This window comes from Brienomyrus brachyistius, chromosome 15 (genome assembly GCF_023856365.1).
Source record: "Brienomyrus brachyistius isolate T26 chromosome 15, BBRACH_0.4, whole genome shotgun sequence".
In the NCBI taxonomy this organism is placed as follows: Eukaryota; Metazoa; Chordata; class Actinopteri; order Osteoglossiformes; family Mormyridae; genus Brienomyrus; species Brienomyrus brachyistius.
In genome coordinates this window covers 14,185,609-14,326,758 of record NC_064547.1, presented here as the reverse complement: position 1 = coordinate 14,326,758, position 141,150 = coordinate 14,185,609, and the positions used below count along the sequence as shown (strand labels likewise).

At 41.7% G+C, this 141,150-nt stretch overlaps 7 protein-coding genes across 10 annotated transcripts; 4 read left to right on the top strand and 3 right to left on the bottom strand.

Moving 5' to 3' along the window:
• The first annotated feature begins 1,805 nt into the window (after positions 1-1,805).
• Positions 1,806-13,723, top strand: cnn3a (calponin 3, acidic a). Its single transcript, XM_048977238.1, has 7 exons — positions 1,806-2,119; positions 10,804-10,925; positions 11,335-11,401; positions 11,580-11,717; positions 11,893-12,009; positions 12,142-12,288; positions 12,693-13,723. The coding sequence occupies exons 1-7, from the start codon at positions 2,063-2,065 to the stop codon at positions 13,029-13,031; spliced, it is 987 nt and encodes a 328-aa protein (XP_048833195.1). The 5' UTR covers positions 1,806-2,062; the 3' UTR covers positions 13,032-13,723.
• A 19,533-nt stretch (positions 13,724-33,256) lies between these two features.
• Positions 33,257-39,356, top strand: f3a (coagulation factor IIIa). The gene is made up of 6 exons (XM_048976952.1): positions 33,257-33,468; positions 33,723-33,837; positions 37,332-37,525; positions 37,662-37,843; positions 37,955-38,120; positions 38,337-39,356. Exons 1-6 carry the CDS (start codon positions 33,366-33,368, stop codon positions 38,477-38,479), a joined length of 903 nt encoding a protein of 300 aa, XP_048832909.1. The 5' UTR covers positions 33,257-33,365; the 3' UTR covers positions 38,480-39,356.
• On the bottom strand, positions 39,314-43,060 carry acp5b (acid phosphatase 5b, tartrate resistant). Its single transcript, XM_048976951.1, has 6 exons — positions 42,881-43,060; positions 42,544-42,734; positions 41,834-41,961; positions 41,544-41,735; positions 40,715-40,862; positions 39,314-40,125 (listed from the first exon to the last, which is right to left on the bottom strand). Exons 1-6 carry the CDS (start codon positions 42,954-42,956, stop codon positions 39,886-39,888), a joined length of 975 nt encoding a protein of 324 aa, XP_048832908.1. The 5' UTR covers positions 42,957-43,060; the 3' UTR covers positions 39,314-39,885.
• Positions 43,061-43,827: 767 nt separating this feature from the next.
• abcd3a (ATP-binding cassette, sub-family D (ALD), member 3a) lies at positions 43,828-56,121 on the bottom strand. Of its 2 annotated transcripts, none has more exons than XM_048976818.1 (23): positions 55,956-56,121; positions 55,308-55,344; positions 55,022-55,120; positions 54,170-54,258; positions 53,359-53,428; positions 52,688-52,785; positions 52,244-52,367; positions 50,895-50,951; positions 50,614-50,756; positions 50,332-50,401; positions 50,081-50,150; positions 49,834-49,931; positions 49,195-49,286; positions 48,906-49,000; positions 48,729-48,804; positions 48,514-48,577; positions 47,719-47,796; positions 47,556-47,621; positions 47,201-47,290; positions 46,518-46,637; positions 45,649-45,753; positions 45,508-45,564; positions 43,828-45,083 (listed from the first exon to the last, which is right to left on the bottom strand). In XM_048976818.1, exons 1-23 carry the CDS (start codon positions 56,063-56,065, stop codon positions 45,006-45,008), a joined length of 1,986 nt encoding a protein of 661 aa, XP_048832775.1. In that variant the 5' UTR covers positions 56,066-56,121; the 3' UTR covers positions 43,828-45,005. The 2 variants fall into 2 exon arrangements, with proteins under 2 accessions (XP_048832775.1, XP_048832776.1); XM_048976819.1 differs by having other exon boundaries at positions 48,909-49,000; positions 55,956-56,120.
• A 2,105-nt stretch (positions 56,122-58,226) lies between these two features.
• On the top strand, positions 58,227-92,845 carry LOC125708909 (rho GTPase-activating protein 29-like). Of its 3 annotated transcripts, XM_048976831.1 has the most exons (23): positions 58,227-58,373; positions 59,583-59,915; positions 74,204-74,347; positions 78,102-78,198; positions 78,661-78,733; positions 79,041-79,101; positions 79,515-79,652; positions 79,789-79,853; positions 79,969-80,079; positions 80,210-80,290; positions 80,787-80,954; positions 81,318-81,455; positions 81,852-82,042; positions 82,679-82,854; positions 84,836-84,964; positions 86,343-86,441; positions 86,879-87,042; positions 87,355-87,543; positions 88,292-88,429; positions 88,915-89,147; positions 89,753-90,068; positions 90,165-90,273; positions 90,377-92,845. In XM_048976831.1, the coding sequence occupies exons 2-23, from the start codon at positions 59,669-59,671 to the stop codon at positions 91,189-91,191; spliced, it is 3,882 nt and encodes a 1,293-aa protein (XP_048832788.1). In that variant the 5' UTR covers positions 58,227-58,373; positions 59,583-59,668; the 3' UTR covers positions 91,192-92,845. The 3 variants fall into 3 exon arrangements, with proteins under 3 accessions (XP_048832788.1, XP_048832789.1, XP_048832790.1); XM_048976832.1 differs by lacking the exon at positions 84,836-84,964; XM_048976833.1 differs by lacking the exons at positions 58,227-58,373; positions 59,583-59,915; positions 74,204-74,347 and adding an exon at positions 76,121-76,517.
• A 4,129-nt stretch (positions 92,846-96,974) lies between these two features.
• LOC125709270 (retinal-specific phospholipid-transporting ATPase ABCA4-like) lies at positions 96,975-124,391 on the top strand. The gene is made up of 9 exons (XM_048977552.1): positions 96,975-97,040; positions 97,834-97,927; positions 98,019-98,160; positions 98,381-98,520; positions 103,170-103,297; positions 116,544-116,732; positions 118,674-118,763; positions 122,718-122,923; positions 124,251-124,391. The coding sequence occupies exons 1-9, from the start codon at positions 96,975-96,977 to the stop codon at positions 124,312-124,314; spliced, it is 1,119 nt and encodes a 372-aa protein (XP_048833509.1). The 3' UTR covers positions 124,315-124,391.
• Positions 110,441-112,394, bottom strand: LOC125709271 (uncharacterized). Its single transcript, XM_048977553.1, has 2 exons — positions 111,634-112,394; positions 110,441-110,583 (listed from the first exon to the last, which is right to left on the bottom strand). Exons 1-2 carry the CDS (start codon positions 112,273-112,275, stop codon positions 110,545-110,547), a joined length of 681 nt encoding a protein of 226 aa, XP_048833510.1. The 5' UTR covers positions 112,276-112,394; the 3' UTR covers positions 110,441-110,544.
• Positions 124,392-141,150: the final 16,759 nt, after the last annotated feature.

The following is a 141,150-nucleotide window of genomic DNA, read 5'->3' as shown; positions in this document are numbered from 1 at the left end:
TTTAAATGCTTTGGGAAATGTGACCGCGGCTGCTTCTCCAAATGCAAGTAGAGGAAGCAAAAAATGGAGGAAGGTTATTTCCTGCCAAATACACTGTGTTGCTCATCGCTGCAACATCCTGCCTCAAAGTCAGATGGATGTTCAAATGTCCTTGGTGTGACGTAAAAATCAAGGGGGCTTTGCACCCCTCTTGAGTGGTTTTGGATATAAAAGGTCATGAAGTCAGCATATGATTCAAATAAGCTGCTATTAACAACAGGCTGACCGCCATAATTCCAGAGCCTTGGTCTCTTTCAACCTGATGGTCAGAAGCCCCCCCCCCGATCCGTAATCCGAAATGACGCTGCCGATCCGAAATCTTGGCTTCTATGGATGGAAAGAAAGACGAGCTGTGGATATGCTCTAAAAGGGCAGGATATCGAGGAGGGTCCAGTTCTTACTGGACTCAGCGGGGGCCCGAGTTCATAACAATGTGTGTCAGTAGCAGCCCACCCTGCATGTGTCTACGCCAGGGCACCGTTTGTGTTTCATAGCCTTTCAGTTAAAAATCTTAAATTCTCAGTAAAAAAAAAAACAAAAGGGAGGGGGGAGGGGGCAGCTGTGTATATTGCTGCCTCCTATTTCACAAATGTTACAATCAAGTGAACTTTTTTTGACAATGAATTATTAGTTTTTCATTATTATATTATTATTATTTCACAGGTTCAGTTGGAAGGATCTGACCAGAGTATATTTCATATTTTAATTAATCGTAAGCTATAAGCAACTTGAAAAACTATTCATTTTACTGCTGGAGAGACACTGGATGTTGAATGGAAACAATGGCGATGCGTTTCCCGAAGTTCCCTGAAGCTCAGTTATTGAACCAAAAATTATTTTGCCATTGCATAATCTAGAAAAACAGAAGCTCTCCTTTTAAATGAAGTTGCACTTAAATGATCTGTTTCTCATCTCACCGACGAGCTGCTGGATGTGACGGAAATCACCTGTCGAAATATTTATCACACGCGTCATTTACTGATGTCACCGTCTGAGCCGCCTGTATGATATCATGTCTTGCGGGTAACGATGATAAAGGCCAAAATGATTGCCGGCCCTTCCTTAGATCAAGATATATAACAATATTGTCTAAAGTTCAAGAAAATATGGGAATTGACATTATGGAATACCATAATGTCCGTTTCACAAATGTTTAAAGGAACGGGTTAAACGGTATTAGGTTTATTAACAGACCGATCTCTTTCTGACTATGCGCAATAAGTGCAAATGTTACCACTGCGTCAGTTATCTTATCACTGGCTGGCTAAAAACAAACACGGTCAAGAAAATGCCCTGATTACACTATTGATTTTCCTTGTTTTCCTTTACTATATACCAGCACTGACCAACGAGTCGAAGGGAAAAAAACAAGCCAGGAAACGCCAGTGTTTCAACAAACAATGTTTCTAAATAGTTCATGAGATTATATCTCATTGTAAAGATGCACTTCCGTAACATCTATGACGACTGTTTTTTTTTTTTGGGGGGGGGGGGAATGGTTGCAATTCGATTCAAGCAAAACAATTCAACATACTTTTTTGAATTCATTTTTTCCATTTCTAAAACCTAACCCTGTTTCCCCATTTTAAACTGGGCATTTAAAAGATTGTTTTGCCTAAGTGCCTGATACGCGATGAATTTACTAATTGTTTTACGAACAATTAAATACTCTCCAGAGGCACAAGTCTCACTTTCCAACTTCGAATAAGGAGCAATGCAGGGCTGAAAGGGAAAAGAAACGCAAGTAGGAAGGGCGCGATCTGATTGGCTGGACTGTCGCCCTCGATCCCCTTGCGACGTTTCTTTTCTCGCTCGAAAACTGCGATTGAAACCAGAACTTTCTGCAGCGACTCTACCGACACAGAGCTGTCGGTGTCCCGGACTCACGGATTTATCGCAGCTGCCGGCCGCTCGGGAAAGTGCACGGTGTCTGACCTCTGCTTTTTTGCTGAAAACAACGGATCTATACGGTGTAGTTCCTTAACGTTGGCATCGCTTTAGTTGTTATACAAAACAAAGGAAAATGACTCAGTTTAACAAGGGACCGACCTATGGATTATCGGCTGAAGTAAAAAGCAAGGTAGGAGAGGAAGGGGTGATGACCTTTCATTTTCCCATTGTGCCCTTTTTCATGGCTAAAATGTGATTCGGGAACCATTTCATTTATGGAAAATACTAAGGATTAGTAACGCGATGACGTTTTAATATTTACCACTGAGGACAGACGGTTATCATTATTGATGTTGTTGTTGTTGTTATTATTATTATTAGTAGTAATAGTAGTAGTGGTGGTGGTGGTGGTAATTGTAGTGGTAGGACTTGTATAATTCAAAGATATTGGAATTTTCGCTTGTGTCGTATTAAAGGAAATACTGGAAAATATTAATCTTAATTGGTCCATTTTAAACTAAGCTAATGTACGTATTCACACTGTAAATACATCTATTCGTCAACCTTTAATACTTTCGTGGGTTTTCTCCCAATCAGTTTTAACCTTCCCGAAGCTCCAGCTCGCCGGAGGGTTTCGGATGAATGAAAGCGCAGGGCTTGATAGTCCGCATGAGGGGAGGGGATTAGCTGGGGCGGTGTATAAAGCCATTGTACTTGTGCCAGATATTTTCAAATAAAGAACGATTTAAAATATTGTGTAGTTATTTAATAAAATGTGTTTTTGTTAAAGTTGTTGTTTTGTTACATTTATATTATTAAGGCAAACTTTGTCCAGGAAAGCGACGTTTTATTTTGTGTTTAAACGCCGTTGATCCGAACCGTGGGAGAAATTGTTCGTCTAATCCCGTCGAATTAAATATAGGCCTGACTGGCGATTTAAAGGGGCGATGCAGGCGTTGGTCGTCGTCCTGCTGGAAATGACTGCGCAGTGACATGATCTCTTTCCATAGGTAGAGTTTTGGGGGGAGATGCTCCCAGTGCTACCTTTTCGTGCTAGTCTCACATTGGCTCACTTGCCTCCTATTTCTGCCTTCTTATTAGTTAATGGGTGTGGATTTATTAAGATTCCCGGAAATTTTGAGGAATTTATAGTAACTGATGTCTTCTTTCATATAATACGCAAGTGTTTTTGTGTTGTATGTTATATTTATTTTGTGCTGTGTAAACTGTGAGAACATCCCCCTTTTAAAAGTTACATTTGTGTTGTTATCTTGCAAGCATGACATGGTGGTTCTCTCTCTTTCCTGTTTTTGTAAAGGAAAGTGAAGTTGTTTGTTATGGCTACAGGCTTTAGCAGGTTTCGTTAGGATGTCTGTCAGACCCTATCCAATAAAGTTGTCAAGGGCACCAGGGTAACTGTCACTCGTATGTGGAATGCATGTCTTATTGTCTAACAAAATATTACGATGTGTCTAAATCATGCAAACAGTGCGGCTTAATTTCAAAATGTCAGCTTGAATTAATCCTCTATGTATTGACCCAGACATTCATGTGCTGAAGACAGACTATCCTAAAAAAAAGAGGTTGGCAATTTAATTATGATTAGTCTCAAAAAGATGCTTCTAAAATGTGTTTCAGAGATAAGTGATCATGTTTAGTATGAAGAAGATCACTACTATGACTGTGTTCTTAATTAGTTAATAAATTCTGGTGATTTAAAACAAATGTCTTAGGGTATGAAACCCCTGATGGACCAAACCATTTTTCTAAGATAATAATTGAAGTTCTACAGTACTGTGTATGCACACTGTACCATCTTTAAATTAACCGTAGTCCTCCGTGTTTGCTGAACTAGTCGTGGTGTCCTTCTGGGCATGGACATGCGTAGCTGGCTTTCTGTCATGCTCTCATCTGCCCTGGATCCAGTCCAGAATACCATGTGGATCTCCTTGGCTGAAAGGTCATGCAGGTGAGAGGGACACTTCATGTTTCCGGAGTGTGCAGTGTGTTCAGGACCAGCAAGCAGGACCGTTCTTTCTGAAAATACGGAAATATGGCGCACAGGCTGGTTACAGCTTGAGTTTGCAGTGCATCCCACTGCACTTGTTTTTTTATAGTTCTTGTTAAGGGTTATTCTTCATATGAAGGCTTGAGCCAAAATGTGTCTGTCGTTCACTTTTGGCTGTTTTGTATAACCACATATTTGTGCCTTGTCACTGGATGTGTGTCCTGACTATGAAAGGCATGTACGTGCTACTGACTCTGCCAGTTGACTGTGAGTTGAGCCAGGGTGGGGTGTGGTTCCATCTGACTTGCTTTCCACTTCGTACCTTTTCGGGGAATTCATTCTGCCATCCAGACGCATGTTTAACGTGACACGACCCAAACTGCTGTGAAAATGGTTCTCAACATCCTGTCCCCTCCCCAAATTGTATGCCCCAGCGTGTCATTTGTACCGAAATGGCGTTTGTCGATATTCGGCCTCTTAAACTTCGCAAATACCCATCCTGGTGGAAGCTAAACAATGAAAGCAGTGCCTGCAGCCATTTATTATGGTGAAAACGTGGGAGCGCGAGGCGCCGTCGCGTGAAGCGGTCTGTACCTGTCGGTGCCCTGGGGCTCCACCAGTGCCGTCTTCAAAGGCACGTCTGCCTGCTCATTTTGCAGGACGGTTGCTCCCATTTGCTTTGACGCAAAGATGCCACTGGGGAACATCTTGGGTAACGAGAGACCCAGATTCTAGCAAATCATCACGGACTGGTGCAAATATGCTTTATATAATGTATTCTTTGTACTTCAAAAGTTTGAATGTCTCTTCCTACCATTTTGTGGTTTTAACTGAATGATGGATCGAGGGTCTTATAAATCTGGACCCTTAAATTTATTGTGCTGAAAGTGCAGAATTTTTTTTTCCAACTTTTTTGGCAGCTTGACCATTGTCCTGCTGAGCCTCCAGGCATGAGTTATGGCAAAGGACAAGCTAATGACGGGTTTGACGTGTGTGTGTGCGCGTTTATGATTAGGTTACGTGGTTAGTGAGTCTTACATTAGCGCAGACCGATCCTCGCCATCTCTTATGTATCAGCTGTGGGAATAGTGTGTTGTCCCGCATTAATTTGGCTTTACAGGAATATATGCATATAAAGATACAGAAAACATTAGGCTTTGCTATAGCTAAGCTCATACGCTCTGATTCTCAGAAGTACATTCCACGCCTCTTCATGTTGACAGTTGAGACCTCGCCAGACCGCTGTGAAAATCGTTCCTGTTACCACAAGAAAATGTGGTTGTGAGCCTGTGGTCCCCTCTGTGCACGACCTGTGGTATCATTGTGCTTCTGGACTGACAGAGAATGTCTGTTTCACTCTCGAATGGGGCGTGTTTCCCGTTCGGCCCCAGAGACACGCTTCACAACCAGTGTCTGTCTTGCAGAGGTCACGTTGGTGATTAAGTTACAAATTGCTTTATTTATTTATTTCTATTTTATTTCATCGTCCCAGATGTCTGAGGTAGTGTTTCCAGCCCGCTGCGGTCTCCTTCGTGCACAATTTCCTGTTGTCCAGTGCAAAGTAAACGTCACTTGTGTGTACATGTGGCACTTTTCATTATGTGACATTTTTGCATAATTGCTGTCAGTCAATATATTACAAATCCGAGGTGTCTCGAAACCCAGGAACTCCTAGTTTTAGGAAGAATTTCATATGCTGAGCGACTGTGAGTGACTGAAGTGTCACACTGAATTTGACGCAGTCATGCATTGATGTAGAACAGCCAGTGATGGAGGTGTGGCTATGGCCTTGAGCAAGACCCCCCTCCCCACTCACAGGACGTGAGCTTCAGCGCCAGGGTGACCCCACTCCAGGTAGCAGCCGGGCCGCGTCAGCGCGTTTCTGACATTCCTCCACGTAGATTAACACCGGCCATGCGCCATTACCACGGGGGGGGGGGGGGGATGGGAGGTGAGTTGGGGGGGGGGGGGGGGGGGGGGATGTGTTCCCTGCAGTGTGCTGCAATGTGCTGACGTGGGACATTTTCCTGGATAGGATCAGCTTTCTCTTTGCCGTGATTTTTTTCTCTCCCTCTTTCTTTAGTATTGCGGTCTGTTTGCTGATTTTCAACTCTGCCCTGCGGCCTTTGAAAAAGCAGAGCTCCTGTCCAGAACCAGCCATTCAGGTCTTCTTGTTTTTCCTCCAAGGAGATCAGAATGATGCTGCAAATTTATAATAAAAAAATTACATTTAAACTTTTTTTCAAAAAAATGTCAGCAACAAAGTCAGCGTAATATTTTATGTGCTTAAAACTTGAATATATTTGCAGAGATGCAAACAACTGTCTCCCAGCTGAGTTTCTGAAAATATTTCCTTTAAAGTCTTAAAACCCATGCATTGTGTTTGCTGATAAACTGTGTGTTTTCTGGTTTGAGTTTAAATATAAACAGATTGTATCTGAAGATGAGAGCTGAGGGAAGCTTCATTCTTCCAGGTTTGTGGAGTCCAACTGCTCCAGAAGGCTGAGTCGAGCCTAGTTCATACTTCACTTTTGCTCGTGCGCTTTTGTGTGCTTTCCGGCTGGGGACTATCATCCACGCCTCAGCTTGTGTTCGTACATTTGGCAGTGGATGCGGATGGTCACAGTCGGTACATGCAGTAATATTCCACCAGGTCAGGAGAGGGCAGATGCATTGACACAAACACAAATACAAATGGTGTAATGAAAGGAACAAGCTTTCATGAACACTTTTATTAGAAAAGGCTTAGGCGATATTACGGTAATAAGACAAACCACCGCATTATGATGAATTCCTTATGACAAACTTACTCAGGAAATAGTGCAGGTACTTCCAACCCTCCTCATACAGCTGCTCACCATAACTTCTCCAGTAACAACTACTCTTCCTCTACTCATTGGTTGTTTACCGCTGATCTATGAAAGTTTGTGTATGGATGCACCAGGATTCCGTTAGACACCAAAATCGAGGCTACATGGCCACTGACCGGAGTCAACCCCTGATGAGGTATATGTTGCGTCCCCATGTCCGCAACCGAAAGCACATGCAGAAATGTGAAGTATGAATTGGCCTTCACTTCTGCCCAGGGCAGGCTCACAGGAAGGGCTCAAATGATCCAGATAAAGTGGTTTCCGTTCGATGGCGATGTCTGGCCTTTGGCCGAACGTGTGAGCGATCCTGAGTGCTATTGCTTTGATATGGTGCAGAACGTCCTTATCGCCCCTGATTTTCAGAGCCTGCTCTGTTCCCTGTGGGTTTTCATATCTGCACATTTGGGTATCTTTTTAAAAACAGAATAATGACTCGTTCAGGTTTCTTTGCTCTTTCAGAGACTTGCTATTTCTTAAGTCAGTTACTTTTGATTTATTTAACTTTCAAATGAGATGTTGGTTATTGAGGGTGATTTTTGGTGGGTGATGTGTGGCTCAGCTGCTTGGAATACTGTGCCAAGAGTCAGAAGGTCGTTGGTGTAAATCCCAGGATTGGTAGAGTGATTTTTCACAATTCCCCCAGGAGAGCACTCTAATCCGCTTTCTCAGTTGTACATTGCTTTGGATGAATGCATCTGCTAAATAAATGAAATGCAACGATTAGTTGCATTGATGCATTTTAACACACAGCTAGTGCTTAAAATACATTTACCCTAAAGCTTATGGATTGTTGATGTAGAGTAAGGTGACCAATGTCTCAGAGAACCAACGTTAAGGTCACTGACGAAATATGGATCAGTTAGCATATCCTCTGGTACAGTATATAATGTTGCTATCATTGTACCTGCCAGAAGAACATTGGAGTTAAGTATTCTGTCGTTAAGGGTGCATAACTAAATTAAGAAGTTACGAGCTGCTTGATTATATAGTAAATAGCCTTAAGCAGGTTTTTCCCCAGAAACAGACTCGTCATTCGAGAACAGCAAGCAGTAGCAGGTAGATACTCCAGAACCAGCGTTGAGATTTAAAAAAAAAAAAAAAACAGGCTGAAGGTTCCGACCCAGGTGGACAGCCTGAATGAGCTTACTGCCGGGAGGGTTTTGAACTCAGGAGGGCCCGGTAGCCTGGCACCGTGAAGTTTGGATCTGATTATGGGGTACTGGTAGTCAGTACAAGGGGGAAAGTAAGCAGTTATTTTATTGAGGGTGTGGAATGCAAGGTTGACATGATTGTTGATGCTGACAGTGGAGCTTGGGGCTGATTGCTGGGGTCTTGTGTAATGGTGAGGAAACTCTGGAATGGCTTTCAGTCATCCCCCCCCGGATAAGAGGGGCTCCTGGACCAGGGACTGGGAGGCGAGACACTGCAGCATACTTGATTCGCGCAGTACCCCAGTGGAGCAGCCTTGTAATATGGCAGTAACTCTAATAGGTTTAAAATCCATCAACGCACAAAGAAAAGGTATAGAAACCACAAGCCTCTTCTGCGTAAGCAGCCTGGGCTTGGACAGATGGGAGGCTGGATGGATTGAAAGAACAACATACGGCTCGGCCAGGGCATAATTTCTATAGCGTGAAACTCCCCTGAAGCACATTGGAAAGGGGGGTGGGAAGCTGTCCTGCACTCAGGCACTACAGCCGGCTCCATGTTATCCAGATGTTTGCTCTGGTCTGTGCAGTCATCAGGAAATGCTTTAGGGGGTTTAAATCTAGTGGGACAAAACCATAGATTTTCCAGATTTATTTATTTATTTAGTTTGTGTGTTTTTCCCCTTCCCCCATGAGGCTTAGCTGGGCAATTCTGTCGGGGGGGGGAGCTGAGAGAAATGAGGGGGGGGGAACCATTCGGTCTGTGCATCTGGCTGAAAATGAGACGGGTGCGTTTTTCCCCCTTTTTTTGGAATTTGGTTGAAATGTAGTGACTGGCCAATCACTGCAAAAACTTTGTTTTTCTCTAGTTTTGCAGTGCATGTTCAGGGTTATTTCAGGAAAACCGGTTTTGAACGTCTTGGAGAAATCAAGTCTTGCCATCTTGTTTTTTTTTCCCTCTTCCAATCATTTACTGCGAGCCACGTGTGGAATCGGCAGCGCCTCTCTGCTGGCCGGGGGCCTGCGGGGTCGTGCCGCCTGTGTACCGTCCTCCAAGGCCTCATGGCACTCTGACTTCCTCTCTCTGACCACATATTACACCCTGTAAACCCTGGCAGGTAAAAGCCCTTGATTTAGGGCAACATGAGGAGCTGTGGTCAGCTCAAGTAAGACTCTGCTCAATTCCTACACACAATAAAATAATGCAGAACCATGTGTACATTTTTTTACTTAATATTAAAAGACCAGGCATAATAATACATTTTGAAGTAGCCTGGTAAACCAGACTGACCACCCTTGAGCTAAGGGCTAGTCTTATCCAGAAAGGGCCCATGTGTCTGTGGGTTTTCTCTGCAAATCCTTAATCTGATTACTGCTTAGAGGAATGATTGACTGAAGAATCCTCACAGCTGGGTTTGAACTTCATACTCATTGGCCCTTTGCAGATAAGATTGGCCACCCCTGTCCTAGTCTGTAAGTCCTATCTTGCAGCATGTTATCGTTTAGTTGTTCCTGTTCTGCATTCTTTATGCATGGTAGCATGTTTTCCTTCTAATGGAAAATTTCTTGTGAAAAAGCACCTGCAGCACCTGCACCATCACAGCTACCGAGCGTGACGGCATCTCAATTAGACTGCAGCCTGTGTGCTGTGTCGGAGTCGCAATGGGGTCAGTAGTTCAAACGGTGCTGCAGTACGGAAGTCTGGCCGCAGCTGTTGCTGTGAATTCAGTTCCATTACTTGCGTAAATCGCATTATGTTGCCGTCTATGTCTTTCATGCGATGCCCACTGGCTGATATCCAGAAAGAACCAAGCCTGCAATTGCGAATGTCCTTAGCTGTTCTTTCAAACAAATCCCCAGTGAAGTGGAACATGTCGGTGCAATTTCCCATGTGTCCTGATGCCGTTGGCCTCGCTCCCGGAGACAAACGTACAGCGTAATTTAAAGGCGCTCACCTCTCTAGCAGCACACGCACAATGACTAACTTCTGACACAGCCAATAGGATTGACATACTCAGTGGAGAAGTGTAATCACTGGTGGTGAAGATGCTTCTAGAGACTCTCGTAGCTCTGTTTTGCAGAATGCGCTTAACCCCAACCCCCATGCAGGTAGAACACTGCCGTGATGAATTGGGTATCCTCTTAAACAGATGTTGCTTTGTGGGACCTAATTGTAGCCGACCCAGAAGGCAGGAAACACGACCATGACTCAGACTGGATCACCCCTAATTCACCACGCATGACACACAGGCAGAACCTCCTCACTCCAGCCACAAACAAGCCGAACAGCAAAGTTCTCAAACTCGTTTCGGGTCACTTGTTAATATTGGTATAACTTCTACCCACTGTCAACAAGTCTTCCCATTGACCAGATGAAGTGGAAGTTTCCAGTTTGCAAAGCACCTCTGATTTGAGATGTCAGGGCTTGTTTTTAATCGTGTACATAACACTGTCTGAGTACAGGCTCGGATTAAGCGGCCTTGCTCTGTTGTAGTGACGAAACTGGGCTTGGTATATTCGGTTGCTGTGGTGGATTTGGGAGATTGAGCCGCTATTCAAAGGGGAGGGGTACATAAAGCCCTGAAATGTTTCTTCCCACAGTATCCAGCTCCTGGTTCTTTGCTTTGTCTGAAGTTGTTGCGGAGCTCGTGATCCAGTACTGTTTATACCTGTACTTGGGAATTCACTGGAAGCTCAGGCCGGCTGCACTGCCCATGTTTGTTAGGTGCCATTTGCCTGACTTGTATATCACTTTGGGCAAAAGCGTTTGCTAAATAAATGTAACGCATGAAGGTGCATTGTCCCCCCCCCATATACCAGCGTAACCACTGGCCTGTAACCTTCTCAGATCGCCCAGAAGTATGACATGCAGAAAGAGGAGGAACTGCGCTTCTGGATCGAGGAGGTGACAGGCATGCCTATTGGGGACAGCTTCCAGAAAGGTCTGAAGGACGGAGTCATCCTGTGCGAGTGAGTCCACCCTCATGGTCCGTCACTGCAGTGCTGGGGGGAGGGGCGCATGCAGTGACTGATACCACATGCACTCGACCTTGCGGACTATCGATTCCCCCTTCACCATCGCCGGCGTAGTTGCACCGGCTAACGGTTTCACAATTGATCATATGCAGTCAGGGTTAGTGTCATGGAGGGGGGCCATTTGTGGGCCAGTCGACAGCTTTTACCATCACCACACACACACACACACACACACACACATTCCCCCCATATGCCCCCCCCTGAAAATCTGGAATCCCACCCACCAGATTTATTCAGTGTGACACTGCACCATTCTCAGAAAGCAAATGTAACATTAATATTGTGGAATAGCTAATGGATGTACAAGCTGAATAAAACTCACATTCCACTCCTTTATTTTAAGATTAATCAACAAACTAGAGCCTGGTTCAGTGAAGAAAATCAATCAATCACAACTGAACTGGCATAAGGTAATGTTTATTTTCATTTTCGCTTTATTTATTTGTCCTTAAGCGTAGGGGTTACCTACACTACAGTTTTGCTGTTGTAATAACACCACCTAAGTATAAGGTCCCATGGCTCAGTTAACTCGTGCATTTCCTGTGGTGCTTTTCTGTATTGTGAATATTATTTGCTTTTTCCCTGCAGTTAGAGAACCTAGGGAACTTTATCAAGGCCACTCTGGACTATGGCCTGAAACCGAATGACATCTTTGAAGCCAATGACCTTTTTGAGAACGGGAACATGACTCAGGTTCAGACTACATTGCTTGCCCTGGCCAGTATGGTATGTCACAACCATTACGATAATTTCTTGTCACATGGGTGCAAATGCACATAAAATATGTACACATTCCCACTGTTACAACAATCCATTGTTTTTCAAGGTGAATGCGTACTTGCGTACCAGTTATGTCAATCCCTGACAATAAGTAACAATTTTTTTTTATTTTGTTTTACAGGCAAAGACCAAAGGTATGGACACAAAGATTGACATAGGTGTGAAGTATGCAGATAAGCAAGTGCGGAATTTTGATGACGACAAGTTGAAGGCGGGTCAGTGTGTGATTGGACTGCAGGTATGATTTGTGGGTGGGACCACCAATCAAAATTGTCCTGAGCAGTATTGGCAAAACCTGGTTCATTCCATAGTAATGCTTTCCGTATGTAGCCATTTAGCGTTTATGGGAAGGTAATCCTTTTTTTCCCAGATGGGGACCAACAAATGTGCCAGCCAAGCTGGTATGACTGCTTATGGGACAAGACGACATCTTTATGACCCAAAGGCTCAGGCAGAAAAGCCATTTGACCAGACAACCATCAGCCTTCAGATGGGTACAAACAAAGGGGCCAGTCAGGTAACTGTAATTGAACAGTGCTGTCTGCTATCTTTACTGGCACATTACCCCAACAAATTTGTTTTGTTTTGTTCATTCATTCATTCCCTCCCTCTTAATATTTCTTTTAGTAATATTCTTTAATATTGTATAAGGTTTCTCCAGGTTCTGTTCATGCACTTCACACCTTTTTGTTTGTGGTATGTTACTTTTTTGTGTCTTGTCCTGCACCTTGTCTTTTGCCCTGAGTGTATGTTTGTCTGTGCTTCTCATCCTCGCTGCTGTACACCGCAGAATCTCCCTCTGGGATCAATAACATTTATTCTGAATCCAATGGAACAGTGGAGTCCTGAAGAACGTATTCTCTTATATTGTGAGACTCCTCAGGTGAGCATCTTGATAAAAGATTTGATTTCTCACCGCAGGCTGGCATGGCAGCCCCAGGGACCAGAAGGGACATCTTTGACCAGAAGGTGGCGCAGCAACCATTAGACTCCTCCACCATCTCACTGCAAATGGGCACCAACAAGGTGGCCTCCCAGAAGGGCATGAGCGTGTACGGTCTGGGCCGGCAGATATATGACCCCAAGTACTGCGCCACACCGCAGGACCCTGTCATCCACACTAACGGCAGCCAGGGCACCGGCACAAACGGCTCCGAGATCAGCGACAGCGACTATCAAGCCGAGTATCATGACGAGTACCAAGGCAGTTACCACAATGAGTACAGCGGCCACTACAACGACCAAAGCGTTGACTATTAAGCTGAGCAATCCTATTAGCTAGAGCAGTATTAAGAAGTATATTTTATCAACGGGGCGAGTATTTTTTTATTTTGTTTTGTTTTTTTTGCTTTTCTTGCTAGTCCTTTCTTGTTTTATTCATAGTATAAAATATTGCCTTAAACCAACACTTTCCTCCAGGAATAGCAATACTTTTAACTGTAGAATTGTATACAAAGGAGTGGTGTTGTGTTACCTGTTTAAACATTCCTTTTTTTACCCTTTTATGAGTTTTATTTTCAACTATGTCACTTTTTCAGCTTTTATCTCCTGGAATTTCCTCAAATGAAATGTGCGTCTTAAGGTTGAATCATTCTGTGTCCTTAACCGTGTCTGAGGTTTCTTTTAAAAAAAAAAAAAAAAACTAGATTACTTTGTCCATAGAGGTAAGAATTTATTGATAAGTGACCTTGATGGATTAGTGAAGGCGAGTAATGGAAACCTTTGTCTTTTTAAATTTGACATTAAATCACTGGAACACTTTCCCCCTCCTAGAAAATGTTAAAGCAAATAGACAAAATAAGCAGAATTAGGTGTTTCTTTGTGCCATAATACCCCTGTACACTTAACCCCTCCTTTCCCCTTCCTTATGTATTTATTATCATGCATCTCCAGCATAAATTTTTTGTTGTACGTTTCTTTTCTGGAATAAATTCAATGATATGAGAAATTAATTCACTAATTGCAAAGGCTCTTTGTGTTTGCCACTGGACATATACTCTCACATTTTCGAGAGATGCATATCTGACTTCCTCTATAAAATCTACTGCTTTAATTGGATAATGTCAGGCTTGCAGTATGTTCTACCTTGTGATTAAGATCAGTAACTGGCAATTCCCTTCTGACTGTAAGTTGATAGTTATTTTTTTTTTAAATCAAAATGGCATTGGAAGTCATCTTACTGCATAACTGAGTTAATTTCCTGAAGCATAATCCTTTTTGTAAGTGTAGGTTCTTTTGAATCGAATTTTCATCATGCATTCAAGCCGGGTGAATGAGATATTACCCATAAATCATCTCACTGAAGCCGGCTTTTGAGATGTTTTGGAAGAAATCCCAGAGAAGTGTCCTAAGGTTTCTGGAAGTAATAACCAAGCAGAATGAGCCAGCAAACCAGTATTTAGTGTGTTATATTTAAAAACAAATAAAATCGCACATTGTGCTCTAGCCAACTGCGAGTGGACAAAGGAGATGGAAAATGAGGGTTTTATGATGAGAACATCCTGCCAGAACGTCACGCTAAGAAAGTCACCCTGGTCAATTGGAGGTCTGAGAGATTGCAGCCCATTTCATAGGCTTCTCTCCAGAGAGTCCTGCTAATTATCTCTGCAGAGGTGAGGCCAGTTTTCCACGGCTTTTGCATATGAAATGCTTTCTTTTTTCCTTGTGACCCATTTGGAAATTTCTGATGTTTTTCTGAGGGGGCGTCAGTGCTGAATTAATTCCCCTTCAGTCATCACTGCACCCTACATTAGTTTATATCTTGAATTAATACTTGAAAAATTGTTTATCCATCAATGACTTATAAATGTTTCTTATTTTAATCCACTTTTAATTTTATTAGTCCCAAGTGTTCTCTGAAACTGTTAGCAAGGCTGCCGTTCTCAATTATTGAATGATGTTTCTGAGAATTTGATACATGCTATTTACCCCACATAGGTTTACTCTTAAAATTGATTTTGAACTATTCATGAGCAGTCTCATTTTTTGTGAAAGATATACGTCTTTGGGAACATTATTTTGGTATGGGTTGAAAATGTTTATATTGCCAAGTATGAAAGTATTGAGTATAGACAGTCAATCAGGGGTGGAAATTTCAGGTTCAGAAAGTAAATATCCAGACCAACATTTTGTTCCAACCAAACAGTTGAGTTCTCCGTCACTGTATCTCTGCAAAACTGAACACGGTCACTTACACAAACATGTCTTAAGACCAGTTTGGACCCTCACTCTCCCCCTAAGGTGACTTGCCATTGCATACAAAAGCCAGCATAACAGCAGTTATTGTCACTGAGATTTCAATGACACATGCAGTGTGGATGAACTCATCTCTAACATTTCTGATGGGAGCTGTTTCACAATTTTATTACTCCCAGTTTTTGCAAGATAAGTCATGTTTGCTTAGTACTGTTGAAAGTTGTTGGAAGTAGTAAAGTTGTGTTCCAATTATGATGTATAAACATTTAGTAATTGTTCCCCTTAAATTCTGAACAAGCAAACACATACATGTTGTATGTATGAATGAAAACAAATGTTTTAATACCCGGAGGACAATATGCCTGCTGTGAACAAAAATGTTTCTGAACACAATGGCAGTTCCTGTTGGATTATTGCAAGTACTTTTGGCTTTTCAGACGTATGAAGACGAGGAGAATAAAAGGGAGGGGGGGGGTTGACAAATGCGGCATTTCTGGCAGCAGGTCCTCACCCGGCGACTTCAGGTTTAATAAGAGACCGTGACTGAAATCCTCCCTCATTGGTGAAACTAAAGAGTAGGTCCTTCGGCATCTCATGAATCAAATGCAGCTTCCAAAAACAACACAGACTTTCTGCAGGAATCTGCGAAAACAGACACAAAAATCAGAAGTTCCATCTGGTCGTCATCAGGAGAGACTTATTTTACAAAGCAGATATCCAGCACCACATCAAAATGAATTTTTAGGGTTGTATTTTGCTAATATAACAGAATAATATTTTTTTTAATATCAATTAGCTTCAAGTGACACACTAAGCGCTGAAGTAAGATTAAATCAGGGCTTAATTTAAGAATATGACTTGTAACCCAGAGATGCTCTGTAAAATATCCCACACCAGAACTGGATAAGGCTTTGAGCTCATTGGTGAGCTGCTGGGATGAAAATCCGGGATGAAAGCGGAAAACTCGCAATTGTGACTTGTGTTCAGTTTGAAGAGCAGAATTAAAGCTCTACAGTTTATTATATGTAGGCCTGCGTTTAAAAATAAGCAAAAAAATGCTTAAACATTATGAATGACACTGTGATCTTACTCAGGATAAGCAGTTAAATGACTGAGCCCTAGTTAAATATAACAGGTAAACATAACAGATCAGAACACGTATATAAGACAACTAAAGGACCAATTATACCGCTGCATGCATTGTGCTTATTGGTGATTCCACCAAATCAGTTCCATTAGCATGTTATAGATCTTCAGAACTAAATTTCATTTTCCACCTTTTTCCAATACTGAATCTAATACCATACATATCTACCTATTGAAAATGTGTATTGGTCAATCTCAGGTAACTTTATTTCATTTTTTCAAGGGTTTTAATTAGAAGGTGGCTGCATTTTTCTCAATCCTGTTACCATAACCTCATGCAACAGTAAATATCATTTCAAAATCATATCAGCTAGTTTTTTTTTGTTCCCCTCAATAAAGTATTTTAAAAAAAGATTGGTTACATGTTTAAAATAATATATATTTGTGGTTACAAAAAAATCACAATATATGTGTGCATGTTGTACTTTTCTCTTTATATGAGTAACATGTTATGGAACTTGTTATTGGATTTCCTGTGGTCTTCAGGTGACCGAGGTGATGAAAGTCCACAAGTGGCATGTTCACCTGGAAATGTGCCAAATTGTTTAGGAGCAAAAATGTATGAGGGTAACAGAGTGAAAACCTAGAGACATGTTTAAAATGTGTATTTTAACATATTATCGATTTACTTGAAAATTTGATTTGTTTAAGAAAATGTATTCAAAGTACAAAAGAGAAATACTGACACACAACATTACAAAAAATAAGATTTCTGAGGGTATTTAATCATTATATTTCATGGTGAAGTTTAGTATTAGTGAACAGGGACAGGAGACAAACAATTTTTTTAGTGTTCCAGGTAGTTTGTATTAATGTTTTCCATTATACACCTTAGATTTGTAAAGAGGACATAGTGGAGGTACTTTGCTTGGCAATAATATGTATTATAAACTACCTTTCATGCATATTTAGATGTAATGCCCTGGGGACGGAAATGGCACCTGTCCCACGGAATAGCCAATCGGCATTTTATCTGCGTTTGTGTTCTGCCCTCTGCTGGCCATAAGTGTTACTATTTTGTCTTTAGACATTTCCATTCATCCCATACATCCGTTATTATAATACTTCATTCGTAAACCTGTATTTAGTCATTACATGCAACAAGCAAGCATTAAAAACATATAAAGACATATATTTTTAAAATTGTAGAATATAGTATGCTTTTCTTTCAACCAAAATGAAATGTAATTTGAGTCCTTAATTCTTTGTTGGGGGTGGGCATGATCAAGGAATGGATCAAGGGACTTCCTAGCAATTGACCAGATACAGCAGCTATAATATTGTTTGCACATTCAGCTTTTTTTCCTAAAAAACAAAAGAGATCAAAAGAATGTCTGTGTGTGTTTCTCATACATTTACAACATTAATCTCTTAAAAAAAGAAGATTCAAGCCCCAGGTGGCAGGGATACCTCCCTCATAATCACACACTCAGCCCACTGAGCAATGCGGCAGCCCAGTTGAGGAGAGTACACACTAAGACGAGGAACTAACAAACCTGGGAAATAGCAGGAGTGGGGATGACCAGTGACACCCACTAGCCAAATGGGGAAATGACACATAGAGCAGGGCAGGACAGGAACCAGTCCTGACATTATTTCCCCGTCTGGTCATCATAACGTACTTTTTCTTTCGTCGTCATCACTGTGCAACTTTTGATGATGTTCTTCAAAGTCAGATTTGGACAGTATTTCATTTTCCTCAGACATTTCCGATTCCCTCCCTGTTGACTTTCTCCTTCATTAGTGTAATGAATTAATCCTTCCTGCAGAGATGCTCAAGGATAGCAAAGGGATGCTCCTTTAAAAGTGGCATGTAAACCATATTAAATTACTAATGTATATTATTACTAACACAATACAAGACATTGCAGAAGTAGTATTCTTACAAGATGACCCCAGGCATGATTACTTTTTAATTTATCTTGGACAGACAATGAGTACTCCAAATGCAAGTTAATTTCTCACCTTTTTTCTTATTACAATAAAGGAGCATGTCAGGCTGTCCTATTCCTTTTGATGCCATTTTCTCTTCGCAAATTTAGAATGCAAAGCTGCTTGTATTAAAACATGTCCTTCTTAACGTGGAAGGAGGTGGTAAAATCGCTGCTGGTGGGGTAGTGTGGACGAAACATCCAATTGACTAATACACATGGCATGATTTGCTAATAGTGTGGTGCAGTGGTTAGCGCTGCTGCTTCACAGCAAGAAGGTCCTGCGTTCGGTCCCCAGGTTGGGCGACGGTCCGTTCTGTGCGGAGTTCACACACTCCCTGTGTTTGTGTGGGTTTCCACTGGGGGCTCTGGTTTCCTCCCACAGTCCAGAAGTGTGCAGGGCAGGTTGATTGGTGAGTCTAAATTGGCTGTGTGCCCTGCAGGGTGTTGGTGATTGCCCAGGGTTGATTCCCACAGTTGGGATTATGTGATTACAGTGATGGATGGATTTATTGATATCTAGCATTACAGGAAAAACTGCCCACAGCACTGTCTCGGGTGGGGGCTGGAGGGGGTGCCAGGTTAATCAGGGATGTATTTTTTACATTTTCCATTGTTAACACTGAGGATGGCATTCCCCCATTTCCCATACTGCTTATAGTTCTTTGGTCAGCTTTTTGCATGTTTGTAACCGTTTGATTGCCTTGTAAATAGTCTGTAGGCTTTGCAGACATACAGATTTCATCATTTTTATGCCACTCATACGACTTCATACAGACTACCAAAATTCCGACAAGTTTTCTGGCCAAGCAAGAAATCCTGCTTCGTGAAACAGGCCCCAGGACAAGGCAGCATAAACAGGCTGTAGCCCGAGATTTCCATAAGAACAGCAGCTTTGCTGACTGAATCGCATCGCCTTCTGAGGCACTTTTTACTTGGAAAATAAAGGTTTCAGTTTTCCCCTAATGAACTACACAAAACAAAAACAATGATGTATTCCTCCCTTGCCCCTCAGAGAAAAAAAGTCTAGATATTTGTACTCACATTACATTTATTTATTTACAGTATTTAGCAGACACTCTTATCCAAAGCAACACAGTAGAGAAACGAGGGTCATTCAGGCCCTGGAGCAACTGAGGGTTAAGGGCTTTGCTCAGGGGCCTAACAGCGCATTTACTCTAGTAGGCAGAAGATCTGAACTGGCACCCTTCCACTCAGCGGAGAGATCCGCCTGCTATGATACACTTTCCTCACTTTGGCGGGTCTGGCACCTCCATGCTTCCGTATCTAACTGAACAAGTATGCAGCATATCAACTGCACTCTGTGCCTTCAGACTCGTCCAAACATTATGTAAACACAACAACGAAACAAAAAAATGCTCTGACTACCAAAAGAGGACCCCAGGAGACCACTTATCCCAGCTCCAAAGTTCCTCACACTCCTCGGAAATCACGCTTTTCTCTGCCTTCTCCACATCCTGCCTGTCCCCTTATCCTCTCAGCTCTGACCTCCAGTCCGTCCATTAACAGAACCCACTTAGTACATGATTCCTGTGGCTCTCCAATGCCAGTCCCCAACAATCACATTAACAGGGGTGCAGAGTGTGCTGGAAAATAAAACAATATCAAGAGGTAATAACTGTGTGATAGAGAACATGGTGTTTTCTGTTGTGCATGTAATAGAGAGAAGTTGGTCTTTATGTTTTCTCTTCTGGCAGCCCCCTGTTTTACCGTTACAATCTCTTTGCCCCTCCCCTAAAAATAAGTTGGAGCCACCCCTGCCCTTAGCGGCTTCTGTGTCTGAGTATTTGCCAGTTATTTCCAAATCAGCCCTGTTTCATACCAACTGCCATCTGAATACCAGTTCAACCTCGTCCTGACTCACCCATAGAGCTTTGGAAACTGGTCCAAGCACACAAGCCGTTAACACATTTATACAGTCTCCATAATGTCTGCTTAAATGTTTTTCACGGTTGTTCCCCTCCTGGTTTCTGGGGCCGGTTCAGCGTTTCCTGTCACTGCTGGGTGACCACAACCAGAGTTTTCCTGGGTTAATATCCAGCTTGTCTGCTCAATAGCGCCACTTCATGGGAATAATACTTGAATTCGCATGACTGCTTGTTTGGATTAGCCTTTGTATTTGTTTACATGTCTGCAAACCTCAAGACTTCAAGAGCTTTCCCAAGAAACTTAACTCTTGACAGATACATTCTATGGTAATATTTACAAACATACTAATACATCACATTGTTTTCCCAGTCCTGTAAAGTACATGATCAAGCCCTGAAATTATAAATGAAAACATATGTTCTATGTTTTTCACAGTTTGCAAAAAAATGACATGCTTAGGTAATTGTAATACTTTGGCTGGTTTAGCTATAAGTTACACATATTTGGTGTCACAAACACAGGACATAAACGAATGATCCCAATTAAGTTGAATTTGGAGGGTAATTTGTTTGTTTTTATAGGATAGTTTACATTTTCAGACTTCAAAATGCTATTTTCTGGTATTGGTCCGATTTTTTATTTTTTTCCCCCTCCCTGGATGCTTAACTTTTATCAGCTTTTTTGGGGAATTTTCAGACTAGCGGTCAAAAAAGTGAATACCTGAAACTTTTCAAAACTCCACCACAAGGCACAAGGGGGCAGTCCTCTTATGGATGTGTGCTACATTTGCTAAGGGTGAGGTTATTATAACAGCTGAATTAACACATCCAGATTTTGCACTGAACCAACTGTATAGTTGCTCACAAACAACTTCATTTTCCCTGTGGACAAACACGCAATTGCAATAAACTGAAACGTCTTTTAGTTTATCAGATGAGCCTGTTTCACAGCTAAATTACAGAACAGGTAGAAGCTAAGACCTTATTCGGTGGTGTTCAGTATGAGTGCTACACTCTTTTGTTTTCACAAAATCTTAAAATCAATATGAAAATGTGGAGTCAAATCACATGTTTTTTATTGCAGTTTTTTCTGGTTGCAGTTTCTCTGCTGCCATCAATCTGTAGCATTCAAAACATTTTAAAGGAAGGGACCCCTTATGGGATTTCTGTGTGGGAAAGGCACTGTTTACAAGCTCATAAATCTCATGTTAAATGCGCATTGAGTCAGGCTGTATCTGCATTCCAGGGAAATTCGATGAGAATGAAGGGGAGCCGGTTTGAGGAAGGCAGGCAGTATCAGGACACCTGTGTGTACCTGGCGGTCTGACTGAACCTTGGGAACAATGAGCCCATTGTGTCTGAATGCTGGGAAAGACGACCAAACCACAAAGGACAAAGGAGTGATAAGCATCGCCACTTGCTAGCTAAGGAATGACCAGGACCGGCAGGTGCATGCAGTCATGTGACTGAGCTTATGGAGTTTTCTAGAACATTAGCATCCCTATACAGTTTACAGGAATTTATTGGTGATTGTGGTGATTGAGACGTGCTGCAGCTTTAATATCTACCTTTGGTTAAAGACATTCTGGGGTAAGTGGGCTTGTTAAATGTAAAAATATTTTGTGGTTTTTATAGTAATTGAATGCACATTTATCTTCTCCGCTGACGCTTAGTACAGTAGTTGACTGTACTGTATGGCAGCATGACCTTCTCAGTCTCATTCTCACACCAAAAGGTCAGTGTGATTATCCTATTCTGACATCCGTCCATTTCAAAGTACCCATCTGACAAAATGGAACCCAGTCCTAAGTCGGGGACAGTCTGTATATCAGTAAAACATCCATCCGTCCATTTCAAAGTACGACCCATCTGTCGAAATGGAACCCAGTCCTAAGTCAGGGACAGTCTGCATATCAGTAAAACATCCATCCGTCCGTTTTATGTGACCCCTTGTCCTGTTTGACGTCAGAGGCTACAAACACAAGGCAGGGAACAACCCGGGATGGAGTGAGAATCTATCGTAGAACACACTAACACACACACACACGTCCATTTCAACACACACATATACATGCTTATGGGCAATTTAGAAACTCCAGGCAGCCATAGCATTTATGTGGGGGGGGGGGGACTGTGATACCCGGAGGAAACCCCACGACAACATGGAGAGAACATGCAAACTCCACATGTAAATGTAAACCCCAGTCCCAAAGGTTTGAAGCAACAGTGCTAACCACTGTGCCACTTACTAAAACATGGCTACGCTCTGTTCTTTTGGGGTCTTCTGGAGTAGAGGGTGGTGATGACTCTAAAGCACTCAAATCACCTCACACTCATTTAAAGGTTGTCACAAAAAAGAGCAGGGATTCCAGGAAACCTCTTGGTTAGCAAATGCTGGTGACACAGCTGATAAGGAACCCAGCACATGACTCAGAATCATATTCAGGTGTCAAATTACCGGACAAAGTCCATATAGACCATAATAGTTGTCTCATATTGCTTCCCCTGCCTCAAGGTAATCTTGTATCTGTATCTGGATAGCCCTACTTCAGTATGCTGGTGCTATTAACAAAATCAGGTAGCCTGCTCCCACTGCTGTTTAACTTAACTGTCTTTAATTGTTCTATCATACTTGTGGAATTCTGTTAATGATAATAGATGCGGATTTGCTTTGGCAACAGTGGCTCTCATGCAATCATACCGATGGTTTCAGTCACAGGTCAGGTCCATTTGGGGGGGGTTGGAATGTACAAGCCAAGGCATAATTTCATGGGGCGATTTTCTTCACACGTTGCTTTGTCCAGTGTAAACTCCCAAATAAAGTTCAAGCAGCCAGTCTCCTCTCCATAGGGAGTGTTGTAGCCTGATATTAAGAAGTCCTCTGAGGGTACAAGAGCCAATATAAACAGCACTGAGATTCCTTTGTGGGAAACTACATGCACAGTACAACCTGAACATCAAGTCAGTGTGGAGAATGTGGGACAAACATATGGGAGCAGGAAGGTTCAGTGGTCAAGACTGATGATCTGCATCACCTGGATGGCAATACAATTGCACACATGTCCCCATCCACAAATTTTATGATGGAATTTGGCCCACTGGGAGAAACTTCTGGGGACCTCTGGTGGGACCCTGCTGTACCCTTGAGCAAGGGTTCGAACCCATGTCACTGAAAACCCCTGTGAATATACATCTGTGTGAATTCAAACGTGTCGGCAAGTAATTAGTGAACTTAACCTAGATGTGAAATCCATGTCAGGATTCAGAAAAACAACCAAGAACATCAGTAAAAATAATGAACATGATTTTACAACCAGGAAAAGAAGTCATTTAGTATTTGGAGAATGAACTGCAATGTGATTGGTAAGTTAAAGCATATCACTGCAGCAATGTTGTACTGTAAAAAGGGACGCGTCCAATCCCAGTGACCGTAGCTGGTCATGTCATTGGGTTTACTTTTTAAAGGAAAGCCTCTCTCTAATAAGGAACCAGCAATGGGATAGTGATGCAGTCAGCTTTAAAGAGCTCTCAATCTGTTTCCAATTATCTTGTGTAGAGATTCTTCTTCCAGGTCAAAGGTCAGCTAGGGAACAAACAAAGACTGACCTAGTGGAAACAGTAAAGCGTCTTGCAGGACATAAACACTGGAATGCTGGATACTCAATCGTCAAGTGTACGACACAGTACTCATCCTTCTGGGAATGACACAATAGAGCATAAATAACCACTGAAATATATTTCAAGACCGATTCCTGAACTGCACTGACCACACTGGTGATCTCACCCAGAAATGCACACTTTTCGCGGTCTTATTGTGAAAGAAAAATGGTTTGCTCCTCCTACAAAATTTCACGCACCGATGACATAGACAGCTGGCCCAAGTTGCCTGGGACCGTTTTGTCATGAAGGCCACAGAACATCGATGCTGCAGCTTTATTTAACTTGGACCATTTTTTATTTTACAAAATAAGTGAACATCTATCATGTTCAAGTGCCTTTATGCCACATATAAAAACAAATCAAAAGCCAGACTTAAACCTAGCTAGCTAAATTATCCTGTTTATGATTTCTGTCTCGAGGTTTGTGTTATATTTTATTTAGACAGAAAATATGAAAATGTGTTAAATCTCTTTCTGTTGTTCAAAGCTTCACTTACAAACTTTTTTATCAATAAAATTTTACAAAAAAACACATCGTCTCGATTCTTTGGGAAACAGCTTTCTTTAGGCTATATTATAACCTGCAGTGAAACACAAGATGATCAACTCCGCCACAGTAAGAATTAATGAAAAGCAATAAGATATAAAGTAACAGTATAAACCATGTACTGTACTAAGTAAGGAACTGTAAAGGAAAACCAGATATGTGCAACATATTTCCAGACAAATGCATGGTGCATGAGTAAGGGGCGAATGTTTCATAGTTTGTAGACGACTGTATCACTGTATCATCTTTATATTCTTGTTATAAATTAAGTTGGCACTGCATTTTAGTCTGAAATCTACTGTGTTTATCTGTAACAGAAGCACAATAGAATATAAAGTAAGAATTAGTGACTCTAACAGCCGTGACTCTACCGCTGTTTTGTTGTCAGGGTTTGTTGTTATTCCAGAAACAGATGTGCTACTTTAGCTAACAAAAGCTATCTGTGATTGGGAGCTAAACATTTGTATTTTTATTCCTGGCACCCTTCAGTACACTTGTCCCAGAGCTGTAGTTTAGCAGATGCTGTAGCAAACTCTGTCCCCTTGAATTCTGACCAAAACAATGACCAGGCTATTAATGGCTGAAATATTGAGGTTTTCTAATGAATTGAGAAACATTGTTTGACCATCCATCTTCTATACTGACTTGTCCTACGCAGGGTCATGGGGGTCCGGAGCCTATCCCGGAAGCAATGGGCACAAGGCAGGGAACATCCCAGGCTATTGCAGGGCACACACCATTCACACATGTGCACAAATTGGCAACACAGTTAAGTTTAGCATGGATGCAGACTTGAAACCCAGTGCCAGCAGTGTGAGGTAGCAGAATTCTGCCAGCATGCCAGCCCCAGTGTTAATTATTATTTTTTATATTGTATTTTATTGTTGTTTTATTATTTTTGCCTGACTGAATGACCTAGATCAGTGTTTCCCAATCCAGTCCTTGGGGACTCAAAGACAGGCAATGATTTTGCTCCCTCCCAGCTCCCGGTAGGAAGCAAAAATGTGGATGGTCTGGCAGGGTGCTCGGAAGGAGCGAAAACCTGACTGACTATGGGTCCCTGAGGAACAGATTGGGAAACACTGACCTATTGGAGCAATTTCAGCAGAAACCTGCTTACTCAGACAGACATTTTACACCCCCGTGGTTTGATGTGGGGCAGATATGTTTGAGTCAGACAAGAAATAAGGTGGTGCAGCTTGGTTTTGTGTCCAAGAAAGCAATTTTCTGGAAAGCACTTGTGCATGCTTGTAGTGTTTATTTTACTGTAGTGTTTGTGTTTCAGGATCATTGCCGCCACGCCGATGAATGCAGACAAAACAGACAATTCTTGTGTACTTGGCTCAGCCTGCAGTAATAATTTTCCCCTCAATTTCTATGCTTACATAACTACACAGATCATCATTGTTTGTGTCCCATCAGAGAGAAACTAGGCTGAAATATTGTTATTGTTCTTATTTATTTCCCTGACAGAACGACTTGCCCACAAGCAAATGCACTCTGCTCAGTACCGGACTGAGCAGCATGAATATCTGTAAATCCTCTCAGTAGCATGACCAAGAAAACGTGCTGTGTGTGTATTTCCCAGTTATAAATCACCGATCACCAGAGATGCTATATGACTTTTATCACACCCGCAGTGAAACTATTTTCCAGGCCGCTGACATACTGATGATACCTTCCAGTTTTGCACCCCATATTGACAACCTTGAAATTAATTTTCTGGTTCATGGCCAGACGTGGTATCACTTTATATACCATATTAACCACTTACTTTGCTGAACGTCCATGTTGTAGGAATGTTTGTCTGATTGTGCTGTGACCTGCAAATTTTGCTGAAGTATATGTCAGAAAGATGTTTTTTTTTTTTAACTGTTGTTATTTTTATTTGGAATCTCAAGGCATCATAAGGCACCGTACCTTTTTGTTTGTTTGAGAGACAGCTGAACCAGTCTCATTCACCGTGAGTCAATTAACAAGGAGCTCTGAGTCTCTGACAAACGTTCCCTGACATGCTGATCTTCCATGCTGCACAGTTCTGTCTGAGCTGTGTAATGGGGCCATAAGTCCCAACAAAGATAACAGCTGTATTCTAATCTGCAGAAGAATGTGAAAAAGCTATGTAATTATCCTGATACATTAAAGGGAGCAAAGCTTCAGACTGTTTTTAATAGATCAGAATCATGCACAGGGATACGACGAATGGGATCATTTTGTTTGTTTTGTTTTCTTTGCTTTATAAATTCTCTAACAGCTGGGCATTTTCCTTCCTGGCAAGACACCAAAAATCAGCTGCTGTGCGACCTGCCCCTAAAAATGTCCATTGATGAAAAATAAATACATGTCACATTTTGTTTGTCAAATGCACCGTGAGATAAAAGCACTGAGGGGTTGAATTCCTTTTTGAAACGTTCTGGGTAGTTCCGCTGTTACTGTGGCATTACATTGACCCAGTCGGGGTTCAAATTTCAGCTACTTTTCAAGATCCGACATGAGTCATATTTCTGGTACAGCTAGTTAAATTCAGGCAAGTACAACTGGAGGTTTTTTACAAGCAAGTCGTTGGCTAAAGCAAACTCTTTTTTTCTTATTCTAAATTAACATGATGCCAATATAATATGGAAAAAAAATATTCACACTAAGTTACAAAATGATGCAGAAGTCCAATACAAGAATAATTTCCCAATTGTTTTTTCATTTGTCCCAATATTGGTAATACCTACTAATATGGCAATATGCCGCTAAGCATTAGACACATTTGAATCTAATTTACTACAGGATTACTGGACCAGCAATAATCCCAGAAATGATTCTCCTTCCCCAAACACCATTTTGGTCAAATTCCAAGGACAGTTGTGCTCCCTGCTGCCTGGACCTTGAACACTGGAAGGTGATACGGTAAAGGGGAGTGGCCTGGGATCAGATCCACATGCATGTCTGCAGCTGCATTACTGTTTATGGCGGCCATTATGCTCTGCCTGATCCTCACTGCAGATTCAGCTGCTCCTGTTCAGATGGGCATTAGTGGCTCTGCCAATCCACCATCTATCCTACCACTGACACTTAGATGGACAGGGGACTGTTTTAGGGCCTTTGAGTAATAGTGGCCCTTGGAGTCATGTGTGTGTGATGGGCTGGCATCCTATCCAGGGTGTTCCCTGGCATTATGCCTCAAATACCCTGCACACGCCCCACCAGAATCATGTATTAGATTAGTGGATGGATTTCATGCAGTAAAACTGGGCACATTACGCAAGCATCCGCTTTCCATCAAGCGTATTTAAAAATAAAACCTGGTGCTCATTTATGATCGTCTGTCTAAGATAAGGCTAACATGTATATACACATTCGTAAGCATGTACGCTAGGAAGGCATTGCGCAACAAAGTAATATTTGTAGGACAGTCTCACCTGATACAGTATCCTACCTGGTAGCTTATATAACGCACAATCATCAGTTTTCGATTTAGTGCCTCTACCATGGGTAAGGGCCGGAGGTCAGTGTTTCTCAACCCGGTCCTTTGCACCTGCAGACAGTCTGTTTTTGCCAGGGAACTGGAAGCGAGCAATAACTTGGAGCGTCTGGTGGGGTGCCGAGGGAAGCATTTGAGAGACACTGACCTAGGGGACAGTTCAAAAGCATTAGTGGAGAAAGACAGTGGCAATTACAATATTTTTACTGAGGACCCAGCAGGACTCTGTTCCCCGTCTTCCGTCTAAGTCTGGCATCCTGGGTTTCTCACTGCATGCGGTCATTATCCCGGCTCTTACTGTAACATGTGCTCCGGCAGCTTCTTTACCCTGGTAAATTCCTCTCTTCGCCACACTTTGGCAGCAATGTTGCCCTTTTTCCCTCAGTTTTTCTTTTCATACTTTTTGCATATGGGCTCCAAAGGATAAAGCGGCTCCAGGTTCCTGAAGATCTGCGAACTTTCGACCCCCTTCCCGACATCAGAGTAAACCCTATCAGCATGAGCGTGGCAGGGCACCGGAGGAGCCTCATAGGGGCCCCCGTCCTGCGGGTGTCCGCTGTACATTCCCCTGCAAGCACAGGCAACAGTCACTGGTAGCCTAACTCACGGGAAACCACGCTGGGAATAATACAGGCAGGAACCATGGATTTAAGAGCACTAATTACCACATGGATTTAGGAGCATTAGTCATTAAACACATCACTCTCAAACTACTCATACGTTCATTACTTATTGCTGCAGCTATGGTGCGATTTTCGAGAAGGAAGTACAAACACAAACAAAACCACAAAATAGCATCTCTCAAAACAACCTCAGTTTAAATACATAAAATACATACAAAAAATTGAAGCATGATGATAAAAAAAAATGTAAAATTACCCAAAGCAATTGCATAATCGTTATTCTTTAAATTAAAATCATAGTCATTTGTTGCTTTGTCATATCTGGGAAAGTTCACTGTGTGACATTCCAATGTCGTTAAGTAAAACGGCAAATATACTGAAGAGCGATAATTAATAAAATTGTGGTTTGAATTTACATTAGAACCTCTGATGATTCTTTAGTGTTCAAAATTCTTTACATGTTTTACGTCAACAATGATAATGCAGTGAGTAATTAGAGATAAACATGTGGGAAAATACACTGGAATTATATCAGAAATTCACATTCTCGCGAAAGTCAAAAGGACGACAGAGGGAGAAATATATCAGATATTTTAATGCTCAGTAGAATGCAAAAGTCAAGACACTTAGCAAATGATATCACAGAACCTCAACAGAGGAAGATGGTTTCTGACAAGCTACAGATCACATTTACAGAAAGTATAAATGAATGTAGATTGAAGGGGGAACAAATAAATTTTAGAATAATTGGCCCAAGTTTCTGTGCAGCGTGGGAAGGCTGGAGAACCTCAGCCCCCCCTTCGGCGTGGATGTCTCCTTCCTCTCCAAATGAGCCCACCACTCATGATAACGCCTCGGGCGTTTTGAGTCTGCTCTCTGTCCCGTTGTCATGAATATAGCACCTTGAAATTCCTGGCTTGACGCTTAGTTCATTCCAACATGCTCATTCCTTCCTCAGACTGACATCAGGTGCTTCAGATCCAGCTGTGCACCACCATCAACTTTTACTGCTCTGGTATTTAATCACATTTGGTATTAATGGATCAACCCAATACGAAGAAGTACAGTTCAGGTTTTTTTTTTTTTTTTTTTTTTGTTAATCAATTAAAATGCCCCTTTATGAGATTTTGTAAAACTATGTATGCACCACAATTTTCAGTTTAAATAGTGCTACCAGGTTATCTCCAGGGAATCATCTATCCATGTCTTGATTGGTAGTCATTGCTAACTTAGTATAGCTGGTAATCCTAAGGGCCTCAGTGTAGTGGCTGAGTGGGCTAAGCTACTTTGCCTGCGATGAGAAGGTGCCTGGCCGTGGCAGGACAGCAACATAATTGAGTGCCCTTGAACAAGGCCCTTGACCCCCAACTGCCTGGGTGCTGTAAGGTGGCTGCTCCCTCATTGTGACCCCCAACTGCCTGGGTGCTGTAAGGTGGCTGCTCCCTCACTGTGACCCCCAACTGCCTGGGTGCTGTAAGGTGGCTGCTCCCTCATTGTGACCCCCAACTGCCTGGGTGCTGTAAGGTGGCTGCTCCCTCACTGTGACCCCCAACTGCCTGGGTGCTGTAAGGTGGCTGCTCCCTCATTGTGACCCCCAACTGCCTGGGTGCTGTAAGGTGGCTGCTCCCTCACTGTGACCCCCAACTGCCTGGGTGCTGTAAGGTGGCTGCTCCCTCACTGTGACCCCCAACTGCCTGGGTGCTGTAAGGTGGCTGCTCCCTCACTGTGACCCCCAACTGCCTGGGTGCTGTAAGGTGGCTGCTCCCTCACTGTGACCCCCAACTGCCTGGGTGCTGTAAGGTGGCTGCTCCCTCACTGTGACCCCCAACTGCCTGGGTGCTGTAAGGTGGCTGCTCCCTCACTGTGACCCCTAAGCTTGCCCTCACCTGTATGGAGAGCAAGATGGGGCAAAGTAAAAAAGTAGAATTTTCCCCGAAGGGGATTTAAGAAGTCTACTACTACTATACTATATTTAGACATTCTCATAATTATAGTTGGCAGGTATTTCTCAGTCGCACCTATTAGACACTCTCATAATTACAGCTAGCAGGTATTTCCCAGAGTCCCAGTTGTTACACACTCTCATAATTAAAGCTAGCAAGTACTTCTCAGAGCCCCAGCTGTTAGACACTCTCATAATTACAGCTAGCAGGTATTTCTCAGAGCCCCAGCTATTAGACACTCTCATAATTACAGCTAGCAGGTATTTCTCAGAGCCCCAGCTATTAGACACTCTCATAATAATCATTAGCAGGTATTCTTTTGTTTAGTCATTCTATTCTGGCTTTATTTAGGTCATAAAACAGAAATATCATAATACCTACTCAAAATCTAGAGCCAGTTCCGTTGGATTAGGCTTCGCACGGCATGCTGTCTGCTTTTCTCGCTGAGGTACACCCAGATCATGGCTCCTGTGTTACTATGGTTACTCAAATAAGTCATATCTCAAAGTTCCTTAAAATGGGCACACCTTGTTCTCTACCTTTGTTGTGCATGAGCTGGCCCACATGACGAATGGAATGAAAACATTATTTGCCACTTTTCACAAGGCCGTAACGAGATGTCGGGAAGATAAAGCCCTTTTTACCTGCTATCAGAATTCTAACTGTTCAAAGAAGACTTCTACTGGGACAGTCACCTTTACCACCCATAACATCCAGAGACTTTTTGCCCTTGTTATTCTTGTAATTATAAATAGGATTGCTCTCCATGGTTTGTTTGCATTGAGTCCACCATGGAAAATGAAGCATTTTTAATGAAGAAAACACTCTAGTAGTTTTAAATGTACCTTTAGTAAGTAAAACTGCAGAAGGAGAGAAACAAGCATGTAAATGATCAATGATCAAAGGAAAAAATCGCAGCCAAAATCCAAATGCAGCTACAAGTCACAAACTTGATACTTTCAATGGGATTTTACTTTACATTTTGATGATTCATATGAAGAGAATGCCACTGTTAGCTATCATATCTCTGTGTTACTGAATAACAATTTAAAGTGATCTCCTGGTACTGAAGGCGCGGCTTTCCTGCAGGTTCTTACATGACTTGCAGGTTGTAAGATGCAGAACACCGCGAATCCCTAAATACCTCCTAAACTGACTAAGCACTCTGAAAAATTCCACCCTCATAATAAAACATATGTGATAGGCCTCCGTGATTCTACTCCCCAACTTCCAGGAGAAATGTACCCAAACTTCCCTAAATATTATTTGTTGTGTCCTGCTCCATAATCGTAATTAAAACTTTGCATTGATACGAGATGAATCTCTAAGACACTGCTGCTTTTATGTGTATGAAAGGGTTCCTTTGTGTTTACTGTAGTTGTGAGATGTATGTGCGTAAGGTTGCATGGTAACCTTTGACACAGACAGAAAACTTTAATGTGCTCTGCAGTGATACAAATATGCTAATATTGATTTTAAATATCTAATATGTACATGAGGCAAATGCTCAGCGCTTGCTAATCGCACAAAGCAAATGTATGTCAGCTGTCCTGGAGCAAGAACTGGACACATTTTCTCTCAGGGGACTGTGCTAAAAATAACTGAAACTGTGTAGCTTTGGTGAAGAGCACACAATGGAAATCCTGTGCATGGAAGATGCATCACTGCTAAAGTCAAGCCTTGCAATTTGCTTGGTCAGAATCAAGTGCCCGTATGGTCTCTGTGTGGTGACATGCAGCCGTCTTAATTAAACAAGATGTGTAACATAAAACAAACAGTTGAGATGCTTTCTTGCCAAGGGGCAGGACTCCCTTGGCAAGTTTTGACCTGAATATCAGTAGGTTTTACTCCCAGTAGTTTTTCAGCGAAATGGTTGTTTTTCCTTTTGTTTCTAATCAGAAAAACCATCTACGCGTTTCTTGTATATCAGGGCTACAGGCATCTTATAAGAACATTGATATTCAAGACCACAAGTGTGAAGGACGCAGTGCATTGAAGCGCTGGACCGATCATTAGCATACTCTTTCAGAGAGAAGCCCCCTGCTTCTTCAATGCCTTCATGCGCCAAATGCGTCGCGAATCTTTGGTTCTGCACTTTCTTTGCACAGTGGAAATGTTTCAAGCTGTCTGAGTTCTTTAAGGCTTTAAAGTCTATTATAGCATAATATCCTTTCAAATCCATCCAGTTTCAATAATTTACTTTTGAATGTGATTTAAAGAAACCTCTTCTTTTCAAAAGAAGCAATCTAGATTTTTAAATATGGGATTATATTCCGCTAAACAGATTCTCGGTTTCATACTTTGCCTCAAAACATTGTCGTTAATGTCTTAAGGACTGATTTCACATTCTTGTGAATACCGTTGTGGTTACCCGCCTTTTTTCGCATCTTCACTGCACCTTATTGCTTGTGATCACAATATAATCATTTTCCACAAACACTAAGTGGTGCTTATTACAAACCCGTGTTGCTGTGTAACCAGCTCTGATATAATCGGGGTCAGTTCTGTAAAAGAAAAGGTTTGGTCAAATACTCAAACTTGAAGCAGAGAAAGCTTTAGGAAAGTTTTCAGAAAAACCGATAAAAAAATATCCAAAGTAAGTCACAGGGCTACTGTAATAATGCATTATTTTACTCTGTTAAGAATATATTGCACATACGTTTTGTATAACAACTATGTGGATTATAAATCCATCCATCCGTCCATCCAATTTCTGTAACTGCTTGTCCTATTCGGGATCGCAGCTGTCCGGAGCTTATCCTGGAGGCTACGGGCGCAAGGCAAAGAACAACCCAGGATGGGGCGTCAACCCATCGCAAGCATACATAAATGTATGTGTATTATCATTTCATTTATAATGAAGTACACTACAAAAAAAAACAATAATGGTGTTTATGTAATTGTTTATTCTATATTATGCAGTATAAATTATTAACTATTTCTTCACGCAGTCACAGCCTAGCAACCATACCCAAGCTCTAATTACGTATAATATTCTCCCCCGGATGACCTTATTTGGTCATTTTGGGAGAGGACCAATAAGTAGGGGCTGTGTCTTCATAGTTCATGTTAAAGTGATTCCCAGGCCACTCATTGTACGTTTCGCCAGTAGGTGATATAAGCCCATGAAGTAATCAGCATTTCGCACTTTCGTCTGCGGCAGCAAGTACACCTGACGTAAAGGCTGGGATGTATTCTAAAAATTGTCTATCGGACATATGGATCATGACGGATATCAGGATTTCCTTTAAATTACTGTGCGTTTTGTTCCTTCTCTTTGGCAAGAATGCAGGTCAGTATCCGTAATGCTTTGAGTGTGCAAGATAAAAAGGGGATTTAGGTAGACGCCGCCTACTGAAATGAAATGGAGCCCAAATTAGACTTTTAAGGGATTTTTTGATGATTAAGTTCTTTAACTGAGCATCGTACAAGTGATTCGTTAGTGAAATTGCATAGTTCTGCGTCTTCGGGAATCCACTGATTTGTCCGATGGGGAATCTTGCGTCTTTCGTTATTAATTTGTTTTGCTGATTTTCTGTTATATAGGCATGAACACTTACCCCAAGGCGGAGGGTGTTACCTGGACTTCTTCTGATTTTAAGACAATATTAAAATGGGGTCCTGAACCAGTCAACTACACCTATACTGTTGAAGTTTATCGGTGAGCACATACAGACCGCTCGACTACATGTATGTACTGGACGACATAAAATCGTTCACTATGTTGAAACTAAATATAGTGAAACTAGTTTGCATACTTATCTAATTATTAATCTAGGAACCGTTCGTCTTAAAACAATGTTGTTTCTTATGATGCGAGGAATTAATATTAGTCATAAATAGGGTTGGACTGGGATTAAATTGGTCCTCCATCGATTTACTAAGCGATATGTTTTGCCGACCGAGGCGGGCGGGGCATGTTTTGGGGGTCCACCACATACCCTACATCGACCCACTCGGAAAATGCCCGGTATGCCAGGCGGCCAGTCCAGTCCTGCTCATAAAGATTACGAGTTCAGAAAACACTGCTGCCTAATAGGAGTTGTAACATGTTTCAGAACACGTGGTTCTCGTTGTTCATTCATTGTATTTAGGTCAGTCTATGTGCACTGTATGATGTGGTAAATTATTATGGCGCTGATTTGTCTGTAATTCTTGGTTCCTGCTATTTCTGTGCTTTTTGAAAGCTTTTTCAATGTTAAATCGCGTTTCTTATCGGATTAGCAGATCCGAATTACATAATGTGCAGGCTTGTCAACTTCGGTCCGTTGCCTGAGATTTTCAGTTCGAGAGTCTGCAAGACACATTCATACGCCTTTTCAAATATGTAACACTTTTATTACCTTGTAAATAGTCTGTTTGCAAACTGCCCCACCGCTTTCGATGCAGCTAATTTTAGGTTTATAATGGAATAATATACATTTACCGTAAAATTTCTTGCGCAAGCGTGAGAATCTGGAAGCGTGAATGTCACGCCAGATGCGTGAGAGTTGGCAACCCTGCTATAATGTATAATATGTAATACTGGTTACTTTTTTATTATTTCGCTTTTTCAGCGCGTATAACGTATTTATTTCACATAGCAGATAACTCTTTTGGGGTCGTTTCTGGGGTAACTGTGTGTCCAGTCATGTGTACCTATTAACCCCAGAGTTAGCACATTTGTTTATGGTGATAATTTGCAACAACACCCAAACACATCAATTTATTGAGTCCCCTCCTAGGTTTAATAAGGAAAATCACACTGCAAACAGCCTTCCAGCTAAGGGTCACCGAACAGGCAAACTGAGAAATTAACCGGTTTCATGGAAAAAATATGTCAGATAAAGAGGCATTAATGTATGTGTTGATATTTCATTGTCTTTTGATATCTGTCTTAGTGACCGAATTTGATTTTGTGTCTCGTTTGAGTAGGATGTGTACAACTGCAGTATGGAAAATAATTTATATGACAATGTCTGCTCAACCTAGTGATTAATGCAAAAGTACAGGTGCACCACTGAAGGTGCTGAGCACTGTTCAGCCTAGTGTCTAATTTAGCAGTCGCTGTTGTCCAAAGCAATATACAAGTGAGGACCAGAGAGGAGGATCGTCAGCGTCCCTGGAAAGCCATCTGTTCATTCACCTTCCAAACACTGGTCCAGTACAGGACTGTGCTTAGCCTGAACAGTACTTAGTCTCAGTATACTTTAGGAAAATATTACTTCATTTTCTGTTAAATATATTTATAAAAATAAATTGATTGAAATATGATCTAATACATTGTCCTGAATGCATTTAAGGTTTGTAGAATCAGCTGAGCAGTAAATTAATATATTTGGACACACTTTGATAAACGGCCACAGATAATGTAGTAACACACTCTTACTGCATTAGTTAATGAGTGTTAGTTATGTACTGACCCCATGATTGATCATCATTAATCAGTTCTGACAGTCATGTATTTCTTGCAGGAACTGTATTAGTTTATGATTTGGTTTTGAGCAGTAACTGCATAACTAAATAATAATAATAATAATAATAATAATAATAATGATAATACATTTTACTTAAAGGTGCCTCTCAAGGCACTCAAGACACCTTACAAGCACAATATACATTGTTGCAGCATAAAAAATTTGCATGTAATAAAACAAAACAAAAATGAATAAAGATTTTTAAAATATATAAAATTTAAAAGCTGCCACTGCAGCAGAATCATAATGAAAGTTTAAAAAGAAATGTTTTAAGGTGAGATTTAAATACAGAAATCCTGTCGATATTAAAGATATCAAGAGGGAGAGAATTCCATAGACTGGCGGGAACATGAATGAAAGCTCTAAGTCCCATAGTGGTCAGGCGAGCTGCACAACCAGAGAGACGGAGTGGGAAGATCTGAGAGTGCAAATATGTAAGGGATCAACAAGATATGAAGGAGAAAGATTGTGAAGGGCTTTGAAAGCGAACGGTAGAATTTTGTAATCAGTGTGATATTTAACGGGAAGCCAGTGAAGTCGCTGAAGAACAGGACTGATATAAGCAGTGATAGAAGTCCTGGTAATAATATGAGCAGTGATAGAAGTCCTGGTAATAATATGAGCAGTGATAGTAGTCCTGGTAATAATATGAGCAGTGATAGTAGTCCTGGTGATAATATGAGCAGTGATAGGAGTCCTGGTGATAATATGAGCGGCCGCATTCTGTACTAACTGGAGCTTATGAAGGAGCTTGAGAAGTAAATCAGATAGAATGGAATTACAGTAATCAATACGTAATGTGACCAGGGCGCGTACAAGAATGGAAGTATTGGAAGGTGTAAGACAGGGATGGGCAATCTTATCCGCAAAGGGCTGGTGTGTATGCAGGTTTTTGGGATAACCTGTAGGTCAGCCGTTCAAACCTAGGTGTGAGGACTCTTCGGCCAATAAGTTCTTTAATTATTCATCTAATTAGGGAGTTGCAGTGAAAACCCACATACTCACCAGCCCGCTGCGGATAAGATTCCTCACCCCTGGTGTGAGAGATGGATGAAGATTGAAGATCCAATATTATGGAGGTGAAAATATGCAGGCCGGGTAATATTATGAATTTACGGTTTGTAAGACAAAGTGCTGGCAAGGATGACACTCAAACTCTTAACCTGGGCAGAGTGAAAAGCCATGAAATCATCAGTTGTGAGGGTGAAGTTATCTAGCTTAGCAAGAGGTGATTTAGCGGTAATAAGTAGGACCTCAGTTTTGTCATTATTAAGTTTAAGATAATTGGAGGCAAATCAAGTTTTTATATCTGACAGACAATCTAAAAGAGAAGTGGGAGGGATGGCGGAGTTAGGCTTGGTGGATAAACTAAGTTAACTAACTGTGCCCATCAAGTAAAGTGTTTTGTGGCTGCATTAGGAGACTGTGAATTCTTAGCAGCACGAATATCCTCCTGCAGTTTATAAACATCCCTAAACAATGGAAGGTCTAACTCCGATTCATTACACACATTCTTAGTGGTTCTTAAAATGGCCTGGCATTGGGCCCCTGAGCGAGGCCCCCAACCCCCAGTTAATCCAGGGACCGGCTGACCCTGCTTTCCCAGTTGTGTATCCCTTTGGAGGAAAGTGTCTGCTAAATGAAATGAATGAAATGAGGTTTTTCATTTTTGAGATGAATCAACCGGGCTTTTTATCAGCCAGGGCAAAGATGGAGAGAAGAATGAACACTGTATCCGGACTGAGAAGACAGACTGCGATTTGACCAGCATGCTGGTTGACCTGAATGCCACATACATTGCTGATATTCTGTCTGAGCCCCTGCCGGGCACGCCTAGCGATGCAGTGGAGCCCCCGTACACCAAATCTCCTCCATTCTGCCCCTACTATGACAGTAGGTATTCCTAACCCTAACCCTACAGAAGCCACCAATTCTAATGACAGCCAAAATCCTGCAGCAAGCGTGACCATCTCCATCTCTATACATCTCACTCCATCTCTGTCACTTTCCATATTTCCTATTCTTTCAGCCGAAATCGGAGCTCCTCACTTCAGGATTAATGTGACCCAAGACAAAAGCAAAATTACACTTCATATTGAAGACCCTGTCACTGCCATCTACAGTGGGAGGAGGCTGCTTAACATACGGGACATATTCAAGAATGATCTGCAGTATAAAGTCTTCTATAGGAAAGCACAAAGCACTGGAAAGGTGAATTCTGTGGCGCGGGACGGTGCAGCGTTGTGCTACATGCTGAATGCCACAGCATCCTGTTAGCCCAACTGTTAGTTCAGTGCTCAATCTTGACCTTCCTTTGAACAGAGGGAGAAAACTACAAGCAGTAGCAAGGTGGTGCTGGATGTGGACAGGGGTGTGAGCTACTGCTTCAATGTGCAGGCGTATGTACCATCCCGCCTCGGGACTAAGCAGGATGGGAAGTTAAGCAGCATGCGGTGCTCGCCGGACAGAGACAAATCTATATTCGAAGGTATGGTGTAGCTCAACTCAGAACGACTGAATCCCACAAGGTGTCCTGTGGATTTGATAAGTCACTTTAGTATTCAGTTTAGTGGAGGGGGGAGGAGCAGGTGGTGTGGGTGGAGCCAGGAATACAGGAGGGGCTAGTATAGTGGGAGGAGCTATTTGAGTGAGTGGGGTCTCATTTAAGCATGAGAAATGAGTCTTCCTGTGTGCTTTCTTGCAGAATACAGCATTGGTGTGATCGCGGGAGGCATCGTGCTGGTCATTGTGCTGATAGGGACCATCACTCTGACTGTGGTATACTGCAGACGCAGAAAGAGAGGCAGGGATGCAGGAAAAGAAGCAGTACCTCTGAAGAAGGTGTGAGAGGCAAAGCCTTCCACCCGTGTCATGGGGACATGGTACGACTGAGTCGGATCCACAAACCCTTCTACATTCCTTTGCCAAACACTGGAATTCTTTGTTTTGTTTCTGAGAAACTTTGGCAGCCCGCTAATGAAATAACATGAAACGTCTAGACATGCTTCTCAAAAAAAATACATGTAATCGTTTTTAGCTGGTGAATGGTATTTTTAAGTAGGACGCATAGACACTGAGAAATTCCTTACTGAAGCACTGCCTTTTTTTTTTTTTTTACTATTTATTTTTTCTAATTTGTGGCAGCCTTAGTGCCTTGAAATGGGGTATTCGTATAATGTATTTTGAGAAATAGTTTACAAGCTGCCCTTAATTTATTCATTATATGTTAACAGATGTGTTTGTATATTATGCTGTTTTACTGGATGTGTAGTATTTAAAGGTTTTGGGTTACATTTTAATTGAAGTTAAATAATAGTTATTGATATTTGAATCCGGGGTTTAAATGGTGGTTTAAAATGTAGATGTCCATGTTACGCCAGGTACTAATTTGCGATATAGGATACAATTTAAGGGCAAAAACAGGTATGTTGTTTTGACAGGGTTTGGTATGTGACTAGTGTGCTTGTCAGGAAAACTGTACTATATTCTGGAACCATCTTAAGTTAGACTAACCTTTGTACGCTCCTTATGTGCTGCAGTTATTTTTTATCGCAAATATCTTTAAGTGAACTCCCCCTACATTTTTTACAAAGATGTTGTCTGGCATATTTTAATGCTTTGATGTTTATTGAAAAGCCTTCTAGAATTATATAATATAGCAGACTTCCATGAGATAATGTGTACTGATAAAATAATAACATATATTTTTATTTTATTATACAAAGATTGTATTCCTGTTCCAGTCTGTTGTCCATGCTGTCATCTTCACTTCGGACACATTTTTGAAAATCCGGTTCCACACGCTAGAGTTTAGCAACATGCATTTGACTGCTTTAAATCAAACATCAAACACGTAAAAATCCAATACTGATCAAACACATGAAAAACAATAATAGGGTTGCCAACTTTGGTCAACCGACTGACGTGAGATTTTCAATTCATGACAAGTCTGCACGCGTATTTACAAGTATGTAAGAGTCTTACTACATTACAGACTGTAGGGTTTTCAAACTACCCCAACGCTTTCGATATATCAAATTTTAGGTTTACAACCTAATAACAGGCATTAGGCCTATATAGATATTTGCCATATAGATTTACCATAAAATTTCTTGCGTCTGAAAGTGTCTGAGTGTCATGCCAGATGCGTCAGAGTTGGCAATCCTGCAAAAATGTTTTGGATTTTTATGATTGTAGGCTAATAAAACAATCAGTTATTGTAACAGGGGAGAAAAGTGCAATGGTGGTAGCATTTAGATTTTGCGTTTTGGCAAAGCAGCTTGATAAACACATTTTCCATCTACTTGGATGTAACTGATGAGCATTTCTTCCTGCGAGACCTCGATGTAAGTGAACCCTCCGGAGGTATTGTTGACAGCACTGGAGAAGCGCAGCCAGGAAGCTGGGAAGCTGCGCCGGTGCGGCGCGAACCTGTCATCGAAAGCGCCGCTGCCGCTCACAGCGTACGCGCTGCCGTCGTCCTCCTGGATGAACTGCCGGCGGGAAGAATAACAGTTAATACGCTGTTTCAGAGAGATCTCCGAAAAGCTTCTGCTAAACGCTACGTACAGAATATCTTCCTTGAATTAAATTACCGTTTACATCACAAAACTTCATAGAATATATAATCTTCATTATTTTTAATTATTTTTATTTATGGATTAATAGCTAGCGCACAAAACCGTAAATTTAACATTATAAGGCTGTTGTTGTGAACAATCACATTGGATTTGTCTTTGCGGCACAACAGCAACAATTTTATCGGTCATGGCAGAAATGAAAGCTTCTCAGAGGGATGGTGAATCCTCGTTTCAAGCTGTCCTGACGGTAATACAATCACGTTACATTTTTGGGGACTTCATAATGTGGATCGCACAGCATGCGTGTCATTCCTCAAGTTCACCACCGTATGCAGAAATGTAAAGGAAATGCCAGACTACATTTCAGAATGTTGGAATCGGGTCATGTTGAAGATACTCAGCACGTTACAGGGATGAAACGGGCCAGGGCATGCAGATTTTGTGGGAATGAATGCGGCTAACTTTACTACATTCCACCGCCTGACAGTAATGGATGACCAACCTGTAGGCTGTGATCATGGCCACTCAGATACAGCGTGACGTTATGTTTTTTCAGCAAGGGCCTCAGCTTGTCCACTAGGCAGTGCGTGGGACCATGATGTCCGATAGACCACACCGGGTAGTGACCCGCAACTACCAGGAACTCTGACCTAAGAGAAAAAGCCAAAGGCATGCTTGGAGATTAGGGGAAAAAGCGCAGTTGTTCAGGACCACTGTGAACCATGACTGTGGAGAAGCAGCTTCCAAACAATGTTTCGGAAGACAAATTCTTTGACATGGCAGGTAACAGGACGTGGCTGGGAAAAATCTATTGTGCTCCCAATGAGAATAGAAAGGAGTTACTTCCTGATGTGTGACTATTATGACCATAATACGTGTTTGCACTGGAATGCAGGTCTACAGTACAGTCATTGTACAGTACTGTATCTCAGGTGTCAACCAGGCACTTTAGCGCCTGACAAATGGACTGTGTGATCTTTTGAACCATACAACTTATGTCAGTCAATGGTCTACAGAAAACCTATAGAGCTTCAGCACCCCGGGAATACAGTACTTCCAGAAGGACCAACTGCTGAGAACTTCTGTGAGGCGTGAAGAACTTGAGGATGCTGAGAGATTCAAGAGTGAACATCCCCAAACATGCCCAAAGACCTTCAGCAAAAGATCCTTCAGCAAGAACATGGCTTTCTGGAACTTTTTTAATTTGTTCCTTGGGTATTAAACATTTCTTTCATCGTCAACATTTGCAATCAGTGTTGGGTTAGAGGTTCATGGAGTGTATATAATATGTGTCTTTGTATGAATGTTCATAGAGCAGGAGAACATCATACTTGGTGTTCTCCAACTGTGTTTGGATCCAGCTGAGTTGCTTGGCAGCATCCACATGGTTCTCTGGGCCATGGGGCTGAGTTTCCTGGTATGTGTTGCCACACAGCACCACTGTGTCAATCATGAGGATCGTCAACGATGCGGAAGTCTGTGGAACCTTCAGCTGTAGCTTGTAATACAGGCTGGGAAAGTTCCTGAGTAAACAACAATAAGCTTACACTAATGAAACTTGTACATCTTTTCTAAGAAAACTAGAGAACAAGAAACCGACAAGCGTAAATAAAAACTTTACCATCTTGGAGATTTTGTGGAATAAGATATTTGTGCCGAGACATTTCCTATGTGATCGTGATTTCCTGCTACGAGATACCATGGGAGCTTAAGCAGCGATGAGTGATTGAAGATCTGCTCAAATGTCACCTGAAAAGGCGAAATAAATTACAATTAATGAGCGATGCAGAAAATCATCTCCAAATATCACAGTAAATTTTGTAATTACATTTCTGACAGAACAAGTTCAACGGTTTCTTAAAAATGACAAAAATTGTTACATTTTAACTACCAACATTTAAAGCCAAAAGAAACAACTGAATGATTGTGCCTTTGATTTGAATTCATGTGGAATGAAGGTCTCAGTGCTGGTAGTTAGCCCTACATGTATTACATTATAAATGAATATAATATTTTAAAGCATTTAACAGTCACCACCAGATGGCATAAACATCACATATCAGATAATCTTGTGACCTTGGGTTATAGTTTGCTGAGTGAAAGTACCCTTTGGATCTCACTAGTTAAAGTAATATGTTTTATCTTCATTCACCGTGACACCTTGTAGTCTAACGAAGGTCTAAAACTCCAACAGCGATAACAAGAAACAATGAGACCTATTTTTGAAAAATGTGTAGAAGTATATTGAATATTTTGTTTGGGGGAAAGCTTTGGAGCATGACGGTTTGCAGAAACCCTAAAACAGGCTAGCTAGAGCTAGCTGGGACTTACCTTGAATCGAAAGTCCTCAATGTCCTTCACACCACTGTAGTAGAAGTGGTCACCCAGGCTGAGGATAAAGTCGAGGCCTGTGGCATCAGCTACTCTTCCCAGTTCGACAGCATTTGCCCTCTCCAGGGGAGTGGAGAATGGGTTGCCTGGGATACCCCCCCAGTCACCAATGCCAACAAAGCGTAGACTCCCTGGACAATGATAAACAAGCAGACAGCAGCAGTAACACTGACAAATCTAGACTTCTAGAAAAAAGTCTCTAAGCTGAAGTTCCCTGTATAACAGCACGCTACAGTTTCTCTCCTTGTTTCCAACACATGACATTGTGATACTTTACCGTGTCCTTGTGGCTCGCCTGTCGACATGAGCAGGAGGACCGTAAGCAGCAAAAGTACAAACTGCATATCAACCATGGTTCACAGGTCGTCGCCACCCTCCAGCAGGGGTGTACCGTCAACTATCACGCGCAAAACTCTTTCGCTTTCTGAACACAGACACAGGAAGTAGCTTTGCAACTGAGGACTTCCTGAATTAAAAAGGTGAGGCGATTCTTGTTCAGTGGTTTCCATGTTAATGAATAGGCTACTGTTAAGGTAGCAAATTATAATAATAATCATCATGTGATGTTTTACTTTGGACTAAAGTGTCCCCCACATAAATAAATGTAGTGGTATTCATTATAGACTGAAAAGGCATTCCAAGACATTTAATATGTTAAGATAAAACTTTAGCAAAAGTAGTATCTCGTGATTTAAATAGGTACAGAAAATTTTTTATAGTATTATATCAATTTAAACTAGATAATTTTGGTATATGTCAGAGCAGAGTTATTTTAACAAAACTTTGGACAAAAATAATAATGTCCAAATACAGTCAAGAAAGTACATATGCAAGGATTATCAATAATGTCAAGAGGCTGCTGCTGTCGGAGACCTTTGACTGGGTGTGACATCACAGGTATTCCAATGTGAGGCCATTGGCTCCACCTCTTATCGTTTACTGGAAGCTTAAGGCTGAAGGTTCTTAAATGTACTATAATGCCTTCCTGAATGTCCCAGCCTTGTTCCCTTTCCTGCCTGGGATAGGCTCCGGCCCTCGTAACTCTGACCAGGAGAAGTGGCTGGAAGATGGGAGTTTGTGTGCCCTTCGATTTGAAAAACCAAACAACCAATTGCCATGTGGAGAATCCTGAGAAGTTTGCAACAGCACCCCCTAACCAGCCTCCAGCTTCACTCTCTTCCCATCAAAAAAGGATGAATATAGATATTGAGTACAGACACAGTATTTTTTCTTAGGTTATTTTTTAATGAAAATTACAGTTCAGCGTATTCTAGATCCATGCACATATTTACGGCTACATTCTTGTGTTGCCACAGTCCTGTATAAAACCAGGAATCTTACAAAGGTGTTTTTTTAATTTTTAGTTTTGAAATGTCAAGAAGGTAATTACATCAGTTTGCAGAGGCAGCAGCTAAGTGTCCCTTAACATAAAGTAAAGGAGGCTGTGACCTTGCATATCTATCCATCATCCCAGACCTTAGAAGACGACAAACATTGCATAACAGTTTCTGAACCCACAGCACTTTCGTATTTCTCAACCCAGGATCAGTATCAGAGAAGTTTCTGGCTAAAGAGACACTGAGCACAGTATTGGACATACAGTAGTAACATTAGCTCATTAAAACATGTGCAAAAACCTGCACACGCCTACACACGCATGCACGCACACACACGCACGCAGACACACGCACGCACACACACAACAACAGTTAATGTGCCGATTATATCAAAGGGCTGATTATTAAAAAAATGGGTTACTGGGCCAGATGGGGCAGGGGAGAAGAGAGAGTACGTGTGCCAGGCCTCTGACGAATTTCAGTTAGGTTAATGCCTTTAAATCAGCTGTAGCTGACAGCATCTTCAGTAAATCACACACAAAAAAGCAAATGGCTTCACTATAGGCCCAGATCAGTTACTGATTTCCCACGGACGCATACGGACCGGGATCCACGTACCCCCCCCAAGCACTCCCACGACAAACTACATGCTTCAGTGGGGTTAGAGACAAAGACGGGAAACATTCCTGGTACTGATAGACCTGGGTTGCCGCTCTTGATCTGGACTAAACAAGATGACACGCTTCAAAGCTGTACTCTTACAAATTCCATGTTAAGGTAAATTTTATCCTTAGAAACATGACAGCGACATATTTCTTTGGGATTAGCCTATTTAATAGTCTGAATAAAGGCAGTCCAGTGTTCAAGACTAGACAATGGATTTTTAATTACAAGTTATGTACAGCAATTAACAAATTTATTATTAAACCATCTTTAGAAATTTAAATAGTGTTATTGGGAACGATGGGTCGATCTGATTAGAAACAATACTCTGTCTAGCTGACCGCTTGCTTAAGTGGTAATCATCAGCCTTGGCCACTGGAGGGCGCTGTGGTCACATGCCACTTATGAGCCGAACTCCACGGTTTCTGCAGTAATGGGTTTGAACTCGTAGTTCCCCCTCCCGTCCATGTGGAGGTAGTACTGTGGGACGAAAATAAAACAAAATGGTCTCAACTTGCACAAGTCCAAGCTCAACTGACTTCTTGACTGAGGTTTAGTTGGACCCGTCACTTTAAGAAGGGTAAACAAATACCTATTTATAACAAGCTGGCAGGGAGCACAGGGTTATGCTGACAAGAGGTTATACTAAAGGTTATACTGAGCTTGCACAGTACATTGACCTTATGTACTCAGTTAAATAACCTGCTGCCTGAATTGGGTAAAATTTTAATTAGCTTTGCTAATAAAGCATTGGAAACAATTGTAACATTGATCGATGAGTAAAAGATACTCAGTACAACTGCACTGGGCAACAGAAATGGTAGAAATATTCTACAATTTAGGGAAGTGCGCTACAGTGTTAACCATTTCCTGAAGTGTTTCAGAAGCGTTTCCTGGGCTTTACCTCATGGTGCTTCCACAGGGACTTCCTGTGCGACACTGTGAACAGAGTGATGCCGACCTAAAGAGCAAAGAGCAGCGGTGGTCAGGCCAGCCCACAATCGGCGACGCGTCCCCGTGGATCTCAGCCACCTCCAGCAGTTACCTTCCTACAGTGGCTGTAGATGTAATCCTCCACGTCAACGCTGACGGCGCTGGTGCACTCGTCCAGGATGGCGAACTGAGGCTTGTGGTAGAAGAGCCTTGCCATCTAGATGGCACAGCCAATCAAAAGAATGCGGGGGGGAGATACACATTACATAATGATGAAAACCAATCAAATTAAAACAGTCATTTTAATCCATAATTTTAATCACTGAAGCCACATTCAAAACCAAAGCACTTTTCCCAGGTACAATCTCTGAAGCTCCACCTACCCCGATCTCTCCAAAAATCCCAGTGAGTACAGTATTCTGTATGGAGTTACCACATGATCCAGCTACTGTTTATAGCTTGTGGCAAGCGATTCCACTAATTAGGAAATATCAGACTACTCATTTCACACTTCTTTTTTTTCCCCTCAACATAATTCTTCCACAAATCTCCAAAGCTGCAGAGATGCTTAACATATATTTGAAGATGTGTGATGCATGATAGTGAGGGAAGTATCTGATTGGCTGGCTCGTCAAGGTGCTGACTGGTGGAGCGGCTGTATTGTGACATCATACCATCCCATGAAGCTGTAGCTGTAACAGGTTATCCAGAAATAAAAAAAAGTAAAAACAACAAAAACACAACAATGGTGACTAAAGCAAGGTGTGGTGAGGCATAGATGTGGTTAGATGCCTATTAGGGAAGCCTTTCCTACAGCTGTGTGGTTGTGCTCTCACCATTAGCTCTACATAAATAAATGACAGGTTGCTGGCAGGCGCTGAGCTGCGGAGGACACGCTGTGCGATACGAAGGTCATCTCCCTTCTCTGAAGTCCCGCGCTGACTGAAGTCCCAAAGAAGAATAAAGAAAACAAACACCCACCGCCATCCTCTGCTTTTCCCCTCCGCTGAGGACATCCATCCAGTCCTGCACAGTGTCCCACGTGCCCTCTCGGTCAAGAATGTGTCCCAGCTGGACGTTATCCAGATACTCCTTCAGCACCTGGTTTTGGGCCACACGGAAACATGTTTGTCGGGGAGACGAGCCGCATGGCTCTCTAAGGCAGGGCTCCCCCAGCACACGCTGTACATTCATTTTGCGGATCAGAGGATTTAAGGATGATTCCCGGATGTCTTATGAGCAGAGGTTGGCAGAGCTGAATTGGTTTAGCCTTGAGCAAAGGAGACTAAGGGCTGCCATGATTCAGGTATATTAGGTTCTAAGAGGACTACATGCAGTTCATCCAGATTGTTACTTCAAAATCTGCTCTAATTCAAGAACCTGTGGCCGCAGTCGGAAACTAGCAGAGTACCTGAGAAAGAGCTTCTTCTCACAGCTTGTAATTGGAGTGTGGAACAGTCTGCCCAGCAGGGGAGTGCAAGCTAAGACCCTGGATTACTTCAAATCTGAACTTGACAAGATCCTGCCAACTTTATATTATTAGTTTAATTCCCTCCAAACGACCTCGATGGGCCGAATGACAAACGAAAGGAGGCCACTTTATGTTCCTATTACACATGAATTCCTGCTCTAAGGCACCAAACGGCTCCTTCGGGAGAGAATACCTGGTCGGAAATCCCTTTCCTCCTCTGATCTTCAGGGGTGTCTGGGTAGATCACCTGGTCCCGCAGAGACCCCAAGGTCATGTAAGGCCTCTGTAGCAAAATGTCACAGACATGAAGTCAAGAGATCCTACAGTTCAATGCTAGACAAAGGTCCACATAAAGGATGACTCTCCGAAATGCTATTAAACAGATATTAAATATCACTTTGCAATCACTACGCAGACTGATACCATCAGCTAGACACACTACGCAGATGGTCAGGTATCACTAATAAAAGATGAAACAAGCACATTTATGTGGACAAAACAAAAAGATAAATTAAAAATAGAATACCACAAGAAAGTTAAAAACATACCTGAGGAACATAGAACAATTTCCCTCTTTCGGGTTTGGTGAGGCGTCCACCAAAGAGAGGCCAAAGCTTTAAAAAAATTAAACACACACACTGTTACGTCAGTATGGATGGATGGGTCACGTTCAGCCTCCGCAGCCAATATTAAATATCACACTACACTTACTTCTCCAAGGACACGGAAAAGTGAGCTCTTTCCACAGCCATTAGGACCACAGACCAAGACATTAGTTCCAGACCGTACCTTTAAGAGAAAACACATAACGTACCTTAATGTTTATCTGTGCTTGGATAATAAACGGCAGTTTCCTGCACAAAGGTCTCAGACAGCCAAAGAAAATGGTGTTTAAATGACATTCATGTTGGTAAAATCTATGCTGTTATGCCTGTCAGAGTGTGTGAGCGTAACCATGTCAGATCCTCCACTAAAATCAGCCCATTACTTGCAGCAACCACACAACACACTAATGCCTTTTTTAATCTACCACTAGTACAATAGTACTAATCAATATCTCATTGACTTTTTTTGTTTGTTTTACTAATTAAGTTAATTAAGTGGTGAAAATTAAAAAACACATGCAATGGCTGCAGGGCCCCAAGCAGAGGTTTGAGAACTGAAGTGGTGTTTATCTAGCCATCCAACTAGATACCAGTAACTTTTCAGAAAGCAGAAGAAATTTTTACTCATTTTTATTGTTACTCTTAAGTTGCATACACTCAATGTTAAATTCTGATTTTTGTTCTGAGCAGATGTGCACTTACTACACAGATAAAATAGTACTGAATATAGTAAATATAGAGTAATTCTTGACTACAAGAGTTCCTAGATGAGAAAAAACACTAGTGAGATACACCTTAAGATTACTTCCTCAGTATACATCCCCTTGGTTTTACTTGGACTCAGAAAGGGACAGTGTTTATGTCTAAGGTGCTTCGGCAGAATGGTTAAACATTAAAGTACCTCAAAGGTCAAGTCTCTGATCAGAATGTCTCCATTGGGAGTCGCCAGTGGTGTGTGGTCAAACCTGCCACCAAAACACCAATCATCTCATTGAACAACCTGCATTTGCCAGAAGTATAACAATGTCTAGACGCTTTAAAAATCAGAAACTAATAATGATAAACCACCACATATTTTCCGAATATAAGGGGTACAACCAAAGTAAAAAGTCTTACTTTATGATCTTGTCCGTGTTGATAATCTCTCCATTTCCAGGGACGAGAGTCAGTTTTTCCACAGTTTCTGAGTTCTCTAAATTAGACAGGAAGGGAATCCACAATTTCACATTTATGGCTCTGATAATTACTGGATCATGGACCCGAAACACCACCAAAATACGACATAACAGCCGCTACCTCGATCGTGTTGAGTGACCATGGTTCGCTCGTATTTCCCAGCATTTAGTTCTTTCAGGACTTTCATCAGTTCAGTGATGCGGGCAGTGAACCTGCGTCAAAATGTCACAGCATTATTACAACTGCACTGTTTGTTTGTAATGGAAATTACACCGAATGGATGGTAAGAGTGAAAGGAATAAATACGGTGGAGGAGTTCATACATTGGGGACCCTCAGGAAGCAGGAACAGCTGAACGAATGAAGGATTTAAGAGGAGAAAAGCTCAGAAAGTTAGCATAACTCACCCAGACAGCCTGGACATCTCCCTTCCAGCCAGCACGATCCTGCCCAAAGCCTGCGACATGCGCAGAAGCATGCGACCACTCTGGTAGTAATCCTGAAAGCAGAAGAGAAGTTGAAGGTGCAAATCAGACTTTTAAAGGTGAATAAACACACACCTGGACACATACTAGAGGAGAACCCAAGAGTCAATTTGAACATCGAGTCTATTCCAGAAAGACATGTCATTGCATGACTAGGAAATAAGATGTTATGGTCTGTAAAACTAAGTTTGATTTTGGAAGAATTGAGCAGTTGAATGGTTCCCATACCATTCAAGATATATTATAGCAAAAAGCAAGAACCAAAAATATACTAATGGTCCTTACTAAAGAACATATATTTCAAAACTGAGAAGATATAATGTAAATTTACATACAGGCGTATGTCTCCAATTTGCGTTAGTGCTTCTGTAAACTACGTATTTCGGATATTATTTGTATTTATGTCCAGTTTTATTTAAGGTAGTATTAGACAGTTCCTTGAGCTGCTTTTACAGCTTTAATGTTCTCATGTAACTGTCCACTCTAAAAACTCATATTTAGTGATGAAGTAGCAGTTTGTGTTTTTTTTTGGGTAATTCTATTAGCTGTTCCTATCTTTACCTCCAAAAGTTCTGCATGCGTGCTCTGCTGATGACGAGGATGGGACAAGTCCAGGAAGGGACGGCTCACTACCAGGTAGCCCACAACAGTGGCCAGATCTACAGGGGTACAAGTGGCCAGGGGGTGTTGAGATCCTAAATACGCCCAGCTTCATAGTGGCCATTCAGCACACAGCCAGACTGTAGTTTATTTTTCTTCACAGTTACAGACAAATGCCAGGTATCAGACAAATAACGTTTTTTCTTACATTTGGCAATTATGCTGTCAATAAATCCCATGGAGAACCGGAAGAAGATGAAATTGTGCAAATGATCAACCTGCAAAAACATGTTAAGAATCAGTGACAGAAAATCTAGGCTTATCTCTAGCCTATATATTCAAAATGGTTTTTTTTTCAATTAAATGTAAAAATATATAATATATGCTGCAGAAGGGCACCAACGAAGACCTACTTTAAGATTTACTGTTACATGTGTATTCTTTGTAGGAAGTTCTTACGAGTTTCTGGAAGGTAGAGTGAATGGTCTGTTTCTCTCTTATGTTTCCATTGTAGAAAGCGATCTCTTCACTGCATGAAGAGAAGACATTTCACTGAGAAAATAACTCGCTGAAATCTATTTACATGTCAGACTACAAGAGTTTTGATCCTCTGGCAAACAGAATTTGATGCTGACTCATAGGTTGCTGTCTATTAGCACTAACGACATTTTCGGTGTTAGCAGTGGCTGACTGAATTCACTTGGTACAGCCCAGTGGAAGGGAGGCGACTTCATGACCCACCTGTTGGTGATGAGCCGGGAGTTGACGTATCGGTACTCCCCCTCATACCTCTGCTCCGTCACTGTCATTTTACCAATGGGACGCCGTAACCTCGTCAGGAAGAGGCCGGAGATCAACAGGTAGGCCATCATAGAAGCAGGGCCCTGATATCAACCACAGACAGACATTTTAGTAGACATTTTCTTTAGCCTTGACATTTTTAAACATCAACAAAACAAGAAACTTGAACACAGACATAGTCTGTACCATGATTTTCCATTTAAAAACCAGATTCTCTTTACCTGTGCTCCAATAGCACTTGTCAGCTTGAAGATGTACAGACCAATGTCAAGAAGTGGCTGCAAGACAGAAGCATTTATAAACATTATCCCTCGATTTTAAAGGCATTAACAACTCTCGAGCCATCTCATTCATCCACTACAGTGAGTGTAAACTCTTCTGAGACAGCTGGAGATATCAGAGACTAAACTACAGCTTTACAACGTGTGTTTTTGTGATAAACACCAGCTTTCTTGAGCCTCTGGAGCCCACAAACCAAATAATTTAATTTGGATGCCAAGCTACTTAAATAGCATTCTTAAAGCCTACATCTTCTTATTAAAATTAAAAGCCCAACTCACCTTAAATGTCTCTAGTAATATTTTGCTTTGAGGTTCCAACCCATTAAACCACTGTGACTGTCATTCCTATAACTCCCCGTACCACCACAATTAAAAAGTGATGGCTAATCCTTGTACCAGAACATACACGCGTCAAGACTACAACAGATCAATGAAATATTATTTTTTACAAATTCAGTGAGTGACATGAGCAGTTGTCATGGTGAGCATTTGCTTCATGAGCCAGCTACAGTGTGACCTTATCACAGGGAACTCTTTACCCCAGTTGGCTGGGCGCTGTGTCTATAAGTGACTCGTCCCGCCCTCAGCCACATCTGACTCCGCCCCTTTTTATTCTACTGCAGTCCGATGACGTCATTTGCCCACACACCTTCCCAGCAGATAATTCTGGAAGACCTCCAGTCTTTGAGAGAGTGAACACTAGGTCTCTAGGCTTCTAGGCAAGCCTGCTAGCTAAAGCTACAACTAATTTGTTGCTACAACAATTTAGAAGAATTTTGGTTCTGCTCAGTCTTTTTTTCAACAGACAATGAAGTCACAATGAAGAGATTTTTTGCTTGTGGCCTGAATGCAATAAATTTCACAAGCCAGCTATAATTTAGAGAATCATTTCTCAGATTTTTCTTGTGCTCGGGGGAAGTTAGGCGTGTGGCTCAGTAGATTGGGACGCTGTGCCTGTAATCAGAAGGTCGCCAGTTCAAATTCCAAGGTCGGCAGAGTGATTTCACTGTTGGGCCCTTGAGCGAGACCCTTTACCTTCAGGGACAGGAGAACCTTTGCTTTCTCAAATGTATGTGACTTTGGATCAAAACCTGTACTAAATAACTGCAATGCAAATGGTAAAAAAAAAATCTTGTGACTAATTTTTTTCTGCAGTGCTTTTGTGGCTTTCTGATGCAAAACATTTTTTAAGTTCCTGGACTAAAGGGTCTTGCATATCATTCAAGTGTTTTTTGTGGATGTACTTGGGTGGCTGTGAAAAGAGAACAGGAGATGCATTTGGAAGCTACCTTGCTCAGGTTCGAGTACAGGTCCACCACGCTGTTACAGAATTTCTCCACATCCTGGGTCAGCAGCTGGTCTGCGTTAGCGATACGGTTATCCAGGTTGCCCATCTTATAGTAGGTGTAACCTCTAGGGGACAGAAAAACGCAAAGTGGTCTCAATGGAATTCACCTAAGGTGGGCATTTTAAGGTTCAAATACATTTTTTTTTCTCCCCATGAAAAGATCCAATTTCTTCCCTTACAGAAAATGTTTACCTGAATAATATTTAGCTACTGGGAAAATTCATCAAGACACGTAAAGTCCATAAAATGATACCTGAAGCAATTAAATATTCCACCTTAGTGAATTTGCAACGAAAGCGTACATGAAATAATGGCAGTTCAAGCAAAGTTGCCCCTTTTCAGGGACAGAACGGAGACGGGCGGGTGAAGGAAGGGCAGTACTTACTTCAGATACTCATCATAAAGGTGCCTGGTGAGTCTGACACGGCAGCACAGCTTCAGCTCATTGAGGCCCAGCTTCAGGAAGTTGTTCACTAAAGCTATCTAAACGAATCAGGATCAAAAGAGAACTGTGGACAACTTGGCAGAAATGATAAACCTCCACCATCTCTAGCTTCGTCAAACTATCATCAATGTCGCATTGTGTCTGACATGCATGGAAAAATTAACATACCATAAGGAGGCAAAATTAAGAAATATTACATTACAAATAAGGTTGCTATTCTTTAATCTGAAGATAAAGTATTTCCATTGCTTGGAGTACGTGTCTCTATAATTCTCCTCCACTTAAAACAGTTCTTTGACACATGGTAGATAAATGCGACTGAGGATCTTGCCATTCACATCAATTATGACTCGTCAAGCCATACATGTTATAACCAATCCAAACGCTGGTAAACACAAGTTTCTCTGCCCGTTACGCAAGATTCCTTTCATTAATTCAGGGCATGTTACCATGTGATGAGCAGGGCGGGGGTTAATCCTAAGGGCACTACTTAAATCCTGCCAAGTAAAATATGTTAATTTCCACATAATACAGTCAATGAAATTGAGGTATCAACCTTAGCTGATTCGCCTGAATATTGTTTAAAATTAAAAATTTAAAGATACACTTACAAGAGGCATGGCGGTAATAAAGTTGAACAAGTACTTCTTGAAATCTTTTGTCGAGCGACCAATAATTGCACTGCAAACCACATCATGCAGAAAAAGAAAGCGTTGTTGTCAGTAGATGGAACATGTAGTGGACGAGTCGCAGAAGCAGGGGTGTCTGCCCTGTCATTAAAAGAAGCAGGAGAAACGGACCCGGAAATGGCAGACAGCCATTTCACACCTTCAAAAAATTGGTCAGTTTTCTTGCTCTGAAAGCCATACAAATGTTTTCTGCAATGATTAATAAGTTACTCAGCCACAGGTGCAGACATTAATAAATCTCATTATCCCCATGCGGGTGTCACAGGGATGAAAATTACCCCAGGAATGACGGAAACATAGGAATAAAAGTGTTTCTTGAATAACACAATATCTCTGCTAATGATACCACTGCAAGGGATTAAAAAATAACAATAATTAGCACATAGGCATTAAAACTGCATATAAATTCAAAGCAAGTTGGCTACAAACTATGACCTATTAACTGCGTGCAAGGCATGTTATGATGAATAATTACAAAACGCCCCTTTTGTTGTACGGAGAGAAGTGACCAATCTGTGCTAGTCGTTCTTTCCCACAGCGGCGTGGCTAAAAGCAAAAACCGGAATACCCAGAATATGATACCGCTCCATTTAGAGGCGAGGGAAAAGCACCTTACGGGACGAGGCGGCCTGCCAATATGAGCCGATGGCCCTCGGACTTCCCCAGTCCCTGATCCCTATCAATGGCCCAGTGTCCATGGAGTCTACAGGACAGGACACATATGGGAACTTACCTTTCAATCATTGTTCCGTTCTGGATCATCCAGACATCGCAGTAGGTACGAGCAACCAGCATCACTGCGATAAGGACCAGATATCCCGACTAGGACAAAAGTAGTACAATGGCAAAATAGGAGTACAATGACTATCAATTACCAGGACAAATAACCTCAATTAAAAAAGAAAGAAAAAAAGTTACATACATTTTTTGAATATTTTTGGAATGACAATGGGTGATAACTTACAAAACACCTGTAGAAGCTTGTGAAATTAGCACTTTTAACGGGCTCGTAACATTTCCGCAATTGTCAGACGAGCATAATTTCAGAATTCAATCTTTTCTGAAATGTTTATACATTCGTCATATTCACATTCAGTTCATTCGGCGCAGCTTCCAACAAAGTTGCTAGAGAATGCTTGCAAAAGGCTCAGCATACTTACAAACAGATCACTTTACACTGACACACACATCCATATATAATTTAAAAATATGTCATATTTAGACACTGTAACAAATACTGCATAATGTTGTAATACTAGCAGTTATCGGAGTAACCATTCAAATTGAAAAAAATACATATTCAACACAGACTCACGCCACATTTTAAAGTCCACAAGTTTAGGATATTTCATTGGGACACATTTCATCTGGGTGTTCTGACATAACCTTAAAAGTGTTGCAATAGCTGTTCATGGAAAATCACAAGGGCACAGAGGACATACTGCTGCTCTAAAACCATTTACTATGATGATGACAAGGTGTTCAGCATGCCATGCAAAAACTAGATATCTGAACCATAAATGAGGTGGACTTCAAAATCCAGCGATAATAATTAACGAAACAATGGCAAATAAAGAACACCAACCTCCTTGCAAAACATAGTAGGAAGCATAATCCTGCAGATCCGACAGAGACGTGCAAAGAACACCTTGTCCACAGCAGCTCTGTCCTTCTTCGCTTCTTTCTGCAAATGCAAAACCACGTGCGAATCGGAAGAAAAGGCGTTAATGACCCATCAAATACGCCGCATGCATATAAATGTTAAAATTCCAATCTTACAAAATAACATTAAGACAAGGTGCTGGATGATAACTCGGCACTACAGTAAAATAGAAAAAAACATTTTCTCAAACATATTATGGAGTACTTACGTCATTATTCAGCTGCAGTTCTGACTGACCTTTCTTACTAGAAAACACAAATATTATTATTATTCCTAGTGAAGAAACCGGCTTTGTATGTGCGTTGGATATTTGCATGAGAGGCAGGCCGTGTGATGTACCTGTCGTGTGTATGTGTCACAGACTGCTGATGCGCTTTCCTGCTTACTGTCCCCCTAACTCCCCCAAACAATGATGCCAAATGTCAAGCGGGGCTGCAGAAGCCGTGGACGATCTCGAGCTGCGAGATGCCAACTTTCCAAATGCACTGTCCAGAAACGCGTCGTTGGCACCTGCGCTTTTTTTGCCGGCTTTGTCGTGTCACTGCAGACGTTACCGGCGTGCAACACTGTAGCATGTCCATTTTATCGGATACAAAGGCTGCCATTGTTTGCCGAAAAAAGCACAGATACGAAACTGAACTGGATCACCGATGTATTTTAAGCTATGTCAAACGAGCAATTGGGAGTGAACGTCTAAACCCAGACTTCCATATTCGGACAAGGTCCTCCGCGCTACACCTGACTTCATAGGTATCTACCGGGTTGCCTCCACCCGACCTTTTCTGTGGCTATTCTATTTATATTTACAACAGAATCGGCCACAAAATTTCGCGTCCCCGGCGATCGCACCACGTACCCATTGGGTTTGGCAGGCCTCCGTCTCTGCTTGAGGAGGAAAAGGATGAGGAGGACCCCGCTGATTATGGAGGAGTTCTTAGTTGTCAAGTACTTGCTGAAGGCCGCCATGTTTCGCACACCGAGTTGGCCGGTCAGAGAACAGCGTCATGCATGCCGGGATACGAGGAGGAGACTAAAGACTGTCCTTGTGTAACTGCTTAACACAGCACCGAAACTGTGTGTCTCCAGTCACAGTCCCATAGTAAAACTCATTTGAGTAGGAAATCTTAAAGCGCATCGGGGTAAATTAATGTATTACTGCGCATATAGGGACGTACAGAAAAAGAAACAAAGGAAAGGGGACTTTACCTAATTTAAATCACAAATGCAGCTACAAAGATGAGTCATAAATAGGTCGGATGTTAATTATCAGTATATGCCAGCTATTAAATGGGTCTTACAATCAGCAGCTTTGTGTGAGTTTTCAAAGTATCTTCAGTTCTAAAGGGGTCAAATATCCCATGAGCTTAATGGGAATTTCTGGACTATAGAGTGACATGTGCCGATATCCGCCTATGCATTACCCCCTCAAGGACAAAAACGTTTCTGCTTCAGGAATGTTCCAGTATCCCACCACCCATACTTTAGGACTTGTTTGACTGCATTCCAAGAAAGACTGAAATTGTCCAAAAGGGTTAGGGTGGTCCCACGCAATATGTCCTTAGTGTTATATCTTTACATCATCCATCGCTTGTATGTTTAGATTGTCACCAGAAAATCACCAGAATTCTGAGTTCTTACTCAACATTGTCCTCTCTGTCAAATCATTTTATTAATTTACTTTCCCCATTGTGCAACATAGCATACAGTATGTAATTTTAGTAAATAAATCGACTACGCGTTTAATTCGGTGTTTGAAATCAGCTAAATGAGTTATATGCACTAAAATGAATTAACATTTGATATTTTTGCATCCAGTATCGGCTTTTATCGGCAGCATTGTTTTAAAATGTCAGTTGCAACAGCAAACTTACAAAAAAGGACCGAGATAGTCACTAGATGGCAGTAGTAGCGTTCAGACAATCGTAGGCGTTTCCTTCATTTTGTCAGCAGCCGTCCCGTCTCTGTTTCCGTAGTAATGCTTATTTCATTTCTACTGGAATTGTCGTATGGGCTGTGTATTCTGAAAATTAACACGCAGAGGAATAGGGTTTTACAAAATTGGTTGTATGAAAAATAGATAATAAACATACCATACACGTTTATTGTTTTGTTCTAAAGTATAATTCCGAAGATTTTTTTAATTATTAGAAGATTTTATCCAAAGCAGCAAACAATTGTGAAAGCAGAGTCAGCCAGTTCTTGGAGAAATTGTAGTTAAGGGTCTTGCTCAAAGGCCAAACTGTGAATTCACTGAGTAGACCAGGGGATTGGAACTAGTGACCTTACGATCACAAGAACAAAGGTCTACCCCACAAAGCCACACAGCAGACCCATTTAACTTTGGATCTGTGGGAAATTATTCATATGATAGAATTAGTGCAAAGACTGGGTTTGTTGAAGGTTCAAATCCCAAAGGGTCTGCAATCCTGGACAAGGGCAGCTGAAGGATGGATGGAGGGATGGATGAATGGATGGACTGCATATATAACTGACCAGAATGTTTGTTCCAGAACAACAAATGATAAAAATGTACTCTAATCTTTCTGTAGCTCTTTCACAGTATGTACAGCTATTGTATTCACTATAATTATAAATATTAACATTGACTGTAAAGTAATATTGGAATTGCATTCTAAAAGCACATCAGTCCTTTCTGTGGCGTTATCAGACACTATTTAAATAGACTCACCAGCAAAGTGTATTTTGATATAATAGGAAGCCTTTTACATACTGGATATCTCAAGTACTTCAAGTGGTCAAATATTTTCCTATGTACTGCTTATAACCTTATCTAGGAGACAAATACCCTTAGTAAACGGAAGAACTGAGAGAGCCATCAAACAACACACATCCATACTCCTGCCGACACGGCATCCGTTATAAAATTACTCTGACCTACATGAGAAACGCAAATATGTTTCCTAAGCACCTTAGAGACCCCATCGCTGCATGCAACTCGCATTGCACACACAGCAACGTGTAAAACACCTGTTGTTAAGGGAGGCCTCTATGATTAGATAGGTATACTCGTTTTCGCCTCTCTGCGGTCAACCAGCCAATGACAAGTTAGCTTGCCCATCACGTGTGAAGGGGGATGGCTCGGTAATAGAGAATGCAGTGAATCACGATTTTAAGTCGCTTGAAAGTGAGACAGAGTAGTTCTTACATTAACACTGTGCTTGGAGCGAGGCTTCAGAGACGGGGGTTTAGTTTAAGGGTCCAAGCTAGATTTCTGGACTTCCAGACAAGGCGATGTTACTGATGCAAAAATCAGGTGAGCGCGCTGATAACTAGGACCCGCTGTCGTACAAAATAACAGATCTAATAAAATTATTTGGCCAAGTAAGTGCAATCCACATATTGTGAGCAGGGGCGCCTAGTTACTTATGTTTGTTTGTTTTTTGCAGATATTAACATTGCTTGTATTTTGTCAGATCTTTGAAACTGCTGTCCTCAGAACTTAAGGGGACTTTACTTAATGTGTATTATAGGCGCTGTTTAGCAAATTACTCTGTTTAATAATTATGTAACAGCACGAAGGTTGTCGTGGGTAATGTTATCAGGAAGGCTGTAAGTGTTATACATTACCTACTTTGGGAACATATCCAGTTTTCTACCGGTGGACTATACGTTTCGAATACAGTGTTACATGCTACCTAGATACCGGTTGGACTTAGTGATTGATGTAGTGGGTATGAAGTCAATAACGTTCTCTTAGTCTAAGCACTAAGTGGTATGGTTTATTAACAAGCTGTTTGAATATTCACCACAGAGGGTCCACATGTCGTGTTGCTCAGGTGGAACGAACTCGGTCGGTCACCTTGTTAGGCTTCAATATCGGCGACTGCTGTCGCAGTAGGGTCATGTAAAAATGTATCTAAAACGATGTTGCACGGAGGGTTAATTTATACTGTTTCAAAGTTTGGAATGCTGTATATTTTACTAAATAATATCGATATTTTTGGTATCTCAGGATACAGGTAATGCAATTTTATGGCATTACTCCTTAACGCGTCTTGTAACCCTCCCAGCCCTACTTTTAATATAAGGCTGGGATAGAGAAATGCGGGGTAAATGCAGTTCATACTGACCTTGTCCTCACTTTAGATTTTGATATTTTAATGATAGTGTCTGGTCAATAAGCCTTTCATATAAAAAAGAAATAGCTGCTTGACAGTAGTATGGCTATCCTACAGTTGTCTTAGCAGGATGAAATATTCTAAGCTTATCATATGCATGATAAACCATATCTTTTTGTACTTATTTGAATTTATTTTAAAATAAAATGTACGGAAATATATTTTGAATGTGGAGGTTTCTCATATAATGTTAGATTTTTTTGCATTACATGACTGAGTCATGCGTGATAACAGGATATTGTTTGCTGTTGTTAATGTGACGATATTGTACTATCAGAGAGGAGAATTGCCCTCTTCCTGTTTCCTTTCCTGAAGGAAAAATAAAAAGTATCTTATTGCCTTAGGGGTCGCTCTCCATTGCCTGGAGTCTTGTGGAGCTCAGTGGTGCTAAGGTGTGAATCACCCTGGGCGACAGCTCAGCAGTGAGGGGATGTTGCGACACAGCAACAGCAGCGGAAATAAGCGGACATTGGGCATCTCCAACCTCTTCCCCCTTTCTGCGGGCTCGGGGACCTGGGGAGCCAGCCGAAATCTGAAGAGCAGCTCTCTGAACTCCATCGGTGTCGATGGCGTGGACAGCCCTGGGGAAGACCCCGGCTACATCATGCAGCTGGTTAACGACGTGCGTCAGGTCGCTGACGTCCTCCTGCGACTTAAAGAGACCTTCCTGTCCGAAGGTACGTTGGATATTACATTTCACTCTTGGAGCTGGTATGGACAGCGTCACTCTTGGTTCGTGTGTGGTGGTGTTTCCAGATGGAGATCTGGGCTGTATCTTGAGACCAGAGGTCTCTGGATATGATCCAAAACGGCAGTGATGTTCTTCATGCTGTAATTCGTGTGCCAGCATGGACGTCTGTTGGATCGAAATCATCCCCCTAGTAGGCCAACATAGCCAGCTGGTTATTATGACTCAAGCTACTATAAAACAGATTGCAGCCAAAATATATTTTTTTTGGGCTCATAAAACCACTTGTAAAATGTGCTATAAAAACAAAAATGTAGCCGTGGGATTTTTTGATCTGTAGTGGGCTGGACTAAGCTGCTGTTTCAGCAGTCAGTCACATCTAGCCAATAAAGCCGTTGAGTTGCTTGGTACAGTTCTCTTTTGTACTCTTTGCTAACCTCATTCAATCTGTCAACAGCCAGCTGTCCATTACTGCACTGGCCTGGTGCTTAGTCAAGGTGCCACTTTCCCATAATCCCTCCTGTCCCTTAGTTATGTCAACTACAGGATTTCTTGGTGCTTTAGAATACAACAATGGTGATACCAAATGCCCTCATCTTTTTTCTGATCGGTGGCCTAGGTCAAGATGAAGGACACGGTTATATCCTTATAATGAAAATGCATAGCCTGAGCTTTGCAGGTGTAAGTAACCCAAGCTAACAATCATGTCCTCTAAAATAATGAAAAAATGCAATGTAATAGTACCAAGAATATTTGTTTCCATTTCTAGCAACTTAAAACAAAGAAGTTTGTTTGGAGGCCAAAAAACAGTGAGACGTATCCATCCTTCTCCTCCCCCGTCACCCTCTGTACTGGATAAGCAGCTGGAAGATGGGCTATGTAGTGCTGACTCAGTTTCCTTCACACATTATATACAACATTCCCAGAGACTAGTATGATGGCTGTAATTCTAGATAATGTTGGATTGAGTAACAGTGTATTACAGGTGTACCTTTTATAAACATACACATGATTTATTGGGTGTTTTTGTCTTGTGGATGTTAAATTCTTTATGCACTGCCTTATTTCTGCTTTTTATCTTTTGAAAATATTATTTTGTAAAAAATGCAATTGTCAAAGTAGTTGAATCTGGTCAGAAACATTATTTGGCTTTTATGTATATGTGTGACACTTTTAAACTTTATTACAAGACTTCAAGAAGTTCTTTTTTGTGTTTATGCTTGAGCATAATGTAAATAATGCATATTAAATGCATATTGCTTTACAGAAGTTCATACTTGTTAAAAATTTCCAGACCCTGTCAACCACAGACACAAGCAAATGCACAACTTCCATTTACTGAATGAATTCACAGCTGGCTGCGTTTTTCTCTTTTTTTGAAGTGTTGCCAAATACCAAGTTCCATCGTAGTGTAAAGTTCTGTGCAGTTGTGAACTGAAGAGCTGGTATTAAATATGGCTCGTTCTGGCCTGGCCATGCATGGGAGGAGCAGCAGCTGGCTGGCAGTCCTAATCTTTGTTGCATTCCTCTTAATGGAGGGGTAGCTGCTGCTCTGTCTATACAGACAATCTTTGAGGTCCTGCAGAGGTTCGAGGTGATCTGCCTGTCAGGGAAGCATTCCTGGAAGCCTGAAAGTATGACAAAGTACATTGTTCTTTTGTTTAATTATCACTTAAGCAAGGGATTTTTTTCCTTTGTACTAACTGAGATATGTGGCCTGGTGTTTGCATCTTCAAAGGTAAAGTGAGTGGGTTGTAGTTAAGCATGTGCATTTTCGAATGAAGATCAGGAATATACATGTAATCGCTGCATGACTAATTTAGCTGTCAAATTATTTTTAAATAAAAAAGAAAACTCAGTCAACCAGAGTCAAATACTACCCAATTATACAGGGTCCTTTTTAAGGTGGGGGTGGGTCTTCTTCTGACCTATATTTTGTTCATACTTTGAAATCTGGGTGGCTGTTATCTTTATAGGAAGCACTTCACCAGTCATTAGCTGTGTCTCACAGAAGTTCCGTTTAACTTCTTACAAGCCACTTGACTCAGGCCTGGGTTTGGTAGACCGTCCCTCAGGAGAATCACTATAATTAAACATGCGTTGTGTGTAATTAAAGATCTCCACTTGTAACGGACTTGGAGAGTGCGTGAAAAGAGTAGAAAACAGAATGTTTGATTTTTTTATTTTTTTTTGGGAGGGGGGGGGGGGCTTCCTCCCCCTGCATCTGGGGGCAGCATACGTCATGTGCAGCTCTCGTTCGTTCTCTGTAGCTTCCTTGTCTGCTGAAAAAGATGCTTGTACGGCTCTAGATGATCAGAAACTAAAACCCGATTTAAAACTAAAAAAAGATTTAAAATATGATCACATTTTACTACTGATAGCCCTACTGAAGTTACTAGGCTACATACCAATATAAACCATTTATGATATATTTATTTACTTTCATGCCCCATAATAGTTAATATGTTCATACACTAAAGTTTTCCATTTTTTAATTTTAAATGTCCTGCATTCTTAGATGCATCAGAAACATATTGATCCCTATTCATGGACTCATATTTATCTTTAGATATGCCACCTGGTCATGATAAAATACATAGATACTTTAAAAAACTGATATTGTAACAAAGTTGGCTGCCTGGTTTAATTCATATTGCATCCTGAGCACTTCAGCATCCTAGGCGTGTTTCCATGGTCGTCGCTGGGCTAGTAATGGAGTATAATTACCACTTTTTTGCGTTTCCTACAGCTAAACAGTTTCACTTGGCTATTTGGGGGGGTGCTTGGTGTGCTGAAGTTAGTGCACTTTTATAACTGTCTCTGAAGTCATCACTGGACCTTCCAAAAGATACATTGTATATTGGGGTTAATTTATGATTGATCCGTAAAATGAAATGGCTGCATGAAGTCTTGCATGCAAGTAGCAGGTTTATTTCAGACCAAATACAGGAAAAAGCTCATTAACTGGAAGACTGTGCTGTTTGGAATTGGCGGCGTAGCTTTATGGAATAAGGCAAGGTCTTGGGTGTCTTTTTAAAACTGAAGAATAAAGCGTAATACATTTTTAAAAGCATTGCATTTGGTCTGTTATGAAAATGTTAATTGTCTGGACAATATTCTGAATGACAGGTTTATTGGAAGTATTCATTTCATTTGCATTTTTGATTTTAAATGAATGTACTTTTTAAAACAGTGGTTGTCAAATTGTAGTAGTATTAAAGCTTTCCGTTAAAAGTCCACGTATCCAGCGGCCACAAGCCCCTTTGTCTCCTCCATATAAGAATGCTGGTAGGATTGTTCTGCTTTGCCCAAGCAGGAAGTTTATTTTTCCTCATTTGAGTCATGGTTCCTTCATAGTGGGTGTTTTAATTTTTGCAGATTAGCCTTCTGTATGACTGTGGTAATTAGATGAGAGTTAAGATGTTGGTGAACAAACATCTTCCGACTAATTTTTACCGGAATGTTGGGTGCTACATAAACATGCCACCATTCTAAGTAAAATCATTTAGAGTCTCGCGATCCAGCAGTTAAAATATATTTATGTCTTCCACCTTATGAATTTTTCCTGATTTAGAAAATACTTGTACATAAACACTATAAGTATATGATTTAAAATTGGTCTTTCACTGTGTAGTATGTGCCATGAAGCAACAGCATTGTTTTAATACATAAAACAGTGTCCTAGGATTCAGTGTTGTGATATTGCTTAGAATTTACTATAATGTGCAGGAATGTGATTCAGTGGCTTGTCTCGCCGATCCATCTGAAAGCTTGTTCCCATGTAAGAATAGCCAAAGGCCCCTGATTATTCCCAGTGCAAAGCTGCTCCCAATCCCTCCACAGATTCCAAGTTTTTTTTTTTTTTTTGGTATTCTTTTTAAACGAGTATCGTTTTTAACCGTAAATGGTTATTATCAGTGTGTATGCAGGGAAGGGCTGGTCTGGAAAACTCTGCCGGGCTACATTTGTGAATCGTGAATGTTGTGTATGGGCAGGTTCAACTGGGTTGTAAATACAAACCTTTTCTGAATGAAGCTGTATGTTACTGTGCTTTGCTTCAGAATCATCAGGTGAATAAACTGTTTAAGTATAGCAGTAATTGAGTAGATTAGCTTTCATAATTTTCTTGATGCGTTATGTGGAGCTCTGTTTACTAGCTATATTTCTAAACTTAAGGGGCGGCATGGTGGTGCAGTGGTTAGCACTGTTACCTCACACCTCTGGGACCCGGGTTCGAGTCTCTGCCTGGGTCACATGTGTGTGGAGTCTGCATGTTCTCCCCATGTCATCGTGGGTTTTCCTCCAGGTACTCCAGTTTCCCCCCACAGTCCCAAAACATACTGAGACTAATTGGAGTTACTAAATTGCCCGTAGGAGTGCATGTGTGAGTGAATGGTGTGTGAGTGTGCCCAGTGATGGGCTGGCCCCCTGTGATGGGCTGGCCCCCTGTCCTGGGCTGTTCCCTGCCTCGTGCCCATTGCTTCCGGGATAGGCTCCGGACCCCCCGCGACCCAGTAGGATAAGCGGTTTGGAAAATGGATGGATGGATGGATTAGTAAATTTCTGGTTACTGTTAGTTTAATACACAATAGAACAACTTGTATGAGGAAGTTGCAGTGCTGTATGGTAATTTAAGAAGCCCATTTATGAAATTATGTAAGTGTAATGAGAATGTAAGGAATCACCTGATCTCTTTTTGCATTGGTAATAGAAACCACAGCAGCATTTCTCTGCCAAATTCCTCTGTCCTTTTATATTTCCGACTTCACAATGATTTTTTAGCATATAGAGTGTTGATCTTAAAATATCTTGAAAGCCTATTTTGTTTGATGTAATAAACATTCTCTGAACTCTACTGTAAAGAAACCAGATGCAAATTTGCTTTCATCTTATGAAAATAAAAATAGATGTCAGTTTGTAGGTGGCTCTTTGGTACAGTTGCATCACACCTCTAAGGCTGGGGGATGTAATCGTACCTCTGATCTTGCATGGGCAGTTGGCATGTTCTCTTTGTGTCCTGTGGGTTTCCTCCAGGTACTCCGGTTTCCTCTTGCAGTTCGAAGACGTGCATTTAGGCTGATTGGCATCTCTAAATTACCCAAAGTGTTTGAGAGGGTGTGAGTTTATGTATGTGCCCTGCAATGGATGAAAATCTCAGCCAGGGTGTAGCCCAGCCTTGTATCCTATGCAGCCACATTGGAGCTGAAGCCTGTCTCAGAATGCACAAGGCAGGGGACACCAAGCATGGAATATCAGTCCTAAGAAGTATTGCGTTGTAAAAGCATAGATCCCCATATTTCTGTCCTTTCCCTTTGCTTAAGAAACCACATGATGCTCACACCTGTCTGTAGCCTACAGTAAGGTTCCACAGCCTTCGTCCTGCTCAGAGGTCTCTTATTCATTGCTGACTGGTTTAGATAAGGTGTTTCTTTTCTACCTGTGGTATGGAAATTAGGAGAAATAAGTGCTCCATCTACTCTTTTTATGTACTTAATTTTAATTTAGTTGTAATTGGTTTTGTTCCCTTATTTACTTTTTCCATTGTTCATTTTATGTATTTTTTAAATTTATTGATAAGGGCCCCATTGACATGAACTTCAGTGCAGCTAGTCAGTGTAAGCAGGGCAGGAAGGCGTTCTGGTCTCCACAGGCAGGCTGTGTGTGTCCCCCTCCCCCACACGCCCTGCATTCCTCCAGAACAAACGCCGGCTTGTTGCTCCAGGGCCCTGCTCACGGCGGCCCTCCTCCGGCGGCCCTGCTCACGGCGGCCCTGCTCACGGCGGCCCTCCTCCAGAGGCCCTGCTCCGGCGGCCCTGCTCACGGCGGCCCTGCTCACGGCGGCCAGCATAAGACCTCAGAGCTGCTGTTTGCACATTTCAGGTCTCATTTCTTTCCCAACTGAGGTGCATGATTATTCCACCTGGTTGTTAGTCAATGGGTTTGGTAAAGGGGGGGTGCAGGTGAGGGTCTGCCAAATAAATATTCAGGATTTCCGGTGACGGGCTGGATCTGTCGGAGAATCTGGAGCCGTATCAGTGCTTTCACAGAGGGGCTGTTTTGGTTTTCATCCTCGCTTACAAACTGCTGAATCTATAGAAGTAAACTGGAGGCCTTCTAAAAATACTAAAAATCTTATTATTCATCCGGGAGCAGCCTGGGTCTCGGGAGGATTGGAAGGCAGGATGCTTTATTTGGTCTGATGGGAACCAGCAGAGGCTGTTCTGATGGGCTGAGGTCCATGCCGAACACGTGCGTGTGTGTGTGTGTGTGTGTGTGTGTGTGTGTGTGTGTGTGTGTGTGTGTGTGTGTGTGTGTGTGTGTGTGTGTGTGTGTGTGTGTGTGTGTGTGTGTGTGTGTGTGTGTGTGTGTAATATACACATACATCATACATACACATTTATGTGGAGGAAGGGTGATTGTGTGTGTGATGTCTTTGTCTCCTCTGTCATTGCTTTCTTAACCACTACCAGCTGGACACTATACAGTGTTTTGGACAAAGCAGTCTGTTCAAAGGAGAAGTGTGTGGGTATGTGTGCGCATGGGAGTGTAGCTATGATAGCTATATATGATATAATATAGTGCATTTATGTACATTTATTTGGTGGATATTTTTGTCCAAAACAATGTACAAGTGAGGCAGATAGTATACTTGGCTATATAGGTGTGTGCATATATAAATATCTACGTATCTAATATGCCAGGGTAGCGATATATTTGGGGTTTACAGTACTATTAGAAATATTTCCGTATAACCACACATGTGACCCCTTTCCTCATATGTAGCCTTTGTTCGATTCATGATCAGACCGTGATCACGGCAGACTGCAATCGATGTTCTCATCTAAGGATCGTTGTTTTTCACCATTATCTATGAGTATAGTGATAGGCTCACACCTGATTATGCTAGAACAGGGGGGGGAACACTGTGCAATCGATGTTCTCATCTAAGGATCTTTGTTTTTCACCATTATCTATGAGTATAGTGATAGGCTCACACCTGATTGTGCTGGAACAGGGGGGGAAACACGGGTTGGTTTTGAACTGATCGGTCTGTCTGGGTCTATGCAGCTTGATTTAATATTTAACAGATTGGTGCTTTGCCAAGACTGTGTAAGTCAGTGAAAATCAACCATCACTCTCACTGTACTACGTGCAACTGTTAGGCCTGAAACGACCCGGTATCTCCTTCTCAGTACTGCATTCTCTGGAATCTGGACCCGGATGAGGGATTCTGGAGAATAAGGAGCTTATTCCAGACCGCAGCATTCTCTGTCTGCCTCTGTCTCCCAGCCGTATCTCACTAAAGGTCCGTTCCTGTACCGGCGGTGCTGCATGGGAGTGCCTCCTTGCATGATACCAAAAGTTTGTGGGAAACTTATTTAGCCGCCGGTCCTCTGAGAACTTTTCATGTAGCGCTGTGATTTGTGGTCGAAATTACCCGTCAAAGAATAACAAACCTAAAATTAGCTTTGCCAGTCTTCTCGCTGACGTGAAGGACGTCTTCGATGGGTTTAACAGAGCTTTGCTCCTCTCCCTCCATTTCAGCACCCTTGTAAAGTTGCTCAGGTCCTTTTATGGGGTTTTTTTTGTGCAGCGCTGTTTCAAGCCACTTTAAATCTTTCGAAAGTTTGCTTACATCCGGTGTCATTCTTCATCTCCTTTTTAATGATCTTAATTTCACTCTAAACTTGGACGGCGGTCTGTGAACGTTTCATTCCTCTGTAGTCGCTACACCCCGGTCTAATTTTTGTCACATAATTAAACCTATAAAACGTTTACTGCTTGTTAGCAAAGGATTTTCTCAGTCCTTTGAGTTGGATTGATGCGTTTTAGGCATAGACTCAGTTACGACCCGACTATAAACCAATAATTGGTACTGGGTGGGATTTAGCTTTTTTTTAATATGAAGCAAGATGTAACGGAAGGCAAAATGTAACAGATTAGAAAATAGTATTTGGTTTTTCCCTTAAAAACTTACAGTTGGTAATGTTATAACATTTGCTGTCTTGGCACCAACTTGTCTTGCTTCACTAATTGATTTTGTAATTGTGTCTGGTTTTAAGTGCACACTCTCATAGACCAGGTAACTATAAAAGATATTGGTGATTGTGGAAGTGTTGCAGGAGTTCCAACAGTAGCCAGGGGCACCTGCGTTTTTGTACAAGCAGCAAGTTTTATACCTGAGAATACGGACCTTATGAAGGTGGGGGGGGGGGGTATGAGGTAAATCCTCAGCCTGTTGGTGCCTGGATGGCTCTGCTTCTGTTTGCATCAACATCATCTAATGTATTGACAAAACACCACTGACCCAGCCTTCCATGCAACACTGACTGCTCCCCTTCATGTTAGGAAATCGGAGAGTACAGATTTGCGCTTTGTGACCGTGAGTGCCAGCTTTGATGATCTCACTCTGATTCTGTGTATGTTTGTGTTCTGTGGGAGAGCAGTACCAGCTCTCCAGGTCCACGTTCCACGCCGGCAACACCAGGGCCTCTCAGTCACTCAGCTCCATTCCAGTCTCAAGGCCGCGTTGCGAGGCTACGCAAAATGGTAAACATCAGCATATTTGTGACTTGTAAACTTTGTGCTCCTCCTGTGAGTACTTGAGGAATGTAGGAAGAATTTTTCCTCGATCCGAGCAGGCTGTAAGCCACATTAGCATGGATACAGACGAAATAAGTCATTTCTAATTTTTTTTAGTTTTATTTTTCAGTACCTGCATTTGGCTACATTCACTCAAGAAAGAAGTTAGAATACGAGTTCAGATGTTTCTTTGGATTAATATCAATGATATATTTGTTTTGTTTTTTTTGCAACAAGCTTGATATCCAGAATTCTTCTTGGCTTTAGGTTAATTTCACTATTGATGCTTTAAAATGTAAATATTGAAATGTCTCTAGATTATTTTTGGGCCATTTGATAGACTGCCCTTTCATTATTCCTTTTGCCAGTAACGTCATGGAAATTAACTGCAAAGTTTGTTTCTGTTAACTTCTGGAAGGAAGATCTTTCCGGCACATTCAGCTGGTCAGTGACTCTATGGTACCAACGTAGTCTATAAAATTATGACATTTTTGTGTTATCAAGCCAATGCCTGAAACCGCTTTACAAGACTCCCACTTTAACAGATGTTTTGATTTAATTTATTTACTTGCTGTTTTAACTTTGCATAGTAGAGAATTTCATTTGTTTAGCCTGAGGTCCTCTTACTTGTGTTATTGAACTTTTGTGGTAATGAATAAGAAGTGTGTAGAAGATGTATACACTCGTAACTAGAAACACTAAATGTCTGTTTAGTGCCCTACTACAACTCATTATAATCTAGCAATTTAGTTTAAATTGAATGAACTTCTAAATTTAACTCACGCTGGTATTGTTGGTGTAAAGGTAAATACAGCATGTAAGAACTTTTATCCCTAAGTATTTTATTTGTTTTTATTTCCATTGTTATGGTAATAATCCTGCATGGCATCGTGAATGTTTTGGGGGCCATTTTGAAGTTAAGACGTCCAATGAAAATGCCTCCTTATTCTCTCAAGCAGACACTTTAGGCAGATCTAGTGACGTTTGCCAATTCCCAAATGTTCGGAGGTGATGTTTGCTTTGTTTTCGCGTTACATTCATAATACTGGTCATAAACAGTGCCTGAGTAGCATCGATTGAGCCCTGTGTTTTACCATATTAATATTTAGCATGTTACAATATAAAGGATATGCTAATGAATGCTGATTATTTCAAGAATAACTGATCTGTCTTTTGTGATGATTGCATTAATACCAAATTATTAGTCATTTTCATGGTTGTAGTTCTATCTGTTCATCGTCCAAGCACGTGTAGGTTGAGGGTAAATGGGAGCTGAAGTCCATCCCAGGCAGCATAAGACACAGGCCAGGGAAACACCCTGGATGGGGTGACATATGCACCCTGTAATGCACTATGCACACACTCACACCCAATTATACACTTTGGGTAATTTCAAGATGCAAATTTTCCAACTGCCGGCCTTTGGACAGTTGGAAGAAACCCATGTAACACACAGAGATCATGCAAATCCCACACAAATAGTAGAAGCTGGATTTAACCCACACTCCTGCAGATGCCAGGCAACATGGTTACTAAATTAGCCACTGGACTGTCCTTTTATTGTCATTAGTCAATTCAGGTTTTAGTTGATATTTTCAAGAATATTTCATATTTTATTACATATAGAACTTCAGAATTTTTTACCCATTTTTTTTTAAACAGACAAGTACATCAGTAGGCAAACCCTGATCCTGGAGTGCCGGGATCCAGCAGGTTTTCCATCCTACCTGGCCTCTGAACCACGTCTGTTCTCAGGCAGAGATTGGTCATCAGCTAGGATGCAAAACCTGCTGGATACCGGCCCTTCAAGATCGAAGTTGCCCACCCTTGGACTAGTATGTTGCTTCCTGGTCACTGCTAGCAACCAATTCCAAGTTGTATAAATAATTACATTACCTACCCAGAGCAATGCTAGTTGATAATAGCTAACAGTTCTTTGGTGACCTTAGCATCGGAATTCCTGCAGAGATTATGACCTGAGTCATTGTTTACTGTGCTGTCATTCACAAGTACAGTTAGAAGCTTTGATGGGATTGACAGTGGACAGGGACTTACGTAACCCAGTTAAAGCATCTGCATGAGAATTTGCCAATGCAACCACTCCAGACTGCTTAGGAGAAGTTTGTATTTTTGTGTGGGGATATCATTCTCAGCAAAATTTTTGATGATTTTCCCGGATGTCAAGGGGTCCTGTGCCTGATGTTTTAGGGAAAAAATATTAAAGGTTGAGGTGGTCAGTGCTGCCTGTTGTCAGCTGTGCTGAGTGGGGGGCCTGAAAGGGGGATACTAACAGACGACTATGTCGGTCCACGGCCAGGTGTGGATCAAAGTTGGATCAAAGCAACACCTGATTCTCCGGGAACCAAGTGAGGGTTACATGGAAGGGCAGTATCTTTCCCAGTGACACAGAGGAAACTAACAACTGTGAGCTGCCTATGCACACTTTACAAACAGTCCTTACAAGAAATGTTCTCCTTGGTTTTGCTGTTGCAGCAGAATTAATTGATTCTTTCTGCTTAAGTCACAATGGACTTTAAGTCTAATTAGCCTGTAGTCTTGCAGATGTAAAATCCAGCAAAAAAGGATATCATGTATTACTAGAATTTTTTTTTTTTACTGAATTTGTAAATTATCTTTTAAACCATCAGATTTTGTGTTGTACGAACCCAGAACGTAATACGTGGTTTGTGTACAATGGCATTTGTTTAAGTACTTGGGCCTTGATTACGCCGGTAACAACAGTGCTGTCTCTAAATACTTAGGCAGCAGGTGAAACTAAGTGCTGTTTGAACACTTGATTGATGGACACTGAGAACATTGTAGATATTTTGCTTATGTTAAATGAATCAATGTCCACATTAACCGCTGGCTGACTGACCGCTATTCAGAAAAGATACACCAGCCAAAGATATTCTTATAACAAATCAAAGAATTTATTTCCTTGTATGCTTGTAAATATTTAATGGGAGTTCCTGACTCCTTGTTAAAATGGTCATCTGCACTATGGGGATCTGAATTTGCCACTTTTTATGATTGTGGGTTTTTTTACGGAGGGACATCCAACTGAGCAGGACTCCTACTTTTGGGAGACAGGACTTGCTTAACGCAGCCCATCTGTCGGGCCGCTGCCTCTGCGTGGGAGTACTTGGGGCCCTTCGTAGCGGAGTATGCCTGGAATGCCATCTCTCGGCATTCGTACAAACACAGTGTGACGCCAAGGTCCCCTGCTTTTCCCGCGTGATCTTAGTGGCTTGGTTTGTGGGGCAGTAACTTATCTGAGATTGGCTTCCTTTCAGTGTTGAAAGGCAGCCGTGGAGTGTTTGAACAGCATTAGGAAGTTGGGATCGATCGTTCTCATGGTGCTATGGGAGTTCATTACAACACCCATTGAAGAGTCTGTGTCTGGTGAAGTTTATTTTTTTTTTACATTTGCGGGAGCACTGGGAGGCAAGTTTTAACTATATTTATTAATTATTTTTAAGTACAGGTTAATTTATTTTTATAATCTTCAAGCAAAATTTGAAGCCAATGGGCTTATTTGACACCCCACGGCCTGCTTCACAAAGTCGGCCACCCGTTGCGTAATCTATATGTGAGAGAACATTTATTCTGCGGTGGGCCTGGTTTAAGGTGTGGCATCTGCACAGAGTGGAATGTGTGTTCTTTGGAGGCAGCCCAGACCATGGAGAACAGGCATCCTGATCCACCTAACAGGAGGGCCGCATTTGTCATCGTAATCAGACATAACTGGACTGCTCACCTTGTCCGCTTGCTATATTATCACATTTTCTGTTGAAACAAAAATTCATAGCAGTTGGCTAAGAACAGTTTTTATATTTTTGGTGATATGTTAATGACTACCTTCTCAAATTCTCAAATAGTTGAGCATGTTCTACAAAGTAAATTTCTTATGACTCGTCATAATTAAGGTGTAAAAGTTGACCAAAGGTAAATGGCAGCTCAGCGATTAGCTCCCCTTATTCTTGTCATTTGTCATCACATGATATGCATTTCTCTGACAGATACAACTGTCGGAATGAATGCAAAGATCACAAACATATTTTTCTTTTCTTTCATGCAAAGATATCGACGAGAGCTTCTTCTCAGTCTCACAGTGATGACCCGAGTACACTCCCTGGTACAGAACGTCTCCTCACTCCCCATAGTCCGCATCACGCTTAAGATCGATGGCTTTGACTTACCGGGACATTTCTGAAGTCCTTCCCACTTCTGGCTTCACTCCCCCTGTGGATATTGCGGTTATTCAGAAGTACCACACTTCTATTTATCACTTCCTTTGAAAAGACTGTTACCTGCCACACGCCATAATCTCGCCAGTGGAGATATGCCCACTCTACTTTCAGTAGTAGCAGTTCAGTCGAAGTTCTTTTTTAGCCTCTTTTTCAGGTGCATGTTTTTGTCAAATCTACCTCCAATACCTTCGATGTCATGCTCATGGGGCATAGCAAGTACATGTACTAATGAACCTTAATTATTGCTTTTTATTTAATACAATAGAACTTTAGTTATTATAGTAAATTTTTGGTTGGTCACCCTTTGGAAGTTGATTAGTGTTTTCAAAGAGGTTTGTCTTCCACTTCAGCCATGTTTGTCCCACGATGAATAAAAGATTCAGACAATAGAAAGAAATGTGGGGACTGCGAAAGCTGACCTTAATTTTGGTGTTAATGGTGGTGATTATAACGATGATTATTATTATTATTATTATTATTTATTGTTATTATTTGTTATTATTTATTACTGTCATTTTATTACTGTTAGTTTGATTATAAGCTGAAACGGGGAAATTTAATTGTTTTCTGCACCTCTAGTCTAAATCTCTATAAATCATTCAAACCCAAAGTCTTCCATGTCTTTATCTTATGGTTGAAGAAATGTCTTCAGTAACTCTGTATCCTTGGATTCGTGTGAAATGTACACAGGTTCTCTCCTAAGAAGGCAAGACAGCTGAGAAATATAATATTAATTTTAAATGTAGAACTAAGTCTTTTAGAATATCAGCATTGTCAGTGATACAATAGTTGACTCGTTGATAAATACTTTACAAATGTATGTTGTGTCACAGAACCAACCCTAAAACTACATTTCCAGGGAGATTTAACAAAAAAAGCAGTAAATGAATCTCTGTGATGGACAGGTTATGCTGATGTTGAGGTTTTCTGTTATTTTCTCAGCTGTGCTTGTTCTTGGAGAAGCTGGAACGCATGCAATGTAAAGACCACTGATATTGACTTTCTAGCCCTCCTGATACATACAGTGATTAAAGAGATTTGCTCGTAAATGATTAAACATTTGTAATAGAAAACTGGACGTAGATGCTATGGAGGAAAGTGAAGCCATTGTTTTTAGTTGGTTTTGTTTTGTCAGAGTGACATAACACAACAATAACAACATAACAATGACATAACATGATTGTGTACTCCTAGGCCAAACCATAATTGCACAACATTACGCTTGTGCAAGGAGTGTACTCGTGAATGCTATATGGTTTGGATCTGGTGGGGCTGAGACAGACTGCTTGTGCGTTAATATTATAGTCATCTTCATATAATGATCTTCATCTCTGCTGTGACTTTAGGAGAATGGTTTTTGTTTTTCTCATGGTTGTCAGGTTCAGAAGTGAGTGGAAATGACTGCAGCATCCTAATGAGCAGTTTGCTTTTTGTCAAGTAGAGAATGAAGATCACCTCCATCAGGTGGTGCAGGAGCGGCTGGGGGACCTACTGCGAGTCCTCAAGGCGCTGATCAGCAAACACCGCGTGCTGAACTCCGTGGAAATCCTCAGCGCCGCCGGAACCGTGATCGCAAGGGTGAAAGGTCAGTGGCCCGGCTCCCGTCCGTAGGAAGTATGTGCTGCCGCTCGTGCAATTAGTGACCCGTCTTCCCCGGCAGATGTGCTCGGTCGAGTCCTTGTAAATAGGCTTTGAAGTAACTGGAAGAAAAGACCCGCTGTGTCTGGAATGGCGGTTTTGGGGGGGTGTTGGGGTTGCAGATTTATACAGCCGAGGGCAGAGCTCTGAATTATGAGGGGGTGATAAAAATGTTTTAAGCTTAAGATGAAAAAAGCTATTTTGATGGATGTGTGAAGCTTATGCACATTATAGTGGATCCCTCCTCTTAATGACTTTGTTCCTTATTTGTGTGTCTTTCTTTTTTTTGTTTGTTTTACTTAAAATGTTTTTATTATAGACCTTGTGTGAAATCGTAAGTCTGGGGAAAATTTTTTGTTTATTGTGAAATGGAAACTTGATCTAACCCGCATGAATGCTTTAAGGACGACTGTTAATTGTGTTGGCATCCTAGTAGGGGGAAAGCACAGTCTTAACTTTGTGGCAGATAGTAGGTAGTAGCGTCATACGTGTGATTTCCAGAACAGATCATCAGCCCCTGGCTTGATATGGAGGGTTGTAATGTCACGGTCACATGATCAAGTTTAGTGAAGATAGCCAATTAAAGCCATAAAATGTCTTCTCCATCCAAAGAAATTAAACATTTCATGCTTACTTTGAGGTTGGAATCCAGTTGGGCTCCAGATATGAAGAAACTTAAGATGTAAAGAAACTTGAAGTGTCAGTGTGGTTGACCTTCTAATCATCTCAGTACCTGCATTTATTGAAGGAGATTGCTTAGTTCAGTGTCTTGTAGAAAAGTGATATGGAGGAAAGTATTGACCTGAATCAGCATAGCAAGCATGGGTTTGGGCAAGGCAAATCAAGTTTATATAGCACGATTCAGATAGAAGACGATTAAAAGTACTTTGCAAAATCAGAGGAACACATTTAAATAAAAGACTTTAGGCTTTTGGGCTTTCCTTAAAGGAGATCTGAGCATTTGTAGTGGGCTTGCTTCACCGTGTTCAGAGCACTTGCGAGTTATTGCTTTGTCTTTATAAGTGTTTTCATACCTGAATTATGATTTTGTTACTCTGGCCATTTTTCAGAATTCTAAATAAAAGGCATCCAGGGTTTCGTTGCTACAGTCCAAGTTCAGGCAGACAGGATCCAGATGTGAGAATGAGCTGAGGGAATTTACCACAGGGTTGCACGTCTCCATTTGTTGAAGACAGATGTCTCTGATTTGAAGAAATGAACCACTTTCATACTACTGTCACTAAATAACAGTGATGGTTTAGGCATTACGCTCTTTTTTTTTTTTTTTTTTTTTTTTTTAATAAAATGTTATTACCTTACAAAAATTTTGTATTTTTTTTAAACTGTTATGAACTGCCATTACATAGTAATGAATATGTCAGAAAAGCATTATCACATTCAATCTTTTCTTTGTGGGTTTACGTTCACGTGGATGATTTGCTGTGCCTTTTAGAGTCCTTTCTGTGGGTTGAGTTACATGTTTAACCTTAACTGACCTGTTACATGTCATCCCGTGTGTTTGATAGCCCTACCTAAAGGTTTGTCTGGATGTGTGTGAATCTCATACATTTTTATTCAACAAACAATATCCATTTGTTTTGAATTAATCAGGGGTGGAAAAAAAACCATGATAAGTTCTCCATCAAAGTGGTGGGTGTTTCCTCGAAGGCCATTTTTGCTGGATGATGTAGTTCCTATACGTGCATTGTGAGCAGCTGCCTTCCCTGGGCATTGTTCCTGCGTGCAGCCTCAGGATGTCCTGGGGAAAGCCTCGGAATAGCAGAGGTTTAGAGTCATGGCTCGCAGGCTGAGCCTTTGGAAGAACCACTTAGACCTGGATAGGGGCTTGTGCCTCTCCTCGTAGGAGTACAGCTCTTTGTGCCTGACCGGAATCTTCCCAGAACCCTTACAGAAGATTTGCCTGGACCTTCCAGAGGGCTTTTATTTGGAAAAGGGCTTCATATCGGCACCTTTCCTGCTGCTGGAAAAAGTGCAAGCTCAGAAAATTCCCAGGCTTGGTTGAGCCGAGCCCCAGGAGTTTGTTACATTTGACCTGAATAATCTTGCTAGTTTCATCAACCGGAGTTCAGTTGGCCGAATGGGATGCGTAACAGTGGGTAAGGCCTGGTTACTTTTGTTTGGATTTCAAGCTGTATTCCTGAGTTTCCTGTGGTATTGTAGTACGGAGACAGGAAGCGGTGGCTTGATAGTTTAATGCATTTAGTTCTAAACTGTTTGTGGTGTTTTTAGGCTTTCTAGTACATAGACTGAATACAGTTGTCCTTAACTTTGATGATTAGTTCATTATTATATTTTAGTTTCTGGGAGGGATTTTTTTTGCCGCAATTAAAAAATTAAATTTTTTGTGGGGCAACCCATGGGTATTTTGATGACCAGGGGGGTCCCTCTCCATAAGTTTTGCCAACTGGGGTGGGGTCCCCATAAGAGGATTTGTTGATTTGGTGGGGGGGGGTTTCAAACCTGTTATTTTACTGCATGGCCACAAGTCTAGGGGATAACAGCAGGAATGTCAATGAGTTTTGCGCCTGAAACTTGCTTGTCCTTAACATAAAAAAGCTGATTTAGGCATAAACCTACGGCTTAAATTGAAAAATATTTGAACGAGGTGAGTTTCTGAGCTTCTTATAAAATCAGATGAGATGACAGAGATGACAAAGTGCAGAGCTTTTCCTTCTTTTCTGCCTGTGCCGCCTTTTAAGATTCCGGTACAAACTTGCTACCCCACTTTGTGGAAGCAATGAGGACATTTCACTCCTGCGGAGGGGATGAGGTCAGCGTCTGCGAGCATGGTGCACACACACACACACACACACACACACACACACACACACACACACACACATATGCACGTGCAGACCTCCGGTGCGTTCACTGAGTCACACGCGCTTGTTTTGCGTAACTCTTGCAAACGTGTTTTTGCTGGTCACTCACACCCTTATTTGGGTGCTTGGGCCTACATCACAAAGGGGACTTTTGTGAATAGTAAACATTACGGCATTCGTTGTTCCTGTTGGTACACAGTAATACATTCTAAACATAAAGTCAAGCGAAATGGACTTGTGTAATAAGTTAAGTCTAGTATCCCATGGTCGGCAAAGTAGTTTCACCCCTGGGCCCCTGAGCAAAGCCCAATGGTTATTCCAGGAACTGGCTTGCTTTCTCAGTTGTAACATCAAATGTACTGTTTTTGGATAAAAGCATTCTGCTACATAGTTGTATATATTAACTGTCCTTATTTTTAAACTGAGGGGGGATTTCAGAAAAATGAATGGACCGTTTTTAATATCAAATAATTTTTTTAAAAACATAAGAAATTTACAAACGAGAGGAGGCCATTCGGCCCATCAAGCTCGTTTGTGGAGAACTTAACTAATAGCTCAGAGTTGTTAATCTTATCTTGCTCTGATTTAAAGGAACCCAGGGCTTTAGCTTGCACTACGTTAGCAGGAAGACTGTTCCATACTGTATACGCTGTGTAAAGAAGTGCTTCCTCAAATTCTTTTTAAAATGTTCTCCCGTTAATTTCCACTTATGGCCACGAGTTCTAGTATTTAAACTAATATTGAAATAGCCATTTGGCTGAATAGCATCCAGACCTGTTAGAATCTTCTATACCTGTTTTCTTGATATTGCGTTTGTCTACAATGAGTAACTGTACTATTGCATGTTTCCCTGGACAGGTGTGAACTTCAAGGAGGTGAATGAAGACAATAAGAGGAACCTTTTTGATGAGATACACTCTTCCATCGACACGTTTGCGTTCACTTTTGGCAATGTGTAAGTGCCTGTGTTTTCTGCTTCTCTTAAGGAACTGCATTCTTTCAGGCATTGATGTCAGTAACACTGTACGGTGTAAAGTTTTCAGAGCCTTGACGGTAATAGTTCATAGCACACGACTGGGAAATGACATTACATGTAAATTGTGATGAGGAAGCCTAACTTTAGGTGACCTGCTGTCATCTCAAACAACAAAAAAGGCGCTTTGGAAATTTGTTCTTCAAACTCACTAAATCCAGAGAAATTCTCCAAAACACGTCCGATATACTGAGTTAAGGATATTTGCTGTCCAAATAGTTCTCTTGAAATAGCAGAGTCTTTGTAGGGTCAAGCTGAACTTTCTTCACTTGGTTTTGCAAAAATTTTTGCCTAAAATTAATAGGCAATTTGCGTCCTTCTTTCCTTGGGATGCGGGTGCTTTCCAGCTGTGATTGTGTGTCACTTCCTCTCTCCTTCCTCCAGAGTGTCAGACTTCCTTATGGGAGATGTGGACAGAGGATCAGCACTGGGACTGACCCAGACTCTCAAAAGCCGAGTAAGGATTCATGCTGTGTTTGTTTGCCATTGCGACCATGTGAATCGTATTATTCATGATGTATATTAAGAACTAATCATTTGGTGAAGTATGTAATATTCACCCTTAGTGAAAAGAGATTAGATATGAGCCTTATCACTCAAGGACGCATCACGTGCATGTTTGCCAAATTACGAAACCATGCTTTGAACATTTTTTCACTCATGCAGTTGATGTCAGGAGGACACATACATCTCAAAAATGTACATATTTATTTATAAATGGTCGAGTCTGACCCTACTGATCCTGGATCTGTTTTCTTTTCAAGTCTTTTGAGAACCTTTGTGCAGAATCTGGGGGATCTTCTCCTGAAAAGGATGACAGCCCAGGTAAGAGTCTCTCCACATCCACATTTCCTGTTTGCGTTTAAGGAACTCTAAATTCCCACTGCCTGATCCTGCGCCCCAAAGTTTCGAAACTCCTCTCTGCTTTTGATGTGAGCTTGCGTACAGACACCAAATACCGGCAAGCTTCTGCATCGGGAGTACAGCTGCAGTCTGCACCAATGCAGTAGGGTACAGTTGCAACAGACTGTCTATGTTGTTACACTAAAGAAGGGGTGGAAATCCTTAGCGGGTCTGCTTAGCGTCAGCAAGGATTAAGATGACCCCCCCCCCCTTCCATGGGCAAAGTCAGCGGGAGCTTTTCTCCTGCGGAACGCAGACCAAGTGGTTGCTGGTCTTGGTGGCGATGCAGATGCCCCTCTGTCTCACCCTCCCTGGTGTCCGGTGCACATTTCCAGGGTCGCCACGGGCGAAGGAGGTGGACAGTGTGCTCTTGGGCAGTGACAGTGGTGTGGAATCGGCGCTGCTCTATACCAAGGCCTGGTCAAAGTACACCAAGGATCTTCTGGCCTGGGTGGAGAAGAGGCTCAGCCTGGGTGAGTGGGTGGAGCTGGATTTAAGCATGCTATCTCATGGATTTGCCTTCGTGGCATAGCCTCCAGGCTGCCTCTACAGGGTTTGTTTTACTCTTTGTGCTCCAAGAACATCTCTAACCATCGTTTGTGCTTCCAGATATCGAATGCGCAAAAGCCTTTGCCAAAATGGCCGAATCTGCAAAGACCCTCACAAGTCAGCAGGTAGCCGAGCTTATTGGGGCTTGAGCCTGTCAGATACTGAGGAACGAATAAGATGCATGAATACCGGTGTTTTTAACGCAGAAATTACTTTCTTTTTTTTTTTTTAATGCTGAAGGTGTACATGCCATTCCAGGAGGCTTACATCTCCGCCTTTAAAAATGACATTGAGTACAGCCAGTTAGTGCTGCAAACTGCCGCTGCACTGCAGTCAAACAAATTCACTCAGGTGTGTATAAAATTAAGCCGTTTCTTTTGGCTACTACAGCTGCTGCAGTTTTCATTTGTTATAAACAAACAATGTGTCGTCTGTTTCCCTTAAAATGGTACTTCTTTTGTTTTTCTTCCTAATGCTCTAGCCCCTGCTAGCTCGGAAGAACGAGCTGGACAAACGTAGGAAAGAGATCAAGGAGCAGTGGCAGAGGGAACAAAAAAAAATAGTGAGTTTTTTGAGTTAGCTCACTGATCCTTATGATGTGAAGTGTAGTAATATGAAGTGTAGGTGTTCTTGATATATCCTGTATATCAATATGCCCTGATGAAATAACATGTTCAACTCAAAGTAGCTTGATTATCATCTTCTGCTATATGATGTATGAGTGATAAATAGAATGTAAATATGGAGGACTTTTAATTTTCAAAATACTGAGACATGGACATAAAAACAGAAAAATGCAGTTAAAAATTCAGTTAGTAAAGGGGCAACACTATACAACACTATGTAACACTATACAATGAATTTTCAATAAATAGATGGTGAAGCACTAAGATCTGCCCTAGCTGGCATATATGAGTATATGGTCCACATATCTGGATTTGCTTATTAATGTTAGTACAGTGCGAGCGGGTGCAAGTGTGCGTGTGTACACTGTGATGCATGCTCCTGTGCATGCTACTTGGTCATGAGGAACTGTTTCACTTCCTCCTGCGGTTTAGCAAGAAGCGGAAAATGCGCTGCGGAAGGCCAGGATCCTGCAGGCCCAGAGGCTGGAGGAGTATGAGCGGGCGCGCTCCTGCACCAGCCGCGCCGAGGAGGAGCAGCTGACTAGTGGAGGCAAGCAGCTAGAGAAGAGGAGGAGAATGGAGGAGGAGGCACTGCAGAAGGTATGCACCCTCCCCCACCCCGTATGGCTTCCCGTATCCCTCCTCTGCAGAGAATAGTCTTGTAATATTGCGTCACTGACATCAAGAATCAAATTTGGAGAATTTTTTTTGTGATTGTCCAAGTGGGTTACACAAGTTCAGTGAAATAACGGTACAATCAAACACAGTATAAAATAAATTCTATAAACTAATTAAAGGTCGATTATTAGCAATGATGAGTCGCATTATTAAAGCTGCTTTATCAGGCTTTTTATGTTTGTCTGGAACACGCTGCAGCTGTGCAGCTGTGTTATAATCTTTGCTTTTGTTTTGAAAGTGGCTTCTCTGTCTCGTGCATGGGATTCCGCTCGTGCCTCGTTTCAGGCTGAGGAGGCTAAGGAGCAGTACAAAGCCTGCGTTGCCGACGTGGGGGTGAAGAGGTTGGAGCTTGCGAACGTCAAGGGCGAAATCCTCACGCAGATTCGAGAGCTGGTGTTTCAGTGCGACTTGACATTGAAAGCCGTGAGTGTCTGGCTCCAGAAGGGCACTGGGCTGTGTTGTGGTTTAGCTACTGATAGATAGTATGTCACCCCATTCAATATTAGCCCTTAATCGCCAGTGTTTTCTGGGATTGGTTTTTGTAGGATGGATGCATGGATGGATATAACACATAATAATTACTGAATAATTCAAGAAGTTCCTCTGGAATCAATATATTTTTTTATCTTAATAATAGCAATATGTTATTCTTCATTAGTATTTATTTTTATTGATCATTGTTGCAGTTGTTGTGCTTGGTCGTGTTGTTCTGTGGTTGATCTTGATCCTATTATTCTAATATTAACTATATAATTATAGGCTGTGTCACCTTTATGATTCAGCTGCGGTGACTTGTGGCCTGGCCACTCCCTCCCACAGGTGACAGTGAACTGGTTCCAGATGCAGCAGGCTCTGGCCATCTCCCTTCCATTAAAACACCAGTCGCTCTGTGAGACGGCCAAGCTGTACGATCCGGGACGCCGCTACACGGAGTTCGTCAGGAACCTGCCCAGGGAGCTCTGCAGGAGAGAGGCCTTCTGCTTTGATGGGGCCGGGCCCCAGAATGCCGGGTAAGGCGACAAGCCTTAGAGGAGCGGTTCACCGGCAATGCCGCCAGCACTTAAGATTACGCTCTTCTGAAGAGTGCTCTGGAACCTTGGTGGGGGAGGGGTGGGGGGTGAGCTATGAGAGATGGTGAGAGCGAAGGTGAGCAGGGGAAGATAGCTAAAGGACACCATAGTGCTTCTCTGGACTGCAAGCGTGTCATTGTTTACTTTTTTGCAAAAATAGTGTCGCAACACTGTCACCTTTCGTATGACGCACACGACTTGGAGATTATAGTGGTTTTACCCCAGGCTGAGTTTGAACATTTTTTTCGAACAGTTATCTCCATCACTGGTGGTACGTATGAAGCTAATTGCTAAGTTATTGTGCCACCCGTAAGATAGCAATAATAATTAATAAATACTAAAACTGCACAGGTATCGTTGTTATTAACTTGAGGGGAGTCTGAAGATGGCATGTATTTTGTTTGGCTAGCTTTATGCAGATCATGTGACACCAGTGCTGGTCGTTTAATCAGGCATCCCTCAGCATGGTCGGCTTCCCAGAAAAGGCTCCAGATCACCGCAGAGGGTGGTGAATGTGAAGGAGCATCGAAATAATGGCCACCATCGGTCAGACGTAACCTGCTGCTCTTCCACCAGGTTGCAGCCGAATAAGCGGACGGGGATCAGCACCAGCTACTCCCACGGAAACCTTTCGCAAATGTCCCTCAACTCCGGGGATTTCCACAGCAATGAGGAGGTGGGCAGTCCGGTCCAGTCACACATGGGGAGGAAGATCGGAGAAAGGCGATCCAACAGCAGCACGGACATCCACGGTAAGCTTTAGGGTTTGAGGCAGGGCCTTCTTCTGGTGCACTAATGAAACGTTCATGAAAAGGCCCCCTTTAAAGTGCATTGTACAGAAATTTTGTACTTGTTTCACTTTTTACATTTTTTTAAATCCTTCTTTTTACTTTTTGTATTGGCTTTTTAATGTAGAGAACCTGTGAAGTCGTTCCTGAGAAAATGTCTTTTTCATGCTCCTAAACTAGTGGATTTTTAGAGATGCGTGTTTTGCATTGGACAGCGACGATATGTATATGTACATTTATGTGGAAAATGGTTACATCACTTTATTTAAACTATTTTCACTTTTATAGTGCATTAATGGAGCGGTTAGCATTATTCTGTCAGGAAGCAATAGGTTTGATTCCGCACTATAAAAGGTAGCCATGGCCCCAGTAGACCTAAAGATAAATAGGTTGTGACAGAATAGAAGAGACATTCCTGGCTGATGAGCCGTCGCAGTGTCAGGCAGGTATGTGCAGCCTCATTAGTATCAGAGATTGACTAAACAGCGACATATTGGTGACTCGTTAGCACGCAGTGGCAGTGGGTGAAAAGTGACCAAGTGAGGAATGAGATTGGCAGGTGGGGGCTGTGGGTTTGATTGTCATGCCTGAACACAGCTCACACCCTCTTCCCAACTATGTGCTATTCATGCCTTTTCATTATGCCTGGAAATTAAACCTCGTCCTGTATTCACAGGGAAAAAATCCGGCAATTCCTGTATCTTGGAATCAATCCAGCTTTTTTGTCCTCTTTTTATTGTTCCTTCCACTCTTTCTGTAATTCACAAGTTTTCAATTATTATGCTTGGAAATTAAACCCATCCTGCATTCACAGGAAAAAATCCCGCAATTCCTGCATTTTGGAATCAATCCAGTTTTCTTTCCCTTTTTATTCCTCCTTCCACCCTTTCTGTAAGTTTTAAAAAGTTAAGTTTTTAGTTTTTCAACTTTGTGTGACAAATTTACATATTTACTCTTGAAAACTTAGTCATGCTATTTATGCCATACTCAATGTATATTATATAATAATGTTTTGGTGGAGTGGTGGCTCTGAAGCTAGGGATCCGTGCCAGCAGCTAGAAGGTTGCTGGTTCGAATCCCATGAATGCCCAGAGTAATTCTAATGCATTGGGTCCTTGAGCAAGGCCCTTCACCTCCAGCTGCTTCATCCTGGGTTAGGGTTAGGGTTAGGGTTGACAGTAATCTATATCCAGGCCCATAAGCAGGTTCTCCAGTTTACGGTGAATAACTTGTGGGTCGTTGGCAGGATTGACACTCTAACCACTTGAAAAAAGTCACGCTGGTCCATTCGGACTAGTGTGGTGCTGAGGTATCACCTGCCACATGGCTGCACTCAGGTTCTCAACACTGAGGTGGTTTGTCCTGTGGTGATGTGCTGTAATCGGTGCACGCTCCTTATCTCAATGTTTTGCACATTTCACTTCAAAGGTTTTTATCTGTAAGATAACTGAGCCAATCACTTTTTGTTTAACAGAGATACAGTACTGCACAAATATCTTATGATGTAAAACTATATGATATTATATCTGTATAAGTGTGTTAGCCATCTCAAAAGCTCCCCTAAAGTTACCCCTGTACTTGCAGAGACCATCCAGCACACCGATGCATTTGTTTTTGACCCCTAGTGAACCTTATGTGGGTCATCAGTACCTCACTGACTTTAAAAGTAATTACATGAATTATATGAGCTTGTCATGAAATGTATCGAATACATGGAATGGCTGAGGTGCCCCTGAGGAGAGTTTTGGGATCTGAAGCGGTGTTCATCTGGCCGTCCAACTAGATAGTATCAACTTTTTGGAGAACATAAGAAATTCCTATTAGTGTTTGTGTTAATTTGGGGGGGGCAAAGGAGAATTGTGACTAACGGCACATTCTGACTTCTGTTTAAGACCTCAGGATGGTGAATATGAACCTAATTGCATTGAACATGACTGTGTTGCAGCACTAAAGGTCCAGGCCACGTTTCGCGCCTGGAGCCTGGGTGGTCAGGGAGCTGGTATGTGCAGCGACTCTGAGAGTGCCGGGGGCAGCAGCGAGTCCCGCTCTGCGGACTCTCCCACCGCCAGCCCAGGTAGGCGTTTGGCCCAGGTCTTACAGCGAGAGCTCCAAGGATGTCTGTCCCTGGGGAATCTGCGGCTCTGAAGCCACTCCTCGCTGTGCCCGTTTCTAGAAACCTTGAAGGGAAAAACAAGAATGAATGTTTCTGCCATTCCGTCATCTCGTTTCATGGGTCGTGGGTGGATTTTGGCAAGTGACTTGTTTTTTTATGGGATACCTGTTTTCTTCACGCAAGACGCCACACGCTTTTGTTGCGAAGATGCTGCCAGCCTTGCTGACAGAGCAATGGCATATAATCAGGAAGCCCTTTTCATTTCGGCCGATTGGGCGGGTCTATCCCTTCAGGGGTGCCCCCTGTCTCATGTCCTGTGCTCTCTGGGGTAGATTTCAGGCTCTCTGTCACCCTGTACTGGATAAACAGGGAGGGAGGGATGGATGGATGGATGACTGGACAGACAGACAGACAGACGGATGGACAGATGGGTAGTGGGACATATATGAAGCATCCTTGTCCATCTTATTATATATGGGAGCAGTGTCTGACTCGGTGGGCTAACCCTCTGTTCCAGTGATTGGAAGATCGCTGGTTCAAGCCCAGACCCAGCACATCTGTGGGCCCTTGAGCAAGGCTCTTAGTCCTCAGTTCCCTGGGCGCCGCTACGGGTGGCTGCCCTTCGCAGCCAGCTTGCTCTGACCTACAGAGGCAAGTTGGGGGAGGAGTAAAGAGAATTTCCCCACAGGGATTAATAAAGTGTCAGATATTATAATTGTTTTATTCTTGTGTAGAATATGCAGCTTTTGCTTTCAGATATAATGAATAACCCATGGGAACAATAAACATCTTGCTGTATCTGACATTACCTCATCGTGTCTCATGTTATGGTACGTGGTCATGCTTAATCAGAAGGTCCCCCCCCCCGCTGCCGCTTCAGTGACTAATACAGGAGGGAGTGCTGCTGTTAAATGGTTCTGAGAAATGTCCTCTGGCTGCAAATCAGCACCAGGCCCATTGAGTTTGAGTAACTGCATTTCTGTGGGTTGATGTCATGAGGAATGAAAGCCCCCTGCCCTGAGAGTGTCCTCTCTTTGTCGGTGCCTTAACGCCGAAGGGTGTAAAAATGCGGGGAATGTGTCCTGCAGTTGACTGGGGTGGCCTATTCATCTGGGGCAGGGAGGGGGGGGGGGGGTCGAGTGCTTGATCGCTGAATGGAGGTGTGAATTAATCCATGATGCACATTGTGAGGTCTTTTGTGTGGGGGGGGGGCAGTTTACCACATATGCCAAGTACCCCCCGCTCCCCACCATTCCCCTCCTGCAGCGACACGTGGCATGCGAAGATGCGTTAAAAACAGATGCGCACGATAACAGCAGCGACCATGTCCCCGGTGCAGGTGACTTCAAACGGAGGATTCCGAGGACCCCCTCGACAGGCACCATGTCCTCCGCAGACGACCTGGACGAGAGGGAGCTGCCGTCGCCCCTGGATACTGGTGAGTCAGACGAGTGTCAGGAGAGAATCAGCTGTACAAGGTGTTTTTTTTTTTTTAATTTATAATGTGCTGAACGTGAGTCAGAACCAAGGCTGGACTGGGATTAAAACTCGCCCATGGACCTTTGTCTACATATATACCCAGGATGAATTTTGCCAGCCCACAAGTCCGTCGGCCCTCTGGGGAAATGCCCAGTTCAGCCCTTATCTGAACCACTGGTAGACATTTGGAAATGATTTAACTCAAGAAGCTGTCAGTAGTACTGGTTTTCTTCAAGTTTAATTAAAAAATATATTTATAATATACATCACATGCATGTTCATAAGTTGTATATGCAGTTCATGTAGTGAATAATATGGATTTGATTTTAAAATAACTCTTTCAAATTTTGTTATTAAAATGTTATTTACTCATCTACCTTTGGTATGCTCCTCCAGGATTGAGTGACATGGCGAATGACTCTAGCAGCTCTCCTGGACCTTTCCGGAACACTCACATGTCCAAAGCCGCCCAGACGCACAAGCTACGGAAGCTGCGCTCCCCCTCCAAGTGCCGGGAATGTGACGGTCTGGTCGTGTTCCATGGGGCAGAGTGTGAGGAGGTACCAGGACTTTCCGTCAGCTTATTTACTCATGCCAAAAGTAGAAGAATTATACTTCCTAGATAGAATTATTTTCCCTAGATATGTTTATTTTATGTTTAAATTGTTTAGCAAACACTTATCCAAAGAGAAGTACAGTTGAGAAAGTAAGGTCAGCCAAGATAAATTGGGGTTAGTGGTCTTGCTCAAAGACCTACCACTGAAATCACTTTGCAAAGCACAGGATTTGAACCGACGACCTTCTGATCAGAGGCATTGTGTTTTAACACATTGAGCTGTATATGAATGTATTTATATATGTATTTTTCCTAGTGCTCTCTTGCTTGCCACAAAAAGTGCCTGGAAACGCTGGCAATCCAGTGTGGCCACAGGAAGCTGCAGGGCAGACTGCACCTCTTTGGGATCGACTTCACACAGGCGGCTCAGAACAACCCGGACGGCATCCCCTTCATCATCAGGAAGTGCACGTCGGAGATCGAACACCGTGCCTTAAACGTCAAGGTACCGGCGCCTGTGCGCGACACCCTGCTGTGTTAGCAGATTAGAGCTAAGCAGACGAGAGGGGGAGAGAGGGGGAGAGAGAGGGAGAACCAGTCAAACTTCTGGACCCACCTACTAAAAATCATTTTAACATAGCAACCCTGGGGACACTTTTGGGCTATTTAAGTATTATCTTATGAATAAGGAAAGAGATGCTGTGACAGATGACCACCCTTCACTTTAACCCTATAGAGCTGATTTTGGATGAGCTGGGTCAACGAGTAAGAGCAAGGTAGCTGATTTCTGTACTGTTGTAGAAGCAAAAAGAAGATATTTTGCAGAGAGAATTTTAGAAATTTTTGAGATGTTTAACATTTCTCTCGGTCATTACAATATTAGCCTTTTACTATAAGGTGAATAACAGCTAAAATGAAGACAGATGTAGGTGTACTTTTGACATGGATGGATGGGTGGGTGGGTGGGTGGTTGGGTGGATAGATAGATTGATGGGTGGCTGGATGGATGGATGGATGCAGTAGCTGAGTACATGCATTTAGGCAATTAATGGACATTTAGATAATAATAGTAACAATAAATAATAAGCAACAATAAATAGTAACAGTGACAGGAAAAGTATTGCATGGAACTCCCTGCTAATGGCTCAGAAGGTGCCTTAGCTGTTCTGGTTTCAGTTGTTTCAAAATCTCTTAGGTGCACTCACCAGCCATTCATTCGTTGTTCCACTTAACATCTGTTTTTCTGGATTAAGGGTATATACCGTGTCAATGGGGCGAAGTCCCGGGTGGAGAAGCTGTGCCAGGCTTTTGAAAACGGCAAGGACCTGGTTGAACTCTCTGAGCTGTACCCTCACGACATCAGCAACGTGCTCAAACTCTACCTGCGACAGGTACGCCGCCAAGTGACAGTGCCACCCTGGTGTGTCACCTTTGATTTCTAGTGAAAACTGACATGGAAAGGCTGCTACACCCATCCAAATTTCATAACTGCTTATCCGGTACAGGGCCTGAGGCATCCTGAGACTCCAGCACATTGAACACGCATAGCATACATTCATATAAGCAGTCAGGTTAGACGCACAGTTTCAACTAGTTTGTGGACTGTGGGAGACAACCAGAGAATGTGGCCAGAGCAGTGAACCCCCATTCCTCGGGGTATGAATCAGCCGTGCTCCCCACTCTCCAGGATTATCAAATCGCTTTTTTTTTGTCACATGACATGACACTTGGTGGAGTACCAGTGAGTGAAAAATTGTGTGTAGATATAGATGAATATAAATAGATTATAGATGAGTATAAAACATGAATGATATCAGTAAATAATTGATTGACTGGGACCCTGTGAACCTTGGTAAACATGGTTTTACCCTTGTAGCTCCCAGAGCCACTGATCCTGTTCCGTTTCTACAACGACTTCATTGGCCTGGCGAAGGAGAGCCAGAATATCATCGTGGATGAGGTGGACAAGGCCACCGGGGGCGCTGTTACTGACCAATCCCAGGTCAGCGTCGAACTCAACCGGGTGCTGTTCAAGGTGAAAGATCTGCTGCGGCAGCTACCCCCAGTACACTACCGGACCCTGCGCTTCCTCATAGGTCACCTGCACAGGTGCGTTCCACCCTCAGGCTGCACTTTTAGTGCGTAATCGACAACAGGAATCACATGAGGTGCCGATGTGTGTGTCTATGAAACAAGCATTTAATATGAACCCGTCTGTGCAGTGTGAGCCCCTGCTTGGTACAGTTAGTGTGTTCTCTTTGTTTGCATGACTATCCTACGTCCAGATCATTGTTTCTCAACATAGTCCTTGGGGACCCCCAGACAGTCCACATTTTTGCTGTCTCCCAGTTCCCATCACACCTGAACCATACAATTAAGAACAAATTGAACAATCAAGATCACCAAATAGTTGGTACAGGAGTGTTGGGATCTTGGATGAGGAAAAAATCTGGCCTGTCCAAGGGCTGTTAAGGACTGGGTCAAAAAACGCTGTTGTAGGTGAATTGGTGGCTATGAATTTTTCTTTGCATTTATTTGGTTGGTTGTTTGCTTGCTTGAATGTCCTGCAGTGGACTCAGGTCTCAATGTAGTGGAACATAAATGAGCCTAATCTGTAGTGAATCACACCAATTGTATTGTTGTAGGGGGTTACTTAGCTGTATTGATGCCTTTACCTTTTGAGGTTTTGAAATCCTTCATAATTCATAATGTAGAGTAACGGAGAAGGCAGACGAGAACAAAATGACAGCCAGCAATTTGGGGATCATCTTTGGGCCCACGCTCATCAAGCCGAGGCAGGTGGACGCCGACGTTTCGCTGTCCTCGCTGGTAGACTACCCCTACCAGGCCCTCATCGTGGAGCTACTGATCCGCCACTATGAAAAGATCTTTGACATCCCCACCAGCCCATCGCCCCCAGCAGGCAGGACCTCTCCAGGGACCCCAAAGGACATGCCACCAAGACTGACCCCCCAGGAGAAGGAACAGATGCTCAGCAGGCATTCAAAGTCTCTGGTGGACATCAAGGAGGTAGGATTGCAATTGAGAAGCAGACAGGAGGTGTCCAACAAAAAGCATGCTGTGATACCAGGAGCGACTCTAACATACTTTCTGGTCTCCTTACAGGAGAGCATTAAAGTGTACAAACGGCACTCGTCTGTAATTCCTTCTAATCGTTTGATGGATGAGGTAATGGAAACAAAGGACAACTCAGACTGGAGGAAGACATCATCTGGTAAATATGTTTATACAGCCAATGTATAAAGTTTTTGTGATGTTTTCTAACATTCATCAATATTTTGTGCCAAAACCATAATTTTTAAATCTTGCTCTTGTAGTTTTCAGCTCGGTTTCAGAAGAACTCAATGGACATGAGGAGGAGATCCATAGATCCAAGCTGGTGTTTAGCAAGTCCTATGACAGCCCAACCAAAACCCATCTGCGACCTCTGCGGACCAGACTGGCGTCTCGGCCCGTGAGCCTTGCCCTAGATAACCCATCCGGCCTGGCCCAGGCCAATGAGGTAAACTCCAGAAGCACAGCAGATTGTGATCGCAGTCCTCCCATACAGGAACTGGAGGAACCAGACCGGTCTGGCTCCAGCATTAACAGCCACAGTCAAGACACGCGTGTCAAAAATCTGACCCTCAGGAGAACATGGGACAAGCAGTACAGGCATTACAGCGTTACTCCTAGAACTGCGAAGATTACGGTCAATATTTCCCCTCAACAGGAATCAGGGGATTTTGAAAAACTGTCTTTGACTGTACCATCAGAATATATCACAGGAGGCTTGAAGAATGATGCAAATGACTCCAGCCCTAAACCCACTGTCTCGAGGGCACCCCGGACATTACAGCCCCCACCCGGAACATTCTACAAACCTTCTCAGAACAACACTATGACGCAGTCCTCAGATGTGGAGGTGAAGGCATACGTTTCACCCACCAACAGTGCAGGAGAGGTGAGTGTGGAGGAGTCTGTCGATGAAGAAACTGTTGACGTTGAGGTGGAATCTACAAATGTTCTTGTGACACAGCCGCAGTTTTCTGGCTGCGGTGTGCAGGACGCTCTCCCAGTCAAGCCTGTATACCAGAGATTGCGACCCCGACGCCTGCCGGAGCTGGAGCACAGGGAAGCGCATTTTGTATGACAGCTTACATCATGTAAATCGTGAGCCATGTTGTGCCATATCATACATGAAGAACGTATGACAATGAACCATGGAAGTGTTACATGTATTTATGTATTCTTATTAATCTGCTTGACACTGCTTGTTGTTGGAATAAGCACACAATTGCTCCCTAAAATGATATTGCACTTAATGATAAAATTATTTAATGTTTAAATACATATTTAGGGCAGTAAAAAAGAACAAGTAGATCATGTATATCACTGCCATTTTTAAACTATGAACAATGAAGGGAAAAGTTTTTTACTTTTTTTAAGCAACATAATAAACATCTTTATACATTCTTCACACCTTGACCAATGTGAAAAGTAATTTTTTTTATCACTGTCTGCATCTTTATTTGCCAAAAAATGATTAAAAATCTGTTACTTTTTTGTTACGTCACTTTATTTAAATTATTATAGTGCACTTACATGGCGTTTTTCTAAAATTAGTTGCAACCATTCGCATTTTCCAAATGCTCTTTTTGCTCATTGGATGCTGTGCTCTGGAAGAGGTTGAGTAAATCCACCCCCCCAGGTTATGGTGTCTGTACATGTAGACCTAAGCATAAGTTAAACAAGTACATTTGATGTTCTGTGTATTCTGTATATCTGTTAATGTCTCCTGTGTATCACCTCCAAGGAACGATTGTTGTAAAAATATGTATTCACTATATATCCTTTTTGCAAGCAATTCATAAGACCATGAAATTCATTTTTATTAACTTTTAATATTTTCTTAAATAAATACCCCAAGCAGCTTTAAAACATACCAGGAAATGGATGGCTGTAAATACTTCATGGTATATTATTATTTACAGGTATGTTATCATAATCCTAACCAGGGACGGATTATGGGTTGTGTGGGCCCCTGGGCAAAACGTTCGCGAGCCCCCCCCCCCCACCACCACCAGCACCACCACCACAATTCAAGGGCCCTTTGCAGCCAAACGCCCTCCCTATAGGGTCAGGGGCCCTTGTAGGCAGAGGATCAAAGAATGTAGGCCCTCTAAAATAGACAAACGAAAATACATTGTTAAGCGTTGCAAATTGTTTTGGGCTAGGGGCCCCACGGGCCCCCTGCACCCCAAGGGCCCCTGGGCAGTGGCCCCGCTGGCCCGGTCCGTAATCCGTCCCTGATCCTAACCAAGATAAGCGGTTAGAAAATGAGCTGATGGTTTGAGTGGATGTTCATCCTTTGTTCATCAGAACAAAATATTTTTGTGATATAAAGTTTTTAAGTTGTTTGGATGCTAATGTGAACAATAGGTACCAGTTGAATTTATGCGTATGAAGTCAAATGAATGCAGCAGGTTCTGTTACAGTCATACTGATATATACTTTTTGATAAAATGACTACAGTAGGATGTGTTATGAGTCACTTCTCTTGAATTAAAATTTTTTTTTGATTGCTTAACATTTTGTTTCCGTCTTTGGCGAGACGAGCACGAAAATGCTGCATCCACAAGAAACACCGAATTATTCATATTTAAACAACTGATTGGTCTATAGCTATTATATTGTATATATTGTATCTGGTTTATGATATATCGCTGATGCTTATTTTTATTACCTCCTCTGTCATATTGCTTGTACACGTGTTTATATATAATTATATTAACTGTTACAGCCAACACTTTGACGAGTCATTTTCATCAAGCTGATTTTGCCATGCATTGGAAAATATGTTTGTCTCTGCTGGTTTCTACGGTTACCTTAGTGGCACATTTTATTCATTTACTTTTGATAGTTCTTTTTTTAAGTACAATGTTGAGTCTACATTCTTAAATGCCTGTCCTGATTTAAGACCCTGATAAAAGGTCCCGAATACACAGAAATGGCACTATTCATATCTATTCATATAAGGAAATACTTCAGAACTAAACTCTTTTCTGGATCCCACATGTTTTATCCCTGTAATTATTTAGCCCTCTACAAGGCATGTACTCCTGTATATGGCTGTGCCAGTTTAGTCATTGACCATGTAACTGACAGGTAACTATAAGCTGGGTTACTGATATGTTTGTACTTGCTTTGAACTAACTAGGTATATAAAGCATGAAACTGTAAACTAGCACAGTATTTGATAAGCATACAAATCGTGTAGCTCTGATATTACTCACCTTGATAAGAAATAACCACATCCAAAGTTTTGTGTTGGAAATTTAAGTTGTATTATAATGTATCAAGTTTGTTACTGATAGAAAACACTCAATGACACCATGATGGGTATTTTCAAGTTGGAGCATGTTCCCTGCTGGTAACATGTGGTGTTGCCTAAATACTTATAATGTTGGTGATCATGTATGTTTTCAGACTGACATTACTGGTACAAAAGCATCAGCACTTCAAAGGGAGCATCTGTCAAAGTGTATTTAAGCAAGTGACCCAACATTACAAGTTAAGCACCGCTGACGCAACCCTGCCTGTGGTAATACCGCAAGGTTCTGACATTCAGCCAACTAAATCCCATTACAGCTCTAGGGTATGCACCTATATGATGTGACCCACTAACCATATTCTATGTGAAATCTTTCAGTCTGTGGCACAGACTGACAGACATACTGGTGTTGGGCTGCACAGATTTCCTTAGGCACGTTTACTATAGTTTCTTAGGCTTTTTGTAGGTGATCCAAAACGGAACATAGGAGTGTGGTTTCCAGGATCCGGAAAGAATATTTCTGTAATCTGATTACGACTGTTGACGGGCCCTGATGGAAGAGGATGGTTTTGTATCGCCATGCAACACTGGCCAGAACTCTAAGTTTTTATGCTTATAAAATGGTGTTTTCCTGATATGTTACTGTAAGGTAAGCACCCTTATTTTCTGTTTCTATTGACATGTTCTACCTTTTGTATATAGTTCCAATATATGACCTCTCAAGCCTTAATGTTGGTTGGTGTGTGGATTAGGGCAACTGACCAAGGGTTTTTAAATCTGATGTTATAAGTAATATGCTGCCTGCTGAATTCTATGTTGAATTTAAAATTTTATATTACAAAGGTATGTTTAAAGAAAGCATAACCATCCATCCATTTTCCAAACCGCTTATCCTACTGGGTCACGGGGGGTCCGGAGCCTATCCCGGAAGCAATGGGCATGAGGCAGGGAACAACCCAGGATGGGGGGCCAGCCCGTCACAGGGCACATTCACACACCATTCACTCACACATGCACACCTATGGGCAATTTAGCAATTCCAATTAGCCTCAGCATATTTTTGAACTGTGGGGGGGGGGGAAACCTGAGTACCTGGAGAAAACCCCATGGGGAGAACATGCAAACTCCACACACATGTGACCCAGGCGGAGACTCGAACCCGGGTCCTAGAGGTGTGAGGCAACAGTGCTAACCACTGCACCACCATGCCGCCCCATACAGTGCTAACCACTGCACCACCATGCCGCCCCTTACAGTGCTAACCACTGAACCACCATGCCGCCCCTTACAGTGCTAACCACTGCACCACCATGCCGCCCCTTACAGTGCTAACCACTGCACCACCATGCTGCCTCGAAAGCATAACCAAAACATTTAATTATTGGTCCTATTAATAAAATATTTCATCTTGTGCATCTATTTAATCTGCCCTTATTTAGTCCTTAAATGATTACCTGAAATAAAATTAATTTTTGGTTCTTCAGTTTAAAGGTAATGTGACCGTACAATTCTGTGACAGATTTTATTTGTTTCTGTAGCTTATTAACCGTATAAGTCAACATTATATAACAACCCAAACACGCATCATCACTAAGCATACATTTCATAACACACCAGGCCTGGCTTTGAGTTAAACTATTAACAAGCTGGCAAAACCAACAGTTTCACTTATTCAATTCAAAGCTAAAGCAACAACAATAAATGTTTATTTAAATGACAATGTGCGATTAAAATAAGTAAAATGTCATTCATATATTCAACATTGTCACAAAACACCCTCCATAGTCTCATAGCCAATTCGTATCGTTAATAAGGATTTTTGTTGAGCTGGGGGGGGGGGGGGGGTTAGGGTTAGGGTTTTGATTTTCAAAAGGAAAATATTCAGATTAAAAGAATCCCCATTTTAGTAGCGATATGCATATCCCTAGCCTCAGATAAGGATGTCACTTTTTACATCCTTGATTTTGCTGATATAAATATGCCTCTCAAGCCAAACAAAGAAGTCATTTTTAATAAACGTGAAATATCTGCAAGCTTAGTCATGGTGTCTTGTTAGACCTTGCTATCGCCTCACACTTTCAGGGCTGTTGGTGTCTCCATCCCGGGCTCCATGTACGCAGAGTCTGCATGTTCTCACCATATTTCAGTTGGTGTCTTTCTACCACCCAAAGATGACTTATTGAATTGCCTATTGTGAGCGTATAGCAACAGACTCACATTCCATCATACTGTCCCCTGTCATGTGACTGTAGTGGTGTGTGGGGCAATGGGTTAGGGTACAGTGTCTGTGGTCAGAAGGTTGCTTCATATCCCATAGTCAGCAGAGTGATTTTCCCTTTGGGATCTTCTGCACAGCCTTTAACCGCCAACTGGCCCAGGGAATGGCTGACTCTACTTACTCAGAAATTTGGATAAAAGCATCTTCTAAATAAATCAAACGTATATCCTGATTTTTTTTGTGCTAGCATATTTTGTGCACTAATCTGTGTTAAAAAGGTAAATCCATCCATCTATTTTATGTAACTGCTTGTCCTGTTCAGGGTCACAGGGGGTCTGGAGTGTCTTCAAATATTACAAGTAGATTTAGTACATTTAGGTCTGTAAATTTATAGGATGTCAGAAGCAACTTCTTTTCATGTGTGTTAACTGGAAGTGAGGTACGAGGCATGGATCAACCATGGTGAAGCCATTGAATGGGTCATGAATGGGTGCCAGTACTGCTGACACCTCCTTCATTCCTCCGGTCCATATGTTTTATTTTTTTTATAGACTGCCCTCAATTAACCTGTTTCCCCCTAACCCTAACCCTAACCCTAACCCTACCCTTCACATTTCCAGTTCTCTCCCTCAAATTGTTCTAACATAGTGTTTTAAACGAAACACACAAGAGCGTTCTGCATTCACCACATTGTTTTTTTTTTTTTAGTTTGTAACTTTCCGTCACCTCTAGTGCTGACTGGTCTGAATTCCTTGGGCTCTAATAAAAGGAAATCGGGGGGGCTTCTTAGAAAACAGCTGGAGGATCCTCATTAAACAGGCCAGATGGAGAATGCTGTGTGCTAGAGGTCCTTCTCAGTGGTTTGGCTGTGCACATTGACATTTATGTCTTATTGGTGCACTGGTCGCAACATAGTGATTAGGTGGGGTATCGTGTGAGTCAGCAGGTTAGGCCGCAGGGCGTGTGATTGGAAGGTGATCAGTTTAAGCCCCAGCCTCAGCTAAATAGTCATATCCCCATTGGGCACTTGAACAAGGGCACCCTCCCCCCTAAAATATGCTCAAGGGGTGGTGGGTAATAATCACCTGGCCCTGTGCTCAGAGCCCAAGGTTTGCTCTGTGTATTTCTCAAAGGAGTGCAACATGAAATAGAAAAAGGGAGAATTCCCGCATGATTGTGCAAATGGCAAATGAAGCACCATTTCAATGAGCTTTTCCCAGTTTCTTGTACCTTTTGTTTTTTTCCTCCCATAAAGATATCGATAATTAAATTACGCAGTGCCAGTACCAAAAACCCAAATTGGATTTAGTAACTGAACACTGTATATTTCTAATTATTGGCTTTCAAGGTTTGTGAACATCAGGGAGATTGTAGTGAATGAACCATGACTACTGATTCCCAGATTCAGCTCTTTCTTTGGAAGAACTGGACTCTCCACAATAGACAGAAGGTAATCCCTGCCATTCTCCTGTCCTTTCAGAAAAGAAGTATAGCACCCTAGTGGGTGGCATGTGGCTCCGTGGATTATGATGCTGTGTTTGTGATCACAGGGGCGCTGGTCCAAATCCCAGGGTCTGTCACATAATTTCAGTGCTCGGCCCTTAACCCCCCAATTGTTCCAAAGATGTGATGATTCTGTTTCTGTCACAAATATACATTGCTTTGGATCAATCTGTTTTCTGTAACCACTTGTCATATTCAGGGTCACAGGGGAAGGCAGGGAATAACCGAGAATGGTGCGGCAACCCATTGCAGGGCTCACTCACACATAATCCCCTTAGGATAAATGTGTTTGCTACATAAATGGAACATCAGTGCAATTCAACTTCTTTTTCTCAAAAACAGAAGTTTTCTTGTTAAAGGGGTCAGAGTGCACAAAAAAGTAAAACATTTAAGTGATGTGCTCAATGGGGAAGGAAATGTGCTGTGCATTGTGGTCACACAAAAATCACCTCTCGTCTAGTGTGACTGAATCATTTTGATTAAGAAGAAACTAAGTGTACTGGCCTCCTGAATTGCAGGAATTTTTAATCTTTAATTATTAATTGAAACATTCTAAAAGTATTTCAGTGGAGCTCCTTGCCAAGTTGATTTGGATCAAATACACACGACCAAAAATGCTCAGCTTGTGAAAGGCACTGCCAGCCCTGATGTTGTAATTACGGTTTGGATAGAAAAGTAATTACCGCTTCACAAAAGCCCACACCGTCCATTTTAAATTGCTCAACGTTTACTCCCTGCAGATTCGGCTTTTTGTTGAGATCATGTGGCCAGCTGTTTTATGCCTTGGACTGGTGTGGCTTCGGAAAGCCATTCCCCTGTACCAGCACCACCAGTGTAAGCTAACAGACTACACGCCGTACAGTTATCACTAGTCATTTGTGCCGGTTATTTGGTCTATTTAATTGTCCCCTAATCCTACCGCCAGGTCACTTTCCCAACAAGGCAATGCCGTCTGCTGGAATCTTCCCTTGGATCCAGGGGATTTTCTGCAACATCAACAATCCCTGTTTCTGGTACCCCACCCCAGGAGAATCCCCAGGCCTGTATTCTAACAACCAGAATTCCATGTGATTTAGCATTCTCTACTCTTAAACTGTGCTGGGGGCTTCAAATACTCACCCTTTCAATATTGTTTCCTACAGAATATTGCCGTGCTACAGTACATTGATGTTTGTTTGACTGTGTAATGCCCTTTCTGCTCTGATAGTGGAGCACACAGGAGATATGGTTCAGTGCCTTTTAGTGATTCCAGATGGGCTTCTCCTCACTTTGACCTCTGCTGCTCAGACTGGCCCACTTCTACGGGGACGTCCAAGAGCTTCTTCTCAGTGACCCGAACTTCCAGCAGATGGGAAGGCTGTGGAATGAGCTGACCATAATGAGCACCTTCATGCATACCCTGAGGAACAACCCCACCCAGATTTCAGGTGCCCCTGGCGATGTTGTTGTTTCAGGGTTCAATAAGAGTGATAACGTTCACTAATAAATTAAAGCGATCTTTGTGATTAAGGTTGTCTATTAGGTATCAGGAAATTATGTTACTCATCCATCCATCAGCCATCTTTCTATCCATTTTTTAATGGTTTATCCAGTACACAGTGAACAGGGAGCCTTTCCCATGCAGCTTAAATCACTAGGCAAGGAACATCCTGGACAGGATGTCAGTTAATGTGTTCATAGTGGGGTACCACCTCAATTTTACGACCACTATTGTTCCTAATTTGCATTAATGATATTGACACCAATACATACAGTAAACTGGTTAAATTTGCAGACGACACCAAGGTGGGTACTGTAGCAGATACTGATCTAGCGGCGGAGAGGCTACAACTGGATCTGGATTTAATTAGCAACTGGGCTGATACCTGGCAGATGAAATTTAACATATATAAATAGAAGGTAACCCATGCAGGGCACAGAAATATAAACTACAGATATTTTATTCCACTGAAATAAAGGTAGCTGTAGCTGATTACAAGAAAGATCTCGGTGTGTATGTTGATGCTTCCATGTCCCACTCTCGCCAGTGTGGGGAAGCAATAAAAAAGGCCAATAGAATGTTGGGTTACATCTCTATGTTTGTGGAGTTCAAGATAAGGGAGGTGATGCTACGATTATATATTTCTTTGGTAAGACCCCACCTAGAATATCGTGTGCAGGTTTAGTTACCTTACCTTAAAAAGGACATTGCTGCCTTGAAAAGGGTGCAACTTAGGGCTGCAAGAATGATTCCTGGTCTTAGAGGAATGTCTTATGAGGAGAGGTTAGCTGAGCTGAATATGTATAGCCATGAGCAAAGGAGACTAAGGGGGGAGATGATCCAGGTATATAAGATTCTAACAGGTCTGGATGCTGTCCAGGCAAATGGCTACTTTAATATTAGTTTAAATACTGGAACTCCTGGTCATAAGTGGAAATTAACGGGGGAACATTTTAAAACGAATTTGAGGAAGCACTTCTTTACACAGCGTGTATAGTATGGAATACTCAAAACTTTTCTTTTTCAGAAATACCTGACGTAGAACTTCTATATTCTTTCTCGACTCTTATTCTGGTGTGTGTTTAAAAAAAAATAAATAAATAAAAATTTCTGCACTACTCAATGGAATAGTCTTCCTGCTAACGTAGCGCAAGCTAAAACCCTGGGTTCCTTTAAATCAGAGCAACTCTGATTTAACAACTCTGAGATCTTAGTTAAGTTCTCCCCAAACGAGCTTGATGGGCTGAATGGCCTCCTCTCATTTGTAAATTCATGTTATGATGTAACCATGTAGGGGCGGCATGGTGGTGCAGTGGTTAGCATTGTTGCCTCACACCTTTGGGACCCGGGTTCAAGTCTCCGCCTGGGTCACATGTGTGTGGAGTTTGCATGTTCTCCCCATGTCATCGTGGGGTTTCCTCCAGGTACTCCGGTTTCCCCCCACAGTCCAAAAACATGCTGAGGCTAATTGGAGTTGCTAAATTCCCCATAGATGTGCATGTGTGAGTGAATGGTGTGTGAGTGTGCCCTGCGATGGGCTGGCCCCCCATCCTGGGTTGTTCCCTGCCTCGTGCCCATTGCTTCCGGGATAGGCTCTGGACCCCCCGCGACCCAGTAGGGTAAGTGGGTTGGAAAGTGGATGGATGTAACCATGTATTTCTTGACTGTGGGAGCATACCTGCTCAAACACAGGGAGAACATACACACTCAACACGACTTATTTGATTGTCATATTTAGCGCTGCAACGATTCATCGAATAACTCGATTACAAAAAATCCTCGATGCAAATTCTTTGCTTCGATGCTTCGTGTAATGCTTAGTGACCACCGTGTTTCATTCGGAGGATTATCACTGTCAAACAGTGTGCTTATGCTGCATTACATGTAGCAGGTTTTATTTGATGGCGCAATGACATGAGGAAGACAGGGAAAATAGAGAGGGAATTCAAAGAAAAAGACATAAAATGTCTAAAGTTTGGGACCATTTCAAACAAAAGAAAAGCAAAAATACTGTATGGTGTTTCCATTGAAAAACCGAATTAGCTTACTACAATAGCACAACGTCAATGATTCAACATCTGAACTGAAAGCACCCAGTCTATGCATCCAGTCCACAGAGCGGAACCAGTACCTGGTAAGCGCGAGCGCTTCACTCACATTCGCGGCTAAAATAGACCTGCGATAGAAACGTATGTATGGGCATATGTATGAATAAAAAAAAGATTTAGCCTAAGCAGCCCCTATTTTTTCCTCAATAAAAACACTGATAACAGAACAGCAGTGAAAATGATGCTGTCGCAGTTTAATATGGAGCTGGAGCCTGTCTATACACTAAGAGCAAAGAGACGGTTCCGTTACAGAGATGGTGAAATCAGGTGGAGTGAAGGAAAACAGCAGCAGTGCTTGTAAACGGTACTAAACCTTTACTGGTAAAGAGCCGGCGAGAGTCCGTAATCAAACCAGCTGTTCAACAAGCTGAAAAGTGAAGAAAAGTGATGTTCTCAGTTGCTCCCATCTACCGCTGTTTGTCTTCCACAGCAGCAAAGCTACAGTAAAGCTATACAAGTTCAAATAGAAGCTGTTTGTATGCAGATAAACTGTTAGCTTAGTTTGACACAATATTTAAATTTGGCAACTTGCAGCAGGTTTACAGCAGCCGTCACACTTTGTCGCAGTGATACCTGCAGCATGCAGGGCTGAGTCTAAAGGGGAGCATGGGGTGTACTCAACTAGATCTATTGCAAGGCTTTAATAATATTATTCTGCTGATTTAGATTAATATGAATAATATTACATAATTATAATAATGTTATAACAGCCCCAAAAGCCTTGGGCCAGTGAAACTCTGAGACACTGAATTATCCAACCGCCACATGCTCCTTTAAAGGCTTACACACACACACACACACACACACTCATTCTCTAACACACTTAAACACAGACTCTCACTCACCTTCACTTACACACACGAACATGAGCACAGCATTCTTACCTCATTCAGGAGATACAATCCTGTCAAAACTTTTTTTTATGACTCCTATAAATGTACAAGAACACAGAGAGTAAAAGCCATTTTAATTTATGCCTTAGTTTAAGATATATGTATACTTTTTTTCAGTAATTTTATTTGACATCATTTTATTTTTGCATTTAAGAAAGTGTTTTCTTTTAAAAAGCAAAACAAATATGTACATAAATGCACTAAAAGGGTTTAGTTCTTTTGTCAGTTGTATGGAGTTCAGTCATTAAAAATGTTCCTAAAACGGAACCTATGAGTTATTCATTTTAAGAATAGGTATGTTTGCTCTTTAATAAGACAAAAGTATTTCTTATCCGATTACTCGATTAATTGATGGAATAATCAATAGAATACTCGATTACCAAAATATTCGATAGCTGCAGCCCTAGTCATATTATTTTCAGCTATATCCGTGTATTTATTATGCAGCATTGCTTGGGAAACAGATCCTATGACACCCTGATACACTAAGTAAATTTAAATTAGTCCCAAAATACAGGCTCCAGAATAAGTGTGCATGGTAATACCGCAATATGTAGCATTTGCGAGGGTCACTCTGGTCCCGATGGGGAACTGACCATGACCAGGACTACATCTTGACCATGTGGGTGGGACACTGAGTGAGGGATTTCCCCTTACAGGCTTCGGGGAGAAGAGGCAGGGTTAGGGCAAAACAGCGGAGAAGCGTCAATGTAAAACTGTTTGTTTCAGCGAGAAAAAATAAAGAAATCTTAAAATTTGGCAGGTGTGTTGGGGGACAAACTGTAATGCAGCACAGTCAGGGTCACAGCTATTGAGGACAAAACAGAATAAAACAAATAGCTTAAAGACCCCAGACCCCGGCAAACAATATGTACTGGAAACAAGCAGATAAAAAAAAAAACGTATGTCCATGCCTTTATGGATTTGTGTCTCTTTAGATGTTGCTAGATGTTACGGCTTCACTTTTTAAGGTATTGAACTGGTAGCTGAGACAAAGTCAGATATCTGTGAAGGTTACGATTCTGTGAAGGTCACAACTCTGAAGGTCGCATCTTTTGTCGCTGGTAAATTCATTGGCCTTGGGATCCTAATTACACACAAGTGAGAGATCAACAACAGTGAAGGCAAACTTCAGATAGAGAGAAATCGGTTAACAAAATATGAATCGGAGCTTTCAGCATGTAGCTCCTCCACATCACAGCACAGTCACCCTACGGATCATTCCATTGGATGGAGACACCAGCCTCAATGCCTCACATGTCGTTGTCATTTGTCCTGATTTGAACTCCTTAGGTCAATGTTTCTCTATCCAGTCCTTGGGGACCCCAGACAGTGCAGATTTCTGCTCCCTCCAAATCCCAACATGCCTATACCATGCTGTTTGGTTCTGGGAGGGAGCAAAAATGTAAACTATTTGGCGGCCCATGAACACTGGATTGAGAAGCACTGCTTTTGATAGAAATGCAAGTTTCACTTCAGAATGTCATTAGACATTTGTTGGTATTTACCCTTGTGTTTCGGGAACTCTACAAGTATTAGACCAGCTATATGTTGCAGGGCTCTCCTGATCTGATGATTTTCATCTTTCCCCCCAGGTTGTGGACTGAAGATTAAAGACGTCCTGAAGGATAATGAAACACTCAGCTCCTTCATGCTGTGGGAGGTGTTCTTGCCAGATTTTGTCATTCATCAGCTAGTAAATGCCCAAGTGCGACTCAAGCAGGTAGGCCTCACTCCTCATGCCAGACCCTTATTTCCCCCTTTATGGTCTTTTTGTCATAAGTATCTGCATCTCACCATTTCATAGACTTCAATTATACAGCACCTGTAAAAAAGGTTGTCAGTACCAAAGGCTGGCTGGCGTGAGATTTTCAGTTTGAAGCAAGTCTGCACATCATTTATATTTATACTTTATTACTTTGTGAATAGTCTGTAGGGATTGCAAACTACCCAAAGCTTTTGATGTAGGTAATTTTAGGTTTACAGTGGAATAATATACATTTGCTGTAAGATTTCATGTGTGACTGTGAGATTCTGAAAGCGTGAGTTTCCAACTCTTCAAGTCTGGACATTCCTACTACAATTCATTTGTTCTTCAACAATATAATGATCCTAAGCACACCTTGAGGTTATGTAGTATTATCTTATGAACAAGGAAAATGATGGAGTGATATGACAGATGACCAGGCTCCTACAATCCCCAACCTAAACCCTTTAGAGATGGTTTTGGATGATCTTTAGATCTGCCCAGAACTCGTGGAAACTCCTTCAGGACTGTGAAAGCATTCCAGGTGGCTACATCTGGAAGCTGGTTGAAAGAATTGAAAAGAATTTGAAAGCAAAAAGGGGCTATTTTAAGAGTCTAATATTTTGTGATGTTGAACATTTCTCTTGACCATTGCAATATTTGCTATATTGCTTCATTGCCTCACAGCCTTGTACTGTATGGAGAGTAACAGCTAAAATGGAGTCAAATGCATTAAAAGAAGGTGTGTACAAACTTCTGTTCATCCATCTCCCAAATGGTTGGTGGGGTTATGGGAAAATCTGGATCTTTAATAATGTACAGATTTGATAATCTCCTGAATAAATAGTGATCTGGTAATATTATGCATTCTCTACATATTTCTGCTGTTCTCAGGATTTTTGCTCACTTACCTATCTTCCAAGTGTTCTTCTGGCTCCCTTTGATAGCTCAGCGGGTAGAGCAGAGGACTGTAGGGAAATGCAGATGGACATCCTTAGGTCACTGGTTTGATTCTAGCTTGAAGGAGCATAAATTTTCCCCTGTGGAAATTCAAGTTATTTATCTGTATACTTTTTGATAATTTTGCTGATGTCCTTGGTTTCTATTGGTTCAATAGCTTACTTTTACATTACCGTGTTGTCATTACATAAAACTTTATTGATTTTACTATTATCCTTTAACAGTCCTGCTTCATTTAGCCTTAGACTCATTTAATTTTGGTATTGTTTTTTTTTTTTTTTTTTAATTTTTATCTTAAAGAATGTTCTGGAAGTTAGCTACCCCACAGAGGACAGCTTTGATCCATAGCTACATCTGGCCCTCTGCTGTAGAATAATATGCAGGATGTGAAAGCATATGCAACCCACTGGCCAAAAGACAAAGACTAAAAAAAAATCTACGGACTGACACTTCAATGGTTTTCAATCAGCTTTCATATGCAAATTTTATCCCAAAAATGCAAACCTTTCACTGACTTGGCCTTTCTCAAGACTTGTCAATTCACCCCGTAGCTGTTTGAAGGGAGTACACACTGGCTGGGTCCTCACTTAGCAACTAATCTGATGAAATCTTCCAGCCATCTTTGTGATCAGGGCACCTCAGGTTTTGGCCAGGTTGGCACTGGGCCCAAGCACACAAAAACACAATGTAGAAATTTGTGGACTTCTGCACGCACGCAAACTGGAGCACGTGCGCTAAGCACGCTCACAAGGCCCAGACGCATGCAAAATTCTAGAGAGTGGACAAATGGGCGTTGAAGTCAGATGTAAGATCCCAAGGAAAAGGAACATGTGGGACAATTAATTCCCAGCAGGTGCCCAGGAATGTGTGTGGTATCAGCAGGACCCTGAGGTGCCGCTGGCCAGCCCCAGCGCTGTCCTCCATTTAATTATTGTACTTCTACGCTGGAGATTGGACATGAGCCAGACCTTAGGACCCAACCAGTTCTCAGGCCTGATTTCTGTTCCTGGGGCTAGAGGAGGCAGCGACTCTGACGTGACTGGCATTCCCGAAGTTCTTGTGAGGGCAGATGCGTGTAATTCCTACTGGGCGTCCGGCACAATGGCTTGTGAGATATGGTCACGGAGAAATGTGATCTTAAGGTACAACAACAAGGCTCTGGAGTTTTTGTTGACACAGTGCGGTTTTGTTTTTATTCACATCGCTGGGAGAGATGGAAATGCCAGAGAAAATAAACAGTATGAGTCAGCATGCTAAACCTTATACTGAAAAAAATGATATGCTTCAGTAAAAATGCATCCGTACACCAATAATATTTTAGTAGGAAAAAACGATTTGCACCCTTGTTAACAGTATTATGTGTGTCTTCTCTTAGCACTGATTGCACTAATAAGTCCTTTTGTAAAGCAGTCAGATTTTTCTGTGGTTTGTAGTGTTTGTTCTCACCACCAACTGGATTCACTTTAGAATGTGATTTTCAATCCCGACATTTGACGACTTCTTGGTTGATTTTAGGATGTGTTTAAGATCATACTTACTGTGGAAGTGGATGTCCTGTTTTTGGCAAAGTCTAAGCCCAGCCAGAGCAAACAAGAATTTTGGATAAGAACTGTCATTTGTTCAATGCCATAGAATTGGAAATGGACAGTATGGACACGTCCTTACCAATACTGTGGAAATACTGTGTGTGTTTATGGGTCAGGGGGTTCAGGGCTGATTTTGCCCCTAACAATATTGAAACCAGACCTATGCTCTTGCATTTGTGATACCATCTATCTTAGTGACTTGTGGATGTCAGACCACACTATAAATATTAAGCCACATGTCATATTGGGAAATAAGTTCTTTAGAAATTTTAAATCAGATTATCGAGTTTCCATCCTTTCTCTTATTTCCCTCAGGGGATATTTTCTTCATGATTGTTGTCAGGGTCGGTGCCTGTCTGGCCCCATCCCTTTTGTTTCCTTCCTGTTTTGCCAGTAGGTGTCGATGGTCATCCTGTTTCCTTTATCTTGTAGCCCTTAGTCTTTAGTGTGTTTCCCTGCTCCCGGGGCTGCCTCATAGCTCTCTGGGTTGAGCGTGTGGTTCTGTGGCTTTACCCCTCTAGTCATGATTTTGAGGCCAGCTTCACCTATTGTGTATTTTATATTAGTTTATTCCTTGTGTTTTGTGGTTTTTTATTTTTTTGTCTTTGCTTTTTGCCCTTGTTTTTGGCCTACCCTGTCCTTGCCTGGTTCAAATCTGTTCTGCTTATACTTTTGTCCCTAGTCTTTTCCTAGTGTTGTGAGCCTGTGCGTTTAGTAATGTTCCTTAGTTTCCTGTGCTTGTTAATTGTATGTATTCCACTTGTTTCTTGTTGTCCTGTGCCTTACTGATTGGTTAATTGAGTCAGGGGTTTCACCTGTCCAACACAATGTCCTGTTCATGGTGTATTTAAGTGCCTGCTTTTGTTCTGTTCCTTCTTTTGTTCTGTCACTGTTTCTTAATGTTGCTCTGTGTGTGTTAGTGATATTCTTTATTATTCCATGTTAGTTAGTTGCAGTGCTCCTGTGTTTAGCCATGTCCTTAATGTTATGGTTCCCTTGGTTATGGAACATCTGATTGTTTGGTCCCGCCTCCTCTAGCTGCTTGGACCCACCTTCTGTATAATCGGATTGGTTATCTCTCTGAACCAATCATTGTATTAACACCTTTCCTGTAGAGCTCAGTAATCTTTTATGTGTGGGTAGTTATTTTTTTTCCAACAATATGTTTATTTGTCTTTTTTTTTTTTACATACAACAGAACATCCTCTCAGACACAAAATACAATTATACCATATATAACCTCAATAATGCCCTTTGACACAAGATATCAGGTATCAACCAGCTCATATCGAGCTGTTCCGTGAATGAGTAATGTTTCCTAACCATCTTCCTCCTCTTGATCTTCAGTTAAGTCTGTGCCTTCTGCAAAAAACATGAAAAGCCTCCAAATACTTTCAAACAAGTCCTTTTTTCTTTTTAACAAGTATGTAATGCGTTCCAATGGAAGAGTAGCCAACATCTGTTTAACCCATTGTCCAATACTTGGTCGTTTTTTACATTTCCAATGCAGTGCAATCAACATTTTAGCTTGTAATAAACAAATATCAATAAACAACTTCTCATTTTTTGCATATATTGTGTGCTTGGGGTATAAACCTAAAATTATAAAGGAAGGTTCCAAAGGAAGGTCTTTAGAAATAATAGACTTCACCGTTTCCTTTATTTCACCCCAAAATGTTTTAATTTCTCTACATTCCCAAACACAGTGAAACAGTGTACCCTTTTCGTCCCCACACTTTGTACATATGTCTGGGATATTCGGATTGTATTGGTTTAGTCTAACAGGGGTGACATAAACACGCATAAGCCACTTGTACTGTAACAATCTCAACCGAGAGTTTATAGTTTGCTTATATGCCTTACGGCAAACCACTTGCCACTCATCTAGTGACAAATTTATTTTCAGATCTTTCTTCCAAGCTTCTAATTTCAAGGTTGAATTATCTGGGGAGTGTGATAACAATAATTTATAAAATTGTGAGATTGCTCCTCTTTTAAGGCTACTTTCACTTATCATTTCTTCTAATTTAGATTTGGGTGGTTTCAATAGGTTTTTTTGTTTTGTTCCTATATAACTTCTAAGTTGGAGATACTTGAAAAAATATTTTCTTTGAATGTTATATTTGTGTCTAAGCATGTCAAATGACATCATGTTATCAGAGCCAGTGGGATATAGATCTTGAATTTTCTCCAATCCATTTAAAGCCCATTGTTTAAACACTGCATCGGCTCTCCCCGGGGGGAAGTTCTGATTTCCCCAAATTGGGGTTAGCCGTGATAAAATAACTGGTTCTTTAATGTGCCTTTTAACATTATACCACACTTTAACCATGTTTTTAACTATTGGGTTTTTAGTTTTCTTCATCAAATTAACTTCTGTATCAGAAAGAAGGTACAAAGGTAATGGAGGGCTCAAGATGTCACTTTCCATTTCTGTCCACTGGGGAGGGTCCTTTTTACAAAAATAGCACCCTATAGATCTGAGCTGAGCTGCCCAATAGTACCATTCTATGTTTGGGCACATCAAGCCTCCTTCATCGTAGGGTAAATGGAGTAGTGACAGTCTTATTTTAGCACGTTTGTTTGACCATATAAAATCAAGAAGCAGTTTCTTAAATGCTTTAAACCAATCAGCAGGGGGTGGCAAGGGAATATTCTGAAAAACATACAACAATTTTGGAAGTATATTCATTTTGTAAATATTAATTCGACCTATAAGGGACATGGGGAGAAGACTCCATCTATTGACACTATCTTTAATTTCGTTATTTATCGATTCGTAATTATGTTGAACAATTAAATCTAAATTTGGAAGGATAAGTATTCCTAAGTAAGTAAATTTAGAAACTGATTTGAATTGTGAAACGGCTACTGGTGGATTTTCTCTCTCTCCTTTATCTAGCAATAAGATTGATGATTTTAATCTGTTAATTACATATCCTGAAATATGACCAAACCCATCAATTAGTTTTAACAAAGCTGGGATTGATGAATTTAGTCGTGAAAGAAATAAAATGATATCATCTGCATACAGCGACAACTTGTGTTCTACCTGACCAACCATGATTCCGGTTATGTGTGAATGTGACCGTACAGCTATAGCCAAGGGCTCCATTGCAAGTAAAGAGCAACGGGGATAACGGACATCCCTGTCGACAACCACATTTAACTAAAATTGGTTTAGACACGTTCTTATTTGTTAGAATCTCTGCAGTTGGGTGTAAATATAATAGTTGTATCCACTTTCGAAATTTTGGTCCCAATCCAAATCGTTTTAACACGTCAAAAAGATAGGCCCATTCTATCCTATCAAACGTTTTTTCAGCATCCAGGGATAGGAGGGCCGTATCCTTAGTGTTATCTAATGCTTGAATAACATTAAGAACCCTCCTAACATTGTATAGACCTTGCCGACCTGACACAAAGCCATTTTGATCCCTATGTATAATCAATGGAAGGGTTTCCTGTAAACGAGTTGCTAGTAATTTGTTGATTATCTTAAGATCTGAATTAAGCAGGCTTATTGGCCTCATATTCTCACATTTATCCCTATCCACATTTTTCTAGGCTTAGGCAATAGAATAATTAATGCATTTGCCATTGAGTTAGGGAGGACCCCAACTATAAAAGCCTCCTGTAACATTTCCAATATTGGCCTTACCAACTTTCCTTTAAATTTTTTATAAAAGTCGAATGGAAACCCATCAGGTCCAGCTTTTTTTCCTGTGCTCATGTTGTCAATTACTTTGATTATTTCATCTTCTCTAATGTCTGAGTCTAATTGTAGGCCAAGTTCTTCTGTTATAGTTGGTATGTTTAATTTGTCTAAAAATAGTTTTCTTGTGTTTAGGTCTGTATGGTCTTGAGAATCATAAAGTTTTTCATAATAATTTCTAAATTCATTATTTATCTCTATTGAATCCACAACTGTCTCCCCATTTGTATTTATTATTGTTGTTATGTCTTTTTGTGCTTCCAGTTTTTTTATTTGCCATGCTAAAATCTTACCAGGCTTTTCTCCCTGTTCATAAAAAGACTGATTTAACCTAAGTATGTTAGAGGCTGCCCTGTCCGCTGTAGCTTTATTATATTGTGCTTTTAACAGCAACAGCTCCTTTTCTACATATGAATTTTTATCTCTAAACATTTGTTCCTCTAAATATTTTATTTTTTCTTCCAACTGTTGTCTTTTCTTACGCTGTTCTTTAGATTTTGAAGAGGTATAGGAAATGATATAACCCCTTATACAAGCCTTAAAGGCATCCCACTTGATACTGGCTGTGGTCTGTGTTGTGTTTAAACAAAAATATTCATCAATTTTATTCCCTACATATCCTATGAAAGATTCATCTTTGAGCCATTTTTGATGTAAACACCACCTAGGAGGGTCTATCAATAAATCTTTGAGTATATTTTATGTTACATGAAGCATGGTCTGAAATTGTTATACTATCATAGAAACTATCTCCCATATTAGGCAACAAATCTGCCGAAATCAGAAAGTAATCTATGCGGGAGTATGTGTTAAATGTTTTAGAGTGACAAGAGTATTAATATCGGTAGGATTTTGATGTCGCCAAATATCTACCATCCGTAATTCCTTCATAAAATTCTGGATGATTTCTCTGCTTTTATGATGAGTCTGGTCAGTTCCAGTAGATCGGTCTAGGATTGGATTCAAAACACAGTTCCAATCTCCACCAATAATAGTTTTACCTGAGAGAGAAGAAATGGTTAGAAATAAATTTGTAAAGAATCGATCATCATCTATATTCGTTCCATATACATTCACTAAATTGAAATTTTCATGTAAAATTGATCCCTGAATAATCAAATATCTTCCAAATCTATCTTTTATAATATTTGTAACATGCAAAGGCACCGATTTATGAATCAGTGTAATTACTCCTTGGGCTCTTAATGTAAATGATGATGCATACAACGATCCCTGCCACCTCCTGCTAATTCTGATATTTTCCTCCTCAAGAGTGTGGGTTTCCTGCAGGAAGACTATTTTAGAGCCCAGATCTTTTATTTTGTTCATAACCTGCTTAATCTTTTTAGGTGTACCCAAGCCTCTGCAATTCCAGGAAGTATATTTAATTTCAAATTTTTGTGTCATCTAAATAACATACAATAGTTTTATTTTTGCTCTAAATATATATGTCCGAGAGTTAACACACATTAGAACATTAGAACTAAAAGCTACAAACATTACAAACATCACAACAACAAAACCCCCCAACCCAGCTAGCTGGGTGAAACCCTGAAGTACCCTACTTCCAACCGCGAACATCGTTAGATTCCTAGAATCTGAACTTTTGTCCCAACATTCACCTGCGACTGTATTCAAGTAATCCATCCTTTTTGAACAGTAATTGCATTTGCAACTTCAGTTATGCCTTATCAAAATACCTACACTGTGTAATTGGCATTGGCAGTACCTATTAACATAAGTCATTCTGCTTCTACCATTTCCATTTGGATCTTCTGGGCAAAGAGTTTGGCCTCCGTTGGGGAAGTGAACTTGTGGACTTTCTCCTTATATGTCAGCACCAACGTGGATGGGGAAAGAATGCCATGCCTCACTCCTAGTTTACGTAGTTGATCGCGAACAACATCGAACTGCTTGCGCTGTCTGTGCACCTCCGTAGCGACATCAGCAAACAACTTCACACGCTGGTTCTTGTAAAAGATATTCTTCTTTGATTTGGCAGTTCTTAGTACGATTTCTTTCTGCTTGTAGTTAAGAAATCTCATAATTACCGTTCTCGGTGAGGTATTGGTGTCTCTCTTTGGTCCGATGCGGTGGGCCCTTTCCAGGACTAAAGGGTGACGCATTGGGTTTAGCTCCAGCGCGTCTGGCAACCAACTCTCCAAAAAACCGCACACGTCAAATCCCTCAGAATTTTCAGGGAGACCCACCAGCCTCAGATTATTCAAACGCGATCTATTTTCCATATCGACCACTTTGTTCTCAAGGTGTTTGTTTCTTGTCTGTAAGCTCTCGACCACCGCTTTCAAGTCAACCTGCTCGTCTTCAACGTTAGACAGACGCACCTCTACCCCAGCCATCCGCTCTGTACATTCAGTCACCTCCTTTCTTGTTTCTTCTATAGCTTTAAGTACCCCGTCAAATCTTCCGGTGAACTCACTTTTCAAATTGCGTATTTCTCCCAATATTTCATCTTTAGCCATATTTAGGAGCTGTTGGTCTTTGCTGGGTAAAATCGGCGCCTCATTATTCACTTCACCCTCGTTAGCTTCTGTGATAGCGGCATCAGCGTCCTTCGTAGCGTTAGCATCCCTGCTAGTTGGTTGCTCTGTGCCATGCGCTCCAAAGTTTGTTAATTTGGATTGTGTTGTTGATTTAGGCTTTCCTCTACTGCCTCTTCCAATACCAGACATTTTTGCCTCAATTCCACAGTTTCGAAGAGTTTTTTTTTTTTTTTTTTTTTTTTTGGTTCAAGTATAAGGATTAAACAGGATTGTTGTAGAGAGCAGGCTCGAACGTGACCGTCTAGCTTGCGGCCATACCGGAACGACTCGTGTGGGTAGTTATTACTATATTTGTGACTGATGTAAGGCACCTTAGATCCATTCATGCATTAATCGTCCAAGTAGCCTGGGTTGCAGGAGACCCGGAGACAATCTCATGCAAAGGGCGGTCTGGATGGAATGACACACCTTCTCAGTTAAGACAATTTTTTAATGGAAGGCTCTTACCCAACAGGCATACGCATGTGTAATCCGGTGTTCGATTCTTTTTTTAATTTTATTCTGCGGAGTATGAATAGAACATGGTTGTTTTACATTCCTGTATCCGTTTACTTTAATTGGGTTCTGTTATGTCCGCCAATCGGGAAAAGGGGCGGGAGCAAGAGACTGGCGGGAACGAGAGACTCTGGCGGGAAAAAAGGAAGACTGGCGGGGAAGGAGAAGCGGACAAGACTGCTCGTCTTGTGAGCGACTGTTTCAAGCCGTGGAGCGGTGAGAAATGCCAGCGTACCCGGTCAAGAGAGAGAAGCCGGCTGGAGCGGGAGTCGCAGGACTGCTCGTCTTGCGAGGGGCTCGCCACAAGCTGCGGACAACGGAGAATCACCAGCACAGCGCTTCGGAGAGGGAGAGTAAATTCGCCCTACGGGAGGGAAAGACCGTGGGATGAAGGAAAGATATTTGGAGCACGCCTGGAATTGGGTGGACTGGTAGGCGTATTATTTTTTATTTATTTTGTTTTTGCTCTTCAGAGTGAAGCGTCCATTCTTTTCGTTTGTAGTCACTACGGACGCAAGCATCAACCAGGCCTGCCACGGTCCTTTGCTTTAATTTTCTTCATATTTAAGTGTTTGATGGACTACCGGACTGAGGGTTATTGTATATTTGTTGTTCTTTTTGAATATGTTTGAATGTATTATGTTTGGTGTCATTTAGTAAATGTTTTAAAGTTAACTGCGTCATTGTGTATTGCGGAGAAGATTGCACCGAACATAGCCTATGCTAGTTTGGCACAGGCCCTGATTGCAGCGCATTAGAAAGGGAGAGGACGAACGAAACCAGGGCCCCCCGGTTAGTGTTAATACAGTGTACGACCCCATAGAGGGCGCTACATAAATTGGAGGCACCGCTGGGATATGCGTTGCATTTATTAAAATTAACTCATAGTTAGGTGTGATCTTCTTCAGTTTTAGAAAATTGCCAGGCGTTTGTCAAATGGAGTCCCAGTTATATTTAACGTTTCAGGGCGAGCTTGTTCGTTGGTGTCTGGGGGAAGGTCTTGAGGCTAACCATGCCTTCTTAGTGGTTGGAGTAGACGAGGAAGTTACCGGTCGGCAAATTGAGGAAGTACTTCAAGGCGTTCAGGGTTGCGGACGCATGAGAGTGAGAGGTAAGACGTACAGTAAAGAGGCCGTTTGCCTGATAGTCCTGTACGAATGCTCGGAGGAGATGGAACTCTCGACTGCCCCCAGGGAAGTTAAATATGTTGATGGAGCCCAAGTGTGGAAAATTATAGTGGCTAACCTGGCTCCTATGGTTCCAAGTGGGTTCACAGAAAAATTGAAGGACCTTCTGCAGTCCCTTCTTGACTGAAGGGAAAACGGTGGCTGATTTACGGAGCTATTGTGCTGCCAGTAGTTCTAAAAGGGACAGTGAGGAGTCACTTTTTGAAGTAATGGGAGAGTTGTTAAAACAGGTTTATAAGGGTCAGTCTGAGGGTCAGGGTTACCGCCGCCCCAGGGTTTTTTCAGGCATTACTCCCACTCCTGCAGGGGAGGAACCCTTAGAGTATTGGCTTGAGCAGGCAACTTTGATGGTAGAGGAGAGTGATTGTCCTGATAGAGAAAAGAGGCGTAGAATACTGGAAAGTTTGAGGGCCCCTGCTTTAGAGATTATCAGGGTTCTGAGATTCAGTAAACCTGAAGCCAAGCCCGAAGAATACCTGAAAGCTATAAACAGTGCTTTTGGGTCACCAGAATCTGGCGAGGATTTGTATTTTGCGTTCCGTTTTATGCAACAAAAATCTGGTGAGAAATTATCAGATTATTTTAGGAGACTGGAACCTTTCCTGGCAAAAGTGGTAAAGAAAGGAGGAATATTGGTAAGGGATATGGATAGGGTAAGGGTAGAGCAGTTACTCAGAGGAGCAGTGGGTGCTGATTTGCTGTAATTACAATTGTGCCTCAAAGAGAGGAGGAATAACCCCCCTGCTTTTATTGACTTACCGAGATTCGGGAAGAGGAAGAGTATGAAAAGTCACGGCAGCGAGTAAGTGTTAGGGTTCGTAATGTTGGAGCTCAAGAGGATTCTGTTGTGTCAAGATTTGAGATGCAGGAGTTAAAGGCTGATCTAAAGGCCTTGAAGGCTAAAGTAATAGCAATGAGCAGCAATCCTAATGCTACTAGGGATGCTATGGAGACACAAATTTTACCTTTGGAACCATTATCTGTGGATAAGGACAGGTCAGATGTTGTTGCACTGCAGAAGAGAGTTAGTAGGCTTAAACAGAAGGTAAGGACATTAGAAGAGGTCAGGGGACGATCGGTTTTGGCTAGTGCTGTCAAACCGATTTCAAGCGAAGGCAGTTCACCATCTTCTTACAAGACATATGGCATGAGAGAGGCTGACCGTTTCTGTTACCGTTGTGGAGGAAACGGGCATATAGCTAGGAAGTGCACGTATCCAGAAAATAAGGAAGTGATTAAACTGATAGCTTCACTGCGTAGAGCCAGGGAGAAACATAGTAATAGTGACTGAGAATCTGGGAACGAGGCATTGCATTGTTCTGTAAAAAAACAAGCCATACAGTTCAAGTCAGTAAATTCTGTGCCGAAAGGTTTACTAGGGCCCATATCTACAGTGCAGCTTAGGATCAATGGTCACCCATGTACAGCACTGTTGGATAGTGGGTCACAGGTAACTATTATCTTTGAGAAGTGGTATGCACAGTACTTGTCTAATGTCCCCATCCACCCTGTATCTGGTTTAGCCATATGGGGCCTTAGTGAAGCCAGTTATCCATACAAAGGCTATGTGGTGGTGGAGGTTCAGTTCCCAAAAGAGTTTACAGGTGCTCCTGAGACATTGTCTGTTCTGGCACTGATTTGCCCGGGCCCAATTACCCCAGATCAGACTCCAGTAATCTTAGGGACTAACGCCAATTTGTTTGAGGCTCACTTCTTTGTGTCAGGGAGCACAGGGTGCAGAGTTGACGCGTGTTTTGAGGGCCACCGGTACCTGAGGGACTGAGGGTTCTTGTATGTTTGTTGTTTTTGAATATTTTTGAATGTATTATGTTTGGTGTTGATTAGTGTCATTTAGTAAATGTTTTAAAGTTAACTGCGTCATTGTGTATTACGGAGAAGATTGCACTGAACATAGAGCCCATAGATGCATATGCTAGTTTAGCACAGGCCCTGATTGGATCGTAGCGCATTAGAAAGGGAGAGGACAAACGAAACCTGGGCCCCCCGGTTAGTGTTAATACAGTGTACAACCCCATAGAGGGCTGACGGGGGCGCTACACATGCAAGAGAGAACAATGACAGAGACAAAACTCTGGTGATTTTTTTTTTTATAATAAGCCTTATGGTGTAACTTAATATTTTGTTATTTACATGAAGTTCAACGCTTAAGGGAAATTATGCGCTGTTTATTTCTGAAAAGGCAGAACACTAGGGAACGAGATTTTTTCCCACATTTGTGCTTTGTGTTTCAGTGAAACATTATGCAATAAAGCAAGATTTAACACAAGGATTTTATTTTTGTATTAGGTTTTTTTTCACAGTACACACAGACACATGCATAACAAAATCTTGACAAAACCATCTGAGGCTGCATGTGACGCTGTGCTCTTTCCATTTTGTTGCTTTCGCTTGGGAATGTTGTTTCAAATCTGTCAAATCATTTTCTGACATTTTCTGAAAGCTGGATCCTTTATGAAATATTTTCCATTCCAAACCCTGAAATGCCTGTTCTGTTTGAGGAGGCCGGGGTGCAGGACATATGGTATCTGAAGGTTGGAAATCCATTGTCGCTGCCGGTGAAATTTGTCTGTAGGGCTGTGTTTTTAACTAAGCATGCCTGTTTACCTCGTATGTATTGGGGCAAAATGATGTGATTGTTGTGCAGAGTTGGTAGGTCTGATTGATGTCATTTCCTGTGTGCTCCTTGCTACCTAGTTTGCGAGTGGAGTGCCAGACCTAAGGTTGAAGGATTTAGCCTGCTGTCAAGTCCTCCTGGAACGTTACATCCCCAGCCCCAGTCTGTGCGGAGTGTGTGAAGCCGTGTGCACCCTGAGCCAGCAGAAGCTGCATGCCATTGAGGACAGCATGTACGACAACATTGACTTCTTCAAGCTCTTCCACTTGGTCAGTCCTCTCAAGCTTAATTCTTAAGGGTGATGATTCTTCTTGCTCTCATCAGGCCCCATGTCTGATTTAGCATCAGAAGGGGGCTAAAACAGTCATCAGTTCTGCCGGATGGAGTGAGAACTCAGTCTTTAACACTTGGCAGCTATTACTTTCATGCTGACTGCGAAGCCAGTTTCCTAACTCTGGCGTATAGAAGAGGATGTTTGACTAAATGTGAGCAGTGGGGATGCTTTTGAATCCCAGCCCTCACAACCATGACGGTAAGAGCAGTTCTTAGCTACAGGGCTTACATTTTAACAGAATAAACATGGATGCTTTAGTGGGACATTGGGTGATTTGGGGTCTTTCACCCATGTTTTTTATATTGAGGACGGGCGGGGAAGTGATGCAAGGTTTCAGTTACCAAAGCTACCGATCTGTAGAGCAGGCACGGTCGATAATAAAATGTGGTTTACTGGGATATTTTTTTCATGTAAGGACATATTGTCATCTAAAAATGGATTTGTTCTCCCGGTTCTCCCTGTTTTGTGGGTGAAGTCATGAGGTTTGAAATTCTGTCAGTGTCATGAAAAATTGTAATATTAAAAATAAAATCAAGGAATAAGTTCATAGGCAAATGGTGGTTTATCCCATGCAAAGCTAACAGGAAAGAGAATATGTTTGCATTCCCTGATACTAAATGGACAGTACGACGTTGTGCTTGTGTGTGGAGAGGACATGTTTAATTTTGGTTTAATTGAAATTCGCTGCTAACAAGAGTGGTCGTTACGGTCATTTCTGTTGAGGCGGTGGGGAGGGTAGTGGTGTGATTAGCTGACCTGCTGAACAGCAAAATAAGTCAACGTCCAATCAGGCTGGAGAGATTGCCTTTTCCGCCCCATACAGATAAGCAGTTTTACTCCACCCCCATAGTCAAGGCCCATGTTTTTCTGCATGGGTCTTTCCTGTTGTAAACAGCTGTGGGGGACAGTTTCAATCACAGCCCCTGCATGGGAATTTGCGTTTTCAGTACTGCTGCCTCTTGATCTGAAGTGATAAGGGAGGGCGAATGTAAGAGGAAGGATGTGGATTTTTGGAGTTCTCTTTATCGCAGAATGTTTCCTGATTTTTTTATTTTTTTTAAATAGTATATATTTTTGTTTATTTTTCTCTGGTGGAAGACTAGCTATTATTTGGAATAAATGCAGGTTTTTTTTATTAAGGAAGATGCTGTGATTAATTTCCAGCTATTTAAAATCTAAAATGCATCTTAAGTCTAATGAAGTATACAGTGCACAGAAAGCCTTAGGAGATGGTATCACAGTTTTCTGAGTTTAAAAAGTTAATTTACAAGCAGTCTCATTGGGTGACTTTTAATTAGTAACACCTTTACAATACAGTAACAAGAAACACCAGACATTAGTGTTTAGTATCCCTTTGGGAGCCAGTGACTACAATTAAAGCATGTAAGTCGCTCTGGCTAAGGGCGTCTGCCAAATGCTGTAAATGTAAAATTTGCTTGTCAATAGACTTTTGTCATGAAACTAATATGTTTGCAAAATTGTTACATAATTAAGCAAGCGCCGCAAGGCCACATATTAATTCATTTCTCTTTTAAATAAGACAGTTATTATTATACTATGTATTAAATATAGCATGTAAATCCTAGTGAGGTGGTGAGACATGCTGCATTTATACTGCATAGTCATGGTCTAAAGATGCCATGAGCTGCCTATGCATGGGTATCAAAGGCTAAGGAGCCCCCCCCCACCTCTCCACACCTGCCTCCAATATTTAAAGCAAACAGGAATTGCCCCAATATAGTATTTCTCCCAGTAGTGTACACCTACCTGTAAGTGTTATATTGTATGATTGCATTAAAACAATAGACATTTGGCTTATTCAGGCTTATCCTGCAGTTAATGTGTCTACTTACCCATAAACTCTTTCCCTACTCAGCTTCCCAGGGTGCTTGACCGCCACACTGCTGGCCCCGATCTGCGATTGTGGGGCAAAGTGCTCTTGGGCACCTCCAAGAAGTTGCACCAGGTAATGTTACTCTTCAAAAAAGCTTCAACACCTTGATATTGGAGTGCTAGATAGTGGATAACGTCAGGGTGTTGAGTTACACATATGAGTAGCACTCAACATCAGCCCTGTTTAATTGTTGAACTTTTGCTTGTGGCTGTTCAGTTGAGATAGAAGGTATTGAATGTGACATCATCCAGGGTAAGCTGTCGTGAGCTTACAGATGAAAAGGGGAAGTAGGTGACCCCATTGTCGTTGACCCAATTGTAATACTGTGAGTGCATTCTGGATTGAAAGAAGCGATTATCAGGTATCTTTTCACAAATTTTCTACCAAAATTGATCTTTGACTGAAATTCTATTATGTTAATCCCTTTAAAAATGCTTGAAATGCAGTCCGCTTTCACACAATTTAAAAGGTATCAAGAGAGACGCTAAAATGTCTATTGTGCTGTCCTGTCGTAGGTATTTTTTGAGACTGTGTGGTCCATTTCTGTCTTATGGGCTCATCTACTGCTGCACGGTCTACCGTGAGTGCTGCATGGAAGCACTGCATATCCTTCTTAACGACAGGTCTAATAAAACCTACATACTTATTTCTCACATATATATGGGACGAGGAGGAACTGACCAACAGTTGTCCTTGAACCCATCCATTATTTACTTATAATACTTATGATGTATAATCATGTGCCTTGCAATAGGTTGGTGGACCATGCTCGGTTATTCCTTGCCTTGTGCCCATTGTCTCAGGATAGGTTCTGGACCTCCATGACCCAATACTTTTTCTATACCAGGACAAATGGTATAGAAAATGAATGAATGAATAATCCTGGCTTTCCTTACCTAGATGTTCAAATTGTTTATTACCAACTGCTATTAAGTCTGTCTATGATAATCATCTAATCTACAGTGTCTTACATCTTTACTGAATTTTTAAGTTATTTGGGCCAACTATGCCAAGAAGGGAGGTATATAAAGTGTGCTAATGTTTATAGAATCTTTTAGACATTGCATTCATAGAAAATGTTACTATTTGAACAAGTCATCATAATTGCAGTTTAATAATAGTTAAAAGTAAAGCACATCTGTAACTGTTTCTGTTTAATTGTATTTACAGTGACATTCCCTCGAACATTGCTTTGCCTTCTGCTTTGTGCTTTGCAGGATTGACTTCTAGTTACTATATTTTGATTAGGAGAAATCATCAGAAAATGTATGGATGAACTATGACTTTTTGCACAGGATAGAAGTGGAAAGATCAGGAAATGTCTTTTTATCTTGCACTATTGCCAAAAGGATTTTAGCTTGACCTTTCTGAATTAGTGGTGAAATGTCACCCTAGTCCCATTGTGGTTTCTTCTAAAAAAAGCGATCAAGTAGTTGATCAAGTAGAAGATGCAAGAGAAAGTTCTGGAGGTGGAGCCTGTAGTAATATTGCGTTAGTACAGCTATTGTGTAATTACTGTAAGTTAACGGAGGAAAACATTATAGCCATGCTGTAACTAATTAAATCACATAAGGTTAGTGGATTTATATTATCCTTCTACTTTCCCCTTGAGTAATAAGTTGTGGGAATGTAACATTTTTAAAGGATCCCAATTTCGTTGGGAGAGGAATAACATTTTCTGTGACGCTGAGAAGGCCGGGTAAGCGTGCGTGTCTGTGTATGTCTGCCAGGCAAATGCTACGTTTGAGCAGCGGCAGAGACTCCAAGATTTGGGAAAAGCCTGGGAGGAAGTGGCCCCCCAGCTCTGGGCCTTCTTTCACAACAGCATGCACGTGAACATGGTCTGGGTGCGGCTATTTATCACATAATTCTCTTACCCCTTTGCTCTGTACGTGTGTTTGTATGGATGACCTGACCAGTGATGTGTCTGTGTTTAATGATTGACTGTCGGGTGTCAGGTGGCTCATAGGTTGACGGGGAACAACGGGGTGAGTATTTCTATACAGGTTGCACTTTGGGTCCCACATCCCTTTTATGTAACTTGAGGTACTGGCATCCCATCCTGGTTCTACTCTTGCTTTGTGCTTTATGCTGCCTGGAATAGGCTCCTGGTGACCGTCTGACCCAGAATAAGTGGTTGATGGATGGAGAAATGGACGGACAGACGGATGGATAATTTGTTGTACAGTTTGCACGCATATCCTCATATATGTGCCCTTGCGAGGTAAAGTGGGCTATCCCACAAAAACAGTCTTGAGAAAATGAGCTCCAAAGTAAATTTTTTCAAAAAATCAGTGTGCCTATACCCTACAATTGATATATATCATAGGTAGCACAGATCTCGGTATATTTAAGATAGATAGACCCTCAATAAATACTGCACACTAAACTCATTTTTGACTGACATGTGGAATAGCCCACTTTACCTCTCAAGGGCACATATTATCTCCACATTATCTGTTAATATTTGTCAGGCTTTATTTAGGATCATGTATTATTTTACTATTGTAGGCTGTATTGCTTTATTGTTATAATTGTGAAACTTTCTGGGCCTCTTTCAGGATATCTTGAAGCCCATGATATCGGATTTTATTGATATGAATGTAGAAAGTATGGGGTTTTCCTCGAGACACATGCTTAACGTCCTGTTTACTGGACCACCTGCCGATCATTTGTATGATATGCCGAATTTTGACTGTCTTACTGATCAAGCCATCCTGCTACTCAAGGAGTACGGAGAGGTCATTCCTTGTTATAAGCATCAAGAAATTAAATCTGCCAAATGTTATTGAAATCTGTAAAAAAACTAAAGAGTGAAGATCTATTTTTTCTGAACTCTGCTTTCAATTTGTCCTTATGCATTTTGTTTTTTGTTCACTTTCATAAAATAAATAAAAAATAAAGCTAATACTGTAGTTTTCAGAATATTTTCACTCATTATTCAGAATATTTTTCATTGCTTATAAGTACTTCAAGTAGAACATATTTGAAACAATTATGTTATTATAGTGCTGGATGTTTTTAATATTTTCTTCTAGTATATGACTCACATAGGCTCTGATTCACAGAACTTTACTCATGATATTTATAACCAGGAAAAGTGCAAATAAGTGCAAACAGCCAAGAAACCTCTGTGTGGGCACTGCTTTAACTATTGTGCCATTAAATTGCTTTTCAGAATCCCAAATCTCTGCTTGTTTTAGGGTGAAACAAACTTAACAAATATCAAACAAATTAAAAAAAATGTCTACTCCCCACAGGATTCTTTTGAGATGATTAAAAGGTTGCCGAAAAAGAACTCGGTACATTTTCTTTGAGTTGAATTGCATCACATTAGGGTATTTTGAGTAGACAGAGCTCTGTCACCTGCTCAATTCGTCTTTTTAGCCTCCTGGTTCTGAGGCCAAGGTCTGAAAATGCACGGGGCATGTAAATGGGGAAACATTGTAAAGCACGAGTAGGATCTGCTCCTCATTTAGCCTTTGTCCCCGGTCGGGCTAAACAGCACTTCAGTGTGACAGATAAGCCCATCTGATTGAGCCAAATTAGGCACAGCTGTCAGTCTGCACCAGCTCCACAGTTTAGGCTTCAGACAGTATGGCCTGTCAGTCTGTGTCCATAGAGATCGTTTTTCCGGGAGTTGCCTCAAAATGTAGATCACATATGCAAATACATGTCTATCGTCGCATTCACCCAAGTGATGCCCATTCTTGTTTATCTATTATATGCTTTGCTTTTCGTGTCGCGTGTTTTATCGGATGTTGGAATGACACGTCAGCTTTCAGGCCTGGTCTTGGGCCTTTTTGGGCTGTATTGTACAGTATTTTGAATGGGGTTGTTAGATACGCTTTGCCTGTAATAGGGGGCCACTGCTGAGGTGTCAGGGAGCATGAATCTGAGGTTTGAGGACCGCCACTCTTTAGCAGAAGAACCTTTCTTGATGTGTGGTGTTGGGTCCCATTCCTCACACATCCCAGGTTAGAAAATGTGACACCCCCCCCCCCCCCCCACATGCTTTTTTTCAAGTGCTTGGACCTGAACAAGTTTGTCGGCCTCTCTGTTGAGGGTCAGATGACGGTCAAAACCCTGGACCTGCAGGGAGAGAACAAGCTCTGGGCTGGACTTGTCTTCCTGGACATGACCCCTTGGACTTCTGAGTTGCCAGCTCACATCAAGTTTAAGATCCACATGGACATCGACTCTGTGGAGAGGACCAATGAAATCAATAACAGGTGTGTCCTTTATGCGTTTGTATTTACTGCTTTTCTTAAAGAGAATGACAAGGTAGCTTTCCTTGTGTTTATTGCTGAAGGATTTATAGTCAGTGCTTTTCTCGTTACCCTGCTTCCTGGAGTACAACTGTCAAATTTTTTTTGTGTTTCAATGCTTTAGATTCCCATATCAGATGGATTTATCCTCAAAGCCCCACATTCTCCTCCATCTCCACAATTATTATCCATCATGACATCTTTGAAATAGGAGACCTGTGGAATCATCAAGCAGCCTTTGATGGATGCATCTGTGTGTCATCCTCAGCACTGCTTAAGCTAATGAGATACATTTTTGGCTGAAAACTGGTCAAGGAACACATTAATTCATTACAAATTTATTGGCAGAATAAGAACAATCAATAATTACTTCACAGTAAGCAGTGTTGTGTTCTATTCTATTTTTAAACTTCTTGCATCAGCTCTAGAAGTAACAAGACACTTCTTATTAGGTGTACCTCTGTATACTCATCACCATGAAGTTGAATTGAATTGAATCGAATTAAAGACTACAAAAATAAGATACAAGGCTATATTTATACACTGTATTCTAGTGATGGCCAAATGAACCTTCATGAACCATTTGCTGTATTTTCTGGCCCCACAAGATGATGCTCACTGTTCAGAAAAGGGCTCAAAGCATGACACAAAGCAAACCAAGAGCGCCATCTAGTGGGGTCAAAAAATGCAAGCAACCATACAGTCAAAAGGAACACTCCCATCCACAATTCCCTTCCTTACGACTATCTCTCTGCTGTTGTACTCCCAGTTAGTTCATTAGTATTGGTGCATCTCCATAATTATATACTACTTTTCACTTTATTGGTAGCACAATGGCACAGTAGGTAGCATTGCAGCTGTACATACCCAGGGTTTGTGATTTGAATTGTGTCTCTGTGTGTGCAGAGTTTGCATGTTTCTGTAGGGTTCCTCTAGGTACCATAGTTTCATATAGCATGTCCAAAAATATGTAGCCATGATTAAATTGCTCATAGTATGGGTATGTATGACTTGTAATGCATCACCATTAGTGATGGCCAAATGAAGCTTCATGAACCACTTGCTGTATTATCTGACACCACTAGTTTTTGCTCTCTATTTTTAAAAAGTGCTGAATTCAAGCTTCAAAATAAACTAAGACTGCCTTCTAGTGAGGTCAAAAATACATACAATGGCTTATGAAGCTTCATTTGCCCGTGACTAATTACCATCCAATGCAGGGTGTCCCATCTCGTGTCCTGTGCTCTCTGCAACTTTATTCATTATGGTATTTTTTTCCTGAATGTTTTAGAGAATTCAACCCACTGGTGACGTACTGCTTGATTTCACAAGCAAAAATATTTCAGATTACCTAGTTAAGACCTACCCTACTCTCATCAGGACCAGGTATTTTTATTATCCAATGCTTTTTAATTGATTTTTTTCACATTTTCCCCCGAATTGTATAGTATTCCTATATTCACAGTATTTTTCCATCAGTGTAATCAGTTTTTTGTTAACGCTGTTATGTTTTTTTCCAGTTTTAAAATAAAATTCTGGGTGAATGAACAAAGGTAAATTATTATTTTCTGTAGAATCTCAATGTAATTTTTCAAGTACTATCCATTAGAAATATAAGCTAGTCTATATACTCTCACACTGGAGCATATGCAGAACGGACGCTCCCTCTACTGAATGACACAGTGAACACAGTGTAGGAGTGAACTGCTATTAAGCCGTTAATGTCTTTTTCCCTAGGTATGGAGGAATCTCTGTTGGTGGGCAACTTCCTGTGCTTAATGTGAACCCTAAAACCATGAAGGATGTTTTGATCCAGATGGGGCACATGCTGAATATCACAAGGGTTGGTTCTTGTATTAGCTGTACAGTGTGAAGATGCAAAATAGTGTTTTTGTCAACCTTACTCACCTTTTTAACAATTTATTATTTTTTAACAAAATAATTGTGTCTATATAATTATAGTATCATGCACTAAATCTCCAAATGGTATATCTCAAACAATTTAGAAATATCAGGTAATTTCGCAATTTCTGATACAAAGTCATGGTTTAAAATTGAGGGTTAACTAAGGGCACAGCTGGTAAAAAATGTACAAATTAAAATTTTTTTTGAAAATCATGAGTCTGATTATGCCTCATATTAGGCAAAAATTGGATTTTCTGGCATCTAATTTCATAAATCTAAAATATTTAATTATATGAAAGTTATGGTAAAGTCAGTACAACAGCCCTAACCCTTTTTGTTTTAATTACTTACCTTCTTTTCTTTGAAGTGTAAATACTCAGTTTGCTGTGCAAGAGAGAGGACCATTCTTAAAATACTTTGAACGAGAATATAACGTTAAGGCAAGTAGCTAGCATTGCTGCTGCCTTAACATACTTTGCAGAATCGCCTATTATTGTTAGAAATTATATTGTCCAATGGAAATTGCAAGATGTTCGACTGTTGCCCAAACACTGATACTATAGGGATGGTACAATAACAAAGGGTGGCATTCCATGGTGTCCATCATGAATGTCGTAAACGATGCCATCCTCAGAAGTAATCTGCATTCAAATGCTGGCCTGGACAAGTATGGCATCACCATCAACCAACCTCTTAACCTCACTATGGAGCAGCACTCCAAGGTCACTGTGTGAGTGACTGCACTGAAGAATTACTTATCTAGCCAGATCGAAACATTTTCATACATCACTAAATAGGAAGGTTTTATGCTGTGATGATATTTTGATGATATGTGATGAGATGTTTTTATTCCTTTCCACAGGCTGAAGACATTGTTGGATGCAGTGGTAGCTATGTACGTGGTTTTTGCTATGTCTTTGATTCCGGCAAGCTTTCTGCTTCACCTGATGCAGGAGCAAGTCACAAAGGCTAAGCGTCTCCAGTTTGTCAGTGGGGTCAGCCCCCTGGTCTACTGGATGGCCAGTTTCGTCTGGGACATGGCAAATGAATGAGAACATCTTGACTTCCACACTACCACAGGACTGGACGGAGACTTCAGTAATCCCTGTTTCTCCCCTCCACTTTTCCCAGATAAATTATTCCTTTTGCATAGCAAGGGTTGTTGGCGTATTTGCCATCTTCAACATAAAGTGCTACACCTCTCCAGCCAACCTCAGAGCCATCATTGCTTTGTTGTTCAGAGTGCACTGGCTGCATTAAACCTTTAACTTTTTCCCTTTTCTATTGTTTTCGGTTCCCTTGGCGGAGATGCCCATACCCCCAGGCAAAGGCGACGAGAAGTTGCCCCCGGCGAAAGCTTGGTTTTAAAATTGCATCTATAATTTTTCAGGTGCATTGCCCCGTGGGGAGAATGATGTATGTATTAGGTGCTGTCCCGAAACTGCTAAAATAAACTAGAATAGAAAATAAGTGAAAATAAGAAAATAAAAACCGGCAGAGGTGGGGCACCCAAATGGTGTTTCAATCTTGTTTCCCCTCCCCGTGTTTTTTTTTTAAAATGTATTTATTTGTACCTCCCAGAAACCCCCGGTGACAGCGGCGGAATCCCCAGACAGCGGTGGAGGCGTCCCTAAAGGATCTCCTCCATATATAATATGGATGTTCTCGGCAGAGCTGAAGACCATGTCTGATGGAGGCTGACATTGGTGGTAAGTAGGAGTAATGTTCATCAATGAGACCCTTGTGATAAGTATGAAGAACCCTAAAGGTATCCAGGCAAATGACTGGATAACCCCCAAAGAGATAAAAATCCATTGTGAAAAAGATTAAAATGATATAATTAATTTATAAAATAAATAAATAGGTGGGTCAATAAATAGATCTTCTGGATAAATACATATATAAATAAATAAATAAATAGATCCAGTAAAATAAATTAAAGAGACATAAGTAAGAGTAGAATTAAAATGGAATCAAATTAAAATGAAATAAAACCCTAAAATGAGATCAAATGAAAATGTGAGAGTGAGGAACTCTAGGTGTCCCGAATGGTGTCTGTAGGTAGGTGTAGGTCTGGGGTTGAAGTTGAGGGGGGGTTTATATATAGGGCTACAGTTGAACTTTTGAAGTGGGGGGTCTTTAGGATTAGGGGGGACGGGGGTAAAATTCAGTCCCTATGGGTTAGGGGAGAAGGGGAAGAACTAGGGGGGGAGAGGGGATAAAGGGGGGTCTTTAGGGTTAGAGGGGGAGGGGGTAGGGGGAGTCCCTTGGGGGAAGGGAGGGACCCTTATGGTTAGTGGGAAAGGGGGTTAAGGGGGTTCTTAAGGTTGGGAAGGGAGGGGGGATCCTTAGGGTTAGGGAGAGAGGGGGTTAAGGGGAAGCCCTTAGGGTTAGGGGGAGAGGGGTATCCTAAGTATGAGGGGAAGAGGGGGTTAGGGTTAGAGTCATGGATCTCCATGAGGGACAGTGACCAAGAGGATGGTTAGATCAGCTTTACGGAAGAAGGATGCTGAATTTACATGTGCCACAACATCAACTCTGAAAAATATGTGTCCTTGAACATTCAGTGCTGTACCTAATCGGAGGTCATCCTGCTAGTGCAGTACTGCTTAATAGACACCAGGCGGCAGACTCTCTATTATATATATTTTCCTCCCCATTGATGTGAACTGAAGCATTGGAAATGTCCTGATATTGAAGTATGGTTTCTAATGTAAACTGCTTTGAGTGTGCAAGCTGAGCATGGAAATTGCTGAGTCAAGGTCCATAATACAAGCATTGAACATTTGGCGTCTTTGACCCACATTGATGAGGACGTTTCAAATTATTTGTTGTAGGGAAAATGCTTCCAGCGAAGACATTGAATATGAGCACTTTTTTTGGTGAATCGACCACAGTTATCGCTCCTTCTGTACTGCAGTAAAGACCAGTTAATCATCTACCATAAGTCATTTTCCTTTAAATGTGTGTTTAAACTCGCCACCTGCTAATGACTTTTCATGATACCTGCGAGCGCACACTTGGTCCACGGTAAACGGCATTGTGCTCGAGAGATTAGCCAAGCTGACTTTTTACTAAAACCTTGAGAAACTTGTCAGTAAAACTGCGAGCAGAAAAATGGGGCAAATTTGTATATTTATATTGTCATCTGTGCACCTGTGTTTCTTCAGGTGAGTTGAAAGTGTTAAAATATAAGTGTTTAATGCGAGAAGATGCTCGCCTCCATTTCTGCACCAAATTAAGCATAAACGTATAAATGATAATATTCTTGTGCTGAAATTGATATGTAGATATAAATGAAACACATACGAAACATTAGGGAAATGTGAAAAAAAGTTTGTGTGTTTCAGGTGAGCATGGAATAAAATGGTTAAGACCTCAAGTGATTTACTAGTATAGAGGGTTAGCAACACATGATTGTTAGTATTTTAATGTGTGTATTGTAAAAATATTTAGATATTCATGTTAAGTGATTTGGATTATTTTGTAAAAAAAAATTGATCATTATCAAAGTATTCCACAGCGTTGGTGGACTTATTATATTTTGATAGTTAATAAATATGTAGGCTATCTACCAGGTTAAATATTATACATAAGACCAGAGCGAGTAATTGCATTTATGCTGTGGTTCTTGTTTTGAATAGGCTACACTGTGTTTGGATTTATGTCGTGGAAAAAACACTCTTTCATAGAAGGTAATATTTTGTCTCCTCAATTGTCCTGAAATCCAGAGAGATATACTCTTAAAGTTCCTGGAGTCTCAATGCACAGTCGCAAAACAAAAGAGCAGTTTGGTGACCGTGATCCAAAATACTGAAAATGAAGAGAGAACATTAGAGATTAATATAGTGTAATTATTTAATTGTAGTGTAGTAATGTGCTAATTACAGCAATTAGAAAAATCATATAACGAAGTTATTTAACGATTTAAGAATCACGGTTTATGTGCCTGTACATAATCCGTTAATATAATTTATGCAGTTTATTTGCACTTGTGGATCTAATGCTTAATTAAGACATTGGGACAGGCAGAGAAGTAATCCACTACGGACATTACAGAGCTGATGCACCAAGATTCTGAGGGGCCACATAGCAAGTTTGACCAGTCTGAACCAGATTTCAGAAATCGCCACAGATCCACAAACTGATCTGACCCGTACGTGTTTGAGAGTCAAAAGTTAAATTCGGATCAGGGCCTAATGGGACTGGTGAGTGGCTCTGTGCGCACTCAGAAGTCCCTGTGCTTGTGATTGGAAGGTTGGGGGTGGTGCTTCAAGCCTGCCCTCAGCAGAATAGTTATAGGGCAGGCCCTTGAATGCACTGACTGACCCTGTTGTGTGTGTGTGTGTGTGTGTGTGTGTGTGCAATCACACTGCAAGATCAGGCAGTGTGCTCGAGGGCCTGCCCTGTAACTATTCTGCTGAGGGCAGGCTCAAGCACACTGACCTGATTAGAAGCACAGAGGATTAGCCACTCACCACCCCTTTTTTTATCCAAAAATGGCAAATAAACGATTCACACACATGTAGCACTTATCTCTGTGTGTTAGCATTAAGGCTGTTGTTCTAGGGTCTGTGCTGTGACTATTCTGCCAAGGCTGAATAACAGATACTACTCTGCCTGAGGCTTAAACCAGGGACCACCTTGATCGCAGGCACGGTCGCTCAGTGTGTCGCGCCACCATCCATCCTCCGACCAGCTATATCAAGATAATGATCTGCCGGTGACGTCATGCAAAAAAAAAGATACTACTCTGCCTAAGTCTTAAACCAGGGACCTCTTCAATTACAGGCATGGTCTCGCAGTATGCGTACACGCGTCTGAAGGAAGTCTTTCTTTCGCTCTGTTTCCAAGATATTCGAAAAAAAATGTTTTAGCTCTTTCTATATAGTGCGATTTGCTGGTTTCATCGGTTGCCTCCAATCATCAAGACAGATCTGAGGAATTTGGTTCAAGGCTCTACTACATTCCTAGGCGGAGATACGCCCACTTCCGATTTTGACGCTAACATGCTAAGTTTTGAGATGCGTGCCGATTCTGAATCTAGGATACGCAATACCCCTAGATCCAATGTTTCGGCCTGATCTGAGCATGCCAAGGCATTTTACATACTAACAGGCTAGCATGCTAATTTTTGAAATAGCTAAAATGCTTGTAGCTTTTTTTGTACATTGCCTATTTTGATGCTAATTTCTTCACTTGATTCTACTCATCAACTCTGATCTGAGGAACTTTGTTTCTAGTGTCAACGACATTCCTAGGGTGAGTTACGCCCACTTCCGGTTATCTCACTGCTGATTTCCTGGAGCGGCTAGATTCCCTCAACCTATAACAACATGTTGATGTCCCCACACATTCCAGGGGTCACACACTTGACTTGGTCATTTCAAACTTCGCCCCCATCAGTAATCTACAGGTATATGATCTTGGTATCTCGGACCATAAAGTAGTGTCAATGGAGCTGCCCTTTCTCTCCCCCCATATCAAACCAAAATGTCAGATCCATTTCAGAAATCTGAAGACCATCAATGCAGATGCCCTGGCCCTGGACCTTAAATTTCTCTCCTCTGAACCTGTCAGCAGTGCAACAGCAGAGGTGCAACATGCACATCAATTTCTTCAGACAAAAAGTTGATAATATCCGTTCATACCTCTCCATCACGAATATCTTGCCTCCTCCAACTGTCGACCTACTACCTGAGAAGGTCCAGCCACTTTGCTCCTTCTCTGCTACCACACGGGAAGAGGTGGAGAACATCATCAGGAAAATGAAACCATCTACCAGTTCCCTGGACCCTTTCCCTTCAGCCCTGCTAAAGGTCAACATCTCTGCCGTCTCTCCACTCATCACCAGGATCATAAACCAATCCCTCCTGACTGGCCATATACCTTCTACTTTAAAAACTGCTGTCATCGGACCTCTATTGAAAAAACCCACCATGGACTCTGAAGTTCTCTCTAACTCTGGGCCCATCTCCAATCTTCCATGCCTCTCTAAAGTTCTGGAAAAAAACAGTTGCAGCGCAACTTCATGATCACCTCAAACTGAGTAACCTGTTTGAAAAATTTCAGTCCGGTTTCCGCCCTGGCCATAGCACCGAAACAGCCCTGGTCAGGGTCACCAATGATCTTCTGATGACGGCAGATACTGGTTCCCCTTCTATACTCATCCTCCTTGACCTGACAGCTGCTTTTGACACAATAGACCATAACATCCTCTTTCACCGCCTGCAATGCACCCTTGGACTCTCAGGAACTGTTCATAACTGGTTCACGTCATACCTAACTGGCAGAACCGAACATGTCACCCTTGGCAGCGCAAAATCTCACATCCACAACGTCACCTGTGGTGTCCCACAGGGCTCTGTGCTTGGCCTCACTTGACACCAAGTCAAGTGTGTGACCCCTGGAATGTGTGGGGACATCAACATGTTGTTGTAGGTTGAGGGAATCTAGCAGCTCCAGGAAATCAGCAGTGAGAACCGGAAGTGGTCTTTACTCTACTCATCAACTCTGATCTGAGGAACGTTTTGTTTCTAGTGTCGACGACATTCCTAGGGTGAGTTACGCCCACTTCCGGTTTTGATGCTAATATGCCAACATGATTGTAGTTTTTTGTGCATTGCCTGTTTTGATGCTAGTTTTATGTCTTCACTCTACTCATCAACTCTGTTCTGAGGAACTTTGTTTCTAATCTCTAGGGTATTCCTAGGCTATGAGATGCCGACTTCTGGTTTTGATGCTAATATGCTAACATGATTGTAGTTTTTTCTGTACATTGCCTGTTTTGATGCTAGTTTAATGTCTTTACTCATCAACTCTGATCTGAGGAACTTTGTTTCTAGTGTCGACGACATTCCTAGGGTGAGTTACTCCCACTTCCGGTTTTGTTGCTAATATGCTAACATGATTGTAGTTTTTTTTTGTGCATTGCCTGTTTTGATGCTAGTTTAATGTCTTTACTCATCAACTCTGATCTGAGGAACTTTGTTTCTAGTGTCGACGACATTCCTAGGGTGAGTTACTCCCACTTCCGGTTTTGTTGCTAATATGCTAACATGATTGTAGTTTTTTTGTGCATTGCCTGTTTTGATGCTAGTTTAATGTCTTTACTCATCAACTCTGATCTGAGGAACTGTTTCTAGTGTCGACGACATTCCTAGGCTGTTACGCCCACTTCCTGTTTTGATGCTAACATGCTAACATGATTGTAGTTTTTTTTGTGCATTGCCTGTTTTGATGCTAGTTTTATGTCTTCACTCTACTCATCAGCTTTGATCTGAGTAACTTTGTTTCTTGTGTCGACGACATTCCTAGGGTGAGTTACGCCCACTTCCGGTTTTGATGCTAATATGCCAACATGATTGTAGTTTTTTTTTGTGCATTGCCTGTTTTGATGCTAGTTTTATGTCTTCACTCTACTCATCAACTCTGTTCTGAGGAACTTTGTTTCTAATCTCTAGGGTATTCCTAGGCTATGAGATGCCGACTTCTGGTTTTGATGCTAATATGCTAACATGATTGTAGTTTTTTCTGTACATTGCCTGTTTTGATGCTAGTTTAATGTCTTTACTCATCAACTCTGATCTGAGGAACTTTGTTTCTAGTGTCGACGACATTCCTAGGGTGAGTTACTCCCACTTCCGGTTTTGTTGCTAATATGCTAACATGATTGTAGTTTTTTTGTGCATTGCCTGTTTTGATGCTAGTTTAATGTCTTTACTCATCAACTCTGATCTGAGGAACTTTGTTTCTAGTGTCGACGACATTCCTAGGGTGAGTTACTCCCACTTCCGGTTTTGTTGCTAATATGCTAACATGATTGTAGTTTTTTGTACATTGCCGATTTTGACGCTAGTTTTATGTCTTTACTCATCAACTCTGATCTGAGGAACTTTGTTTCTAGTGTCGACGACATTCCTAGGGTGAGTTACTCCCACTTCCGGTTTTGTTGCTAATATGCTAACATGATTGTAGTTTTTTTGTGCATTGCCTGTTTTGATGCTAGTTTAATGTCTTTACTCATCAACTCTGATCTGAGGAACTTTGTTTCTAGTGTCGACGACATTCCTAGGGTGAGTTACTCCCACTTCCGGTTTTGTTGCTAATATGCTAACATGATTGTAGTTTTTTTGTGCATTGCCTGTTTTGATGCTAGTTTAATGTCTTTACTCATCAACTCTGATCTGAGGAACTTTGTTTCTAGTGTCGACGACATTCCTAGGGTGAGTTACTCCCACTTCCTGTTTTGATGCTAACATGATTGTAGTTTTTTTGTGCATTGCCTGTTTTGATGCGAGTTTAATGTCTTTACTCATCAACTCTGATCTGAGGAACTTTGTTTCTAGTGTCGACGACATTCCTAGGCTGTGTTACGCCCACTGCCTGTTTTGATGCTAACATGATTGTAGTTTTTTCTGTACATAGCCTGTTTTGACGCTAGTTTTATGTCTACTCTACTCATCAGCTTTGATCTGAGTAACTTTGTTTCTTGTGTCGACGACATTCCTAGGGTGAGTTACGCCCACTTCCGGTTTTGATGCTAATATGCCAACATGATTGTAGTTTTTTTGTGCATTGCCTGTTTTGATGCTAGTTTAATGTCTTTACTCATCAACTCTGATCTGAGGAACTTTGTTTCTAGTGTCTACGACAATCCTAGGCTGAGTTACGCCCACTTCCGGTTTTGTTGCTAATATGCCAACATGATTGTAGTTTTTTTTTTGTGCATTGCCTGTTTTGATGCTAGTTTAATGTCTTTACTCATCAACTCTGATCTGAGGAACTTTGTTTCTAGTGTCTACGACAATCCTAGGCTGTTACGCCCACTTCCGGTTTTGTTGCTAATATGCTAACATGATTGTAGTTTTTTTGTGCATTGCCTGTTTTGATGCGAGTTTAATGTCTTTACTCATCAACTCTGATCTGAGGAACTTTGTTTCTAGTGTCGACGACATTCCTAGGCTGTGTTACGCCCACTGCCTGTTTTGATGCTAACATGATTGTAGTTTTTTCTGTACATAGCCTGTTTTGACGCTAGTTTTATGTCTTCTCTTTACTCATCAACTCTGATCTGAGGAACTTTGTTTCTAGTGTCAACGACATTCCTAGGGTGAGTTACGCCCACTTCCGGTTATCTCACTGCTGATTTCCTGGAGCGGCTAGATTTCCTCAACCTATAACAACATGTTGATGTCCCCACACATTCCAGGGGTCACACACTTGACTTGGTCATTTCAAACTTCGCCCCCATCAGTAATCTACAGGTATATGATCTTGGTATCTCGGACCACAAAGTAGTGTCAATGGAGCTGCCCTTTCTCTCCCCCCATATCAAACCAAAACGTCAGATCCATTTCAGAAATCTGAAGACCATCAATGCAGATGCCCTGGCCCTGGACCTGGACCTTAAATTTCTCTCCTCTGAACCTGTCAGCAGTGCAACAGCAGAGGTGCAACATGCACATCAATTTCTTCAGACAAAAAGTTGATAATATCCGTTCATACCTCTCCATCACGAATATCTTGCCTCCTCCAACTGTCGACCTACTACCTGAGAAGGTCCAGCCACTTTGCTCCTTCTCTGCTACCACACGGGAAGAGGTGGAGAACATCATCAGGAAAATGAAACCATCTACCAGTTCCCTGGACCCTTTCCCTTCAGCCCTGCTAAAGGTCAACATCTCTGCCGTCTCTCCACTCATCACCAGGATCATAAACCAATCCCTCCTGACTGGCCATATACCTTCTACTTTAAAAACTGCTGTCATCGGACCTCTATTGAAAAAACCCACCATGGACTCTGAAGTTCTCTCTAACTATGGGCCCATCTCCAATCTTCCATGCCTCTCTAAAGTTCTGGAAAAAAACAGTTGCAGCGCAACTTCATGATCACCTCAAACTGAGTAACCTGTTTGAAAAATTTCAGTCCGGTTTCCGCCCTGGCCATAGCACCGAAACAGCCCTGGTCAGGGTCACCAATGATCTTCTGATGACGGCAGATACTGGTTCCCCTTCTATACTCATCCTCCTTGACCTGACAGCTGCTTTTGACACAATAGACCATAACATCCTCTTTCACCGCCTGCAATGCACCCTTGGACTCTCAGGAACTGTTCATAACTGGTTCACGTCATACCTAACTGGCAGAACCGAACATGTCACCCTTGGCAGCGCAAAATCTCACATCCACAACGTCACCTGTGGTGTCCCACAGGGCTCTGTGCTTGGCCTCACTTGACACCAAGTCAAGTGTGTGACCCCTGGAATGTGTGGGGACATCAACATGTTGTTGTAGGTTGAGGGAATCTAGCAGCTCCAGGAAATCAGCAGTGAGATAACCGGAAGTGGTCTTTACTCTACTCATCAACTCTGATCTGAGGAACGTTTTGTTTCTAGTGTCGACGACATTCCTAGGCTGTGTTACGCCCACTTCCTGTTTTGATGCTAACATGATTGTAGTTTTTTCTGTACATAGCCTGTTTTGATGCTAGTTTAATGTCTTTACTCATCAACTCTGATCTGAGGAACTTTGTTTCTAGTGTCGACGACATTCCTAGGGTGAGTTACTCCCACTTCTGGTTTTGATGCTAATATGCTAACATGATTGTAGTTTTTTCTGTACATTGCCTGTTTTGATACTAGTTTAATGTCTTTACTCATCAACTCTGATCTGAAGAACTTTGTTTCTAGTGTTGACGACATTCCTAGGGTGAGTTACTCCCACTTCCGGTTTTGTTGCTAATATGCTAACATGATTGTAGTTTTTTTGTGCATTGCCTGTTTTGATGCTAGTTTAATGTCTTTACTCATCAACTCTGATCTGAGGAACGTTTTGTTTCTAGTGTCGACGACATTCCTAGGCTGTGTTACGCCCACTTCCTGTTTTGATGCTAACATGATTGTAGTTTTTTCTGTACATAGCCTGTTTTGACGCTAGTTTTATGTCTACTCTACTCATCAGCTTTGATCTGAGGAACTTTGTTTCTAGTGTCGACGACATTCCTAGGGTGAGTTACTCCCACTTCTGGTTTTGATGCTAATATGCTAACATGATTGTAGTTTTTTCTGTACATTGCCTGTTTTGATGCTAGTTTAATGTCTTTACTCATCAACTCTGATCTGAGGAACGTTTTGTTTCTAGTGTCGACGACATTCCTAGGCTGTGTTACGCCCACTTCCTGTTTTGATGCTAACATGATTGTAGTTTTTTCTGTACATAGCCTGTTTTGACGCTAGTTTTATGTCTACTCATCAGCTTTGATCTGAGTAACTTTGTTTCTTGTGTCGACGACATTCCTAGGGTGAGTTACGCCCACTGCCTGTTTTGATGCTAACATGATTGTAGTTTTTTCTGTACATAGCCTGTTTTGACGCTAGTTTTATGTCTTTACTCTACTCATCAGCTTTGATCTGAGTAACTTTGTTTCTTGTGTCGACGACATTCCTAGGGTGAGTCACGCCCACTTCCGGTTTTGATGCTAATATGCCAACATGATTGTAGTTTTTTTTTTGTGCATTGCCTGTTTTGATGCTAGTTTAATGTCTTTACTCATCAACTCTGATCTGAGGAACTTTGTTTCTAGTGTCTACGACAATCCTAGGCTGTTACGCCCACTTCCGGTTTTGTTGCTAATATGCCAACATGATTGTAGTTTTTTTTTGTGCATTGCTTGTTTTGATGCTAGTTTAATGTCTTTACTCATCAACTCTGATCTGAGGAACTTTGTTTCTAGTGTCGACGACATTCCTAGGGTGAGTTACTCCCACTTCCGGTTTTGTTGCTAATATGCTAACATGATTGTAGTTTTTTTGTGCATTGCCTGTTTTGATGCGAGTTTAATGTCTTTACTCATCAACTCTGATCTGAGGAACTTTGTTTCTAGTGTCGACGACATTCCTAGGCTGTGTTACGCCCACTGCCTGTTTTGATGCTAACATGATTGTAGTTTTTTCTGTACATAGCCTGTTTTGACGCTAGTTTTATGTCTTCTCTTTACTCATCAACTCTGATCTGAGGAACTTTGTTTCTAGTGTCAACGACATTCCTAGGGTGAGTTACGCCCACTTCCGGTTATCTCACTGCTGATTTCCTGGAGCGGCTAGATTCCCTCAACCTATAACAACATGTTGATGTCCCCACACATTCCAGGGGTCACACACTTGACTTGGTCATTTCAAACTTCGCCCCCATCAGTAATCTACAGGTATATGATCTTGGTATCTCGGACCACAAAGTAGTGTCAATGGAGCTGCCCTTTCTCTCCCCCCATATCAAACCAAAACGTCAGATCCATTTCAGAAATCTGAAGACCATCAATGCAGATGCCCTGGCCCTGGACCTGGACCTTAAATTTCTCTCCTCTGAACCTGTCAGCAGTGCAACAGCAGAGGTGCAACATGCACATCAATTTCTTCAGACAAAAAGTTGATAATATCCGTTCATACCTCTCCATCACGAATATCTTGCCTCCTCCAACTGTCGACCTACTACCTGAGAAGGTCCAGCCACTTTGCTCCTTCTCTGCTACCACACGGGAAGAGGTGGAGAACATCATCAGGAAAATGAAACCATCTACCAGTTCCCTGGACCCTTTCCCTTCAGCCCTGCTAAAGGTCAACATCTCTGCCGTCTCTCCACTCATCACCAGGATCATAAACCAATCCCTCCTGACTGGCCATATACCTTCTACTTTAAAAACTGCTGTCATCGGACCTCTATTGAAAAAACCCACCATGGACTCTGAAGTTCTCTCTAACTCTGGGCCCATCTCCAATCTTCCATGCCTCTCTAAAGTTCTGGAAAAAAACAGTTGCAGCGCAACTTCATGATCACCTCAAACTGAGTAACCTGTTTGAAAAATTTCAGTCCGGTTTCCGCCCTGGCCATAGCACCGAAACAGCCCTGGTCAGGGTCACCAATGATCTTCTGATGACGGCAGATACTGGTTCCCCTTCTATACTCATCCTCCTTGACCTGACAGCTGCTTTTGACACAATAGACCATAACATCCTCTTTCACCGCCTGCAATGCACCCTTGGACTCTCAGGAACTGTTCATAACTGGTTCACGTCATACCTAACTGGCAGAACCGAACATGTCACCCTTGGCAGCGCAAAATCTCACATCCACAACGTCACCTGTGGTGTCCCACAGGGCTCTGTGCTTGGCCTCACTTGACACCAAGTCAAGTGTGTGACCCCTGGAATGTGTGGGGACATCAACATGTTGTTGTAGGTTGAGGGAATCTAGCAGCTCCAGGAAATCAGCAGTGAGATAACCGGAAGTGGTCTTTACTCTACTCATCAACTCTGATCTGAGGAACGTTTTGTTTCTAGTGTCGACGACATTCCTAGGCTGTGTTACGCCCACTTCCTGTTTTGATGCTAACATGATTGTAGTTTTTTCTGTACATAGCCTGTTTTGACGCTAGTTTTATGTCTTTACTCATCAGCTTTGATCTGAGTAACTTTGTTTCTTGTGTCAACGACATTCCTAGGGTGAGTTACGCCCACTTCCGGTTTTGATGCTAATATGCCAACATGATTGTAGTTTTTTTTTGTGCATTGCCTGTTTTGATGCTAGTTTAATGTCTTTACTCATCAACTCTGATCTGAGGAACTTTGTTTCTAGTGTCGACGACATTCCTAGGGTGAGTTACTCCCACTTCTGGTTTTGATGCTAATATGCTAACATGATTGTAGTTTTTTCTGTACATTGCCTGTTTTGATGCTAGTTTAATGTCTTTACTCATCAACTCTGATCTGAGGAACGTTTTGTTTCTAGTGTCGACGACATTCCTAGGCTGTGTTACGCCCACTTCCTGTTTTGATGCTAACATGATTGTAGTTTTTTCTGTACATAGCCTGTTTTGACGCTAGTTTTATGTCTACTCATCAGCTTTGATCTGAGTAACTTTGTTTCTTGTGTCGACGACATTCCTAGGGTGAGTTACGCCCACTGCCTGTTTTGATGCTAACATGATTGTAGTTTTTTCTGTACATAGCCTGTTTTGACGCTAGTTTTATGTCTTTACTCTACTCATCAGCTTTGATCTGAGTAACTTTGTTTCTTGTGTCGACGACATTCCTAGGGTGAGTCACGCCCACTTCCGGTTTTGATGCTAATATGCCAACATGATTGTAGTTTTTTTGTGCATTGCCTGTTTTGATGCGAGTTTAATGTCTTTACTCATCAACTCTGATCTGAGGAACTTTGTTTCTAGTGTCGACGACATTCCTAGGCTGTGTTACGCCCACTGCCTGTTTTGATGCTAACATGATTGTAGTTTTTTCTGTACATAGCCTGTTTTGACGCTAGTTTTATGTCTTCTCTTTACTCATCAACTCTGATCTGAGGAACTTTGTTTCTAGTGTCAACGACATTCCTAGGGTGAGTTACGCCCACTTCCGGTTATCTCACTGCTGATTTCCTGGAGCGGCTAGATTCCCTCAACCTATAACAACATGTTGATGTCCCCACACATTCCAGGGGTCACACACTTGACTTGGTCATTTCAAACTTCGCCCCCATCAGTAATCTACAGGTATATGATCTTGGTATCTCGGACCACAAAGTAGTGTCAATGGAGCTGCCCTTTCTCTCCCCCCATATCAAACCAAAACGTCAGATCCATTTCAGAAATCTGAAGACCATCAATGCAGATGCCCTGGCCCTGGACCTGGACCTTAAATTTCTCTCCTCTGAACCTGTCAGCAGTGCAACAGCAGAGGTGCAACATGCACATCAATTTCTTCAGACAAAAAGTTGATAATATCCGTTCATACCTCTCCATCACGAATATCTTGCCTCCTCCAACTGTCGACCTACTACCTGAGAAGGTCCAGCCACTTTGCTCCTTCTCTGCTACCACACGGGAAGAGGTGGAGAACATCATCAGGAAAATGAAACCATCTACCAGTTCCCTGGACCCTTTCCCTTCAGCCCTGCTAAAGGTCAACATCTCTGCCGTCTCTCCACTCATCACCAGGATCATAAACCAATCCCTCCTGACTGGCCATATACCTTCTACTTTAAAAACTGCTGTCATCGGACCTCTATTGAAAAAACCCACCATGGACTCTGAAGTTCTCTCTAACTCTGGGCCCATCTCCAATCTTCCATGCCTCTGTAAAGTTCTGGAAAAAAACAGTTGCAGCGCAACTTCATGATCACCTCAAACTGAGTAACCTGTTTGAAAAATTTCAGTCCGGTTTCCGCCCTGGCCATAGCACCGAAACAGCCCTGGTCAGGGTCACCAATGATCTTCTGATGACGGCAGATACTGGTTCCCCTTCTATACTCATCCTCCTTGACCTGACAGCTGCTTTTGACACAATAGACCATAACATCCTCTTTCACCGCCTGCAATGCACCCTTGGACTCTCAGGAACTGTTCATAACTGGTTCACGTCATACCTAACTGGCAGAACCGAACATGTCACCCTTGGCAGCGCAAAATCTCACATCCACAACGTCACCTGTGGTGTCCCACAGGGCTCTGTGCTTGGCCTCACTTGACACCAAGTCAAGTGTGTGACCCCTGGAATGTGTGGGGACATCAACATGTTGTTGTAGGTTGAGGGAATCTAGCAGCTCCAGGAAATCAGCAGTGAGATAACCGGAAGTGGTCTTTACTCTACTCATCAACTCTGATCTGAGGAACGTTTTGTTTCTAGTGTCGACGACATTCCTAGGCTGTGTTACGCCCACTTCCTGTTTTGATGCTAACATGATTGTAGTTTTTTCTGTACATAGCCTGTTTTGACGCTAGTTTTATGTCTTTACTCATCAGCTTTGATCTGAGTAACTTTGTTTCTTGTGTCAACGACATTCCTAGGGTGAGTTACGCCCACTTCCGGTTTTGATGCTAATATGCCAACATGATTGTAGTTTTTTTTTGTGCATTGCCTGTTTTGATGCTAGTTTAATGTCTTTACTCATCAACTCTGATCTGAGGAACTTTGTTTCTAGTGTCGACGACATTCCTAGGGTGAGTTACTCCCACTTCTGGTTTTGATGCTAATATGCTAACATGATTGTAGTTTTTTCTGTACATTGCCTGTTTTGATGCTAGTTTAATGTCTTTACTCATCAACTCTGATCTGAGGAACGTTTTGTTTCTAGTGTCGACGACATTCCTAGGCTGTGTTACGCCCACTTCCTGTTTTGATGCTAACATGATTGTAGTTTTTTCTGTACATAGCCTGTTTTGACGCTAGTTTTATGTCTACTCATCAGCTTTGATCTGAGTAACTTTGTTTCTTGTGTCGACGACATTCCTAGG

What these genes read in the sequence shown, in the direction of transcription:
- f3a (XM_048976952.1), top strand. Translation starts at nt 33,366, where the DNA reads ATGTATTCTAAAAATTGTCTATCGGACATATGGATCATGACGGATATC. An exon ending in TCTCTTTGGCAAGAATGCAG is followed by an intron (nt 33,469 to 33,722) that starts GTCAGTATCCGT and finishes TCTGTTATATAG; the next exon opens with GCATGAACACTTACCCCAAG. An exon ending in ATTCTGCCCCTACTATGACA is followed by an intron (nt 37,526 to 37,661) that starts GTAGGTATTCCT and finishes CTATTCTTTCAG; the next exon opens with CCGAAATCGGAGCTCCTCAC.
- cnn3a (XM_048977238.1), top strand. Translation starts at nt 2,063, where the DNA reads ATGACTCAGTTTAACAAGGGACCGACCTATGGATTATCGGCTGAAGTA. An exon ending in CGGCTGAAGTAAAAAGCAAG is followed by an intron (nt 2,120 to 10,803) that starts GTAGGAGAGGAA and finishes TAACCTTCTCAG; the next exon opens with ATCGCCCAGAAGTATGACAT. An exon ending in TGCTTGCCCTGGCCAGTATG is followed by an intron (nt 11,718 to 11,892) that starts GTATGTCACAAC and finishes TTTGTTTTACAG; the next exon opens with GCAAAGACCAAAGGTATGGA.
- LOC125709270 (XM_048977552.1), top strand. Translation starts at nt 96,975, where the DNA reads ATGACTACTGATTCCCAGATTCAGCTCTTTCTTTGGAAGAACTGGACT. An exon ending in CTCTCCACAATAGACAGAAG is followed by an intron (nt 97,041 to 97,833) that starts GTAATCCCTGCC and finishes TACTCCCTGCAG; the next exon opens with ATTCGGCTTTTTGTTGAGAT. An exon ending in CCTCCAAGAAGTTGCACCAG is followed by an intron (nt 118,764 to 122,717) that starts GTAATGTTACTC and finishes CTTTTTTTCAAG; the next exon opens with TGCTTGGACCTGAACAAGTT.
- LOC125709271 (XM_048977553.1), bottom strand. Translation starts at nt 112,275, where the DNA reads ATGTCTGGTATTGGAAGAGGCAGTAGAGGAAAGCCTAAATCAACAACA. An exon ending in CCAATACCTCACCGAGAACG is followed by an intron (nt 110,584 to 111,633) that starts GTAATTATGAGA and finishes CTTCTCTCTCAG; the next exon opens with GTAAAACTATTATTGGTGGA.
- acp5b (XM_048976951.1), bottom strand. Translation starts at nt 42,956, where the DNA reads ATGGTTGATATGCAGTTTGTACTTTTGCTGCTTACGGTCCTCCTGCTC. An exon ending in AGGCGAGCCACAAGGACACG is followed by an intron (nt 42,735 to 42,880) that starts GTAAAGTATCAC and finishes ATCATTGTCCAG; the next exon opens with GGAGTCTACGCTTTGTTGGC. An exon ending in TCCACAAAATCTCCAAGATG is followed by an intron (nt 41,736 to 41,833) that starts GTAAAGTTTTTA and finishes TTGTTTACTCAG; the next exon opens with GAACTTTCCCAGCCTGTATT.
- abcd3a (XM_048976818.1), bottom strand. Translation starts at nt 56,065, where the DNA reads ATGGCGGCCTTCAGCAAGTACTTGACAACTAAGAACTCCTCCATAATC. An exon ending in TGTACTCGAACCTGAGCAAG is followed by an intron (nt 50,952 to 52,243) that starts GTAGCTTCCAAA and finishes TCTGTCTTGCAG; the next exon opens with CCACTTCTTGACATTGGTCT. An exon ending in TCAGAGACTTGACCTTTGAG is followed by an intron (nt 47,797 to 48,513) that starts GTACTTTAATGT and finishes TTTCTCTTAAAG; the next exon opens with GTACGGTCTGGAACTAATGT.
- LOC125708909 (XM_048976831.1), top strand. Translation starts at nt 59,669, where the DNA reads ATGTTGCGACACAGCAACAGCAGCGGAAATAAGCGGACATTGGGCATC. An exon ending in CGTGATCGCAAGGGTGAAAG is followed by an intron (nt 74,348 to 78,101) that starts GTCAGTGGCCCG and finishes TTCCCTGGACAG; the next exon opens with GTGTGAACTTCAAGGAGGTG. An exon ending in CAGCAGCACGGACATCCACG is followed by an intron (nt 82,855 to 84,835) that starts GTAAGCTTTAGG and finishes ACTGTGTTGCAG; the next exon opens with CACTAAAGGTCCAGGCCACG.